Genomic DNA, 133,016 nt, shown 5'->3' with positions numbered 1-133,016 from the left:
ACATAATTTGTAAAAAGTGAAATGATTAAATAAATGTACATTTTCAGGTAGAAAATGTGTGAAGCTTGTTTCATTTGTCAGAATGGGAAAAGTTAAGTTTGAAATGAGAATATCCCAAACATGGCCACTAGGAGGAGTTGTACCATAATACATTTAGTGCCACCGGTGCCAGTTTAGTTGTTTTATGCTTTAAGTTTGTTTTTGTTTTTTATTGTTGTTGTTTTTTTTTAAAAAATCATTGTGATGGGACAAGTTTGCATTCATTTCTTGTGTTTGGTTAGGGCTTCAAATGAGGCCATGATCTGAACTCCTTATATTCATGCATGACTGATTTATACACGAGACATGAAACTGATTACGTCATGTTAACTTCCTACCACTATTTTACCAAAAGTTACATAAAATAGGGCAGGACTTCATGCAGTACATTTCAAAAATGAGTCCACTTTGATCATCCCATTTTGGACTCTTGTGATTTTAATCAGATCGTTGTTTGTCTTGTATCTGGGTTCATCTCTCTCAGTTTCCATCTGTTTCCAGTTCCTAGACTGCAAGTCTCATGGTGTTTTCTCTTTCCACACCTATGCAGTTTTCATTGCCTCCCTCTCACGCTGTGTTTTTTTCCTTTTTCCTTTTTTCTTTTCTTTCCCTCTCTCTCACCTGGTAACCAGACCTCTGGACTGGAGTGTTGAGTTTCCACTTTCCCAGAGAAGAGGACAATCTGAGCCACACAAAGACCTATAATGGACCCCCTCTGCTCTCTCCTCCCTTTGCTCTGGCACTGCACAGCTGCACACACACATGCACACAGAAGCACACACTGCATAAGTAACAATACATGCACCCACCATTTTTTTAAATCTTTTTTTTTTTTTTTTTACTGCCCATTCAGGTCCTACCTGCTTTCTCCTATTGTTTCTCAAAGTAAATCCTTTGCTCATTATCACCCTATTTGATCTGGTGTTCAGGCACATTAAATCATTGTCATAGAATCTACATTTTCACCATCCTTGAATACACCTTTAATATATCTTATAATAGCACATGGGATTGGGGATGTGACATAAAAACCATTTTAGCTCACCCTAAAATGATTTCCTGAATCGTTGTTTTGCAACTTTGGCTAGGAAGTGGCTAAAAAAAAAAAAAAAAAAAAAAAAATCAAATTTAGCTACAGTAATGAGAGTGTTTTAGACAGTATGGACATCACAAGGAGAGTTGGTTTTAAAGTGTGAGGAAAAACCTGTTTAGGTGCAGCATTCATTTTCTGTTTTTTTTTGTTTTGTTTTTTGTTTTCCAACAACACTCTTTAGCCACTAACAGAGTGCTAGCTACTAGCATTTGCTAACGGTGACTGACTATGCGAGCTAAACTATGCAAGAAGGAAAATTATTAAAAAGAATAAAGCTGGGGACACAATTCGCAAATGGAAAATAATCAGGAGAAAGATGATAATTTTTTTTATTGCTAAGAGAAAATAATTTGATTATAGCGAGTCTGGTGTTTTCATCTGTTTTCATCTCTAGCAGCTCCACAATTGCATAAAGGGCCTCTTTATTAGATACAGATTGCTAGTATTTGGTTGGTTGCCCTTTTGCTTTCAGAGCTGTTTTAATTCTTTATGGCATAGATTCAACGAGGTGCTGCAAACATTTCTCAGAGATTTTGGTCCATATTGACATGTAGTCACCCAGCTGCTGCCGATTTGTCTGCTGCACATCCGTGACGTGAATCTCCCGTTCCACCGCATCCCAGAGGTGCTCTGTTGGATTGAGTACAGCAAACTCACTGCAACGTTTAAGAAACCAGTTTGAGATGAGCTAGACTTTATTGTGCATTATCCTGCTGGAAGCTGCCATCGGAAGATGGTACACTGTGGTCATCAAGGGATGGACGAGGTCATCAGCAATGCTCAGGTAGGCTGTGGTGTTTAAACAATGGTTGGTACTAAGATGCCCAAGTGTACCAAGAAAATATCCCCTATTACACCACAAGCCTGAACCACTGATGCAAGACAAGATGGATCCATGCATCCATGTCATTAATACCAAATTCTGACCCTGCCATCTAAATGTTGAGGCAGAAACTGAGACTCATCAAACCAGGCAACATTTTCCTCATATCTGTTATCTAAATTTGATGAGCCCGTGTCAACTGCAGTCTCAGTTTCCTGTTCTTAGCTGACAAAAGTGACACCCGGTGTGGTCTTCTACCACTGTAACCTATCCACTTCAAGGTTCAAATGCTGTCTGCTCAGAAGCTCTTCTGCATACCTTGTTTGTAACTGTTGTATTTGAGTTACTGTTTTATTAGCTTGCATCAGTCTGGACATGCTCCTGTGACCTCTGGCATCAACGAGGCATTTTCAACCCTAGAAACGATTCTGTGTGAAAATTCCCAGCGCATCAGCAGTTTCTGAAATACTCTGACCAGCTCGTCTGGCACTGACATCCATGCCGTTCAAAGTTACTTAAACAGCCTTTCTTCCACACTGATGAACTTCAGTAGGCGGTGAATAACTCGTTTTGGTAGTTGAGTTAACAAAGTTATAAAAAATATATTTTATATTTCTGTTTTGTTGGACTACTTTACTACATCTGGAGACATTTAAAGGTATACTCTCCTACTTGATCCTATACATAACGATAAACTATGTCACTCATGAAAACATTTAATAAACCTACAGATCCTAGGTCATGAATGAATTTATGAAACTTGCACTTTCTTCTCCCCCTCAAACGAAGTAAAGTATTACTTTAAAATACATACAAACTGATGGTGTGAAGACTCAGTGTGTCAGTTGCTGATTAGACCACAAAGCAGGGTGCAATTTAACTGTGAGCTCATAAATCAATAACCACCATCAGGCTGTAGGCCCTGCACACTGCAGCACAGCAGTAACGCAGCTGTACTGTACTAAACTATGTGTTGATATAAAAAGAATCTCGATATATCCAGTAGGACTCAAAAATTACCATACACGTGTGCGTACAGACACATCCACAGCAATAAATAAGCACACTTTCCAGGGATGATTGGGTGTTCCCAGGCCTTCGTGGAACACATTTCAGCAGCCAGTTGTGGATTGACACACACACACACACACACACACACCGGAAACAAGTGGACAGGTGGGATAAATCAAGCGTATTCACGCACCCTCCCCCGCGTGCACACATATATCTCTGTAACTGGCTTCCCCATGTATCCTGTTCAGTGAATCGCGCCACATTGAGATTAGGAGTGAAAAGCACAGGTTTATCGAGGTTCCCCTGAAACACACTCACTCACACATACGGATCTACACACGCAAGCAGGGGGACGGGGGGGACAGTGGTCTTCTATAAATAGCAGCTAGGAATGGTGTTGATAGGTCCTGTGAAAAGAAATGGAGGGGGGGAGTGGAAAAAGGATTAAAAGAGATACAGGGACACACTATAACTCCACTTGTTCGTAAGTGTGTGTGTGTGTGTGTGTGTGTGTGTGTGACTGTGTGTGTGTGACTGTGACTGTAAGGTACTTTGGAGAGAGCATGGATTTCTTGCCATCAATACAAAACAGTCTTTCTTGGTTCTCTCCCATCACCCCCAACAACAACATCCAGCTACATCCATCCATCTCTCTCTCTTCCAAATCTACACACACACACACACACACACACACACACACACACACACACACACACACACACACACACACACACACACTACCTCTAACCCATCTTATTTGTATTTCTCATGTTCACTCTCCCTTTCTTGTTTTGATTTTTTTCCATCTTTCCATCCGTTGTTGCTCTCCAAGGCCCTGGTGCGAAATCCATCATGTGTTAAACACCATGTTATAAAGAAAAGAGACGAGTCACCACACGGTCCTCTTAGTTTAGGTCAGCACAACGATGTTCTCAGAGATGGTCGTGACTCCATCTGTGTCATTATGTCATTTCCAGCAATTACTCTGTGACATCATCTCAACCCCTGAAAAAGGTCAGGGTGAAAACATGTAGGATGGAGCGTGTACTGTAAATATAAATAAACACCTTCATCATCACAGCTACCTTCATAAACACTCGCTGTTGTTTCCCTGTAGGTGAGAACCTACTTTAATGCATTTTTTAAAAAGGTATTATGCATTGCATTTAAATAAAGATCTAATTTTTGACCTAGCGGATGTGGTGATTTAATGCGATGCTGAGCAAGGCTTTGTAGATGTGACAAGAGATAGCAGATAATTAGTTATCCGCAAGTTAATAAAGCACTCAGGGCAGCAGTGATGGATAGACAGTCCTTTAACAAACTGTGATTCCCCGACCAATTTCCATGGTGGCGAGTGCAGTATTGACAATCTGTCTTTAAGTGTTAGGTCTCTGCTGATGTGTAGGCAGAAGCCTTTGTGCAGCTTGTGTGTGTGAGTGTACTGTTCCTGCATTCGTCTGCCCAACTGTCTGTGTGGTATTACAGTGCAGATTTCCGCCGCTGCTTACACTCATGTGGCTGTCAGACAGAAATAGTCATCAAGGTAAATAGTTTGTGGTGTGTTGGTGCTTACAGGAAGCCCGCAGCCACCTTTGGAAGTCTCCCCAGAACCCCCAGTCCAGTTTGTTTTGTGTGCGTTTGATTAATAAAAGGTTAACTCAACCCTCAGTCAACTGTTAAGAGAGGCATGTAAATCTCCCCCGCAATCTCTTCCTTCCTCTGCCTTTCACTCCTCCCTTTGTCTCTTCCTTTGCCACACCTTCCCCTGGGGGATGCAGGGATTGTGATTGGAGAAGAGGTGGGGCTCCTGGCACAAGCACAGGTGTGCTCGTTTCCTCCCTTCTCCTCTCTCTCATGTAATGATTTCTTCAGCTCGCCACCTGCCAGGTGGAAAAAACACCCACAGCAAATGGAGCGCTTTAAAATGGCCTCCTGGCTTCCGCCTTAAAGGATTTTCTTTTTTTCTTTCTTTTTTTTTTTCTTATTGCTTGTACAAACACTCCATTTTCATCCCTTTTCATTATCCATTGACTACGTTTAACTCAATGATGTCTTCCTGGAACTACTTGTTTACATTTTGCGTCACATTCAAATGACGGCTCCTGGCTCTGAAAAACTGTCCACCGAGGCTCCCCCACTAGCTTTTCAGATGATCAGAACCTGGCTCTCTAGCACCATTCTCTCGACGCCACTTCTCGCCTCGCCCTTTGGAGCTGCCTGGAGGGTGGCGTAGAGCAGGTCCCAGGCCCCGAGAGGTCAAAGTTCACTCACCAACAATGGAATCTTACTCTGGGTCAGATGCAGTCAAGGAAACAAAGGCCAAGGATTGGACAAACTTCTGTGACAAGGAGACAGAGGGATGAAGATGCATAGAGCAAAAGCCAAAATGAGACGTGGAATGAATGCACTGAAAACCTTTCTCATACACTTACCCAGGCACATACACTCACACACATAACTGTGCAAATTTTGCTTTCACACACACTAAAATCTGCCAAAGCTGTTGCTTAAGCCCATAAAACAACTTAGTCAAAGTTTCTCAGGCTACAAAAATCTGTTTCCCAACAGTTCTCTCATTGTATTTCTTGTCTTTAAATAATAATTGCTTAGAGAAACAGCACGCTTCAATATCACAACAGTTCAGGTAAAACCAGAACTTTTTTCCCTTTAACCTCTCTATATCTTTTCATGTTGCTCCAACTTGTTCCTTCCCCTCCCCCACGCTGCTGTCTTTCTCCTCTCTCTCTCTTTTTTTTATTCACTGCCATTGATCATGCATGCAGAAATTCAGTACACCCAACCACGGCTCCAGCCAGGATAGGTTAGCTAGTGCAAGGCCCTGTCCTACATACTGTTCCCTCACTATGGTCCGCCAGGCCAGTCACACCCTCCCCCCCCACCCACAACCACTGCCACACACACACAAACCCCCCGCGGCCCATCTCAGAACCAGCACATGCACAGATCATCATGCGGTGGTGGGAAAAGTTAACTCTTCATGACTGAACACTTTTTAGTCAGGTGCAGGGTTGTGTTTGATCATTGCTCAGTCTGTCCTCTAACTTGCAGCACACACACAGAGACAAGGGATTGCTTGCTGATGTGATCGGAGTTGACAGAAAAAATAGTATTTATGGATTATTATTGTTTGTAGTATTTTTAATCTCGGCCAATAAAGCTCAACAAAACAACCTGGGTCCGTAGCTTTGACAGCAGCATGCTGTTAACTTTTAGTTTCCAGTGTCTGAGTTTTAATGTGGTGAGTGAAAACAAGTGCACTTCACGCTCCTTTGTGAGCGCTACACTTGTTTCACTTTGGCCGGAGCAGCTGAGGTATGTGACGAAACTGCCTCAGCTGACCAGGCTGACCGCGGCCAAGAGAAAGGCTGACTTAGAAGTAAAGCTGCTAATCTTCCACTTAGCTGGTTAGGGTGGCCTGTCATGTAGTAAGACAGAGAGAAGGTGGTTAGGTAGGGTTAACTTTAGATGAGGGTAGTACTGTGATTGGGTAACTGGATGAAGAATTGATGAAGGGTGAAGAATGCAAACAGGCAATGCTTGATTTGATGGGAGGGATGGCTGTGGGTGCTAGGTTGAAGGGAACAAGTGGACTAAGGGTGAATGAGGATGGAGGGTAATTCGAAAAGAGGGACTTCATGATGGTTTAAAAGACTAATGATTGTGAGGACAAGGTTAATGACAACAATACAAATGAACTAGGACAAGACATTCAACATTACATTGCATAAAAGAGATGCACACACGGATGACGCACAACATTAAAACCACTCGCCCAATATTGTCTCATTTTTTCTCGTGCTGATAAAAAAAGCAGTGTTCGGTCATCGATCTGAGGAATATCCCCTGGTGTCTGGAGCTGGGATGTTTGGAGGGCATCCTTGTTTGCTGTGGTGGCATTTTGGGATTGAATTCAGAGGTTTCAGGAGTCGGGTCAGTTCATACCTTAAGTCAGGGATTCCAGACTAGAAATGCTGCTCTAGTCAATGAAAGAAATGTGTCACTGTTTGGGCTTAAACTGTAAGAAATAAATGTGTAAAATTCCAGAAAAATAAATGTTGTTAGCTCGTTGACCAAACTGCCCTGTAATTATAAAACTGAAACAGACAATATCATTTTATTTTGGACATATTGTAAAAAAAATATAGAAATTTCTGTAGTTTTATAACGGCACTTCTGGCTTCCGCTTCAAAGGATTGTTTTATCCAATTGAAAAATAAGGAAGTGATATGATAAGGTGTGATATGAATGGGAGGACTTCATCAGAAAAAGCTGGAAAACTTATTAAAAATACATTTAAAAACCCAAAAATTTAAGCCCTCCTTCACAATTTGTAAAGTCATCCAGTGGACCAGACTGGACTCTTTGTCGGGCTGATTCTGGTCCCCAGGCCTTATTTTTGACACCTCTGCCTTAAGTGTTCCCTGAGCCATTCCTGTCCAATTAGTATGGTTGGAGTGTGCTGTTGGTTCAGCAGCCTGAAATGACATGATGAAGGTTATCCACTTCACCTATCAATCAGTATACATTACATCACATTAATAAAATTGCATTACATTGTATAATATCACATGATACATCACTATGGCACTGATTACATTATATATAAGATCAAATAACATCCTGACATCGTAGGCCCAAGTTTAAATCAGATCATATATGATCACATTTAATTATGACTCAGTGAGATCACGTGTGAGAACCAATATATAACACAGATAGAAAGCAGGACCTCGCTGACATATGCAATATGAAAATAAAAGAGCAGCTTCCAGTCAGCGATGGCTGTTTCACAAACTGTATCCTGGTTACAGATGCTTCATGTCACCTGAGGCCTAACCTGGCACCACAGGAAGCCATTTTTTTCCATTATGTCTTCCTGTAGAGCAGCCCAAACCTTGCTCATATATTAAGCTGATATGAAGAGATTACTAATGAGTGACAGAGACCTAACAAGCAAATTAAAAAAAAACAACAACAATAAAAAAACAGTTTTAGCACACAAAACCTGTGATGAATTCTGTGCGTCCTAAATCAGATCCTTGTCTTTGAAATGTTTATTTATTGAATCGTTCTCTCGTCCGAACATTTCAAGACATCCAGGAGGGTATTAATGGGCCACGCTGTTGTGATTCAACCAATGACGAGAACGGCGGGGAAACACTACACAGAGAGCGCCACTGGCAGCATGAATAAAAGGCAGGCAATGCGCGCAGGAGGGGAGGTCCGAGGCCCCGGGTAGGCTACGGGAAAAGGAGGTAGAGGCGGAGTCTGTCTGTGAGCGTATATGCATCTGTGCGCTTCCTCGCTCACCCCTCCTCTTTTTTTCTTTTTTAAACCACCCCACCCCCACCTCTGCTGCCCCCTCCCCCCTTCCCCTCTCCCCGACCCCTCCTCCTCCTCCCCTCCTCCCATCGTGCTTGCCCGCCCCTGAGTCTGGAGCAGCAGCAGCAGCAGCAGCAGTGGAGCTTCACTGCCTCTCCTCGCCTCACAGTGCGGGAATATACCAGCGGAGAGCAGAATGGATACGGAAGGGAGCCAGAGCAGCCTGTCCTCCGGCACGGACAACTCCCCCCACGACCCCTGGTAACAGCCCGAGTCCGTGCGCCCGTGTTTCGCTCGCCTCTCGGCCCGGTTTGAGTTCACCTTGGACTTAAGTTGAGTTCAGTGCGGGGAGCGAAGCCGCGCCGAGACAAAAGACAAGCACGCTGTGTGTGTTATGTGTGTGTGTCTCTCTCTCTATGTGTGGGATGGATAGACTCAGCGGAGGAGACGCAGACGCACCGCTTGCTTTCCGCCTGTTATTTCTCTCTCCCTCCCCTCCTCTTGTTTGTTTATTTTTCTCGCTTTTCCACCAGAAGGCCACATTGTAACTTCTCTTCCATCATCTGGAAAATCCTCTCCTTTTTTTCCTCCTCCTCCTCCTCTAGGGGATTATAACGGCCCGACTGGCCGATTGGTGACTTCGCAACATGGCCGATGCTTTCTTCTTACTTTATTGATGCTATATTACGCACAGATCCTCCAGATCCCCCCCTTCACTCCACGAATGTGCATGTGTTGTGCTTAAAAGACGCTTTGAGAAAAAAATCTGTGACTTACAGCTTCTGTTTCTCTCATTCAGCAAAATGTTCATCGGGGGTCTGAGTTGGCAGACAACACAAGGTGAGCTGTCCCGCACGCTACTTTAATAAGTCTGGATGAAAGCCTCCTGTTTACTCCTTTTTAAATATAACGTTTGCTCTAATAATAGCTGTGGCGATAACCTGCGAGGCTTCTTGAAGTTTTAAGGAGAAACGCGGTGAACAGTTCAAATCAAAGCCTCCTATTCATTAAGGATCAAGCTCTAGGTTTAGAGTCGGGAGACGCAGGAGATTAATCGTGCGCACACGACGACTTGTCTGCCTTCCTTTCCTGTGCACTCGTTACACTCTTAATAACCCGAGGAGGGCATTCAGAGTAGAAAAAAAGGAAAAAAACACTAAAGTGATCGATTAATCAGCGTTAAAGCTGGAAGTTGGGCTCGTCATCATGGGCCACGCTAGTGTTGTTGTTTTCCTTATTGGTAGCACTCCGCTCAATTCATTCATTTATTCGAAGAGCCGTGAGCGCAGGCTGACGCACGGGCACAGTTTAGTCTTGTTGCGACGGCCCGTGTTATTATCTCCACTGCTGCTGCTTCTGCTGTGTCAAAACAGCGAGCGTCACCAAGTGTGTAGCTTTGTTTGTGGTCCGCAGGGCCTAATGGGGCTGGTTGTGCTGAATGGCCAAAGAGAGCCCGGTGTATAAACCTCGGCAGGACACACGCACACAAACACAACGTGGTCCGCCCGACCCCCATTGTCTCGCTTCAGCCACTGCACAGCACACCAGGGCCCTGTTTAGAGAGAAGTCCTTCTCTCATTCCCTTCCCCTTTAACAGTGTCTCCCCGGTGTCTTTGCAGAGGGCTTGAAGGAGTACTTCTGCAAATTCGGCGAGGTGAAGGAGTGCATGGTGATGCGGGATCCCGTTACCAAGCGGTCGAGGTAAGAAGGAGGCGTGTGCGCTCCGCCGTCCTATCACCGGATGCCTCATGCTCTTCCATGCTTTTCCATGAGAGCTGTCGTGAGTTTGCATTCTGATTTTGTCACTTGCGTGTGCTTTCTCCCCCCCGCGTTTTACAGAGGGTTCGGCTTTGTAACATACACAGAACAAGCCGGTGTGGAAAAGGTTTTGGCACAAAACAGACACGAGCTGGATTCTAAAACGGTGAGTTCTTAAACTTTTGAAGTGGATGGTACAACTTGGGCAACTTTTCTTACTCTGGGAGTGTGTAGCCTGTTTCTTCCCCCCCACCCCTTCTCTCTCTCTCGGTGCATTTTACCTCCAACCCTATGGCTTGTAAAGTTGAGGAGTGCATTTTGGAGCCCACACCCCTCCTCCTCCTCTCCTCTTTTGCTCATTTCCCCCTCCAAATCCTGGTTCAGGGCGCCAACATGAAAGCGTTCTTTCTTGGTCTTCATTGCCATGGTTACCTGGGGACCTGAATGGGGTGGGAGCCCCTTTGCAAAAACCCTCACAGGTTTTTATGCACAGTAGAGAGTTCACAAGTTTTTCCCCTTCTTCTTTTTTTCATAGGAAATAGCAAGTGATAAGTTTTTTTTAGTGGCAGCTCTCAGAGTTTTTGGGGGGTGGCAAGAATTGTGGGAGTGGATTCCAAAACTGATGGCAGGGAGAAGGAAGACTGTGGGGTCAGAGCAGCTGAATTTAAATAGTGATGTAACTCCGAGATTTGTGAGTGTGTGTCTCTGTGATTTCCCCCTCCTACACTGCTTAAACATGAAAAAACAAATGTGGGCAAATTTCACAAACCACTCACCAAACCAGTGGACAGGCAGCACCCTTGTGTTCAGGTAATCCATATTTTTGCGAGAGACACGAGTGCGAATCTCTTTGGTTTGTTTTGGTGAGAATCCGAGGCCCACATTTGAATATCTATTAAAGTGTGAATGCCTCTGTCTGGGTAATGCAGATTGGTTGTAGGATTGGGGACTGGGTGTGTCTTTGTCAGCTTGTTGTCTTTCCTAACCACACACACAATAGGATCATTTGAGAGTGAAAATCGGTGGCACAGAAAGTCAGCAGGGCCCAGGGGCAGAGGAAAGGTAGAGTTGGTTAGTTTGTTGGAGCAGGCCTGTTGCTGGGGGTGACGCCAGCCTCAGGAGACGGTGCTGTAACTGCACAGCCCAGTGGGATTTATGTCTCCATAACAACTTCTCAGCTATTTTGCATTGACTTAAGGTTTGGTTGATTGGGTGGCACAAAGATGGTGTCAAGTTTTGTCGGGCATTTATAAGTACGCAAGATTATGATATCATGTTTGTTTTTTTAAGTGAGACTCTTCATAATTTAGAAAGTTTAAAGATGCAGTTTCGTGAAATAATCAGACCTTCAAGCACCACCGCTGGAGGTCCTGATATTTATTACAAAATGAGCGCTGCTGCTGGTAATCTCTCCATATATATTTTTTTATTATTCCTTTTTCACCTTGCTTGGAAGTAGGTTCTAAGAAGCTGCAAAATATTACTCAGTGAGTCATGTTACCTCTTAAAACTAGGTGCTGCCAGAGCCTTTGAGAGCCAGACCCTCTGTATTTGTGTGTGTGTGGGATGTGAACGCTGGTTTTGGACGCCTCTGGTAGCTCAGCTTGGCAGGCCACTGGTGGGGTTAGGCGTTGCCCTATTATAAACCAAAATACGGCATAAGGCTAAACAATAATAATGTTAATGACTCAAATGCAAGGCTGGGTTGCTCAGGTTGTTGTGGCAGCAGTCTGCGGGGGGAAGCGTGCCATGGTACCATTTATCCAACAAGGCGTTTTAAATGGGGGGTATGGTTGCCATTTTGTTGTTCCATTTTTGGAAATTTGAGCCCAGAATTTATTTGTTGCAAATCTCATATTTTCTTTTTTCTTGCCTTGCTTGTAGCTTAATTCTCGAAACGCTACACAAAACATATTTGAGAGAACGTTTTTGCATCACACCTGGAGTCTCCCTCTCCACAGTATTGTTTGATCAGCCTGAGACGTGAAAGAGGCATTCCTCACAGGCACGAGGAAGAATATTTGATGCTGTGATGTGTATGCCTTGTTATGCTGAGCTTTGGTTTGCGAGAAAATATGTGAAAGGCATGAAGCGGGGACGGGCGATGTGAAAAGGAGAAAATGCACAGGGTGAGAAGTCAGGTGCAAACTAACCGGTGCAAGGTCCACGCTGCTTGGTTAGAAGCGGTATTAAACATTTACAGTCCTGTTACATCGTGCTAGCTGCCCTCGGAAAATGAAAGTCACAGGTTAAAATATGAAGTGAACTGTTGTAATTGTTCAGTTATAATGCAATAAGGCTGTCTGTTGTGTTCAGTGAGAGGGTCTGTCGAGGTTGTTGTTTTGGTTCGAGGTTAGATTTCCTGTCGGGGGCAGAGTGTGGCCTCGGGGCATTGGTGTGCTGCTGTATTTCCCTGGCCGGAGAAGAAGGGCACAACTGGTATTTGTTCTCTTGGAGAAAATGCTTCACTGGAACCGGTTACGGGAAGAAGTAAAAGACGAGGCCAGATATTCTCTGAAAAGAGACCACTTCTCGCTCCCTCTGTGCGGTGATTTCAGATTTTTAAAAAATTGTGGTGAATTATGGTTTTTGGTGATTAGTGTGATTATTTGGCATTTGCTATTTCTTCACAGGGAACTCTGTCTCTCAAAACGACCCCCTAAAAAGCCCAGTGTAGTGCTGAATACAGGTTACTGAAAACATTTTTAATAGAAGGCACAGACAGATAAGAAACACACTGATTATTTTTATTTTATGTGATTTGTTTTTAGCGCAAGTAAGCTGGAATGTCCTTTTCAAGGTGTTTTATATAGTAGGTGGAAATTGCTGCTTTTAGCGCGACTTGTCTGCGAGGCTAAAGAAGTCGTCAGCATTGTGCTAATATAGCCGCTTTCATCTGTAGCCCATGACATATGTTAGCAGCAGCCACTGTGGGCCACAGGCCCCATAGTCTGCAGTTGCTAGTGGTCTAACACCTGGTTAGTGGAGAGTTTAAATGCCAGGATGGGCTGCTCGCTCCTGATTGGAAGATTAGCTGTTAATGCTGACGTGCACGAAACAAGGAGAAGGGGGATGGAGAAGGTGAAGAATAGGAGAGAAGGGAAGGCACTGTGCTGTAATTAGTATGGATCTGTAAAGCAACTAATCGGATTGAATGAAACAAACTGGATTGGGCTCCTGAGGTCCGTGCACGACATCAGATCCGGGATAAAGCTTGGAGCAGCTCTGAAGGTGGAGCGAGACAGCTCTCTTGTCATGTTAAATGTACACAAACCCCCACCCCCCACCCCACCCCAACAGTAAACACAACCGAGCACAGCAGCCACACGGGTTAGGCGCTCACATAGAGGGTTACAAGCGGTAGGGACGGGGTTAGGTTGGAGGACCTCATTAGTGAGCTTCGTTAACTAATTACTGTGCCATTCTTCAGCTGTGCAGATTGACCCGGCTGGCCTGAGCCCAAACCAAGTCTCCCTCTTACACTGTGTGCATGTATTGACATGTCAGCCCCTTTCCTGTCCTTGGGTGTTTATAGCTTTTGTTAAGCTCATATTGATTATTTTGTCATAATGACGGTAGCCCGTGGTGTCTTTTTATCAACGTGGTTGCCCTTTTCTTGCGAGAATGTCTTGGAAACTCGGCCAGTGTATCAGAGCTTGAATGTCTGTGTGTATATGCTTGTGTTTTCACCTATGAACTTTGCACGTATGTCACTTTGTATCCTTGTGTTAGCGTTTCCACTCTCGCTGCATTGTTTGGGTGCTTGTGAATGTGTGTGTGTAAGTGTATATGTATGTGTGCCTGTGGGGGTAGCACGGGAGCCCCAGTTCCTCTACGGGCCCATCTGTTTTGTACTCTTTGTCCTGTTAATTAATGAAATCAGAGGGGCTGCCTGCTGGGACTGCCCCACTGCACCACCACACTGGACAGGCCCGCTTTCTCATGGGCTGACTCTGTTTTCCAAATGAATGCCTTCTCTTTCTCTCTGTGCTCTCTCACCTTTACACGTACGCATCTACTGGTTTGGCATTTTTTAAATTTTTTTTCAAAATTTATTTATGCTTTGATTTTTGTTTTCCAGTTTGTAACACTGGTGGACACGCCGCGCCCTGCGAGGTGACTATTGGTCGTAGATTAGAGTAGTCTTAAAAGCTAAAACCACTAAAATCATACTGCAGGCTCTGCTGTCACTATGCTGCTTAGAATGAGCGGAGGTTGGATGTCATGAAGCAGGATGTTAGACCAGTTCATGAACACTCAGTTATAACTCTTGTCTGTCAAGTCTGGGAAAAGCACCTTTTTTTTTCTTTCTAGAAAGGTTTTCACATTTTTCTTGAGTAGTTACGCTTTCACCAGTATGATTGGGAACGCTACGTGGCCGAGCTTCTTTTCAAATGTCAAGCCACCGAAGAGCTATTTCTGAGTGTTGCAAACAGTGACCTGGCTAAGTCATTTCACTTTTTGCTTTGTGGCCTATCTGTCTTCCTTGAGGCTAATCCGCCACTCTGATAGATGCTTTAGTTTTCATTTTTATTATTGCCTCCCTCTGAGTACTGCCAGATGTAGAAATTACATGTTAGATATATTCTGTTACTTCACTGAAGTGGAACGATTTTTTTTAACAGCATGGCATGACAGTAGCTGTAGTAGCACTGCTACAGATATTACATTAGGCCTAACGTAGCCTAGCTGGTAACCTTCAGTATTTTGAAGAGCTTCTGATAATTTACTAGCTGTAACAATATTGTTAATTTGTAAAAATGTGAAGTATGATGGGTAATCTGATCCTAAAATTTATTAGCAAGACTGCTACATCAGCGTGATCACATATCTTGATTTCTTAGGTATTTAATTAGCCCATAAAAAATCATAATTTGTGTCCCGTCTTCAACCCCTCACCCCCAATTGGTCGCGTCAGATAATTGCCCCTTCTAGAGCCTGGTTCTGCTGGAGGCTTCTTCCTGTTAAAGGGGAGTTTTTCCTTCCCACTGTCAACAAGTGCTTGCTCATAGGTGCGAGGGTCCTCTTGGCGATTTCTCTCTATTATTTTACATCATAAAGTAATTTGAGATGACTGTAATGGTGATTTGGTGCTATGTAAATACAGTTGAATTGAATTGAGTCATGCAAACATACTGATTTCACACTTCTTAAAAGAAAGGCGGTTTCCGAGAAAACTTAACTAATCAACATGCTGCTGGATGAATTAAAAAAAAGACTTGGACATTAGTGCTTGTTTACAACTAGCTTATAGAAACTGATGTTTTTTTTCTTCGTGTGTTTACAATGGTGATAACAATGGACAATGTGGCTCGTGTTAGATGTCTGACCGCTGTCATTCTCAGCTCATGCTCTGCCACATGATCGCCTCAAGGCAGCTCCTGCCCTCTTGTCGTGTTAAAACAGTACAAGGCAGGTGGGCTGAACAAGGCAGTGACCTCTCAGCACTTCAGTGCCAAGAGGAACAACGGACATTTTGCCCACGTACGCCAACCGGTGATGTCATTAGGATGTTACAGACGCTTGGAGTTGTTTAATTGTGATAATTATATTGCGCTGTAATATAAATGAGTTTCTTTCCAGTAGTACAGTTGTACTATAACTCTATTGTTTTTAGTAAACAGTGAAACTAGTGTGTAGAAATTGATGCATCTGAGTTTGCAGTATTTGGGCTGGAATGATGTGAAGAAAAGCTTTGATATTAACTCTAAGTTTATACATATCTTCTCTCATTAAATACATTTCAAACATAGACTCCACAAAAAAGATGTTTAATTATTTTAAAAACATTTTTATTGAACAAGGTCAAATGCTGCCATGCTGGGTGTGAATGCGCGGTGTGAGTAAAATGAATTCTCTTACTCATGTTCATCGTGCTTGATCACGGCAGTGACCCGATGTTCAGTTTATAAGTCAGTATTATTTGTGACACATTTAAATAAAAATGGCTAAAAAAGCTGAATCATGTAGCGGGCAAACGCACACATCTGTAACACTGTAATGTCACATTTGGTCCACACTGACACAGAAATGCTGTGTTGTCATTGTTTGTGAGCGCGCTCGGTTGTAGCGGATAGTCGCTGGTGGCTTCGTGCGTCCTTGTCACCTTAGTCTTTGTGCGCTGACCAGCTGGAGGTGACATGGCTCTTCTCATCTTTGTGTCCCACTTTAAGGTGTAAAGTCCCTCTGCAATCCCTTCCAAGGACGCTGCAGCTGCATCTTAGTTACACAGCGCTGTGCTCTCGAAGCGGCGGCAAATGTGAAGCACTTAAAGGTCCTCGAAGGATATATGTGTCAGTAGATTTGTCATCAGAAGCAGGGAATTATCACAGGGGCGAGATGAAAGGATTGTTTGAATATTGAACGAACACCCTCCTTTGTGTCGTGCGTATTGTTCACATTAGAACTAATTATTTTAAGCTATTTCACAGGGCACTTTTTACTGCCAATATCAATTCAATACCTCTGATAGCGGCTGTGGGAGACATGAGGGGTTTCGCTTCACACATCCAATTATTAGAACAAAGATGAAACTCTAAGACCATAATACACTACAAGGTCCTGTGACCTAAAAATCATCTCACTCGTCGGTTTGAGTGAGAATAACACGAGATTCCGCACAAATTTAAAATGCCAGGCCGAGCTTTGCATATTTAGCATTATTAAAGGCCAGCTCATTCAAAGCTCATTTACTTCTAATTTTATCTGTAACCTTGACCAATGCTGAGACATTCCAGTGGGGAGGAATATGGATACAGTCAAATCGAGCTAATCCAAAATGGAGCTTGTCAGGATTTGTGAGATTTAGAAAAAAAAAAATCTATGTGTGATATATTCAGAATCTTAGATGCTCATTTTGGATTCAAGACTGCCCCGCTCTGTGTAGTTTGTGGCGAAGATGCATTTAGTCGTGTCTCAACACACAATTCAGAGAAAGTACATATTCTTGTCTCACTGTGTATTTTGTTCCCTATGCGTGTTTGTTTAGCTGCCGTGTTTGGATTTTCGGGGGCTTGCATAAACAAGGGTCTACTATACATATTCGCGGATTAGCATACGATCTATTTCTGGACCTGTAGTCCAGACTTAGAGGCTCTGTGTTGTAACAAATTCTAGTTAGTTAACAGGGTGATAATTCATTGACGTGCGCAGCGGTTTTTTGAACAGGAACTTTTGAGCAACAAAACCAGAGCAGGTAGAGATTCGGTATCATTGCTGGGAAAAAAAAAAATCAAATGTCAGATATATTTTAATATCGCTTTCCTATATATATATTATGTGCATTTCCAGTCCCCCAACCATTCAATGACACGTTTGAGGCTGGATAACTTGTGTTTATGGTTGCCAGCGATCCAAACTTGCTTATGCCGTGTCTGTTATTAGTATGATGGTACTTCCTTTGTAGCCTTACTGCTCCCAAATCCTTAATAAGTCTGTTATTGGAACAGAGTGTGAATTAGACATCTCTGTGGTCTAATTGACCCCAAACATAATAGTACGGAGCAGAACATGTAGTAACGTGTAGAAGGTGTGCAGCTTGTAAATGTCTTTTTGGCAAATGTAGTTGATTATATGTTTCCTGATGACCAGTCGTAGATTATTTATGCATTTGCTGCCTGTTTCTGTTACAACAGAAAGAGTACAGCATTGATATCTATATATATATTTTTTATAAACAAATCAAATGTATTGATTTATCACTTAAAAAACGACAACAAAAACTCATCATGACTCATCTTTTCCCTACAGATCGACCCAAAGGTGGCGTTTCCCCGCCGGGCTCAGCCCAAGGTGAGTGCACCCTGAAGGAGTTAACAGCAAGGAGGAGTGGAGATGATGTCATGTGTCACCCCTAATAAGGGAGCCCTGGTTGGCTGGGATTAGACTCAGGCACATGATCTAATTGGAGCTACAATCCACTTGTCCAGCCTGACACCATGACCCTGTGTACACAGGCTCCTGCACTGCCGCCTGTATACGTGCACACACGCACACACATGCATTTTCTGGCTCACACCTAAATGGATGCTTGCGCCGATTATTCACCTGCACACATGCTGCTCGCATGCACACGCCTCAGAGGCCTTAAATTGACATCAATTAGTCTGAATTCCAAGAAGAGCTTTAAGCAACCTTTGAGATTAGACAAACGGCAACCAACACAAAGTGTCTTTATCGCAGGCAGCTAGCACAGACCTAATGTTATTAGTGATAAAAGATACCTTCTTCTTCTTTTCCTTCTGCGCTGTTAGCTGGTGACCAGGACAAAGAAGATCTTTGTCGGAGGACTGTCAGTCAATACCACCATCGAAGATGTGAAGCAATATTTTGACCAGTTTGGAAAGGTAAAAAAAATGCACAAACCTACTAAATACTTGCAACCATCATGCTTAAGCCTTCACTCTGAAAAGCTGTCTTTCAGCTGGACTGCTGCTGCTCAACCTTGGTCTGACCTTGACTTACCCTTCACAGATAATACCCATCATATTAGATATATGAGCATTTTAGTGGTTTTTAAGTGGCAGTTGATAGATAGATATGTTGCAAAGCTATATTGTATCAATAAAGGGACAACAAATATCAATTTTTTAATAAATCATTATCATCTCACCTGATAATAGGGGGCGACCTTTTTGCAAGCAGTTGCACTCTGACTGGGACTGACTGGAATCACTCTCAGAGAGGTTTTTAGACATTTGCAGATAATTGCTATTTAATTTATAAATACAGACAGATTGCGTCGACTCAACTGGCTGCCAGCTGTTTGTATTCTGCAGAACAGGATGGCTGCTGAGCACAAATGTAATGGTTAAGTGTGTGCAGGCAGCAGACGATATGTGATTTTTTTTTAAATTTATCACAGTTTATTGCTGTTTTATCAGAAACAGATTGTATATAACTGCAACATTATGACTTATGGCAACATTTGTGGCAGGTTTAAGTGACGGTGTTGGTGTGCTTGACATTAATAACTGAAGTGAGATAACTTTATCTTATTGGATAAAACAGATATTGGCTGTCTTGAGGACATAATTTGTAGTTGAAAAAAGGGTGATAAATCACAATATATGTTACTACAAAAGCTTAATATCTTATCATGAGTGAGATATTGTGATAGTATTGTATCGTGTGGGTGTGTGGTGTTTACATCCTCTACTTTTAACCCAGATTTCTTAAGGTGGATGCTAATATTTTGTCAGCATTTGGCTGCTTGCAGCTCCTCTCTTAGTTTTAAGGAAGAATTAGCTTTTCGATTAGCCTAACAATTCCATTCCATTAGCCAACACTTTAAACTTTTTACAATTTATGAGCGTTAAGGTGTTTCATCTACTTTTAGTTCACAATTTAATAAAGTACAGAAACATTTCAATCAGTTATTTTTGAAGTGAATCATTTTTCAGTGGTTTTCAAGCTTACTGTTAGCTTCTAACAAGTTTTCACACTATAAGTGGGGAATTGTTGTGTTCAGGTGTTACAGTACTTTGATCAAATTACGTGATAAAAATTGTATCAAATTACTTCAGCTTGCCCGCAATCTGTCCGTGTACCTTCTGGTAGCTGCATAAGCACACCCTGGGGTACCTCTGGTTGGGCTTGGCTGCTCTAATGGACTGCATGCCTTTGATAGATTATATTCATCTACTGACTCTGTCCAGCTAAAAGTTTTTTTTAACTTTCCTTTTAAACGTTTTTTTTCCACAGAGAAAAAAAAAACTTTTATGGCTTTTGTTTTAAGCATGTCCGTTTTTCGGTTCAAGTCGAGACACCTTAAAAAGAGAAAGCAGACCTATTTTAGGAGAAAAAGTGAAACGAAGGCACGCAGTGAAAGTGAAAGAAACAAATGCTGCGCTGTTATACATCCTTTTAACCTTAGCTAGCTTCTTCAGAAGTCCTCAGAGTGGGTTTCTCTAAAGAGTGCAAATATCAAAGAGGGGAAACAAAGAAAATGCTGTGTGGTCATCGGTGGTTCTGCTCCGTCAGCTTTAGCATGACTTAGTTTGTTAGTTTATCTCTGTTGTTGGCTGTTTTTGCTCTTTTCTGATCACATATTAGCATTTCTGGCTTCTGCATTTGGCCTGCTTAGCTCTTTTGAAAGAAATTTGGTGAAAGGCAAACACATGCTGTGGAGACAGATGAGTGGCTGGGGGTAGAGGGAGGTTAAAAAAAAAAAAGCAGGAGGGGAAGAGGGAGAGGGAGATGGCAGGGGACTGAAAGGGAAGAAGAAACCCCCCGTGGAGAGAGAGTGGGAGGGGAACTCAGAAAAAGGTTGAAGGGCAGAGGGAAGGAGGAATGCTGAGATAGTAGTGAGGGGCAAAAGTGATTATTAAAGGGGGGAAAAAAGGACCAATCTGATGAGAAATAAGTGTGTTAAATTATCCATAAAGCGTGGCATGTTGGGTTAGTTTTTAGCAAACTACTGTGTGCGCGAATGGAGATCAGCCTTTTCAGTATTAACTAATCAAATGCAACAGCTGCTCCTGTAACAGCCCCCCCACCTTACCCAAAATCAGTACTTCAGACACCCTCCCATCTCACACACACAAACACACACCCTGCTCTAGTCGCTCTCAGCTTGTTGCCGTGGTGACCTGCCTTCGCCCATTGTCCCGCTATAATCCAGTGCTTTTTTTGTGCGTTTCCTTTAAAAAAAATGTGCGAGAAGTGTGTATTTGCATGAATGGAAAGACGGGCGTGCTCGTGAAAGTGTGACAGTGGCATCGTCGTGGATGCGAGCTTGCATGCATTTGTGCCCATGCAGACGGAGAGCGAGGCTCACAGCCGGCGATCCAGTCGTCACAAACATTAAGTGTGCGCCTCTGCCGCCGTTGGTGAGCAGGACAGTCTGAAAATGAGCATTGCTTCAGGATGTGGGCCTAATGGGTTGGAAGAAATTAACAGCACGAAGCTCCTTCTGCCTCGTGTCTGCCTGTGTTTTCTCTCAGTTGGCCTCTGACTCATGCTTGAGGTATTACTGTATTTCAGGTACTGGTTCAAATTTAAAGAACGCCGTTTAATTCCGGCCCGCGTGCTCACGGAAGACCTGGATTTGCGAGCGTGTGACCCGTGGCACAGATTCAGGTGGCTGTTGTGACATGTGACACGTTTCTCCTCGGTGCACTCGCTTAAAATGGCTGTTTGCAGTCTGTGTGCCGAATCATTTCTCCCCGGTGATTACAGACACTCATATCTAAGACAACACTCCCTCCGCAGGATGAGGGAATATTTGGACTGTTTGGACACGTGAGACCAAAGCTGTATCGTGGATAGCGGCGATCCCACAGTGCATTCCTGCTGAGCGGGAGGTATTTCTTGTTTATTATCTGAGCCTGGTTACAAGGTGCAGGTTTGGTTGGAGCAGGACTCAGTGTCCTGTTTATTTTCATACTGTGGTACCGCCTTGCAAGGAAAACACAGAATGCACTCTGCATCTTATGCAAGTCTTTGATATGTGCCGAAGTTGTTGTTTTTTAGCAAGCCTCTAAGAACACCTAGATAAACTTCACTACTTGGACTAGGGTGGCTGCTCGGTTGTTGACGCGTCAGGTGTTCTGGGCCAACCTGAGGAGTCAGAGGCTTTTGTTTACATGTGATTTCCTAGTTGAAAAAATCTGAGGGCCTCTTGCTAAATGTTCCCAGGCCAATGAGACTGCAGCAGCCATGTTTCGATTAGAAGTCTGAAATGAGGGTCTTGTAATTTCCCTCAAGCTCATGTGGCTCTTTTTTTTTTTTTTTTTTTTGGCCAAAGCTGAATATAAGATCTGTCCACACACAGAAGTGTGTTTAACATTTCAGGCATTAGCATTTCAGGCATTTTGGGCGTACAATCAATTAGGTTTAATCCAAAGGAAATCTCTGTTTTCATGCCTGTTTACCCTGCCTCTCTGTATCCTACACGAAAAGCCCGATGATTTCAAATCTTCATTTTTAAGTAAACCCAGAGAGTAGGTTAGCAAGCAAACGAAGGAGCGGATAGGATGAAAAAAGCAGCATGGACAGGGCAGACGGGAAAAGTTGGGACTCCACTCACCCATGTGAGCTGGCGATTAGAAGGCTTGACTGAACACTTTGTCTGCTGGCCTGTTTAGAGAGAGATGGCCGGAGAGAGCGAGCGAGAATGAAACGAGGGAGGGAGATGTGAGGAGACGGCGGGGAAAAAAATGTGAATGCCACCTTTCATAATCTGGCAGAAAAGTGTAATGGACTTGTCAGCAAACACTTGTTCTTCAGTACAATAGCGGTACGCTTCACTAAAAAGCGGTTATTTTTAATGCCGCTCTCGGGAAGCAGCTCGAGATCTCGGCTGACCCTCGTTCTCTGTACATCTGAGAATGTCAGAACTATGAGAATATGACCTTAAGTTTACTTCGGCTCTGCATGCATGCTGAGTAGTTAGCGATAGAGCTGCTGCTAAGTCAATCTCAGAACTCACAGCTATCCAATCAGATTGTCTTACAGCACCCTGGGCAGTGGACATCGTGAGATCTTCTCCTTATTGGTTTTGGCAAAGGCGAGGGGGGCTGGTGTGTGGCCACAGTCTGCAGATCTTTCTGTTCTCATGGAGGACAATTAGCAGAACCATGTTTGCACTACTATACTGCTTATTATCTGTCATTTTTTTTCTGTTTCCAATACTTAAAATCTCCTCTGGCTGGCAGGGTTTGCTAATCTCTTCCAGAATAGATGTCGCTAATGCTAACAGGAGGACTAGCTGTGAGTGTAACTCTACTCTTATGATAACATGTTGGCCTGCAGCTGTCTACTTGCTGTCCTCTTCCCTGGCTCTCTGCTGTGTCATTGAGTCTGGATGACCGGAAGGCTGGAAGACATGAGGGGGAGAGGAAAGGAGAGGGGAAGGGAGGAGGAGGAGGGGGTTGCAGGATAAAAACTGAATGAAGGACAGCAAGACGAGCACAGGGGGGAGCTCTGTGTGTGTTTGCGTGTGTGTGTCCCATGCTATATGTTAACAAGGATGAGAGTGAGGAGGGCTGTAGACGCAACCTTGATCCTCTTTGCATATATCATTTTTCACTTTCGTTGGTGCAAACACTTGCACAGGCTTGATCTCAATCAGACGAGAAGGCGTGCATGTGTGTTTTTCATCTGAGATACGTTTTAGAAATCAAATGACCTGCCTACCCAGAGGCCTCAGGCACTCAGGTTACACTGGTTTGGGTTTCAGCACGCGCTGCCTAATGAAAATAGCCATGTGGTAGGGCTTTGGCATATTATATCATCGTCCCGATAATATGGTTATTTTTACTGATATAAAAACATCATATCGCGATATCATACATGCTACAGCAACGCCATATTGTCCCCAGTGCAAGCAGCAAGGAGACAGGCCCAGGCATGTCTGACAGCAAGAGCGGTAGCTAGAAAAGCAGCTGCTGCAGCACCCTCCAAGCAAAGCACGGTACTTTGAAAAAATGTGAGAAAATTTGACCCACTAAAGGTGGAAATAACAAACATGGCAAAAACACACCCTTGAGTACAAAGCAGGCTATGAAGCAGGAGATACTAGCAGCCCGTGATGTGGGACCCAACAGTAAACAAATGACTCAACCGAGCATGCTAGAGCACTCTCCATATGACAGGAAGAGCGAACGGCGGATGGAAATTACTGATGTGGTTACACGGTGTTAGAGCAGGGCTTTAAGCAGCTGATTAGAAAGCTCGACCCTGAGAAACAAAAGGTAGAAAACACTTTCATCTTTATTGTGTGACAATACTGTGCAGGCTGCTGACAAGTTGCAAGGTTAAGTTACTGTAGTTACTGTTAAACTAAAGCACGACGCAGTTATTTTATAGTTTTACTTAAATGTCCCAGGGAAAGCACAACCTGGGCTAGTTTTGTGCTCACGTTTGAATTTCTGCTGTGTCACTGTATATACTGCTGTGTCACTCACTACCATTGCACTGTAACGCTCCTGCAGCTGCTGCTGGCACCTTGTTTCAATAGATTCACACTTGTAATTAGGAAGTGTATCATCAGTGACAGCAGCTCATTGGAAAAGAAGGTTGGTAAATGCTCTTCATTTACTTACACTTACAAATGCTGCCGCCTGCAAGCTGCGAGCGTCGATACGACGTTCAGTCTTCTTTTTAAATATATTGTTGTTTTCTTGAAATAATCATGATATAATGTTGAAGCTGTCCATGCAGTCACGCTCATGTGTCTCTGTTGTTTTGCTGCTAAAGACTGAAAATGTGAAAGTTTTTACTTCCACCTTGATCCCAGGCCTTGGCTTCTCCGTGTGTCTCCTTATGCCGTCAGAAGCTGCTAACTTTCCTGCCAGTGAAGGACGAAGCAGGGAGGGAGGGAATGGGATAAAAAAAAAAGGGGGGGAGGAGGTGGAATATGAATAGGGCAGTGGAGTGAGTGCAAAAAGGAAAGTGGAGGGAGAAGTAGAATAAAAGGAGAGCGTGTTGACAAAAACCTCAGCTCACTTCGTTCTCTACTCTATAATCCAGAATGCTCACTGGCAGGCTTCCTACCTGCCATCAAGACTTTTAACTTTTTTCAATCTTCTTATTGCTGTTATTCATCACAGCATTATTTATCAGCCCTTCTTCTTTTCTCTCCAGCCATTGAAATGAGCTGGAGTGGGTGTATGTGCTTGTGGGGGGGGGGGGGGGGGGGGGGGGGGGGGGGGGGGGGGGTGAATTCTTCTAATTGAAATTCTTTGCATGGTCTCCATGGGAATGGTAAACTTTGCAGAGAGGGAAAGAAAGACAGCGAGGGTGAACAAACGAAAGCAAAAGAAGGGCGAGAGCGGGACAGAGTTTGTAAGAACTTGGGTGAAGGACGGAGGCAGAGCGAAGAATGGGAAACATTCAGCGCCTCTTTTTTACCGCTGATATATTGCATTTCATTTTATTTTTTTTACACGGCGCCCTCTTTCCCCCTGTTTTCCCCGTCGCTCTCTTCCCCTCTCACCCTTCCATTCTTTTTTTCTTCTCTCCTTTGTCACCTGTCACCCCGCCCAAGTCTCTGCCCTCCACCCTCTCCATCTGTTTTCTCCTCTTACTCCGATGCTAAAGAGGGACAATGGCACCCCATGCTGTGTAATGATGTGCACGCGCGCGCGCGTGTTAAGATGTCCGAGCTCATCTATTCTGTGCTTTGTTCTCACAGGTCGATGATGCCATGCTCATGTTTGACAAAACAACCAACAGACATAGAGGTGCGTACCCAGAGTTATACTCAAATGTGCACCCGCCCGCATTATGTTGATACGCTTAAGTGGGACCACGATGGAGTCATTAGCTCTGGTGATCTAGCTAAAAAAAAATTCAAACAAACAAATTTTTCTTAACGTTGTCTTTCCTCGCTCTCGCCTACTTCTGTTTATACAAAGTCAGGATCTAAGTTAAGACAAGTGGGGAAGGGGGGAGAAAGAAAGGAGCAGGGTGGAGTTAGCCACGCCCTATCCCCCCTCTCCTCCATGATGCTAACACCTTAATTGACAAGCAAGACCTGTGAGGTTGGCCTCAGCTCTTTGGGTTGCACGTTACAAAAGGGAGACATTAAAGTGATCACATGTTTTCTGATAACTGTGCTCGTTCTTCCATCTCATTATAACCACTCATATCCAGAGCCCGTGTAAAGGTGGAAAATTCAACATGCTTTCAAATGTTGCTCAAATGTTACAAGGGTTTCTTTAAGAGTTTTTTTCTCTCGCTCTTTTCCAGGTTTTGGTTTTGTTACCTTTGAGAATGAAGATGTGGTTGAGAAAGTGTGTGAGATCCACTTCCATGAGATCAACAACAAAATGGTACGGACGTGAGCTGTAAAAAATATTTAGAGCGTGGTTTACTCGGTGGTGTAGGGATTTGTTCCCAGTGTCCCAACTGCCAGACCGAATCATGTGGCGTAACTGTTGAGTGTCTTTATTTCAGTAGTTTTTTTTTTACTAACTCCCTGTTTTCTTTGCTTCAGGTGGAGTGCAAGAAAGCCCAGCCCAAGGAGGTGATGACGCCGACAGGCTCAGCCAGAGGCCGTTCCAGGGTGATGCCCTACGGGATGGACGCTTTTATGCTGGGCATTGGCATGTTAGGTAAAGTATTAAACAAACAGCAAATGCAGTATCTGAAAAAATCACTGTTAATCAAGTGCTAGCACTGACTGACACCATTTTTCTTTACGAAGACAGAAATAACAGATTATGCAAGTATGTGTGTGTAGCTTAGTTTTAGATTGTACTTATTCTAAAAATACTCAAAAAAAGTAACAGTAGAATAAACTCAGACATCTAGAATGTGGAAAAACACCGAAACGAGACATATTTCTGTATGTGTTGCTGATCAGAAATAACAGAAAAGGAACCAAATCACAATATTGACTCAAATTTCAGTAGTGCCTTGAAAATGTCTTCTGTGCATTAATTTAGCTGGGAATAGCTCAGCAATTTGAACGCATTTCTTAGGTTTCCTCATTCACACTGAAGGAGCTGCTTTAAAAATTAAGAAATGTCATATAGGTGCACCCTCCGTTCAGAAATATTTAGGCTACGTAAGCTAAACGCCTGCTTTCAATGACGTTATTCTCTGTGATGTATCGAATGTTTAGAGGTCACGGACTGAAGGGCTCCACACGCTGGAGTAAAAATACAGTATGAAGAGATCCTCATTGAGAAATCAAAACCGAGAGCTACATCAGCTGTAGTTTGTGGTTGTTTGATGCCCTCTACTGGCAAATTTCAGATCGTAATACATAATCTCAGTAAGGGCCTGTAAATGTCAGTGACTCATACTACTAGGTCTGGCTCATGTGTAATTCATCTCTAATGACCCCATTTCCCGCAGACGTTAAGCTAATGTGTATGCCTGGATCACCAAGTGTCCGGAGCTTCGCCTTAAATTTCGAAATATTCCGAGGTTGATTAAAATGAACCCCGGATGAGGGAAAGCAAAATCAAATAAATGACCTTAAATCACTCAGTAGTTAATAATAGCCATCTTTACTGTAACTCCTTCGTAGCTGCACTCTGTTGTACAAGAGCAGAGGAAATTAGCTTATAGGAGATCGCTTAGCTAACTGCCACTGCAGCAGGTGAATGTATGACTGCACTCTTGAGGTGGTTCCAAAAATAAACCTGGATAGATCAGATGGCTAGATCTGCCTGTGTGTACTCATCGTGATTTCTGCTCACACACCAAGCAGCCTCCCCTAAAACTCATTTTCTGAGTTCGCCATCATGCTCCTTTATACAGTCAATTAATCCTCTCTCTCTTTCTCTCTCCAACAGGCTACCCGGGTTTTCAGACTGCTACCTACACCAGCCGCAGTTACTCTGGTATCGCGCCCGGATACACCTACCAGTTCCCAGGTACGTCTGCATAAGCCACACAGCTCACTGACTCTCTTTAGGCCTGCAGACAGGGACAGAGTAAAGGCTAAAGGCTACAGGCTGCGGCATGCTGACAGTTTTTAACAGTGCGAGGCGAAACATGTATGAACAGCAACGGCCACGTGGCTAGAGGTTTCATGTGCGCGCTCAGATTCGCGTGTCATGCCGCCTTCATTTCAGCTGCAGCAAGTGTGATTTTAAAGTGCTCTTGTCTGTAACTTAAACCCTCTGCACTTTCTGAAACACTGTCTTCTGTTTCGAATGTTAGTTACTGATGTTTTTTGCCTTTCATTTGTGATATTAGACCTTCTTCCTCTTATATTCTTCTTTGTTTATTTGATCTGCTTATGTAAGCCCCATTCAATTGGCCGTATCGCCCCTCCTTTTCCTTTGCTCCCACCTTCCTGCCTGTCCTTACAGTAGGTTTTCTTTTTTTGTTTTGTTCTCTTTTGTTTTTACTTTCTGTGCTCGTGCATCTGTGTTGACATTGTCTCTGTGTGCGTGTGTGCCTTTGTAGTATGGCTGGTGGATGGCGACTATTTACAAAGACATTTTTCTCTCTCTGGATCTTCTCTGTTTCTAGAATTCCATTTAGAGAGGACCCCCCTCCTGACATCATCCCACCCTCCTGAGCTGGCAGGTGAGTGTTGCCGCAACCCCTCTGAGAACCTAAAAAGAAAACCCGAAGCTCTTTAGCAGCAGAAACCCAAGTTAAACCACGAAGACCATCTTTACTAAATGCAGTAACCCTGAATCACTGGAATACTTCTTCAAAAACAAAAGCAGCATAACCCAAAAAACAAACCTGTTTACTTTTACTTTTAAAATCAGATTTAGATTTAATTTTTGATTTAAGAAATAGTCCGCCTATGTACACGTGAGGCAATCCAGCAGCAGGTAGAAATAGGGTTCAAAGGTAATGCAAACGACCTTGTAAGACTTTTCAAGAATCAAACTTTAAGTAGTTTCTGTGAACATATCGGTTGTTTTTGCGAAGCTACTGTGGAGGTCGCCTTAAAATGTCTTTTTCCCTTAAGCACCATAAAATATGAACCCCCAGGTATTGGTTAGCACTGTTATAGTAAGAAGGTTTCTGGCTCAGACCTCCTGGCCGGCTGGATTCTGTGCGGAGTTTGCATGCTGTCTCCTCCCACAGTCCAAAGACATGCATGTTAGGTTAATCTGTGATTGGCCATAGGTGTGAATGTAAAAGTGTGTGATTGTCTGTCTCTCTTTTCGAACCCACTGACCAGTGACCTACCCCGGGTCTACCATGCGTCTTGCCTAAACTCATCTTGGGTGGGCTACAGCCTCCCATCAACCTTCAACTGGATAAGCAGTTAAGGAAATTGATGGAGCGATTTATGGATGTACACTAAACGATCTAACGAGTTCCATTTTTCTTTGAAGACTACTTCTGACAGAGGTGACAAGATATGATGATATATTGGGCTAAAAGCTTTTAGGTTGCTCCTAACTCTGCCGGTAAATACTTTTAGCCTTTGGATGTGTTGTGCATGCAGCCGATCTACAAGCAGCTGCGCCTTTACACTGACATCTAGTGGCTCTGAGCTGTACTTACATTTTTACTTGGAAACGCCATCCTCTTTGATTTTAGCCATCATTTTGTATCTTATTTAATGCATCAAGCCAGATGCTATAGGATGTTGGATCATTAAACCTTACACCAGTGGTATTTAAATGACATGTCAGATCTCTGGGTCAGCTCTCTGTTCAGCCACACTGAGCTGTAGATCATGACATACGTGTTGTGTGACAGTTTTGTTTGTTGTGTAATCCTCAGCCATTCCCCTGACTGCATACGGACCAATGGCAGCAGCTGCAGCAGCCGCCGCGGTAGTTAGAGGTATGTCCCTGTTTGTCTGCGAAAGAGTGTGAACAGCAGGAGTGTGTGCATGTTTACAAATTTGCATGCTCGCCTTACTCACAATGAGCGCATGCGTGATGGCCTGGTTGGAGAAATAAAGGAATATTTTTAGACATGTGCATGTTTCTATGTGTGTGTGTGTGTGTGAGAGAGAAAACCCTCCAGTGTTTAAGACTGACTTGTCTCTCCTGGCTCTCAGGCTCCACCCCTTCACGCACAGCTGGCTTCCTGGGCACCAGCAGCCCTGGACCAATGGCTGACCTGTACGCTGCAGCCAATCAGGACTCAGGAGTCAGCAGCTACATCAGTGCAGCTAGCCCCGCCCCCAGCACAGGGTTCAGCCATGGTATAGGGGTAGGTCACATGCTCCCTTCCTCACCCACCAACTCAGACTTACATGCATGCATGAATGCACACGTGTGTTGACAAAGCTGCTAGAAGTGTATTCATCTTTGCCTCTATGTGTGTGTATGTGTGTGTCCTCAGGGTCCTCTGATTGCTACTGCCTTCACTAATGGCTACCACTGAGAAGTCTCAGGTCACCGAGGGATGGGAGGGCGTCTCCTCTGCTGATGAGCCAATCACAATGCTGACTGCCCACTGATGGCACAACCTGATTGGCCGGCCACCGGCTCTTTACCGGGCTCTCCTGGCTCCATATGGCTCCGCCCACCGACTGAATATCTTTTTAAATCCAGAACTCTTGTTTCTGCTGTACTAATCTCACTTCAACATAACTTCCCTGTTTTCTCCTCTTTTGTCCTCATCATGTAGTCTAATAACTAGAGCCCACCCCCTCTCCCCCCTCAGTTATCCATTTTTTTCCTTTTGAAGCTGAGAAAAAGAAACTGCAAAAAAAAAAAAAAAAAAAAAAATCTCCGAGGAAACATTTGTCATCGTTGACAAAGACACAGACAACTATTTTGAGTTTTTATTATCGTCATTTTAAACTTCACTTCCATCGTGAATCCTTCCCAGCTGTCGTGCTGATGTTAACAGAAGCAGAAAGAAGGCAAAAAAAAGAAAGCTGTGCGAGATGAGATGGGTCTCAAAGCCGTTTTTAACAAAGGAAGAACAAATCCAACACAGTCCTTTTTTTAACTCGAGTCTCACAGAAACATGGAGGGAAAAAAAAACCAACCAACAACAACAAAAGTTAAATGTATATTTTGGTAGTCTCTAAAAACAAACAAAAAAAACCCTTTGTAATATTGTTATTAATATTGACATAATAATCTGTAAGGTATTTTATTCTGTAATTGGTTTTAAAGCAATGTTTTTATGTCTTCCTGTAAAATATTGTAAATAGACATTGGGTGAGGTAGGGTGGGTGTGGGATGGGTGTGGGAGGGAGGGGTCACTGAACCGGCTGGCATGTCATTGGTTGGTTTGGAAAAGGGTTAACAGCAATTTGACTGGATGTCATTTACTACTCTCTGCGGTCATCTCACTACTTTTATGGGTATGCATACGCCATTATGTGTACACTGTGGGGCAGTCCACTCTAGCGTCACTTCAGCGCAACGCTATCCAGGATAGCTGTTGGCGAATAAACTTCCACGAGCTTGTCTGACATATTTTTTTTCAGTTGACACATTTTTGTTTGTTTGTTACCAGGTCATATTTTTGTTTGTTTGATTTAAGTCTTTCAAAAAAAAAAGAGAGAGAAAAAAATAAGCGAATTTGTCTCTTGCGTCTTCGTGGAAAACAGTTTATGAAACCACGATGGGACTTTGGATGATTAACAACTTTAAAACAGGAGAAATAAGGGGTTTCTGGCGATTCGGGACTTGACTTCACTTCCTGATTTTTGAAAATATTATATATATATTTTTTTGCGCGTTTCTCTTCTTAATGTTTTTGTTTATTTTAATTCTTTTAAGAAAATTCTTTTATGCGGTGTTCTCCACCGTGACAAACAAATGAAGGACATTCTCAGAGAAGCAGTTGTAGAAAAATCACGATCATGTTCTTTCCTCTTATCACTATTGAAGGTGCATGTGATTGCGTCTGCGTGTGTGCGTGCGTGCGTGCGAGTGAGTGTTTGTGCGCATACATCAAGGTGTAATATGGAACTACTTTCGTCAGCGAAGGAGCGTTTTGATTGCCTTTTTTTCCTTTGGTACTGAAAAAAAAAAACAGAACGTTTGCCCTGCTCCATTTGGGTTCATCTGCTCTTCTCCCCCCTGACTCTCTCCCATTCCACACTTCGTTTTAATAAATTTGTGCACCTCTGGAACCAACAGATAACTGTTTATATATAGTTGCTGCTCAGTGTGGTGGTGAACAGACAGGGTTTTGGGCAGGGAACCAGAAATGGAACAGGGTCTCGCTCCCAGTCGGCTCTGATACGGGGGCCTCAGTACAAGACGGCGCTGGCTGGCAGGAAAAGTCAAAAAGCTGGAACAAATTCAACCTTTGCAAAAACAAGTAGCCTGTTTGTTCAGCCTTCTTGCTGCAGCCTGTTTGATGTTCAGCACAGCAGAAAACTTCCTGATCCAGCCAGTAGTTCCTCTGTCAGACGGGCTGGGACATGATAAAAGAAAAAAAAAAAAAACTACTGCTGGACACCAACACTGTAACTTTTTAACTTACAATAAAGCAATAAGTTATTTTTTACCTTACAAATGAAAATAGTACTATTATTGGTAATAGCAGACGACAAGTGGATAATTCTGCGGCATTAAGACTTATTTTCAGAAAAAAAAGAAACTATATTTTTCTGTTTTGAGATCTTGTTCCCCTTGTATATTGATTTTAATGATGTCTTTTGTTGTGCTGTTGTAAGGAAAAGGGCCAATGCTTTGAATGGAGTTTGTAGCTCTACATGAGCTCGGTTAAAGTTTAAGATTTGGGCTGTCCCCCGCCAAGCTTTACAGCAATGCTTTTCTTTTTTTTTCTTCTTTTTTTTTCTTTGTTTTTTTTCCTGACAGTTTCAATTTGAAAATCCTAATAAATTATTCTAAAGTGTTTGTGACTCCTTTTTTTTTTTTAACCCAACATTTGTTCACATGCGCACTGAAGTCATGTGAACTGACCTGCGTGTTTGAAATCTTAAGAGCAAATGCCACCTCTTAAATTGGTATACTGGCACAAATAGTCGGCGTATGTAACTGCCAAACTTCAACTGCTGAGGCTGAAAAATGAAGCCAAAACACGAGTGCCAAAAGTTGCAGTTCACAGAATGGCCATTTGAGGCTGGATTCGCTCCCTTAATCAAATGCACAACCTTACAGTAGGGATAAACATGTTTGCAGCCTGGTGCGAAAAACATTTTGGTCTGTGTTAATTTAAACTACTAAACGCTGGACTGTGAGTCATTCCAACATATAAACTCCACCTAACTCCAGTGATGAGTGACAGAGAATCCTATCTTTAGGCACATAATTACTAGCAGCCTGTCACAAAAACACATAATTCGTTCCCATTTTTTAGTTGACTCTATAAAAAATACCAAAGGTAACATAGATTGACAGACATAGACATATTTTAGCACCAACACCGTGATTCCCAAGCCGCTATTATCTGAAAACTTGGCATATCTCAGCAAGGTGTGCTGCATGTCTGTAAAAAATTTGTTGAAAGCGGTGGAGGACAAAAAAGGAAGTGGCCTAAAGAACTATCTACAGCAGATGAATAATACCTGAAAGTCATGTCTTTAAAAACCAATTCAGCCAAGACCTGACATAGGACCTAAGAGATACAGATCTTGATCTACTGTTAGCTGAAGCCTCATCAGAAATAGTCTCAGTAGGAGGAAAGCTGTCAAGAAGCCATTTTTAAGGAAGGAAAACAGAGAAAAAACAACTGGCATGAAAATCTGTCAAGCATGGTGGAGGCTCTGTCATGGTTTGGGGCTACATTTCAGCCAGTGGTGTTGGGTATCTTGTCACACTTGATAGAACTACAAGTGCAGAATAATAAAGTTACATTTTGACCCACCACAAAGACTCCTGTACTGAACGAAACAACAAGAAGTCTTGCAAGAAGTCTGCATCCACTTTTACCTGTAGTCTATCAAAGTCAAAGTCAAAGTCAAAGTCAACTTTATTTGTCGATTCTTCCACATGTACAGGACATACGGAGAATAGAAATTGCGTTACTCTTCAATCCCTAGATAAATAGCAAATGAACATTTAAATATATTTAAATATAAAAGTGATTTAAAAAAAATGCAAGTAAAATAATTAAAAAGTAAAAATTTAAATAAATACAATTTTACATATAACAAGGAAGCTATACAATATACAATATAATGGGTAAGTGACATTGAGTGTAAACCAGGCAGAGTAGTGCAAATAGGCAAATAGTGCAAATGGAGATTTAGTAGTGTACGGTAAGAGAAAGTGTAACAACAAAGTCTTATGAGGTAATGGCAGTCCAATGCTCCACAAAGTGACTGGTAACTGGTGCAGGCCAGTGAGTGAGTCAGAGAGTGTGTGTGTTTGTGTGTGTGTGACAGAGTTCAGTGAGACCGTGGAGGAGAGAGGGGAGAGGGGGCAGAATCGGGAGGGAGTTAAGCTTCCTGACAGCCTGATGGATGAAGCTGTCCTTCAGCCTGCTGGTCCTGGCCTGGAGACTCCGCAGTCTCCTCCCCGACGGCAGCAGCTTGAAGAAGCTTTGCATTGGGTGTGTGGGATCAGCCGCTATGCAAAGGGCTTTTTTAGTGAGACGGGTGCTGTAAATGTCCTGGAGGGAGGGGAGAGAGACACCAATGATCCTCTCTGCAGCTCTCACTATGCGTTGGAGGGTCCTATGACAGGACGCATTGCAGGCTCCAAACCACACAGTGATGCAGCTCGACAGGATGCTCTCGATGGTGCCTCTGTAGAAAGTGTACATGATGGGGGCTGGTGCTCCTGCTCTTCTTAGTTTGCGGAGAAAGAAGAGACGCTGCTGTGATTTCTTGGCCAGTGCTGTGGTGTTGTACGTCCAGGAGAGATCCTCTGTGATGTGCACACCCAAGAACTTGGTGCTGCTCACTCTCTCCACTCTCTATGAAAGTCCTCCCAATTTTGGTGGGTTGAAGTATTCATAGACTTCCCTTCGGTAGCAAATTTAACAACAGAACTTTCACCAAAACTGCATGGATAGAGTTGACAGAGTAAACAAATACAGTGAATATGCCTGAAGGACTTGTTCCCATATTCATAATTTTCACAGTCTTTAACCCGACAAACTAAAAAACAGGGTGCATTGTTTCATCAGAAGTTCCATGCATGTGTCGTGCTGTGCTAAGAACATGAATCCATCTTGCAGTGCAGTGACTATGTTTGTGTGGGCTGCCAGCAGTGGTAAACAGTCTGATCCCTCACACTTCTATCAGGGTCAGAGTTCTGGATGGAGGCCAGCAGGGTTAGTGATCCTCTCCCAGCTCTGCTTCGCCTTCTCTCCCTACAAACTTCATTTTTTCCCAGCTTTGAGGAAGGATTAGACCCGGTATACAAGACCAGACTTTTCAAGCTGAGTTTTAAGCTGTTGGTTTCATTATTTTTTTCCAAAGTTAAAAGTTAGACTTAAACGCCCTCCTGCTGTATTTAGAACACTCTTTTAGCTTCTGTTTTCTCTGTAACATTTTTAAATTTCGGTTTTTCACCTCTTGCTGTCAGATTCGATGGCACTTGGAGTGCTAAATCCACAGTTAAAGAGCTCCTTAAGTGGGAGCGAATTTTTCGACAGTGGTTATGTAGAGGAACTACCACCTCCTCTTCAAAGCTACCTTTGTTTGACCATTTTTACATGCTTTTGTCCTGCATACCCCGTCAACATTGTGGCTTTGGTCTTCTCTATCATGGTAAGTCTAAACAATAAAACTTGATGGGGTTTTAATATCATGTCAGACCATGGGCGGGCAATTAATTTTCCCAAGAGCCCACAGCTAACGACTGATAGTAGCATCTACTCTTACCAGTAGCAGTTTATAAAGAGATAAATACTGAGCAGAGTTCAGCTTATTGCTCTGGTCTTCCACAACAGTTCCAGTGTGTCACGTGGCCCCTTGGGAGAATGAATTGCCCACGCCTCTGTGTTAGACTATGCATGCTCTGTGCTCTAATATTAAGGAAATAATGAGTCAGAGAGAAATGAAACATGTTCTTGTCCAGGCTGCTTTAAATGTAACGCTTACACAGTGTTCTGATGTGCTGGACCCTAAGATGTAACCCAGTCACACAGACACCTGCTCTGCCCATCAAACAAACTTACTTCATCTTCCGCTTTGGAAAATTACATTTTCATGCTGCCTGTTGATGGAAATAAACTTTCACTTGGCAAATAAAAAAAAACAAAACCACTGATTAAACTTTTTTCATAGACTTTTCAGAGAGCTCTGCGTACCACATTTTGTGTTTTTAGCAGATTTGCCGGTGAGTTTTTACTCTTTACAGTGATTTCTCTCTTCCAGTCTAGAAACAGTTACTACAGCGGAGACTACGAAGGCTCCAGGCGGCTGGGCAGGAACGCGCTCTATGTGGCTATTGCCTCAGTCATCATCGGGCTTCTCATCATCGCCATCTCCTGCACTGTTCATTTTACCACAGTAAGACAGCCTCAGCACTGTTGCCACTCATAAAAACTTCTCAAGTGAATTTCTAAAAACTTTATATTGGAATATTGCAACTATAACTTGAGACATGACCCTACACATAGCTAATTTCATGAGTTATGTTAGTACTATTATTATTGTCATGCGTATTAGTGAAAGTCAAGTCAATGATTTTTGACTTGACTTGAATGAGGGTGACAAATACAAGCCTAATCTTTTATTGGAACCTTAATATTACAGAGTAAAAGGTCACATTAAATATATATAATATACACTGCTCAAAAAAATTTAAAGGAACACTTAGATCTAATGTGTTAGGAATAAAAGGACGCCACATCGTTTGATGGTACTGAGTAGCTCGTGTAGCCCCCCATGTGCTTGTATGCGTGCCTGATAACATCAGGGCATGCTTCTAATGAGATTGGAAGATCTGGATTAGGACATCACTGAAACTGTGGACAGTCTGAGATGCAATCTGGTGGCACTGGATTGTCTGAAACATAATGTCCCAGAGGTGATCTGTTGGATTTAGATCAGGCAAGTGTGGTGGCCAGTTAGTGGTATCAATTCCTTCCAGGGAACTGCCTGCCAGAGGTGGGACCAAGTCATTGTCTTGCAAGTCTCAAGTAAGTCTCAAGTCTTTATCCTCAAGTCTCAAGTCAAGTCTCAAGTAATGTCAGGCAAGTCAGAGTCGAGTCTCAAGTCACTGGTGTAAAAGTCCGAGTCAAGTCACAAGTCTGAAACTTTGAATTTCAAGTCCTTTCGAGTCTTTAAAAAAAAAAACGAAAAAATAATGTTGCAGTTATGCTAAATGTAAATATTAGACCATGTAATTTTAAAATCTGTGTTTTTCTCAACACATGACAAAATAGTGAACTTAGAAAATATACACAAATTGTGAAATTGCACCTCTTTAAAATGCAGCTCAATTAAACCTAGCTCCAAGAATAATTTTCACCGACAGCTCTGAGATAAGCTGCATGTTATTCTTGGATGCGGTTGTAGGACCAGCTTTAAAATCGCATGACAAAAATATCATACACATTAAAAAAAAACTGCATCACCAACGTAGCCTGGACAACATTTGCTAGTTAGATGAAGTCAGCTATCTCATCTTAGCATATTTATTTCAATTCAATCTTTTTTTTTTTTTTATAAATTTTATTTTCAGTCACAGCAGCATGTTAACAACAAAACATTGAACATACAGTAGTTTGCTGTTCAGTATTTACAATACCCCAAAAGATAACAGAAATAGAGAAGGAAAAAACAAACAAACAAACCAAAGAAACCCCTACAAAACAACAAAAAACAAACAAACAACAACAAACAAATAGAAAAATAAAATGTATAAGGGACATTCAGCGTACAGTTAGCTATGATAGCGATATAGAGATATGGTATCTGGTCATGATAAGGTGGTCATTTTAAATGTTTCCATGTACATCAAGAATGGCTGCCATGCCCTAAGAAATTTGGTGGTTGAACCTGCCAGTGTATATCTCATCTTTTCTAAATGTAAAAACCTCATGAGCTCCGCAAGCCACTGTTCATGTGTGGGAGGAGCTTCCTGCTTCCATCTTAAAAGTATAAGGCGCCTTGCGATAAGTGAAGCAAAGGCAATAGAATTCGAATAGCATTTTGGCAAAGTGATGTCTTGAGGTATCACCCCAAAGATAGCCGTTAGAGCAGAAGGCTCATATTTAACGTTATACATCTCTGACAGAGTGTTAAATATAGACACCCAATAGGTATGAAGATTGGGGCATGTCCAAAAGGTATGAAGGAGCGAACCTGTTTCTGCTTTACATCTGTTACACAGAGGGTCAGCTCCTGGATAGAACTTGGCTAACTTTTCCTTGGAGATATGTAATCGGTGTAGGACCTTAAATTGAAGGAGCCCATGCCTGGCACATATCGAAGAAGAGTGTACCCTCTGGAGAAAAGATTGCCAGAGCTCATCTGTTATAGTCATCCCAAGGTCTTTCTCCCACTGTGCTTTAAGGATGAAGAGAGAAGGAGATTGAAGATCTAATAGTATAGCATAGATTTCTTTAATCGCCCCTCTCTTATGAACGTTTATATTAATAATTTTATCCAAAGAAGTTTCCTCAGGTAGTTCCGGAAATGAAGGAAATCGACTCGTTACAAAGTGACGAATTTGTAAATAGCGGAAAAAATGTTGCCGAGGAACATTAAACTGCTTCAGGAGCTGCGTGAATGAGGCAAAAATCCCATCTACAAAAAGGTCTTTGATATTTCTAAGGCCATTACTTTCCCATATTTTAAAGGCAGAGTCCATCATGGAGGGTGGGAACATATGGTTTGAGCAGATAGGTGCTTTAATTGACATTAAGTGTAACCCCAACCTTTTCCTACATTGCACCCAGATTCTGAGCGAGTCATACAACAAAGGGTTACGTTTATAGGTGTATAGTTCTAATGGGAGAGCTGAACTCAACAAAGCTGATAGGCAAATTTTGCCACAATTGGATGACTCAATTTGGAGCCAAGCTGGAGTCTCTGTAGTAACATTACTCATCCAGTACAGCATATTACGAATATTTGCTGCCCAATAATAAGACTGAAAGTTTGGCAAGGCTAATCCACCCATTGGCCTAGTCCTCTGCATGAAATCTTTACGAATTCGTGGACTTTTGCCATTCCAAATAAATGCAGAGATATGCTTATTCAGTGTTATAAAATACTTATTGGGTAAGTAGCATGGGATACATTGAAATAAGTAAAGGAACTTGGGAAGTATGTTCATTTTGATAGAATTGACGCGGCCAATTAATGACAGTGGTAAATTGTTCCACCTCTGAAGATCTGTCTCAGTATTTTTAAGCAGCGGGACAAAGTTTCTTTCATAAAGATCTTTGTGGGTAACCTTAACCCCCAGATAGGTCACATACCCTGATTTAACGCTAAATTGAAAACCTGAAAATGAAATCTTTCTGGCTATAGAGTTGACACAGAGAAGTTCACTTTTATGCAGATTTAACTTGTAACCTGAAACATTACCAAAACATTCAAAAATGGCAAGAGCACGGGGAAGAGAGCATAAAGGCTCTGACATATACAGCAGGAGGTCGTCAGCATATAAGGATATTTTGTGCTCCTGGTCACCTCTGAAGATGCCCTTAATGCAACTGTCAGCTCGCAGTTTAATCGCCAGTGGTTCAATTGATAATGCAAAAAGAAGAGGGGATAAGGGACAACCTTGTCTCGTACCACGGAGAAGTGGGAAATAAGAAGAGAATAACGAATTTGTTCTAACACGTGCCATAGGTGAGGAGTAAAGTAACTGAATCCATGAAATGAAATTAGGGCCAAATCCAAATTTATGCAGAGTATAAAACAGATAATCCCACTCCACCCGGTCAAATGCCTTCTCAGCATCGAGTAATAAGGCAATTTCAGGGGTTGTAGTTGACTTGGTGTGTAATATGTTCAAAAACCTGCGCAGGTTGAAAAAACCATGCCTACCCTTCACGAAACCTGTCTGATCTGGAGAAATTAACAATGGTAGATGTTGCTCTAGCCTGAGAGCAAGTGTTTTTGACAGTATTTTTAAATCTACATTTAAGAGTGATATAGGACGATATGATGAACACTCTAATGGATCTTTATAATTCAATTCAATCTTAATTGGCAGACTTCATGTCCATAAAAACAAGACAAAAAAAAAAAAAAAAAAAAAAAAAAAAACACACACACACACACACAACACTCCCCCTCCCCCCCCCCCCAACACAAGGTATACACAATTAAATATATATATGTATATAAATAAGTATCTAAAACATTTGTAAAAACATAAAACCATAATATACATAAAACACAATTACTTAAAATAAATCAATAAATACACAAACACTTTAACCAGTGCTTTCTGAGACTGGATGAGTAACGGGAACCACTCACTGTCGGATCTGTGAGTGCTAAAATTATACTGTTACTCGAACCATCCAGTCGTTCTCTAAAATTGAACATTAGCTTCCTTAAAAGTGCTTTAAAAGTCCAAACACCCACAGCTACAAACATCTGGCTGGCACTACCACTTCTAGGTATCCTGCAAAGGATTCTCATCGCATCATTATATGCAACATGCAGCTTCTGCATGCTACATTGTTTGTAGGATGACCACAAGGGGGCAGTATATAGCGGTGTGCAATACGCTTTAAACAAAGCCACTTTAACTGGAAGTGAACAAAAGCTGAATTTGCGTGCAATAGTATTTGCCTGCACATAGAGCTTACATCGTTGTCTGTATATGTCATCATCATCATTCATTTGCTCAGTAATAAAGTGACCGAGGTATTTCACCTTTTTATGAACTTCAAGAGTTTTTTGTGCCAGTTTAAACAAAGGGAAATTTAGCTGTTTATCCTGCTTGGTTCTACATATCAAAACAGCACTTTTAGCAGCATTGTACTCAATGTCATATTGCACACCATATTCAGTACAGACATTAAGAAGATCCTGTAACCCAGCACTGCTTGGACTAAAAACAACCAGGTCATCTGCATACATAAGATGATTTATCAGTGCTTTACCTAATATACACCCAGTGTTACAGGCTCTCAGTTGTATGGACAAATCATCAACATACAAATTAAATAAAATTGGAGACAAAATCCCACCCCGTCTAACACCATTGCTGACACCAAAGGGGGCAGAAATACTGCTTCCCCATTTAACCAGCATGTTCTGATGAGCGTACCAGTAAGAGAGAATCCTCACGATGTACTGAGGAACTCCCCATCTCTTCATTTTATCAAAAAGTTTTCTGTGGTTCACTCGATCAAAAGCCTTAGAGGCATCAATGAAAGACATGAGGACAGATGAATTTTTAGCCCTGTACAAACTGACTATTTCCTTGAGTGCATATATGCACATGTCAGTGCCGTGCTTTGAAGCCAAACTGATTATCCAGAGAAGAGATGAACACACTAACTCTGTCAAACAAGATTCTTTCTAACACCTTAGATAAAATACTGGCTAGTGCAATTGGCCTGTAATTATCCAAGCAGCTCACTTTTGCAGCTTTGTCCTTCATAACTGGTACCAGTAAAATACACAGCATTGAGTCTGGTAATATGCCATGAATCATAAACCCAGTGAAACAGAGTGCTAAAAGAGGAGCTAGCCTTACACTAGCATGTTTTAAATGTTCTGCAGTGATGTGATCCAAACCAGAGGATTTATTATCAGACAACCTATGAATGGCTTCATATACTTCATGTGTCCTTACACTTATTGTGTCATTACTCATGTCAAGATTGTCCTCATATGGTTCACTTTTTATACAGTTAAACAACGCACTGTAATGCTGTCTCCATAATGCTGCAATGTTATCTGCCCCAGAAACACCTTCAACAGTTGATGGTAGAGATGGTTTACAGTTATTAAGAGCTTTCACCTCTTTCCAAAAATCTGCCGTATTATTACACAGCATTTTCCTGGCCAAAGAATCTGCTCTTAGCATTTGCTCATTTTTAGTTATAAAGCGAACAGCGTACTTATATCTGGCATTCGCACATTTTTTCTGTTCAAATTCTGGGCCTTGTTTAGGTCTTCCAGCCATGGCCCAACATTTATAAGCTATGCGAGCTTCATCATGGTACATTGATACATGTTCTTTCCAGCCAGGTCTGATGTTAGGTTTCTTATGCTTATATTGTTTATCAAGCAGTGTGCCACTTTTATACAGAGCAGTCACTATATCATCATACATGGAGCAGAGTAAATGTTTATGCACAGCATTCTTACAGTTGACATCTTTGCACAAAATAGCTTCTTTATTTATATGCATATTAATAATCATACGGTTCTTGGAGTGAGTGCATACACTCATGAAGTTTAGTAACTTCCGGTCACTGCAACAAGTCCAGGTACAGTTTACCGACGGATGGGTGCAGGACCTTGAAATGCACCGTGTAGAACGAAAGACCATCGTACGTATCATAAGTTTACCAATCTCACAAATCGTCGTCATAAATACACATTCCTTAACCGTTTATTAATATAACCTTTGAGCTCAACGGTAATTAATTAGTAGTGGAAATAATTTCTGGTTCATCACAGAAATGGCATTCAGGTGTGGTGGGACTTCCGGTTAGATCATGAGAGGGTGAAGACGCGTGTGCCACAGCTCCTGCACCTGCTTTTACGAAATTTCGACAAATATCAAAGTAATACATCTCCTTCCCACAAAGCAACATAGGGATTGTGAAGAGTGCATTCTTCTCCAAATGCCTCCAAAAAAACTAAATCCGAAGCTAGTGGCGACAGAAACGACCGAATTTGATGTGGCCTCAACTGAAAATGACGGCGCCAAAGCTGGCACGCCAGTTAACTCCGCACTCGAGGAATATACACAAGGTAACAAACAAGTACTCTCTGCGATTACTTCCTTGGATAATAAGATAACTCAAATGAAAATAGACGTTTGCGACACCCTACGTGGGGAAATCGCAACGCTAAGGGCTGAAAATAATGAAGCCATCACAGCTCTAAAAACGGTAATGGAAAATTACAATGCACAGCTGAAAGATCTATCAGAATCAGCGACAACCACTTCTAACTCCGTGGTGAAACTAGAAGAAAAAGTCAAACAACTTTCTAATAAAGTGGAACAACTGTCCGAAAAATGCACTGATCTGGAAGGGCGTTCAAAGAGGAAAAATATAAGGATAGCCGGAGTACCTGAAGGTAGAGAAAAAGGTCAACGTCCTAGAGACTTTGCGGCAAGGCTACTACGAGACCTACTAGACCTGGACGAAACCCCACTGGTGGACCGTGCACACAGAGCCCTACGAGTGATCCCAGAAGAAGAGGCCCCGCCACGACACTTGATTGTGAGGATACATTATTGCCATACTATGGAAGAAATACTTCGAAGAATCTCCACCAGGAAAAATCTGAAGCTCGGAGATATCCGCGTTCAGATTTTCCGCGACCTACCCCAGGCGGTGGTAAAACGACGTGCAGCGTTTACTCCAGCAAGAAACCTGCTTCGAGACCAACCCGGAGTTAAATATGGACTTCTATACCCGGCTAAACTTAGGGTGACACACAATGGTACGGAACTGGTCTTTATAGATCCCAACGAAGCACTTCGCTACGCACAAGAAAAATTTGGATCTCAATAAGGACGGCATAAGGTAGATAAACCAGAGCTCTGCATCTGGCCCAATGACACGTACTTACTTTGATATAAAAAAATCATCATTTGCCCAGGAGCTATGGACAAAGGAAGTTTTGAGATAGAACATTTTGGTAAGCTTAGTTTTTGTTATAGCATCCCCTCGATTTTTTTTTTTTTTTTTTTTTTTTTGGGATACACGGAAGGGGATGCATTGCTTACGTTTTTTTTCTGTCACGGTTACACACGGGTAGGGGGGTGGGGGGTGAGGGTTGGGACCCATATCTCGACTGTACGAATATGGAAAATACGAGAACTAAGCCGCCCTAAAGTATACAAATGCAAGATAATGGAAAGGTAAAAAATGTGGATTTAACTTTTTGTACTTGGAATGTAAAGGGTGTAAATGAACCTGTTAAAAGAGGCAAAGTTTTATCGTACTTGAAATCTCTTAACGTGGATATTATTTTTTTACAAGAAACTCACTTGAAAAATGCGGCTCACAATAAACTTAAATGTAGATGGATAAATCAGGTGTACTACTCAACACTTTCCGCCAAAACTAGAGGGGTAGCTATCTTAATCAAGAAAGATACCCCATTCAAACATAACTCCACTATAGTTGATAAGAATGGGAGATATGTATTAGTGACTGGGGAGCTGCATACTACTCCAATTATTCTACTGAATGTCTATGGGCCCAACCATGACGATCCAGAATTCTATAGAAAGGTCTTCAGCTTAATTCCGGATATACCCAACAGTAATTTAATAATTGGAGGTGACTTTAACCTAGTATTAGACCCATATTTGGATAAATCCTTGTCCAAAAAAATCACACCGTGTAAAAGCAGTAATTTTATTAAAACATATATGAAGAATATGAATATCTGTGATGCGTGGAGAATTTTAAATCCATCAGGCAGAGAGTATTCTTTCCACTCCCACGTACACAATAGTTATTCAAGGATTGATTATTTTTTGGTGGATGGAAAAATGCTCCCCCTAATTCGAAATGCAACCTATCATAATATTATTATCTCTGATCACTGCCCCGTTACTTGCTCCTTTGCACTCAGTAACCCCATTAAAACATACAGAAATTGGAGATTTGACCCACAATTACTGAACGATTTAGAATTTAAACAATATATAAACTCTCAGATGTCTTTATTCTTTGATATAAACGATAATGCTGAGACCTCTCCAGATATACTATGGGAAACGTTTAAAGCTTATATCAGGGGGTTTATAATATCATATCAAGCGTCACGGAACAAAAGGAATAAATTAGAACAGCTAAATTTAGAAAAAAGAATCCACGAACTGGACGTCAATAATGCAATGGCTCCTTCTTTAGATAAGTATAATACTATTTGTGCACTAAAATATAAACTAAACCAAATATTATCTATTAATATTAATAGAACTTTCACTTTTGTGAGACAGAACTATTTTGAATTTGGGGATAAACCCCATAAGTTGCTAGCCAGACAACTAAAGAAACTAGAAAATGACAGAGCGATTCATAAAATCAGAACAAGTAACGGAAATCTGGTCACATCACACAAAGATATTAACGATAACTTTAGACAGTTTTATGAATCCCTCTATACTTCTCATCCCACTGCAGGGCCTAATGAAATGCAGGAATTTTTAGATAAATGTGATCTTCCTGTGTTAGACCAGACAAATGCCAATATTTTGAACGCTAAGATCACAATTGAAGAAATTACAAAAACTATCGGATTACTAAAAAACAACAAGAGTCCAGGCCCTGATGGGTTAGGGAATGAGTTTTATAAATACTTTAAGATCAAATTAAGTCCATATCTATTTAAATTATATAACCATGCATACAAAATGAGCACCCTACCTCCAACATTGAATGAAGCAACTATTATAGTACTTCCAAAAAAAGGCAAAGCACCGGAGGAAGTGGGATCATATAGACCTATTTCTCTATTAAATTCTGATCAAAAAATTCTGGCTAAAATACTAGCGAGTAGACTTAACACAGTAATAGATAAATTGGTGCATTCAGACCAAACAGGTTTCATTCCAAACAGGAGTTCTTTTAATAATCTTCGACGTCTATTTAATATAATCTATTCCCCCAAGGTACAACAGGACCTACTTATACTTAGCTTGGATGCCGAAAAGGCATTCGATCATGTGGAGTGGTCCTACCTCTTTGCAGTCCTAGAAAAATTTCAACTGGGACAAGATTTCATCTCTTGGATAAAACTACTTTATAATAATCCCACAGCCAGAATTCTTACAAATCAGACATTATCAACTCAGTTTAAACTCAGCAGAGGTACAAGACAAGGATGCGCTCTTAGTCCATTATTATTTGCCCTGGCTTTGGAACCCTTAGCACAGACAATTCGAACCCATATGGATATACACGGTTATGATACAACATACACTTCTAATTCTATATCGCTCTATGCTGACGACATATTATTATACATAACAAAACCATTAATATCCCTCCCAGCAATTCTCTCCGTGATTGATAAATTCAGTACTTTCGCAGGCTACAAGATTAACTGGGGAAAAAGCGAAATACTGCCCATTAAATTAGAGAATAAACAATGGCTTACATCTCTCCCATTTAAAATATCCTATGAAAAAATCACTTACTTGGGCATTACAATACCAAAAAAAATACAGCTCCCTAATGAAAGAGAATTTTCTTCCCTTACTGGAGAAACTTAAAAATAACATTCAGTACTGGAGGACAATTCCTATTTCTTTAATAGGGAGAGTGAATTCAATAAGAATGGTATTCCTCCCGCAGTATTTGTATCTGGTTCAAAACATCCCAATTTTCTTGCCCAAATCTTTTTTTAAAAAGATGGACGCCATCATTATGCCATTTATATGGAATTACAAAACACATAGAATAAAAAAGGACCACCTATGCAAACATAGATCCCTTGGTGGACTTACATTACCTAACTTTATGTACTACTACTGGGCATCAAATTTAAGAATAATTTCCCTTCTATTGGATGACACAGCAATACTCCCTAACGGCTTACAGATGGAGCGGGAGGATTGCCTTCCTTACTGTGTTGGTGGAATACTACTCTCTCCTACTCTTTTGACAAACTCATATTACAATTCGAATCCAGTGATTTATAATACCGTACAAATTTGGAGACAAATAATTAAGCATTTCAAATTGAAAAAACTATCAATGTGTACATCTATTACAGCTAACCCCTCTTTCCTTCCATCATGTGTAGACGGAGCTTTCAATATATGGCAGGAATTGGGAATTTGTAAATTAAAAGATTTATACCTAAATGATACTTTTATGTCATTCCAACATTTAAAAGATAGATTTGGATTGCCTCACAGTCATTTTTTTAGATATCTTCAACTAAGAGACTATATCCGTACATACCTGCCACAATTTGAAAACATATCGTCCGATCCTTTGGACAGATGTCTTAGTGATGGAAGGGGGTTTGAACAGAGAATTTCATTATTTTATAATTCAATACAGGAGATGAGTATACCTTCAACTACTTCAATCAAAGAGGAGTGGGAAAAAGATTTTGGGACTCTCCTATCAGAAGATTTCTGGCAGGAGGCCTTACACAACATAAATACGCCTTTTATTAATTCCCGTCACTGTTTAATTCAGTACAAAATTATACACAGACTACACTATTCAAGGGAAAAACTTCACAAAATGTATCCAGAGTGTTCCCCCCTCTGTGAAAAATGCAAGATACACTATGGAAATCTGTTACACTGTTTTGCACTATGTCCAAGGCTTCAGGGTTTTTGGTATGATATTTTTACTTATATGTCTAATATTTTTAAAAGTAAGATTGAACCAAATCCGACAGTAATCATTTTTGGGATTTCCAACGAAACACAAAATTTACAACACTTTCAAAAAAGGTTTATGGCATATGCTTTGATTATTGCAAAGAAATTGATCCTGCAGCTTTGGAAAGGCAATGAGACTCCTGTATTAAAAATGTGGCTTACTGAACTTATAAACACTCTTCACCTTGAAAAAATAAGATATAGTATGAATGACAATGTAAAAGAGTTTGAATTAATCTGGCACCCTTTACTTATATACCTTGGGAAAATATAAAACTTTGTTTACTTGTTTCTCTTCTCTTTTGCCGACAGCCGGGGTATTGGGACCCCTTATGGGTGACTGCGGGTTTTTTTTTTTTTTTTTTTTTTTTTTTGTTGTTGTTGTTGGTGTTGTTTAATTATTTGTCTTGTTAGTTTAGAGAAAAAAAGGAGCATAAGTTATGTTATGTCAATTTGTAAAAACTACAATCATGATACTTGCTCTCAATAAAAATATTTGAAACAGAAATGTAGCAGTGACAATAATACTGTATGCTGTAATCGTACTGGGCAATTAGTGATACAAAAAAACCTGTTTTATCCTGTGAATAAACGTATATGTTTTTGTCAATGTACCATAATAACATAAGCGAAACGCAATATTGTGTCAGGACAATTCACTATTTATGCACAATAAATAAAGGAGCATAGCGCCACAATTTCTGTTCAGCGCCAGACTTGCTTGTAACCTATATCACCAATTATGTTATGAAAATGACGTATTAACTACTAAAAAACACTGACCTTCGTGTAAATGCTTGGAGCAGACTAACCTGTGAGCTGGAGGGTTCTGGGACGTTATATTTGATCTTTGAATGGCTGCAATCCAGGCCATCCGTCGCGTCTTTGTTACTTCGGAAACATGGTTTGAACAATTTCTCTTCAACGACATAATCCGATAACAACCGATCTCTTTACCCGTCGGCTTCCCGTGGCTGTCATGCGACCGGCTATTGCAGTTAATAATACAACAGCTTCTTGACATTTTTGTGTTTCTTTTTATCGCTGTATAACTGATTTTAATTGAAAGCCTGCGTGCGCTAGTACCGCTTGCCACGAGTTCCCAGAATCCTTTGCGGTTCTACCCGTGAATGACGTCACATTTTCAATCTCTATATAATATGCATGTTAAATTTTATATTTGGGGTAAAATATCAAGTCTTTTCAAGTAAACCGGTTCAAGTCCAATTCAAGTCCCAAGTCATTGGTGTAAAAGTCCAAGTCAAGTCACAAGTCTTAGAACATTTTTTCAAGTCAAGTCTAAAGTCATAAAATTAATGACTCGAGTCTGACTCGAGTCCAAGTCATGTGACTCGAGTCCACACCTCTGCTGCCTGCATACTCTCACCATATGAGCCTGGGCATTATCGTACACCAGGAGGAACCCAGAACACTGCACCAATATAAGGTCTGAAATGTGTCCAAGCATTTCATCCTGATACCTAATGGCAGTCAGGATGCCGTTGCATAGTCTGTAGAAGTCTGCGTGTCCCTTGATGGATATGCCTCCATCACTGACCCACCACCAAACTACTTATGCTGAAAATTGTTACAGGCAGCATAACATTTTTCAAGGCTTCTCCAGACCCTTTCATGTCTGTCACATGTGCTCAGGGTAAACCTGCTCTAATCTGTGAAAAGCACACGGCGCCAGTGGTGAACCTGGCAATTCCAGTATTTTAGGCTAAATGCCAGGTGTGCTTCATGATATTGGGCAGTGAGCACAGGGCCCACTAGAGGACGTCAGGCCCTCAAGCCACCCTCATGACAACTGTTTCTGATTGTTTGGTCAGAGATATTCACACCAGTGGGCTGCTGGAGGTCATTCTGTAGTCCTCATTCTGTTTCTTCTTGCACAATCGAGCAGTTACTCCTGCTGACGGGCTAAGGACCTTCTACAGCCCGGTCCAGCTCTCCTGGATTCTCCTCCAAGCTTTTGAGGCTATGCTGAAGGCGCCTAAAGGTGCATTATATTGTAAGGTGGACCCTACAATAGTACATACAGAGAAAAACCCAACAATTATACGATCGCCTATGAGCAAGCGCTTTGGCCACAGTGGGAAGGAAAAACTCCCTTTTAACAGGAAGAAACCTCTAGCAGAACCAGGCTCAGGGAGGGGCGGGGCCATCTGCTCCGACTGGTTGAGGTGAGGGGAGAAAGAGGGCACAAAAGACATGCTGTGGAAGAAAGACAGAAATTAATAACAAGTATGATTCAATGCAGAGAGGTGTATAAACACATAGTGGGTGAGAAAGGTGACTGAAGAAGAAATACTCAGTGCATCATGGGAATCCCCCAGCAGCCTACACCTATGGCAGCATAACTAAGGGAGGATTCAGGGTCACCTGGTCCAGCCCTAACTATATGCTTTATCAAAAAGGAAAGTTTTAAGCCTAATCTTAAAAGTAGAGATAGTGTCTGTCTCCCGAATCCAAACTGGAAGCTGGTTCCACAGAAGAGGGGCCTGAAAACTGAAGGCTCTCCCTCCCATTCTACTTTTAAATACTCTAGGAACAACAAGTAGGCCTGCAGAGCGAGAGCGAAGTGCTCTAATAGGGTGATATGGTACTACAAGGTCATTAAGACAAGATGGGGCCTAAATATTTACGACCTTGTATGTGAGGAGCAGGATTTTGAATTCTGGATTTAACAGGAAGCCAATGAAGGGAAGCCAAAACAGGAGAAATCTGCTCTCTCTTTCTAGTCCCTGTCAGTACTTTTACTGCAGCATTTTGGATTAGCTGAAGGCTTTCAGGGAGTTTTTAGGACATCTTGATAATAAAAAATTACAGTAGTCCAGCCTGGAAGTAATAAATGCATGAAGTTTTTCAGCGTCACTCTGAGACGGGATATTTCTAATTTTAGAGATGTTGTGCAAATGGAAGAAAGCAGTCTTACATATTTGTTTAGTAATAAAAAAAATCCTGTTTTGACTGTTGTCCCTGTTGTGTACCTGCTGTTAATTTAATTAACATCAAAGCAGCTGAAACTAATTAACAAAAGCTTCTGTTACTTAACTGACCAGATCAATACTCTGATTACAGAGTGTACCTTTAATTTTTGGAGCAGTGTACAACATGTAATGCATATCAAATAAATATAATATATAGATTTAATTGTACATGGGAGACTTGCCACTACTGACTATTCACCACTACATATAATATAGAAAAATTAGTCATTCATTTAATGTACTTTGTGTTGCAGATGGATTTTTAGTGCAGTGGATGCAGAGAGAGCAGAGAGTTGAAGACTCATTACGAGCTCAGGTGCCAACGAAAGGATTCAGACTCACCTCATGTTTACTTTAGCCTGTACAGTGCTTACTTTACTGTCTATGTTGTTCCTTACAAAAAATCAGTGAATGTAAAATCTGGTGGGCATGTAGACTTCAGTGACTAATGTCTTTCCAGATTTGATTGCAAAAGGCAGCTTTCCACAAAGGTGTAAACAATCCACTGTTTACTGTTGCTCATAGCTCGAGTGATAAAGATCCTGAACGTAATGCCTTCTTTAATGATAATAAAACCAGTTATGTTAAACCACAATGGTGGATAAAGAATCTGAAAAGACAACAACTGATAACAATGAAATATGAAAATAATTTAGGCGTGTAGAGTATAACTTACAAATGTATCTCTCCGAGGTAGAAGCCCAATTGACCTTTTTAAGAACACAGAGTGTCTTAATTAGCTTCACTGTATTTATAGATAATCCCCTGCTGTGCATCAAACCTGGAATTATTATGAAAATGATTGTGTAAACAAACAAATGTTATTTTCATTCCTGTAGCAGTTACAAAGAGCATGTGAAATATGTGTATCGCAGTGCAGCGTATCGGCGGCCACCATGGTTCACACAGAGACTTTTGGAAGAATAAATAATTCATAAGAAGAATAAATTAATTTTTCCTCTGATGACAGAAATGTTAAAACACACAATTGTGAAATCAAATCCAGTCACAAGTTCTGCTTCTGTAGCTTTATTTGCCTAGTGTGATGATTGATTATAAACACAGCAGTTAATATAAATGTAAACCAATGCTGGAAAAATTATATTACAAGTTATATCCCTGACTTTGTGCCTCGTGTTTATGATTATCTACAATTGCTGTTTTTTTATTGTATTTTTTTTTTTGCATGAGACTTAAAGATGTGTTACAAACTTAGGCTGTGAGGTTTAAAAGTTGCTTGCATTTACCAGACAGCAAGGGTCTGATGAGAGAACTCCTTTTTTTTTTTTTTTTTTTTTTTGGCCTGTCCTGTTTGGCTCTTTTGCCATCAGAATTGTTGTCTAAAGGCAAAGAAAGATGCCCAACGGATTTACTTTACCAAACTGACCATCCCAGCCTTGCCGTAATGGTCCATTTGATTCACCTTTTATTGTTTATTTTATTTTCACTTACTGAATACGGGACAGACTTGACTGGGGGAAAGAAGGGGAGAAAGAAAGAGGGAAAGAGAAACAGCTGAGAAGAGGGACGGGGGAGAAGGGCAAAAGACAAAAACCAACAGAACGGGCAGAGAAAAAAAAAATGCATATATCAATCACCTGGATCACCTGCTGAGAAAGAAAAAAGAAAGCAAGCAGAAGAGAACAAGAGTAATAGAATAAACAACATCACAATGATATATGGGAATATGACAGTAAATACTAAATGTTAAACATTATTGTGCAGCACATAAGATCAACAGAACACAGTGTGCTTTGAGGTAGGAGCCAAAAAGGGTGTAGTTTGTGGGTGTGATCACCCGTGTGTACACCTGTGAGCATGGACGCGCTTGTTTTTTGTTTTTTAAAAGGTTCCTTCATGTAATAATCTGCTAGAGGGTGTGGGGGGGCCACAGCCCCGTCCTCCAGGGCGTGAAGCAGGTGTGGAGGAGATCAAAACTCCAGACATCCAGAGGCCCCCAGAACACAAGAGACCAAGGAAGACCAACAGAGGGGCAGCTGCGCCACTGTCCCGGAAAGAGCTGAGGAGAGTCCCAGATGAGGGCTCACTCAGCAGCCGCGGAGCAGAAGCCAGGGGGAGTTGCAGTGACGCGCCCGTGAGCTCCGCCGGCAGCCAGCTGCGCCTGAGTGACCGAGCCCCAGGCCGAGAGGCCGGGGGCACCCCACCTCCGAAGTGGCCCGAGCGAGCCCCAGGCTCCAGGCCCCGATAAGCGGCCACCAAGGAGTGAGCCGGTGTGTACCTGGACGCCCATCCCCGGACACAAAGAACCACCAACGCACCGATGTCTGAGGGGGTCCGCCACTGGCAGGGGAAGTGGTGGTAGGGGGAGATAGGCCTCCAAACCTTGGAGGGCCTGAGATGTCCCCAGAGAGGTGGCGCCTGACACCCAACCTGACATATAGACACAGACATACAGGCACATACAGACACAAACATCCATTCCCACCCTCATGCTCTCATATGCACTTACTCCACACTCAACCAACGTGGAGACAGACATAAAGAGACGTTGTACACACGATCACACTCCCCAAGCGTACTCTACAAACCGGGTCTAGGTGCCCCCGCCCCTGGAGGGGGGAACTGCACCCAGACCCAGGTGGTGTTTCCCTTTTCCCTGCGGTGGGGGGAGGCAGACCGCCCCGACTCCGCAGCAGCAGGAAGGCTCCACACTCCAGACCGCAGTCGGACGGCCAACTCCTCCTCCTAGTCCTAGCCCCCCTGCTCCAGCAGGTCGCAAAGAATGGGGGTGAGAGAAGACTCCAAACCTCCCTCCACCCGCTCATTGTAATGTTGATGCATGTGTGTTCTAAGGTGCATTTAAAACCCAGGAGGGCTTGGAGCTACCTGCCAGAGAGCAGCAGGTAAGCGCATGGTCCCTCCTGCTAGAGGATGAGAGAACTCCTGAAGATACTACACAATGGGAAATAAAGTATCTTGTAATATTTTGGGGGGACTTGCCCCATATTTGGACTGGATGTTAGAATATTTGGCATTTGGTGTTTACTCTTTTTCTTCAGCTGTGTTCGCACGAGCCTGCTGCCTAAATGCATTTTTAAAAATATATGTGTATTAAAATCAGTTCCAGACATTTCTTGCCACTTTAATTATTCTGTCTTGTTGACTGAAGAGCTATTGCTGCAGTTGCGTTCCTTCCTGTGTGGTCTGTCACGACTGAGTAAAATTTGGCATTACAATCACATAAAAGTAAACTCAAACCAAGCATCATGTTACATGCATTTGAGATCTCTATGTCTGCACCCTGTTAGACCCTACGACCTATCGCTTTTCAATAATTTACCCTGAATACACACAATTCAAAGTATTTATACAGACCTGCACAGCCTCAAGTTCACAACTTGAGCCTTGAACTACGACCTTCCATGCCGGGACTTTTCCCTGTAGTTTGATATGTCGCAGCATATGCCCAGCTAAATATAGCAGATCTGCCCTCTGTGTGGCAGATTGCTCAGCCTCTCACATGGTCAAACAAAACTCATCCTTTCATGAAGCAACATAAAGTGGCCTAAAGGTGGGAGGGAATAAAGGGATGATTCAGACGGGTTTAAGCGGGAGAGTCATGATCCTGTACGTCCATTTCAGTCTCAACTCATGACTCATAACTGTTTTCTTGTTGCTACTGAAAAACAAGCCTTTCAGACTGTTTTCATATATTGCACAGCTATCTGCAGGGTAATGATGCTTTCCCTGGTCCCCAGGGAGAGACGTATTACACATACATGCTCCACATATAGAGAAACTAAAATCTGCAGTTTGCAATTTGGTTTGCAGTTATGCAGTGTTTTTTCTTCTTCTTCTTTCAAACCTATCTCCTACTTGCAGGTGCAATTCATAGCAGTCCCTCTGATGTAACAGGCCCGCTGCCAAGTTTCAGCAGTTATTCTAATGCACTTAACAAATCACTTTTGGCAGTAATCTTGTTCTATTATCTCCCTTTACTTGAAAGAGAAATGCAGCGTGATTGTAGTGCAACCTCTTTGATGTCACACCAAAGCAAAACGCGAAAGGACGGGATGGAAAAAAAAAAGATAAAATGAGCGCGGGGATAAGGCGACTTGAAAAGCACTTTGTAAGATTATCAAGGGATCAAGACAGACTTTGTGACAGGAAAATGACGACCATAATATGTGCCGAAGAAAATTTCACACATGCACAATTAATTAAAATAGTTTCCATTTATATGTTTCATGTTGCCTCAAAAAGAGATTATGACTTCCATCTTTGTGAGCGCGCTGCTTTTATTCTTCTGCACAAGAATAGTGAATCATATTATTTTTCAGCTTGCATTCACATCAATAATTCATCATGAAGCTGTACTGTTGTGTTGTTGGCCGCATTACAGCCGGTAAATTTGGAGAGCACTCCATGACTCATGCGAGGTGCGCATAAATAGGCCACTCAAACAAGTCGCTTCCATTAGCACTGCATAGACCCTTCATGTGTACATATCGCATGACACATTCCTCCTATCCGGCAGCAGTTTGATCTAGTTGGAATAAATGAAATAGGATCACTGTGGGAACGATGCTGTGCAAGCAGAGAAAGAGCGATATGCATTTAGATACCTGATATTCAAAAACGAAAAGGTCCTTTCTTCTTTTTTCATACTAAGACTAGAATTTCTACCATGCATCTGCCAGCCAGTCAGGTTGAATTCATGTCCGCTTAGTCACATATAGTTTAATGATGACTGGAATTTAATATCGTCTGACTATTTCAGAAAGTGCTGATCTGCTGGGATCAGCACAAAAGTAAAGAATCAGAAGAGCGTCTCTGAATGTACAACATGTTGAACCTCGAAGCAGATCAGCTACAGCAGCAGAAGAGCACACTGTGTGCCACTCCTGTCAGCTAAGAACAGGAAACTGAAGCTACAGTTCACACAGGCTCACCAGAACTGAATAACAGAAGACTGGAAAAATGTTTCCTAGCTTGATGAGTCTCAATTTCTGCCACAATATGTGGATGGCAGGCTCACAATTAGGGTAAAACAACATGAGACAATGGATCCATCATGGCTTGTATCAACAGTTCAGGCTGGTACTGTCATGTAATTGTGTGGGGGTTACTTTCTGGGGCACCTGAATGCCAATTACCATTGTTTAAACACCACAGCTGACCTAAATATTACTGCTTACCACATGCATCTATAGGATAGGTAAAATGGGAGATTTCCATCTGTTTTCTGGGTTACAGAGTTTTTACAAACATTATGATGGAACTGATGGCCTTTTCAATATGAAATGTCACCATGTTTATCCTATCGGACATTTGTGATATTAATTAATTCTTGTGTTATTACCAAGAAAGTGTTTTGTTGACCCTTGACAACCAAAACCATATCAGTTCTTCCTTTTAGTGACGGTGAATGACTGTCAAATCTGATTAATTATGATTATAATTAATTATTTCTATTGTGTTCCAAAGAATGGGACTGATGGATGGGTGAAAAAATGGGTACTGTTGTTAATTTTCAAAATGTATATTGTTTCTCAGAATTAAAGACTTTTGCCTCAATTTAAAAAAAAATTCCATTAGGTCACATGCTTTGGGGTAAATGGCATAAGCTAGATAGATAACAAATAGACACAGTAGCCTATTTCAGATACATTTGGATCATGAACTTTAATATCCATTTCTCTCGCAGCTCTATTTTTGCTGTGATGCTTTCACTGTGAAACCCTCCACTGGTTTGACCAGACAGCTTAGACTGCCTGTTAGCTGTGCTCTATTTAAGGTCCAGTGGGTTTTTATAGCTATAGTTTTACCTTCTGGAAATGTTGTCGGGGACAGTGTGTGAGCATCAAACACAAGAGTAAAGTTGGGGGCCTGACCTCATCTTTACCCTGAATACAATCCATAATATCTGAAGAGTGCTACCTTGAACGCCATCGTCGTTACATTTAATGCTAACTGACTAACAATGAAATTGAATTTGTTGACGCTGAAGGTCAGCACATTTGATAAAATACATTTGCAGTCGTTTGAGAAAATGTCAGCCTGTATTTGTAGAAGTCTGCAAACGTCAACAATGATGCTGCTTATGCCGACAATGACTTTGGCCTCGTGAAGCACTCCCAAGTCCTGATCATTACAGATGCTAATGGTAGTTTAGGTGGATGGTTGTTGAGAGAGATGATTACCCTGTTATGTAAGAATTTAATAATGTAATGCGCTCAGGCTTATGAAATGGTGCTGAAAAAAATGTTTGGGTCAACATTTTTTTATACTATTGTCATTTTTTTGTTCATTTTTTATGGGCCTGCAATTTTTTTTTCCAACTGAGACTAATTAAAAAAAAAATTATACTTTAAGCACAAACCAAAAACTTTTTTTCTGACGTGCTGCAATTTGTCCTGTGCATGAAAACTGTGATCACACAGAACACAAACAATGGCTGTTGACATTTACCATGTGTGACGTACGTGCAGTTAGATGCTAAATTCCACCACACGGAAAACTTTTTATGGCAACCGTACAACCTAATGGTCAAGTAATAGATTTAAACTGTGTTTATTACCTGGGCAAGCAGTTAAGATGAAACAACTTTGTGGTCTTTAGCACATTAACTCCCCTGTACAAAAGTTCAGATTTCCTTGAACTGTATCCTTTGACTGAACCAGTGTTTACATTTGATCCGCTCACCACAGGCTTGTTCAAGTAAATCAACATGCAGCCATTGTTCACCTGTTATAAGGATATTGTGCACATAGCCCATTTTTAGACACAAACTCCCTCCAATTAGTCTGTCATCCTCATGTCTGTATGATCACCCACAGCAATCTAACGAGAACAAATTCATTCATTTATATATATTACTTTCACAGCTGGACGTATGAATTGCATGCAGCTATACAGGCAAGGTCACGATTAATCTTGAGAACTAAACACCATTATAAAGTAGAAAAGCACAACATTGCACCTCATTGGCAACATTTCTAGTTTAAGTTTTTATTTTCAAAATCACCATCACTACTGTAAATGTGATATTGATGAAGCAGCCAGTGTTATATGTCTCCATCGTAAAACAGAATCACAACCAAGTGTGAGTGTGAGAAGTCAAATTGCTACTCAAAGCAAAGATTTATAATGTACTATTGTACAGTACTACTGGGTAAGCATAATTTTTTTAACATTCAGGGTTAAAGTTGTGAAGGGGCATATTTGAACCTAACTAGGTGGAATTTAGTAAAACGGGCTCTAAGGGAAACCCTGCAATGTTAAAAAGGCCAAAGCACACACAACACTACAATCACCACAGTTAAATATAAGTGGAATCGCTGCATGTGATGACATAAATGTATGTATTAATCACAGCGCTACCTGGGAACAAACTGTGCCAGCACAGTTGACTGGGTGTGCTTGGCTGTCCTGTATCTCTGCTACGTCATCACACTCTACACAAAGGCAAATGCAGGCTTAGACTAGCACGACTTCACTGAATTAAAAAGTGCAGCCAGTTTGAAAACAGATTGTTTGTGTGAACTGCACGTCCTGCAGCCTTACAGTTCCATTCTGATAAGTTATGTTAATCAACTCTACGTGTGGGCGTGTTTCGGCTCGGTGCGCTGCTACAGCGGCCCCCAAGTATCTGTGCTCCAGGAAATTACAAAAATTATCATGCAAAGGCAACCATAAAGACTGTAACTTCTATTCAGAGACAAACACGACGATGTATTGCATACATTACACATAAAAAGTGGCACACCAAAGTGATAGAAGTACATTTTAAAATACTTAAATCTTACACTGCTTGACTGCTGAAAAAAATGAGACACACCACAGACAAAGTCAAACTTTCAGTACATTCAGGAAGCGGCATACGACTGAAACATTGACTTCATGAACACCTTATTTAAGGATAACTGTGCTTTTTTGGGTATTTCGTTAAATTAAATGAAAACTTAAAATAGAACGGTAACCCCACTGAACCATGAAATACAAATGCGCATTAAACAGAGGTGGAAAAGCCACACTGCAGGTCAGCGTGAAAGACACAGAGAACGTTATACAACCTTATCTCTCCTAAACAGTTCTCAAGATTGTGCAGCACAGCGCACTGCTATCTGGACAACAGTCAGCAGAAATTGAAAGCCTTACGAACTACATGTCGTGATGTTTAAAAGCGCAACAGCAAGACTAAAATTAGATCTGTAAATTACAAGGCACAAATATTTAATCTGACAATATGCGGCATGTTGTTTGAAAGAGAAGCCAATAATAGGACAAGTGCGTATTGTCCACACACTGAAAACAACACCTTGTAGACTGAAAAGCCATAACATTTTCAACATACTGGGTCCTAATCAGGTGAATCACCAACAGTATACAGAAAAGCAAACAGAAAATAGATACGAAATCAGTTACTGCACAATGCAGATGCTTTTGTAAGCATGGTAAAATCTGACAATGACTCCACAATTCCTTTTGCAACACAGGTCCAAAGCAGCACCCTAAAGCCAGCAGTAATCACATTTGTTTGCCCTGTCATTATTCTTTTGTCCTGCAGAGGGGCCTCAAGCTAAATGCTCTAGTGTCTCTAGCTTCTGACAGTGAGCCATGAAAACAGAGGACGGATTCTTTTATATTAGTCTGACTGAAATGTGTTAACGTTAACGTGCGCTTAGTCATCCACAGCAAACTGTAACATTACGATTCTATCGACCAGAATTGGCTGTAATCAGACAAGTTTAATCAAGTAAACCCATCATACATTGCTATAAATACTTCTTAATACACCACACTGACCTCAAACGTGTCAAACTTGGAGTAACCTGAACAATAAAAGATCACGGGACAGAACAATTTGACCGAATCTGCAGCAGAAACCTGTTTTTGCAACAGAACACGATCTCCTCGTTTGGTGTCTTGTTACATGAGGGTATGCTGTGTGCGCCACAAATGCTGCATTACTGATTGTCTCACTCTGCTTATTCAGATATTTAGTAGTCTTGACTACATCTCTGTGTTAATGCAGCTCATATGATACTGTTACTTACAGGAACTTTCAACCGCAGTGATATGTTGACACTTTGATTGTAGTATTGAGATAAGCTGCAAAAGAAGAGAACATATGTTCTGACTTAAAAGTTTATTTTTTTTCCACTTGGAGTAAATCATATTAAAAAAACATAAATGGATCACTATTACACTCCACGGGGTCAGGGACACTTGTAGGATCAAAGTGGACAAGGTGCTGCTGGACACTTTGGTAAATGGCCTGCATTTGTATAGCGCTTTTCTAGTCCATAGGACCCCAAAGCGCTTTACACTACATTCAGTCATTCACCCATTCACACACACATTCACACACTGGCGATAGCAAGCTACATTGTAGCCACAGCTGCCCTGGGGCACACTGACAGAGGCGAGGCTGCCAGACACAGGCGCCACCGGGCCCTCAATTAGAAGATTAGTTATGAGCATTGTGCTCGGAGTTCCACAAACCATGTCTATGATTGAGTCTTAATTTAGCTTCTCCTTGTTTGATTCCCAGTTTCCTGCTTTTGACAGCTGAAATAATTTGTTTGGCCATACTGTGAACTGCGATGCAAGGCAGAAGTCATTGTTTTGTCTGACAGGCAGCTTTGCTTGTTCCCCGTAACAACCTTCACACCCCCTCCTCCTGTCTGCAGCAGGAGGCCTGTGTAATTACATCCAAACCATTCCCCTCTCCCTACGCTTGATATCACCGCTGACATCCACTTGCACGGCCCCTCCTCTCGCGCTCTCGCTCTCTCTCTCCCTCTCGCCCCTCTGAATCTCTGCTGTTGGAGAGCTCTCTGGCAGACAGTGCGCAGTCCTGCCTCGTCTTCAGTTGTCTGTAGTGCAGCGGAGCAGGTGGAGAAGGAAAAGAAACGGGGGAGACAGAGGGGAGAGCAGAGTATGGCAGACAGCTGGAGAAGGAACTGTTATCCATGTGAATAATGGAAGATGGCTGACTTATACGCTGGGATATTTATTCAAAGAACAGTAGAAAAACTGATGCCTCAGTGTGTCGGGTAAGTGTGCAACTACTGTGAATGTAAGACTTTGCTCCATAGCAACACATAGCGTGATAAAAACAAATTGGAAAGTCTTAACATTCTTAGTGTTTTGAAGTTAAGATTGTTATTAGAATTATGTTTTCCATAGGACTGGGGCCAGCTGGTGCTATTTAAGTACGCAGCGAGTTATGAGATCAGGGGGAGATCACCAGTTGTGACTGAGGTATCCTCCTTAATCACTAAAGAGTGAAAAAAATGGAGCTTCCTTTCCACCTGAGGATTGAAGGCTGCACCAAATCCAGATCAAATGTTCTGTGACTTTATCAGATCCACCTGTCACACTCTGCAGGCAGCCAGGTCTCCAACTGCACATGTGGGGGTATGAAATCAACTGACGCAGGGGACTCTGATTAACATGAGACTGATAAGAGGTGATAGCGAGTCTAGGTGTGACAGCGCTGTCACTTCCATGCAGATATTGGAATTAGAAGGGCTTCTCAATAGTTAGGTGAGACAAGCAGATTTAAGACTGACTGATAGAAATCATGCTAGATTCAACTGAGTCACGTGAATAACACATAGAGGGTTATATCCATGTGATTCACTGGGTTTGAAGAGGCGTTTTTTTCCTCACGGGAAGTGGCTGTACTCATGCTATTCAGCACTAACTTGAGAATGCAGAGCAAAGATCAGGACAGGCCTCAAATCCCAAGATCAGTGATGAGCGACGATTGTAGTGCCTTAAACTCTAGATGCCTCTGTGCTTTTACATGGCAATGATGATAGCAATGAGTAAAATGAAGTGACGTGTTTCATTTACAATAAAATATTCACAAATAAAATGAATTTTCATGTTTTTAGAAAGTAACAAGATTCAAAAAGCGATCTTCGGGACAACACTATTCACGCGCAACATAAGTTCACTGTTCACTGGTAAGTGCTTTTGCAGTGTAAACATATTGACATGCTAATCCTCCAAATGGGAAAATAATGGGAGTGAATTTCTGTCTGGTTAATGTGCATCTACATTAGCAACTGGTCCACCTTTATTAAAGATATTCAGTTGTCAAGAAAGATGAGCACAGCAACCATGTATGCATGTATGTGTGAGAAAGAGAGAGAGAGAGGGGGAGAGAGTAGGTTACCACAACTTTATTTTGGTGAATCAAAGTGCACAGTGTGCAGCGAGCTTGTAGCATGTGAGTTATGCAGGGAAACAGGATGCGATTAGTAGGAATGCACAGTCCATTGGTTGATTTGGATTAGTAACAATCACAAACTGATATTATTGCTTCAAAAGCAGCGCTAACTCTATTAGCTGTGGTTGTGGAGCCAGATGAAATCGAATTCTCGTGTGCAAGCAGAGCTGGTGCATGTGAAGCTACAGTGGCCTGCGATCAATTTGCATCAACCTAGCGGCGGCTGTATAAAATTTAAGCTTAACACAGTAGATATGGTGTGCATAATTGTGTACAAATGGGGCATATGCTCCCTTTCGCTGCCTGCGTAGCCACTCAGCTGGAAGGGAAGGCTTTCATATAGCTCCAAACAGATGTTCCATTCATACCAGGGGTGGCTAACCATCATGACCGATTTAATGCTATTTCGGTAATTTTGAGTTTAGACCTTGTAGATGTGTTGTTTTTAGTGTTTGCATGATTGAAAACAGTGGTGAGGTTTACCTAGCTACCTTGCCCAAGAATCCTCTGGCCAGTAATGATTTAGTGTTTACCAGTAGCATTTATGAGCTAGTGTTGAGGTTCAGCATTTGTTTTGAAAGTAAGTTCAATATACCACTACAGTACCATTGTTCTGCATGGTTAACTGAGAAAATCCTTGGTAATAGTACTTTATATATAATATATTAATACTCACAATAAAGAAGATATCTGGAATCCACCTTCTAAGTTTAGTTGCCTGTTCTCGGGGAAACAAGGTGACTTATTATATGATACAGTAAAATTTACTCTGGTGATTTTTTAATCTTTTTTTTTAAGTCAACAGTCTTACTGAACACTCTTTCTCACTTCTTCCTCAAAGTAGGGGATTTCTGTCTGTTCAGGCAATACAGTGTGCTTTTCTGTTTACTAAAAATGATAATTAATTTGGTTAATAAGTGTGTAAAGAGTAGAAACAAACCATATTGTGTAGTAGTAAAAAATTAGCATGCTGGATTACAGTTTGAATGGCTTTTTTTTTTTTTTTTTTTTAAATCAAAGTCAAATCAAAATTGCCATCAGTTCAGTCATGAAGCATTTTTTGGAGTCAGTATTCTTGCAAAGGCTTTCCTCAAGTTTTCTTTCTCAAATGGCTCAAAAGGATCATTGATCATCAAGTAAAAAGTCATGAACCTGATCTTCGAATCCACATTACCTATCCTGACACAGATCACAAGATCCAGCCTTTGAGATATATGAGTTTTATTTTAAAATACACTCTCTAGGACTATATTTTACTGAAAATAATAATTCAAGTTTAGTGAAGAAATAAAAAACTGAGGTACAGATATGAGCTAATTATCTTTTTACAAAGTTTTTGTGTCATTTTAAATGAGACATCTAAGGAAATGAGCTGATGCATTATCACAATAACGGTCCACAAAATGGAAGGACACTGAGTCTGACCTGAATTCATTACACTGTGAGGAGGAGGAGTGATGTCATCGTTTTGTCTTCAGACTTTGTTTTTTTCCCTCTTTATTTAATTGTTGGTGCCTCCCATGTTAGCTTAACCTGTATTCAATTAGTTCCCTGTTTGTTTCTAATCCTGTCCCTATCACTGTTGTTTATCAGGTTGCCTGCACAGCCTGTGTTTACGCCTGCTTCCTCCTATCTGCTTCCTCTGTTCTCGTGTTCCTGTGTTCAGTTCCTCGTGTGTTTTTGAGCGTGTTCGTGGTTATTTGGGTTTACAGCAAGTCAAACTGAAATTAATCTTTTGTTTATACATCCTGCCTATGTGTCCAGTGTTTTGATCCTCATCCCTGTGTTCTTCTGTGCCTGTGTGTGCTCTCAAATGCTGACTTCTATTATAAAAGACATTAATTAGACGGAGATGGCATTAAAAAATAGTACAAATGTTACACATATATTAGTATATAGTATAAAACTGATATAAAACAATGAACAGCAAGGAGAAGGAGACTGATTGAAAAGATTGATGAGTTAACTGAGACATACTGTGCTCCACTTTCCATTTCATGCTCCACAGGTGTTCAATTATTCCTAATTGTTCTATTTGTTTCTCTCTTACAGACAGTTGCAGGCGTTTACTGGAATCATAAGCAGTGTTTTGACAATACAGACTATTGTGAAATCATCACTGGGAGAAAGTGCTGCGAGCCTCCTCTGTATGTCGGAGCACTGGTGTGTCACCCTAAAGAAGCTATCAGGAAAAACAGAACCTTGAGGAGCAAACATTCATATCTTAAGTGACACATGCAAGCCAACTTTCCTGTGCTTGTCTTCTCTAAAAATTCTGCACAATACAGTGTGCGCTTTGTGGAAGGGAACACTCCACTTTGATGTTCATATTACATATTAATTTTATCCCACAATAATTACCATAATTAACTATATGATGGAGATATATGTTAAGTTCTTCTGTGGACATCACCTCCTATAGATTCATGCTTTCTAAATAAATATGCTGCTGCTTGGTCTTACTAATGAACTAAGGACATCAAGGAGCCAACTTAAAAGCTCAAATTTAGGTTAAACGTCACTGGGAACTGCTGTCCAGTCTTAAATATGGAATCAGAAGGAAGCACAGGACTGTCCACAGCTGCACTGGTGGCCATCGCCTGCAACACCTTTGTTGCCATCCTCCTTCTCCTCCTCTGTCTAATCCTCTACCGAGCCTGCAGGGTTCCTTCTAGCCCAGAAAGGCAGCCTGTGCTGGCTCCAAGTGAAGCAGAAACCCAGCAGATGAACGAGCACAAGTACCTGTTAACCTCCTGACTGATGAAGAATGAGTCAAATGTAGCAACAAGCTATGACCTCAGCGTACTCCTCCACAGGAGAGGGAAGTGAAGGAGCACTGAGCCTGACTGCAAGCAATAACGAAGCTTGTCCTCTCCTAGTGTCAAAAAAAAAAAAAATAAAAAAAAAAATAAAGAAATCAGCTGTCGCTCTAAAATCAGAAATGCCTCACAAAAACAGAAAGGATGAGTTGTTGTGGAGTGAGAGAACTATTTTTAAACAGCGATCACTTGTCAAATCTGGTAACTGGTTTGACAAAACACACGGGGGAGTGCCGGTGCGAATCTGTGTTTAACGCACACACAAAAAGCCTCGAGAGGAACACATGGTCACAAGGATGTCTGCAGGTTACGTACAGACTGAGAGAAAGGGGGGTTCAGTACATGAAGAATGACTAGTACTTGTTGGAGGTTTCTAAATATATATCCTCTTATTTCATATGTTGGCCTGAAAAAAAAGAGAAACAGTATGTTACTCAGAACAGGGACTTGAGCCCGTGTGGAGTCTGTGTGTGTCACTGTCACTCATAAATATCAGTGGACTGTGAGGCACAGTGCTTTTGCTATGGGTGTTGTATAAGAACTAGTGATGCTTAGTTGAAATAGCAGCCCTCATAGTGACATCTGCCTGCAGCCATGTGTGACAGGCAGCTCGCTTTGGACAGAATCACACGCTGATCACGTAAAGATCTTCAGTTTTACCAACATCCCATTGCAAATTATTAAGACTCAACCACTTCTCCACTATTACAGCTGAGATCACACGTACATCAAAAAGGAGTAAGAAAGAAAAGGTTCTCAAAATATATTCCTACTCCATGCGTGAAAATATACCTACTGCTAATATACTCCTTTTCATCATTTTCTTTTTCATATGAAACACAATATGAGTAAATGGATTAAGTTTAGAGAAAGTCAGAAAACAAAGAAGTTCATATCTTTAAACATATATTAGATATTATATAAATACATAAATATATTGAGGTTGAATGAATCACTGATTAACTGATCAACAATTAATTACCACATATTCCAGAAACTTGCTGAATATCACGTAATAATGATGCTTAAAAGTCAGTGCCCTAAGGGTGAAATCATTTTCTGGACATGCTAGCGAAGATTCAGTGAATTTATGACCTTTGTAGTAGAAGTGCTCTCCCTAAAGACTTGACCACACTTCCATATAATCCTCATGTGTTATACACGCAGCTGCAAGAACCCAGAAAGCTGAAAATAAGCAAACCTGGCAGTGCTTTAGCCAAGCTTCCACCCTTTATGCTTCCTATAACAACATAACTGTATAACTGCAGCCACATTCTCATTACTACAACACGGGCACTCTCATTTATTACACATCTGCAAACATGAGATGATCAGGCAGCGTTCTCCAACCACACTTGGAGAAATTGTAATGTAATGAATTACTCATAAGGGAGAAATTGCTGGATGTGATCACATCTAGACCCAAAGGATAAAGGAACTCTCTATGGCAGAAAGACAGAAAGAAAAAGAGCTTGGGAGACAAAGAGCAAAATGTTATTCCAGGTGAGCATTAGAGCACTGGGCGGCGCTTTACTGCAGATCATTAAGAATGAGAGGAATGAAAACAAAAAATAAAGGCAGAAACCATTCAGTAGATGGAACATTAAAAGGCTACCATCCCTGGAACGGTGCCCAGGACTATGTGTGCCAGTTGTTTGGATGTGGTCCACAAGTGCCCAGTCTAGTAGGGTAATTTATCTCCCTGTCCAATGCTGTGACTTTCCCCCTTGCTATTTAGCTTAATTAACTTGTACCATACATATGAAATGAGCTTTATACATGCCTGCAGAGGAGGTCAGACAAATCATAATGCCTGGTTAATGTGCACCAAGAACAGCAATTTCAACAACAAATATGATGTGATTATGAATAAATGATGGACATCTTAACTTAAGCTGGAAGAACACATTTTAATAAACATATACATATCGGTTTGTTGTCATGTGATGTTTACTGAATAGAGTGAACAAAATAAGTGTTTTTCATGAACGGCAATGAAACACTCTATTTGTGTTTGGCTCAGAAACCAAGGTGACCACCTTAATCTGAGTTTTGGTCTGGTTCTCTTAGCAGGCTGAGGAGCTTCTCCATTTTCGCTACCTCCACTTCTGGTCCCTTAGGCAGCTCATGACCTTTCTTGGCCTATAGACATTATACACACACACACACACACACACACACACACACACACACACACACACACACACACACACACACACACACACACACACACACACACACACACACACACACACACACGCGTACAGATGAGAAATTACTTGACCTTATACTTACCAAGCACTGTGGGAAACCACAAACCCAGCAGGGAGTTAAAAAGGAGGGCAAGATAATAAAAGCAGACAAAAATTGAAATGGATGCAGGGTCAAAAGTAGCAGAGATTTTATGTTAGTCTATTGAATATAGTGAAATCTGCTATGGAGACACAGAGCTACTGCCTAAAGGGCAAATTCAAAGCCATCTTCCAAAGTTATGGTGAGATGACATTAAATCCTCCTGGGTGTAGTAAAGCACAGCCTCTTAAGAGCGATATAATATGGCACAGCTTTAGTTCTATTTTGCTGCAGGAGTTAATTTCACTTCTGTGAGAGGATATTTATTAGAACTTATCAAAGCTCCTCTACAATTGTTACAGGCTTTACTCATACTTAATACGGCTTTGATTTAAGAGGCCCAACAGAATAAACCTCAAAAAGCCACAGGTAAAAATAGAATGGCATGTGGGCACATTAATGAGCAGATGCAACAGTATGTATTAACCAATGATATACGTGTATCCATCTGTTACACTGTAACTACCAATCCACATTAGATATTACTTCATCCAAATCATTATATTCAATAAAAAAGGACATTTGTTGATTAGGCCATCCCCTGCAGGTATTGACTACACCCTGTTGCAAACCTCTGTGTTGCGATGAAGTTCAAGCCTTCTAAAGTGCTGTGGTATTTTAAATAAAAAAAGAGTATGAAATGATGAAAATGGAGGACTTTGTATTAAATTTATATAAAAATTATATTTAAAAAGTGTCATTTTTCAAAAACCTATGGAAATAACTATGTAATCAATTCTGAAGCGAAGCATCTCGTGTGAACTTTTCATCTTACTAAAAGAAAACAGTAAGACGTTTGACAATTTGTTTACCAACTCAAACACTGTTAATATTAAAAGCAAAAAAATGTATGTGCTGTACTATTTAACGTATCTGTATGTAGGTGGGATGCAGTGAATATTTCTAGAACTAGTCATAACTGAACATAGTGAAAAATGACAGCTGAGCAGCTAACGCCTCAATTTAACCCTGGAAAAAATATATTTGCTGTATATTTCGGTGTGGCTATTTTGACATTTGAAATAGTCAAAGGTGTTCCTCTGAAGAAAGACCATCATATCTCAAGATAATATATCTGGGCAGTGATGAGTTTTCACAGAGCAGAGTGAAAGGCTAAACTCAAAGTGAATAAAGCTTCAAAACTGATCTCAGTCATAAAGGTTTTGTCTCAAATTGAATATATCCGGATTTATTTTTCCAAATACTTATTTATCTGGTTATTTTCCAAAAACATAAAACGGCAGACTTGTCTGTGTATAATATGAATGTGTACTAATTTTCTCCATTTACTGTAAGGCCTTCAATTTGATGTCTTCTCATTTTTTGGCAATGCTACACAAATTATGTAGAAAACTAAATTTTAATATGGAAGTTTTATTTAAGAGGCAATAACGATAAGTCATAAAATACTTCATAATGCGACTTTTATGATCGACCCATCACTGATTTGTGGGCATGAAAGTAGGAGGCTGAGATGAGATGAACACATTCATGTTGAAAACAGCTAAACAGTGTGTTGTACTGAACATACACAGGGTCATTTGATGTTAATGGACTCACTGAGTAACACGGCAGAATCTACTGGACAGTACAACAATTGTATGTAATGCTGTCTAGTTAGTGACTGTTTATTGCTGAGATGTGCATTGCATATTTTCTATTTTGGACACTAAAAGCTGCAGTTCATTCTGGAATGTCCAAACAATGACTTAGAAACTGGGGAGAAGAGAAGAGCACTAAAAGATAACAGAAGAGTTGGACTCTTTTATAGTACTAGCGCCAAGACTATGATCTACTTTATAGAAACCCTTACAATTGGTAAGTACAACACATTGGCTAGTTTGGCTAGACCACTTTTGGGTATATTTATAGTTTTGGTAGGCTAAGATATGAATTTTACAAGATATATTATTGATAATATTAACTGTGGGTGTTACTGTCTTATACTTATTTGCTTCAGTAGCTTCCAAATTGCTCTGAGCCCTGTCACTGGTGCTGAACTGAGCAATTATTCCCCAATTGTATGCTTTAGGGCTACGGTCCTAGGTCGCTAATGAGGCAGTGTTGTGAGTGTGTGTATTTGTGTACATGCCTTATTATGCTGTACTTTTATAAACCGTGTTTATGCGGGCAGGTGAAAGGGACCTGTTTGTGTTTTGGCAATACCATGTATAATGCAGCATGCATATTACACTGGTCATTAGAATTTATTCTATTTTACATGCACCATTGTGAACAATGCACAGGAAGAATAGAGAGGCTGTAGGGCTGACTTTAAATGTGTCCTGATTAAAGTGTTGTGACTCAGCGTGCCACCCGGTTTCTTTTATGTTCAGACAGAGTGATGTGATTACTCCACAGCCCATTAACCATTAGCATAAGTGGCAACAGCGTCTTCAGGGACTTATAAATTGTGAGTTGACCAAAGTAAATTTTTGATTTATTTCATAGCTACAAGTTTAAAAATACGAAAATGAAGAGCAAAAAATACTTTTTTACTCTTCATTTTCTCCGTAATGTTTTAGCACTCTATGCCCTCACCATTTTAAAATCCCAAACTCAGAGCACAGAAAAAAAATGCTGTAAGCTTTCTTTTATATTGTAGCTTTTCATACACTCATTCATTTACTAAGAACACTACACAATGAGGCTAATTGTTAACTGGGATAAATATAAAGGGAAAAAAGCAACAAAGGCAATTAGTAATGCTAATGGAGGGTGGGGGTGGGAGAGACTTGCTATTTAGTAAAATTAGCTCGGGGTCAGGACACTGGACTGAATGAATCATTTGATTTGCTTTAATTGATGTGGAACAAGTGGAAGTCGCGAATGGTGCGGTAAGCTTGTTAAGACTCTAACCTTCGGCTTCTTGCGGAGGTTGGGAGAGAGTTTGAAGCTGGTGACATAGCCTCGGTCATCACCCACTATGATGACAGGATGGATGGGATTAAACTCGACGTGGGTCAGCTTGGTCTTCTTTTTGTCCACCACCAGCTGCTGGCAGATCGCCTCGTATTTGTTGACGCTCAGGTCAAAAACATGAACCTGAAAAAGAGGAGCGATCATACCAGTGGTACAGATTTATCAATCTTTTAATAGTTGTGACCCTCTGATTAATTGACTTACATTTCAGTGGTAGACCAAAACAACAATGTTTGTATGTGCAACAAACCCACATCTCATAAACTGAGAACAACAATAGGAAGTATTCAGATATTTCAAGTAAGTAAGGCCTGCATGTGTTTCTTCTTTGTGGTGGTGCACAGTTCTCTGCAGGGAGGCAAGACTGACCATCTGGTGAAAGGAAGGGTGTTCCTAGTAATTCAGTGAGTGTGCATTGCTGTCCACATGAGCATGTGTGTTTTGTGCACTGTGTTGGCAGGTCCAACATACCAATGAGTTTACAGCCATTGTTATCCAGAAGAAACCAGATCACAGATTTCTTTCTGTTTGAGTGCATTTTAGACGATTCCACTGCAAAGCGCAGCCCACTCCTTTTATCAGAAAGATGACTGTGCGTGGATCACTTGGATTCACACTGTCTGTGTGCATCAGTTACACACAAAGTGTCATAGTCATAATTTGTAACCAATCATCATACTCCACCAGGGCATGGTGACTTTCTGCAACCTCTTGTCACTGCAGCCATTAACTACGGTGTTTTTGCTGTTCACATTTAAGCACTAATGTAACATTAGTCATGCCTGATTGCAGGGCACAGACTACATCTGTAATTCATGCAAGAACTTGAAGCAGAGAGACATTTTACTGTGATGAATTTATACTTCTAAAGTGCCAAACCTATACTGGAGAGAACAAAGCTTTATGTAATAAGGATTTTTAATAGTTTAATAGTTTAACCACTGTAATCATTTCATTGCAGACTCGGTGGTAATGAAATCAAATGTGCAAAGGACTAAAATGCCTCAGAGCAAACTTCACTTAAGTTGCATTGACAATTACATCAATTTTTTTTTTCACTTGACCTTAACATTTGGCAATCCAATCCAACATTTTTGATGGCAATCCAAAAGTTCCACAAAAGTTATGCTAAATAAAAAGATGCAGCAGTCTGTGTGCAAAAGGTTAACAGCAAATGCACGGGAAGCAAATATGGACTTGAAGGCTAATAATGTGCAGATGAGTCTGGACTTTTTATTATTTCATGCTGACACTTTATTTCCCTGACAGTCGGCTCAGATGGAGAGGCAGGGACAGATAGAGCGAAGAGATATTTGTTTGCACCACACAAGTCTGTGTCATTCTTACACCTCAGCCCGCCAGGCAAGTCAGTATCCTTATGAACCCATGCACACAAGCAAGTACGCATACATGCTCTCTCTCTCTCTCTCTCTCACACACACACACACACACACACACACACACACACACACACACACACACACACACACACACACACACACACACACACACACACACACACACACACACACACACAGTGCCTGACATTTTATAGTGTGGAGACAACAGCAGCAGGTCAGGTTGTCATCAACAGTATATACACGTCAGGGAGGACACAACTCATGCTGAGTCACTCAAGGCTAATCAGACACTTGTCACAGAAAATTGCAAATGTACTGCAAGGAGACTGGTATCCTAGGGAAGATTATGCCGATTAACATCACGCGCTGAGAACCCAACAGTGAATGTGATTCTGCTGTCATTTTGTCATTCTTTAAAGTTTGAACTATTAGTGCCTGCATACTCAGTAATCATCAAATATGTAGAGCTGTTTATGCCAAAGCATCCCTAAAACCAGTCTAACCAGATCCATTCAATTTTGAGCTCAGCACACTGGGAAAAAATGGTAAATTACAATCTCGGCACTTCTGGTTTCTAAAGAACAAATATTATGTGAAATATATGCCAACTCATGAACTTAAAATGAGTTTTTTAAATGGTTAAAAATAGCCTTTGATCCAGTTTTAAAGGCTAAAATAACCAAGAATCACAAACGTTCTAGATATCTTCGTTCATAGAAGATATTTATAATTAAACAATTAAAGTGTTGATATATGCATTGCTCCCACAAGTAGCAATATGTATAACTAAGATTACAAATTGTGAATTTGGTGTGAAAATGGATGGTTTCTCACGTAAATGTCTGATCAAGACTTGGGCTTGGATGTAAAATCATTTGCATAATTATGATAGTGGGCATACTACAGGGCATATTGTGACCGAATCCTGGCACTGGAGAGGACGAGACACACATGCACACACTGCCACATAAGGTGTCTCTCAAATTGCTCATCTCTCATTTCCTCCCTGTCACTCTCACTCGACTTCACACTGGCACGCTGGACAGGAAATGTGTCAGACACAACACTCTGGACTTTTATAATGTGGCGCAGGCTGTGAAGACAAACAGATGGGGACAGCTTGCAGCCATACTAAGAAAATATGTGGAGATAAGCAGCACAGCATCCAGTGAAATTACTTTTGGCTGAAATCAATAACTACTGGGAGAGCAGGAAGCGCTTTTGCTACATGAAGCTGTGTTTGAACAAACTTGATTGCCTGAGGCTAGGCCGAGGGCTTAGCCAACTGAGTCTATAACTATATTATGAGGATAATAATAAAGTGGGTGGCAGGTGGTAGCTGGTGCTGCTGTTTGTTATCTCACATGTTCAGTTTGGAAAGTGTCAAGCTTAAGACATGGGATAACTAACGTTATTGGCTTTGTCAATCTGTTTCGAACATACGTAACCTTCACATCTACCTGATGACAGCTGACAGGTTCAAATGCCATTGAATTAAAGGAAAGAAGTGCAAGTCTAAAAAGGGACTTCAGGTAAGCAGCACGTGTGGTGGCTGCAATCACAGTTTTCAGACAAGCTTTTGGTTACTGGTTGTGTTCTCATTCTCTGCAACTCTAAACTATGAATATATTATATTTCATATGTAACCACACTGTTAATCAATTAGCTTGACACAGTTGTGATATCTACATTTTTCTAGTCCTATCAATTAAGCATTCTTGATAAAGCTGAGGATAATCCACACACTGTAGTTTAGACGAGTATTTCTTGGGCCAAAACATGCAAAATCTATTAGGCTCATGCTGCGGGTTGCAAAATTTAGGAAATAATGTAGAGAGACTCTTACTGTTCCATCTGTTGTTACAGCAGCAAATACAGTGGACGAGTATGGAGACCAGGCAACATCCCCAACCGCTGCTTGTAGGTCAAAGACGAACATTGGAGTGCTGGAAAAACATCGAAACATTATATCAGAGAGGGAAATATGATTTTCAGTATACCGCATGAGACACAACATGTCTATAAAATTTAAACAAGAACACTTACTTGTTAGAGTCTACAGAGAGAAAGACTCTCAGTGTAAAGGTATGACCTGTTGCTATAAAGAACAAATTGGTTTCGTAACATAAAGCAGAACTTTATTTCTATGATCCACCTGTTTCCAGACACCGATGCCTAATCAGGGCCAGTCAGAGAAAATGTATGGACATCAAACAGAAGGTTGCTTCACACCATTTCTCCTCATTATTAACTTGTGGAACACTACCGGAAAAAAGATCATGAAATGAGATATTTCTAAGAGTTGGAACTGGGTACCTGCAGGTCTTGTTTAAATATTGAGAAGAAAGAGAGCGTGTGCATGTGTCTGTGAAAGTGAGCAAAAAGTAAGTAACACTTTTATAGGTTGTAACTTTGCTAACACGTTAAAACAATTTGCACATGCAGCATGTGGGTAACTGTTGTTTGATTTACTACGGCAGGAAGTAATATGCGTGGCTGGTGGAACTAAAAAGGATGCTCTCTCGCCATTGTTTGTAGAAGCCGTTGTAACTGATTACTTTACCTAGGTGACAGACACAATGAGTCTAAATCTGTTGTGAGTCTTCGATGCACAACATGCACATGGCTAGGTGTAGAATATGTATAAAATAAGGTGCAAATTGTTAATAAATCTGACACAGAGTCATTTATGAGATGTTTGTTTACAGCTGAATAGTACTGCACACTCCTGTAAATGAAGAGGCAGAGCTACCAGGATTCAAGGTTTTCATCCAAGTTGTTAATTACAAAAGTGCATATTTTGCAGACTTTTTATGTGATTAATAGACTTGATGCATCACATTTATATAGCGACAAGGACCTCAGTTCATTTGGGAATAGCTAATGACATCTCTGACAGTTTCACAGGATAGATGAGCCTCAGCAAAAGCAGGGCTCCCACACCTCCCACCTATGTGGTGGAGTTTACGAAAAGTTGTTTTAGCCATATATTTTTTCTCCAGAAAACAATATCCCTTGTATCTTTAGGGTACTTTATTGCAAATCATACTTGAAAGCCCTATCTCTAATAATGGGCTGATGATTACTATCATTATTCATTCAAGCAGCCTGTGTTGGCAAGTCGTGGGAGGCACTTTGGATTAGTCAAATAAAGTCAGGAAATGATGCTGGGCCATGATGGCTATAAGGAGGTAATAAAGACTAATATGCAATACAAAAAGCTTGTAGGACTGATAATTACCTTTTCCTTCTTCACTGAATAGACACAGATAGATATTTTTAAGCGAATTAGTAGAGTTGCTAAGGATGATGACATAAAGATTTTACTTGTACTGCTACTCTATAACTAACTGCAACATATGTTTCCTGTTAAACAAAAGAATGTCTCATATATTTTCCTTCAGCTAGAAGAAGAATGAGGATGAATGAGATTATTATCATGTCGTCTTCAGTTTCCTGCTGTTAGGCGACAGAAGTGTCACGAGGTGTGTTCTTCTGCTGCTGTAGCCCATCTGCATCAACTGCAAATAACTTGGTTGTGACGGGTGAGTGATTGTTTGAGTTACTGTTCGTTCTTCTGGCATCAACAAGGCATCACTTGATATTTTTCAAATTATTGTCCGTAAAGCCCAGTAGATCAGACACAGTGTGTAAAGTGTCTACAGTGCAAATGATGTCATATTTACAGCTGGTGCAAGTATCTTTCACAGTATTACTTTGTTTGAGTCTTACTTGATGGTATGGTCCCAGATTTTGACAGTCCAGTCTGAACTACAAGAGACGAAAACCTTTGGATGGAAGTAGTTCCACTTTACGGTATCCACCGCCATGCTGTGGGCATCGTAGGTCTCCAGAAACTGGCTTGAGTAAGTCTTAGAGCACTGAGAAAAGAAGGCAAAGTCTTAATTTGGGCCACATATACGGTATAAATAAAATGTAGTATTTTCATTGTCTGACATCACCAACTTCAGATACCAAAGTTTGAATAACAAGACTGTGCTGAAGGATTGTTGAATAGTCAGAAGACAACTACAAAACAACTTACTGCATTACTATAAAGGTATCTAATTAAAGCCAATAATTTCAATATTTTGATTTTGTTAAAATGTAAACATTTCCTTACTCAAAAGTGGTAGTTTTAAGGATTCATATACCTGATTGGTGTCTCCAATGTACTTAACATGTGAAGAGTCTGTACCTCCATGTTTGTCAAGTTTGTCGAGATATTTCAACATGTCCATGACTTGAGCTACATTTCTAAAATGAAATTATGAAAAACCTAAAATTGAATATTTCTTTGAGAATATTTTACATATCTGGGTAGAGTTTTTCACTGACAGCTAATATAAAAAGTCTTTCAAGTACAATAGCTTGTTTTAATCTAGAGTAATAATTACAATTCACTTTAGCTCAACTTTGAATTACCTTTTAGATTTTCAATGTTTGGCATTGACAGAACAGAATTTAAAAAGAGCCGAATAGCAGCAGATTTATAGACAGGACAGGTTAGACAATCTGGGATAAAACCAGCTTTATAGGGTGTTGGTAAAACTGTTGAATTTCTGAGCGCTGGTAGATTGTTTGTTGACCTGCAGCTAAGTGAAAGATTTGTAATCTGTCCTCTTCTGGGGCTCTGCACCTTTGAAGCTTGAGGAGACAGAACATATTTTATCATACAGGCCATGTTTTTTTTTTGGCAAGTCTGCAAAGAGAGGAAGGTGAGAAACATGGTGTACAGACCAAAATGTAGAGGATATAATTATGTATGTACTTATTGTTCGTGTTATAATTTGTAAAAAAAATTCAATCAAGTCAAAGTACAACACAGCCAGCTAGTACATTAAATCAATGGCTGGTTTTACTTATGGATCAGGATCAAACTCAGGATCAAATGTTAATAATTTATTATCATAAATAATTTGATTTTACAATGCTGTCTTCTGAACAACATGGGAACAAGCCTGTGTGAGTAATTACAGAGAAATGACAAATTATCCTCATACATGATCACACTGCATTCTCTTTATGGCAATGTGAGATACTTCCCACTATGTTAATTTTCATCAACTTTTGCTCTTTGCATTAATATCTAAAGTGTTTAAACAGTTCTGTGCTAATAAATGAATATCAGGGTCCAGGAAAACTGAAAAAACAGTTTCAAACTGAGAAAACATTTTACTGATGTCCTAAAACTGTGGTTCCAAGCCAAAAAATGTTCATCTCCCACCTTCAGGGTTATGGGTTTTGAAATTATCGCATTCACAAGATTTTCAAAAAAGGTGACCTCTGACCTCTCAAACTCATAATTTTTAGTAGATGCACCTATGATATCAGTTTGAAGCTCCGACATTATGTCACCTTGTTCTCAAGTTATCACATTCACAAACTTAGGTGTCCACGCCACCTGCCCGCCTGGTGGGGTGATGACAATACTCCATCAGCCTTTTACGGGCAATGGGTAGAAACCTTTGAAACCAAAGTTAAACTGAATAAAATTATAATGAGAAAGATTGCATCAGAAAACTTGTATTTATTTTCCCTACAAAAATCAACAAGAATCATTCATTTAATTTATTTAACACTATATTTTTCACCTGGATGACTGACCACCTGCAGTGGTTTATACCCCTGCCAGTGGAGCTCACCTCACATTCGGGGGGCAAATGTCCTATAGCAACCAAACCATGCAGGGGAACAGCATAGAGGACAGAGGAAAGAGGCAGTTAGCCCAAAACTACTTAAACTGTCTGAAGAGGACAGAGAGCCTCTTCTTAAGGAGAGACATTAACTGCTTAAAATTAAGTCTATGAAGTTCCCAAATCGTCACAAAACAAATTGCATGTTCAAATGTCTAGTTGTTTACTCCTGAGCACCAAGTGTACCAAGAACAAAATGAGAAACCATCCTTCAGAACAGATAGGGGCAGATGGTGTAAAGCCATGATTATCCTTAAGAGTTGTACAGACAGACAACAGCAAGATAAACTAAATTACCGCAACCTTTGATCAGAATGATAGCAGGGTGTAGCACGTATTACAATACCTTAGAATGCCTTCATCTATGCATATAAACTTTGTTTAGCAATAAGGTTTATAATCTGATTTTCATATGAATTATAATGTATGCATTATAGACGCACACAGCTATAATGTGTACGTTTACTGATTCATACCTAATGAAAACCACTGCTATGGCTCTTTAAAATAGGTAAATGAGCTGAATAATTCTAAAGCTATTTTGTCAGTTTTAGGTTAATATCTGTGTCTGAATCTGCTTTGTGGTAAGAACTGAACAATTTTATAGTAATAGGTGTTACTTTTATGGTCAATGTAACAATACGCAATTTCCAAAGCATGGTGTTTCTAAACAATAACCATGCAAAAAGGTGATGCTTTGTAGTTAATATGTAACCCTTTTAACATAAAAACCAAGGGACTGCCATAAAAGATTAATGTTAATAAGAATATATTTATTTTTATTCGTTACAAAACATAATACACTGATTATTATTAATATGGCGGTTAGATGGAAATTTGATTTTTACCTCTTATTATCTTGAAGTAGTTTTACTGAAACATGTTATGTGGGTTGTAAAATGGAGAATTGCCCTTTTCTAGTTTTCATCGCAACCTTTTTCCAGACCGTTGTTTACTAGCTTGTGCGCCCATCAACACCTCTCCAGTAACTGTGACCAAAGTCCTTCTCTGGTGTGATTCTGGTGAGAATCTGGAAGGAAGTGTCATTTTCATTCAACAATCATTATCTTGGAGCACTGACAAGGTTGGCACGCACACAGCTCTCTAAACAATGTTTTAAGCAGGTCACATTTACCAGTGAACAAAATCTGGCCTTTTTCTTGGATTTAGCCATGTGGCTACAAAGCCTGCATGAAATCCTTGATACATACCTTGTGTATTTTTCCCTCCTCTGTTCCAACTAGGAACATGTAGTCAATCTGTTTGTGGAAGTCGAATGATGTACCAGACGCTGTGAAAAAAGAACGTTAAGGACCTTATTTAGACACGTTATTACAGACACCACCCTGATATACCAGACTGAAAGAATGTTGCATTCTTTTACCATCAATACAGTAACAACTATATTTGAGTGAAGCTTTACCAATGCTGGGAGCCTGTGCACCTTCTGTGCCCTCAGAAACTGCACCATTCAGTGTCAGTCTGATGATGTCTGTGAAAACCAGCTCATTCTGCAATCATGTAAACACACAGTGATTCTTCCTTAGATTTAAACAAATACAAAAGCCAAAGCAAACTGCTTTTGTGCAGTGCACATGAGAAATTTGAACCTAATTTGAGTGCAAGCTACAGATATAATACGGCAACAAAATGTATATCTCCTCGGCTAACCTTGACGAGTGTCCAGGACACAACTCGGCCATCAGACGACACAGAATAGAAATTGTGGTTGTTGTCCATATCATCACTCTGCCAGCGGACCTAGAAAAAAAAGTACACTGTATTGGGTTGCAGTAGCATGAATGACATGAGTGAAAGTAGGCTGTTCTTAGTGCTATTTTCAGCTCTCAAAATGGCAAAATGCATAAGTGGACACAAAGTAAGCAAAGATGTGACAGAAATTAGACTGAACAGTGCACACATCCTGAATTTCTGTCACCCTATCCACCACTGTCATGCCATCCACTCGCACCTGCCAGACAGGATCTGTGTGCTTGCCAGTCTTGGCTGTACTCTTGTAAACAGGCTCCTGTCCCTCCTCCTTCAAGCTGTAGACAGCCACACAGCCATCGTAGAAGCCCACTGCCACCAGGTGGGAATGCTGTGCATGAATGTCGAGGCACATGACACCAGAACTGGTGGGGTAGATGTACTCTGGGAAGGCAGGGTTTTTCAGCGAGTAGAAGAGAAGCATGCCACATCCCTGTCTACTGAAGTTGTCTGGCCAAGAGAGGGACACAAGTGAGTGGTTTGCAAAAAAAGATAGATTATTAATTTACAGCATTTGTTTAAAAAAGAAAGAAAACACAATTTAGATAAATTTAAGTTGTCTAAGACGGTGACAGATGAGGTGCTTACTAACAGCTCTCTGCCTTTGAACTTACATGATCCCAATCCCACAGCAAAAAGGTCCTGATATTTATTATTCCTGTTAAGGACAGGTGACTCAGTATCATGCCAGCAGAGGAAACAAACAATCATTGAAATCCAGTCATCTCTCTGAGGTAACGTTCTAGAGCCAGTGAGTCAACCTACCAGCAGAGGGCAGTGACAGACAGTGTCTTGGCTTTGTCATATTGAAACTTCCACAAGGGGAGAAGGGTTCCCTCCTGCTCCCTAAACTCATCAGAGGCATCCTCAAAGTATTTAAAATCTGAAACGGTATAGAAGGAGAGAAATTAGAGGAGAAGAAAAGAGATGAGAATGTCCTTGCTTGATTATGAAATCAGGCTGTAGTTCATTGTTCTTTATCTGTTATGTACAATAACAAAACAAACCTTGTGCTATGTCATCAAATGTATTCTGACTGATCGTTCGTTCAAGGATCTTTGATGCCATGGTCCATTTGGTGACATCTTCACTCTATAACAGAAATGTGACATTACACTGGATGAAAACATTGCAAAAGCATGCAATAAACAATAAACATGACTATTATGAGAACATAAAAATTATGGTGTCATTTAGTGATTTTGTTTTATGAGTAGCTCAGTGAAAACCCTTAGTAATGCATTAATATGGTGTTATATACATGGTTTGTATGGCAGCAAGATAAAGCAACTTTTGTCTGCTCCTTTATTCCCAAAGGGTTACCGTGGCAGCGGATGCCCTTCCTGAAAAAATCCCTAAGGACCTTGTGTCACCTCCCAGATTTTTTGATTGTTAAATGAATGTGTAAACCATATTAAATGTAAATGTGCTAAAATACAAATATTAGATGCATGTTGAGTTTAGGCTGTAATGTTTTTCAGTCGTCAACTTACCTGAGTCTCCATCAGCATCACCTTTTTGCTTTTGCCATTATCTTTTTGTGAGTGCATGCCTTTCTGCTTCTCTTTGTTTTTCTCTTGTTTCTGCAGCTCCTGCACGTATGCATCATAGATCTCCCACTGCCAATAACAGAGTTATTAGCATCAAATGATAGGGGAACAAATATTCGCTGATGCTCAACAGAGAGAAAACAAATGTGGCCTAAACATATCCTTTGATCACATCAGGGAATCCAGTACCTGATTAGCAGTAGCAGAGAAGCTGCTTCGTGGAGGAGGTTCAGTCTGGCAGATTCTATCCTGCAAGGAAATTAAGAATGACTTCACTGAAACTTTTGAGTTTATGTTAATCTCTCTATCTACTCATTGAAACTGTTTTTAATGCACTTTATTATTAAAAGCAAATACTTCAACCATTGCACAAAATACTGGCTTTGCCTCTCCTACCTACCCTCATTGGATTATTGAGAGTCTGAGAGGCTCGATTACTGAAGTTAAACTGGTTAGTCACTTTTGGCTCTTTCTTGTTGATTCTGGAGACAGCACTGTCTGGTCTGTCCTCATCGCCAGCTTCCTCCACATCCCCTCCATCCACTATAGGATTAACCTGTGGAAAACCAACAAACAGATATTTGTAGTGCAAGTCAAACTTTGACTAATTTACGCTTTAAAGAGTTAAGTTTAGGAAAAGATTTATTTTATAAAAAATTTTCACCGAGGCTTCTGCTTTCTCCTCTTCAGACTCTGCTGTGGCATCAACTGTTGCAATCTCTAGACACATAAAAAAAAATCTATTATATCTCTGATATCTCACTATTGGGATCTCACTTTTTGCGAAACAGGGTATTTCTCACATTTTATGTTGCAAGGCAAAAGCGACACCTTGAGGCATCAAGTGTCAACTACAACAGAGGGGAAAATATAACACTACAGGCAACAAAAACAAATTCTGAGAATAAATCATTAGTTTTTGGGTTTGTTTCTTTTTTTGACTACAGAGTGAAAGCAACCGTCATTTCTTTATATTTTGTTTTTCAATGAGCCAGACTTTCTCATAAGTTTTTAAAGTGGTTTTAAGCAATATTTTCCAAAATAGGTATGAGCTAAAAACTTGCCATATCTCAGCATAGTGTGCAGTGTGTCCTTAAAAAAATCAGAGAAAACTGAACAAGTGGAAAGTGTCAAGAAGCCATTTTAACAACACAAGGGAACTGGGGAGCAACTTATACAAGAACTGCATTAAAAATCAGTGGAAACAGGTTTTATAGAGTAATGAATCCCAGTTTTAAAGTTTTTGGTGACATCGTCAACACTATGTATGGAGGAAGTCCATTACTATACTGTACTAAATACAGTATTGTTTTTACTACAGCTACTACTACTACTGCTATATTTACTATATGTATATAATGTATTTCCATTTCCTTTTCAATAAATGTTCAATTAATGTCTTTTCCCCCTTGCAAAATATAAAGAAATACAGGGTGGTTAAAGACTTTTTGACTTATCTTATACATCATATATATAAAGTAGAGCAAAATCTATACATATTATCCTCTGTTGTAGGATGTTTCAGTAAATACCTTGAGCTAAGCCTTCCTTGACTCTAAGTTTACGAGCCTCTTCAGAGTCTTGATGCACAAGGCTGCCCTCTAAAACACAGTGAACCGCCATCTGATCCACAACATTGATAGGCTTGTAGGAACGCTCCTGAGAGAAACGAAATGTGCTTGTTTAGTCTGGTTATAAATTAAAAGAGAGAGGAGAAGCGAATGCATGGGGACTACCTGCATAGATTGTATCAAATTATTTGAGATGAAACAAATAACACTTGCGGCAAACAAGTTATTCTTATGCTAAACGTAAGAGGCTCACAGTGAAGCAATCATCAGTCTACAGTCCACATCTTAATCTGTATTTTGTATACTTTCATTGCATCTATAAACAGTGATTTTGATTTTTCCATCTGGATCTAGCTTCTTTACCTTGACGCTGTAGCGGACAATATTTTGAGGGGCGTGTGGGTTGTTTGCAGTCAGAATCCTTGTGATGTCCTCCTTCAGCTCCTATTCATTATCAACATAGAGAGATCCTTAACACAAGGACAATTAATTTAATTATAGCTAACAATTTTAATATAGGCACTGAATGATAAAGAACAGCATCAAAGTCTGCGCAAATTTCTTCAGTTCAGCCCACATGGTTGTCTTAAACCTGAGAAATTAGTATTTCCATCCTTCTCTTACAGCCTCAGTAAGCTCCATCTGATCTGGAGGCCTCACAAGGGCTTTCCCCTGAGACCACTCCTCCCATCCAGTCCCCGTCTCCACAGCCTCTTCCTCATCCTGTAACGTTGCATAGAGAAGACATTTATGAATAAAAATCACATTATGTTATGATATAGTATATTCATCACTCTTCTCTTTCCGTCACCCAAACGCCAAAACCTATCCAATAAACACACCCACCTTTTTCTTAGTGGCAGCTTTCGTTGACTTTGCTCCAGGTACCTTCTGAACGTTTGACCCCTGTGCGAAAATAACCAACAATCAGCTATACGGTGGGTTATATTACAGTAGGTCCTTAACAATTGCTTTACTTATCCGTGAAGCTACACCATGAATATTCTAGTTAGCTAATTCAGGCCAGCTAAACTGAGCTGACGTTTACCTTCCTTGCAAACGCTGCGTTGTTGTTAGGCACCGGCATTTTCAATTTGATTTTTAAAGCTAGTTTAGAAAGTTCGAAAGAAAAAAGGGAAAAACAAAACAAAATTAAACTAGTTAAAAGCTAAAAAAAAAAAAGAATAGAAAAGAAAGAAAGAACAAGGGGCTGTCTGCTCGTAGCCTGCTGCTGTATATAAGTTGTCAAGACAACCAGTTTTGGTTGGCGCAGAGCCGGAGACTGCTGGATGTGTTCAGTCCCTCAGACAACACTTGAACATTTTTATTAGTGAACTATTTTAGCAGTATTATTCTAATTTTATCAGCTAAAGGAAAAAAAAAGTGGTCTGAATGCTTTTGACATAATTATACTAAATAAGGAGAGTTTATTATGGAAAGGAAACAAGTGTATTTTTATATTAAATTAAAAAAAAAAATCAAACAAACACCCTTCCCCCTCCAAAATCCCCCCAAAACAAAACAAAAAACACAAAAACGCACGTATGCTTGCCTTTGCAATTCTAACTGAAAAAACGAATTTGGTTCACGGCGCAGTTCCAGTGGGGATCTCATCTCTGATTGGACGGTTTTTGCCTGAATAATTTATAGACCCGGAAGTGGGGCGGTACTGCTGTTTTGCTGTCGAGTCACCTCTGTCAGGATGGAAGAAAACGAGCAGCTATCATGCTGATTAACGAAGGATGCCGACTGCCGACCACCATAAACCTGGCATAGTTCGAGTACATTCGACGTACAGCTTAATCGTTTTCTGCGACGCTTTGGCAAAATGATGGAAGAAATCGACAGGTTCCAAGTGCCTCCAGTTAACGGAGAGACACAGCCTCTGGTAAGAGACGAAAGACAAATCCCCCCACCCAAAAAACAAAAAACAAATCTCATGCAAATCAGTTTATAATGTAGGCAAAAGGGCAAGTTTTAGTGTCGCCTGTGTGGTTTTATAGTGATAGCCGTGTCATGTAATCTGCCTCTGAGCTAGCCGATAAAAATTTGGAGCTCTGGGACAAGCTGGCTCTGTGGGATGGGTGTAAATCGACCATCTATAGATGGAAAGGAAAGGAACGCGTCTGTTGGTTTCTCTGTACGATAAATATATTAGCATTACATGTAATAACTGATAGATGAACAAGCCGTTACTTTTTTTTCTCAAAGCAATTAAACTGCGCACTTTGCAGAAATCGTGATTCTTTCAAATTCACGTCAGTATGCGCTTGTTTACATCAATAGCTGACACAGCTCACTGTTTTCACATTTCGTCATTTGGTGACGTCTTATTTGGGTCGGGATGGGTGAGTCCAAATGGCGTGAATACCCATACTGCGGACTGAAGTGTGGTAATAGTTGGCTCGAGCAGGCCCAAAGTAAGAGGATAGTCCCTGCATATTTTACCCACTGACAAGTTTCGAGACCTGTCAGAAAAAATTGAAATGGATTTACTTCAGCACCAGCAACTTACGTCATTACCGTTTCCTTCTGCTTATAATGTTTCTCTCTCTCTAGATTTGAAATAAGTCGTGGTCACTATTGACAAATTGAACAACTGGCCTCATTCCCTGCGTTCAGTTTTGCGTTCATTTTTAAGTGCTTTTATATCAACAGTACATCACTGCCAGATATTACTAACACAGAAGCCTTCTTCTTCACATGTGAAACAAAGCAGCCTCAAACAGCTGCCCTTTTTTCTTTTTTTTTTTCTTTTTAAGCGTTTGCCTCAGGGGGTTAGGCAAAAGCAGTGCTCCAAGTCATACTGTTCACATTATACCCGTGCTTTTCCAGCCTTACTACCCCTGAGGAAATCACACAAGAACAGGCTTCCCTCACAAAGTCTCGTTTGCTTTGTGCAGCAGCGATCACCTTGCTGTGTTAAGATCAGATCCGTCTGCACTCGTGTTTGATCCAGAGAGGTTTCCTTGTGAAGCTGAATCAGAGATGGCCCTGCTTAGGCTGTGCATACAGTGGCGTTGGTCAGCACGTGCCCTAAAAGTCTTGAAATCACATTGTGTATTCCTTTTCATCTTTCAACTGTAAAAGGCGATGTGGGTTTAAAAATATTATTTTATAGTTCAGCTCACGATCTCAGCCACTGAGCCACATATGGCCGTGCATTTTAATGCTAATAACTTCATTGTGAATGGGATGCTTGAATGCTCATGGCACCTGCCTCTTTGTCAGGACTCTGTTTCACACAAATAAATCAGATTAATACTCAAGTTTGAGCCGTTTAATTCCTTTTCTATATGATATTTTTTCTTTCAGTGGGAAAAAAAAGCAACTTCCCTGAGAACTTCCCTTTTATGCTCTTCAGCACAAGAACATCTGACAGTGATTACTGTAGGCTACATCTATTTATGGAAGATTTCCCTGCAACGCACTGAGACAGCAATATAGTCATCACTGCCTTGCATAAGGAAAGCATTCAGTTGTTTTAAAGGCCACCTGATGTATCAGTCTTAGCTGCTATTGGCTAGTGGATGGCCGCGATGCATAATCCTAGCAATCGCTTGGTGCTTATGCCGTGTCAGCAACCTTGTGGCACTTCATCATCACAGGTAGAAAAGAGGTTGCAAGCAGGACGACAGAGTGAATGAATGTGTATGCGAATGCACGATGAAGGTCAGGCCGATGGCCCATGTTTTATTGTCATACATATAAATAAATATAATGCCCCAAGTGTCATAGATCATCCTTTAATCTTTCATCAGTAGTTGTCAGCAGTCAATACAGGGTCTTTGGGGAATATCTATGCTCTTAATGCATGTTTTATAAGGTCTAGTTCAATTTAATCTCATCTCATTGCATCTCATTGCCACCTAATATCCTCCACAATGGCTTGATTATCATTTGGGTTTGGAAATGTTAAATTCAATTCTTTGGGCCAACTTTCTACCTAATACAAGGTGTTCTGGGTTGTCATATTCCAGGGCCTGTTTTAACTTGCTTATCGTGGGTACCTGCTACTTGCCGTCTGTAATTGTGCTGTCCTATTTTTTAAGAAGTGGCAGGAATTTCTGTCACAAACAGCTTAATACCGAATCCTATTCATTATTCACTGGCAGGCTCTGCTGAAAATTTTCAAAAGGATTTATTTGACAGGCGGTGTGACCGTACAACATCACAGCATCTTTCTGTAGTGGAAGGAAAGCACGAAGAAGCAAAGTAAAAATCCGGTGGGTAAGCCTGAGGTTCTAAGGGACGGGCCTGTCACAGAACAGAAGATATTTGTGCTTGTTATGGTGGGAATACCTCATCTGTGTGCTGTGATTTCACAACCTCCTTTAATGTGTGTATCGTATCCACTATTGCAGTTTTCATGATTTTTTGTTTTTTGTTTTAATGGTTGCGCTGCTGAAAATGCACACACAAACTACTCTGTTTTACAGTTGTTTGGAATTTGGATCTAACATACATTGCGGGTGGCTCCATAGCACATTGGGCTGCACTTGTTTCACATTTGTCTAATATGTGAAAGATCCCTGGTTTGATCCTGGGAGGAGACACAAATCCCCTTTGGAGTTGTGTCAGGAAGGGCATCCAGTGTAAAAACTCCTCAATCAAACATGCAGAGCTACCTGCTATGGGTCACTTGTTGAAAATAGCTTTTTATCTTTCAGCTTATCTTTTTCTTGAGGTCATAATTGTAACTTGTCAGAGGACAGAGCTGCTGTTTGTCTTTCTGTAGATGCTCTATTGAAAGTGCACTGGCATGCTACATCCCAGTGAGGTTTGCCAGCTGCACTGCTCAGGAAAAGACAGCAATCCAGAGAGTCGTCAACACAGCACAGAAGATCATCGACTTTGCTCTACTGTCCTTGGAGCTCTACATGTCCAACTGGCACAGAGTGCATAATATATAAATAAAATGCAGACGTGTTTACTGTAAATGCAAAACTGTTGGCTGTATATAATTTGTAGATGAATACTGTGCTCCTTAAATGAGGCACAATAGGTTTATCTTATCTAATGTTACATAATTGCCAGCACTGTCTGCTTACTCAGCTTTTTTCACCCATAAACAGACTGATATGTAACTGCAAAGCATCTCTTTTATTATTCAGCAATTCTAAAAATATTAACCCATTACATTTTGGTGCGGTTCTGGTTTGCATTCTTTACAATTGCAAAACGCAGCATCATGTCCTCTCCGAGAGGAACAGTAATCTATTTACTGTCTCTGCTAAATGATTACAGATCAGCTCTATTTGTCTTTTAGAATTGACCTGAACTGGTATAGTACTGTAAGTGTTTTAGCCATCCACCACTACTTATTCATTTTAAATTGTCATAGCATATTCAGACAGGGAGCATACGCTATTTCAGATACACCACTGGTATGAATTTTTTAACTTAAAGTGTCAAATTTCAGCTCCAGATATTTATTTGCTTAAAGCCTTTTTTAAATATAGCACCCGTTTCTCTGGAGAGTATTCAAAGTTATCGAAAGCCAAATGCCCGGTAGCCTTCGTTCATGTGGCCCACTGAGTCCCACACAGCGCAACAAGGGGAGGCCTGTGGGATCAACATAATGTGCAGCTCTGTGAGGAGAGGAGGCCAAGTGCGGCCTACCTCCCCTCTCTCAATCTGGCGAAAGCGTGGCTTCAACAGCAACCCCCTCTGTTCTCCCACAGCCAACTCCCCATGCAATCACCACTTGCTCACACATGAAAGAGAGAGCTGCTAACATAGGCCGAACACTCAAGCCTATTGATGCTGCAATCCAAGCAGCGATAGAAGGCTGCAGGAAACTTTCCAGGGTGCTTTACCCGAGTAGGTTCTAAAGCAGGCTGATTTGCCAGCTTTGTTGGTTAGTAATAAATCAGACAATCACTCTCGTCTGAGTGAGTTGACTGGACTTTGTTCAGTCTCACATACCTCTACAGTAAAGAGTTAAATGCCAGTCATAAATAAAGAAACACAACCTAACACATCTTTCTTTTTCTCTAGGACCCCGCAGCATCTTCCACCTCAGAGGCAGAGCCTGACACTAAGGGAGAAAGTGTGGCCATGAACTACAAGCCCTCGCCGCTGCAGGTCCAAATAGGTATTGTAGTCAACACACCGCAAATCAATGCATGACATGTCTTCATGTTTATCATTTAGAAATCAATTACCTTTGCTGTGGGATACCACAGTATGCAGGTTTGCTTTGCTGTGTCATCCAAAGTCAACATGAGGCCGTAAACATCAAGCACCATGTGATATTTCTTATCTATACTGGATGTCAATGAAATTATTTTCCTTATTATTTTCAGTCTTTCTTACTGTCTAATAACTTCAGAGACCAGCTGTCTAACGGATGCTGTGTGTGTTGCCACTTCTTCTTGTTGACCTTGATGTTTTTTTCTTTTTTTGTGGCTAAACAACCAATCAAAACTTGGCTGATATGGGACAGTCCTAATAGATGCCATATTAAAATGACCTTGCACCGCACAGTAGCCTTGGTTCGCTACACTGTGGCATACTGTATTATATAGGCTGCATTTGGATAAAGCAATTTTGACATGAAAACAGGAAACTCGATTTAAAAAAAAAAAAAAAACAGTCAAGGAACAATGCCAGTGTTTTTAGCTTAATTGGTGCATTTACTGATGACCTCGCATCCTGTGGTTGCCCAGAGAAACAGAGGGACCTTGCCAGGAAGGGATCGGTGAAGAATGGCACCGTGGGAAGTCCTGTCAATCAACAACCCAAGAAGAATGCCAGGACAAGGTAGCGGCTTCCACTGCCTGTTTGTTTCTCTGTTATTCTGACCCGCTCAGCCACAAATGTTACACTTTGCGCTCATTAGCATTTTTTTCTATCTTCAGTTCCCCATTCAGGTCTGAAGCTCAAAGCTCCTGAAATGCAAAACATGAGGACTGTGCGTCCTCTGAAAAGGCTTTATTTGCTGCAGGGCTGCTTTGGATGCCATCAGACTCCTTAATGCTATAGCAGAATGCAATTGGGCTTTTTAGCAAAGGCAAATTTGGTGGTTTGTGAGTGGGAAGGCTGATACAAGTGTTAAAACATTGTGAGTGAAACAAGTGCAACCCGCAGTATTACTGTTGCATCTGTTTAATCCCACTCCCTGGTGGATTAGTGGAACTATAAGAAAGGCTACCCACTGATCTTAACCCACATTCTCTCAGGCAGAAAGATAATCTGGCACTGCCTGCAGTTGGAAAGCTACAGATTAGCCTCTTTTTAGGGGGAAATGAATGGAATGGATGGTGGATGGATGGCATACATATCACAAATATCAAATGCTGTTATTTGATTCTATGACTTTTACATTTGCAGGTATTGCAGGTAATGTTGTGTTAGATTTCTTCACAAATGTGAAGGACATGTGCTGATTGCTTTTTTAAGTTTACTTCTAATATAGAAGTGTGCTCTTCTCCATTCTCTTTTGAAGGCTGGTGGTGCCAAACAAAGGCTACTCCTCCTTAGACCAGAGCCCAGATGAGAAGCCTCTGGTAGCGCTGGACACAGACAGGTAGGTACCGTACATGTTGTCACGTCGACTTAATTAAAATCATTTTTTTTTACAGACAGATTTTTAGGAAGAGTGCAGATGAGCTAAAAATACAACTGCCTTGTAGAACTTGTATTTTTTGTAGGCCTTTCTCTGTCACGTCGGCATATTAATCCAAAGAGTAACTTGAGAGAGTCCCTAACAGCCGGTATCCTAAAAAGGGGCAAAGCCTCTCCCAGGGCTCCGGATTAGAGGATAGCGGGGTGAGGATTTGGACAGGCAAAAGCAGCTCAAAGAGAGCGCTCACATCCACCCTGTGCCAGCAGGACAGTATTTGACACAGATGAGTCCCACCCTTCGCACCCCCTTGTGTTGCTACATGTGGCAAACCCGCTCTTGTAAAACGAGCTCTCTGATAGCCAACAAAGCTTACATCATGTATTGCATCATATACTCTGTCTGACAAGCTTTCTCTGACTCATAGCCTCGCGGGATGCCCATTTGTTCATTGTTCACATTTTAGATTCATGTACACGTCCTTCACTCAATGTCTCCCCGTTTTACTCTCTCTATATCTCTATATCATCTTTCTCTACGAAGGCAACAGGACAAAAATAGACAAAACCTTTGTCTGAATACATTTTGAGCTTAAATATGATACAGAAATGAAAGAAAATTTCATTTACTATTTTTAATTACATATTTTTTCATTGCCACATACATGATACAGTCATTTTTCCTAAAAGTCTCTCAGCCAAATGCCTCACAGTCGTTCTGCTGTTGTTTGTCCAGCATCACTCAACACTTTAACACAACCTAATGCAGGCTATAATATTCTGTTATTTCTTATCTCCGTCATTTGATAAATTTCATGTTAGTCACGGACCACTTACCAAAGATGTTGTATCACATTCTAATTAACACTTTTAGTTCCTTTTTCTCACTACAGCCCTGATCAAACACACATTTTTAATAGTTTCTGGTCCTCTAAAGCCTCCACTGACTCTGCTAAATATAGAGTAGTTATGGAGGCGTTGGTTATGCTAATGATCAGATCTCATGAGCGCATATCTCATCGTGCATGAGTGACATTCATCAGGCTGTAATAAGCGATTTACGACAGCTTTGTCTTAACTAAGAGTGTTTAACATGAAACTGCGGTAGGAAAAAATGTTTCTGTGAGGTCCAGTAGTTTGGAAATTTCACCACTTTGTGTTTCCCTTCAAAGGTTACATTCAGATTTTCTTTGAAAGATGAATATAACACCTTTAATTAATATAATCCCTTTTCAAAGAGAAGTGCTGCTCAGGTAGTGTAAACTGCATGCATTATGCTGGATAATAGCTTCTGAGTTTCTAGTGGAACTGTGGAGGTTTGCAAGTCTTAAAATTTAAATATCTTTATCTGGAGAATAAATAACCCCAATAGAGGCTGTAAATGTGATACGGGCAGTCATGAATCAGTAGACTGAGTTTTGTTTTGTTACTGCAACTGCTGCGACCGGCTTCAATTCCCACTATTTCATTATCACTACAACTTACTGTTTCATCGACGCCCCCCCACCCCATTTTTAATGTCTAACCACTGATGTCGTGTCTTGCAGTGACGATGACTTTGACATGTCCAGATACTCCTCATCAGGATATTCCTCAGCCGAGGTGAGATGTCTGAGGGACCAGGTATTTATACACATATTATATTGTTTCACAGCATCGTGTGGTGAAATCACGAAAACCGCCATGTGATCACACACTTCCTTTGTCACACCAGATGTCTGTGCGTATGTGCGTCCATTCAAGTGTACACTGGCGTCTTCGATCTTTCACTCACACTCACCTGTAATGACTTCTCCATAATTGTCATCCGGATAGATTTGTTCCTTTTCATTTCTTCCACTTAGAGTAGAATAAATATATAAATTATTTATATTTTTGGGGTTCTTGACTCAAGCCATTACATTAGTAAGTTCTCTGTACTCTGCTATATTTCTGCTTTGTGTGTCTTTTTATTAATTTAGACTACAAAGATTTATTTTCTCTCTATTGATCTATGCTATATATTTCTAGAATCAGCATAGAAAGTTGATGCCTGATACTTGTTTCTTCGGGTTTCACAGCAGATCAACCAGGACCTGAACATCCAGCTCCTGAAGGACGGTTACCGACTTGATGAGATTCCTGATGATGAGGATCTGGATCTGATCCCTCCTAAAGCAGTCAACCCCACTTGTATGTGCTGCCAGGCTGCTCCCTCCACAGCCTGTCAAATCCAGTAGCACTAACCCCACCTACACAGTCTCCTCCATGCCACCTGTACTGAGGCCAACAACTGACCAGAGTGGCAACAGAGGAAGAAAAATTAAAGGCTGGCAAAGGCACAAAGGGAAAAAAACAACAACCAAGGGTTTATAAATGCGAAAATTGAATATGTACAGTATCTGTGCATGTTCCTCCTATGGTAGGATCTGTGCATCTTACTTCTGCATTGTTGGTTCAAAAGGGACTCGACTGATGGCAGAAACATTACCTCTAAGAGAAACACACGACTTTGTTTGAACTTCCATCTCATGCTTGTGGATTTTCTGGCTTAAACAGACCGCGATGGTGCAACGCTGGTGAAGAAAAAAAACTGTAAAATGACAGGAGCTCAACCAAATACGTGTGATGGTGACAGGTTGTTATTACCGCGTCATCTACCCATCCAAGCAGATGACTTCTTCTACTGATGTACACAAAGGACAAGAAGAGATCGGAAGCTTTGTAGTGGCCATTGTTTTTCTTTTTCTTTTCTTTCAGCCAGTCTGCTTTGTCTTCCTGTGTATATATGTGTCAAACATGATGTGTGCGATTAAGCCCAGGAACACCGTGCTAAATCATCCAGCTGCCGATAAAACACTAATGCTATAATAAAGTAGTAATCCAGATTCCTTTCTTTTTATTTATTTTTTCTTTTACATGTTTATCTTTAACACAAAGATTGTACTGGGCCGTTGTTTTATATTTAGTTTAAAAAAAAAAAAGAAGCAGAAAAATGCATGTTGCCTGTTAACACTGTGCCCAGATGACCAGCCTGTGCAGATAATTTATCTGTTTTTATTGAGCCCTTAGCACATCCTTGTGCTGAGGAGACATTAATGTGCTTTCAGAAACATAGTTAATCTCATTTAGGTTCACATACTGTAATATCAGTAAATCTAGTGAAACCATATAGTGTCAGCTCAGCGAGTAAATGTGTACTTAAAGTGTGTTTGTCTGCATTAGCCTCCCTAGGTGACGGTTCACATAAACTTAGGAAAGTAGTAGAAAGAAAAGGGGTGGGAAATGGGAAATACATTGGTAGGGATGTAGTGTTGGTCACACATACAGGGTTCTGAAGCATGTTGAAGTGATCTCATAATGCTTGGATGCTGATTTTCTTTTTTTAATCTTATATTTTCCCGTCATTCTTCTTCTTTTTTTAGATAGGAACATTAACATGCCATCCCTTTTCATTTTTACGTTTTTTTTGTAAGGTATGAAACGAGTGCATATTACTTGAGTAACAATAGAACTCATTGATGTGGGGACAGGATCTGTAAGTGTAGCATATGTTGACAGTGCTTTATGCCATTCACTATTTTCAGGTTCTATAGAAACTGTTTATTTGTGGGGCGATCGTGGCTCAAAGAGTTGGCAGTTCGTCATGTAACCGGAAGGTTGCCGGTTCGAGCCCCGGCTCGGACAGTCTCGGTCGTTGTGTCCTTGGGGAAGACACTTCACCTACCGCCTGCTGGTGATGGCCAGAGGGACCGATGGCGCGATATGGCAGCCTCGCCTCTGTCAGTCTGCCCCAGGGCAGCTGTGGCTACAACTGTAGCTTGCCTCCACCAGTGTATGAATGTGAGAGTGAATGAATAGTAGAATTGTACAGCGCTTTGAGGGCCCTGAAAAGTGCTATATAAATGCAATCCATTATTATTATTTGTTGTTTAAATGTACTGAAAGAGCATTCTTTGTTTTCCTTCTTTCTTTTTAATGATTTTATTACTCTGAGATTGGCAGAACTCTGCAGACAACATTTATTTTTTGGTTGATGGTAAAAGTCACTTGAACGTGAATCGACTCCAAAAGAAATGATCATGTAAGGTCGCGCCAGCTGCTTCAGAAAAATTCAAGTAATGAGCTTTTAGAAGTGTACCACTGTTCATGATCATGAAGCATTCAGAGACACCATCTCTTTAAAATAATTTCAAAATCGATGAGCTCTACAGCTTGAATGAAACGTAGCTGATAACGTACATGTGAGTCTGTGTGCACTTTACATTCAATTGCAGTGTATAGTAACAAGAAGTACTGACGAATATTCAAGGAGTTACAAATACTGCGCATCTACGGTGCAGAGCCTCATTTTGAGTCTCTTGTTAGATGTGCGGCTGTGTTTCTGGGGGTTCTGTCAAAGCTGATAATGTGTTGATTTCTTTTATGTTTTTCTGTTATGATAATGAAAGACTACAAAAAGCACCAGTAACAATCAAGATCTAAAAGATTGATGCGATTGGAGATACAGTGTGTAATGTTTACCTCCTAAAGGACTCTTGCTTTGTGATCTTGCTTTTGCTTTTTGTTGTTTACGTTTAAGTTTGTAGTGGTGGTCATCAAGAGATGAACCTTTGCACTGTACTATATATAAGGAAGTAGTACCGTATTTATAGCATAAAACAACTAAAAGTTGATTGGATAGAGATAACTAAAAAACTATTTATCTGAATTAACAATTCAGAAAATATTGCTTATTTCCCTTTTATCCCTGATAGAACCTCAGTGTTCCTGCAGCATTTGATTTAGAAAAGTGCACACTAAAAATAGTTTACATTTTGCAAAAAGGTGCCATGTGTTTAGACAATAAAATCATGTGCAAAAAGTAGAAAAGTCCATCAACAGCACAGTAGGTAATTTAAAATGTCACCAGTGTAGCTAGTAGGTGGATGCACAGTTAGCATATATGATGAGGAAGTGATTGCGTGTGACTGTGGAGCTGTATTTTTTTTTCCACCATTAACATCATCCTAATGGATTTTCACACAAGTCATCACAATTATCTTCTACCGATTGCAATACTTGTGGCTGATGTATAAATTAAGGTGTAGCTGACTTCTTCACTGACTTGAGTTTAGGGTAATTTCTTGTAATTGATGCTATTTATTTGCAGTTGTGTGTTTTTTGTTTACTTTCACATGTGGGAAATAATTCATACACAGACTGAAGCTTTTTATTTGTTGTTATGATGATTGTGAACAGGTTCCATTTAGATTTTAATAGTGTTAAAGTTCTGTGTATAGTACAACATATCAAAAATAAAAATAAAAATAAATATTAGATATCTCAACTTTGATGGTGCCGTGTGACTCTGTAATATCCAGTTATATTCTTTAACTTCTTTAGACTCTGGTAGTTTTCCCTGCAGGAGATGAAACAAACAGCTACTGGCTGGAAGAGTTTCCTTGCCTTCCCTGCAGAGACTCTGCTGGTAATGGGTGATTGCCTACTGAAGTATATGACATTACGTCCAAGGTGGGCAAGGTGGGGAGGGAGGGAGGGAACAATAGATTGATGGAGTAGTGAGTGCAGGGGGTTGGGCATTTGTGATTAGCTTTGAGTTGATCCCTCTGGAGCAGATGGTGAATGGTGGCTTACCTAGATGCCTTGAATCCCAGGAGTTAACGGTAGCATGTGTCCATGTGGAAGGAGTAACACCGAAGTTGAGGAAGGAAGAAAGAAAGCCTCATGAGAAAAGACTTCAGGAAGACAGGTAAGGAACATTTTCTGTTAGTGACTGACTTTGTGTTCGGAAATGTCACTGTGAACAGAGAAGGGCTCCTTATCGAAGGAATTCCTGGTTAAGATTCATATACTGGTTAGTAGGTGATGATGAATACCTCATTTTCATCCATCTAGAAACTTGTATGGTATTTGTAAAACCTGTGGTGAATAGGGTGATTACTGTCCCCTTATCTGTTCTGCCTTACACTGCTGGCCCTATCAAAGACTTTATTTAAACACAAAATATTATAATAGATATAATGTGCAAATGTCTTGAGTCACCCCTCATTTCTTTATATCTAACATGTGGAAACATAAATGGAAATACGGTTTAAAAGGCAAAAACAGTTTATACAATTCTAACCAGCTTGAAAGTTAATATTTGGTATGACCACCTTTATTCTTCAATACAGCCTGAATTCTCTTCTTCAGGCTTCTTCTTTGAGTTATCTTCAGGAATAGTTCTCCAGGCCTAGAAGTGCAATCAAAGCTCTTTTTGGATGTTGTTAATATTGAGGTCAAAGCTCTGGGGAAACCAATCCATGATTAATAGTGAGCCATTTTGTGTTTTTCTTTCCAGGTATGCTTTTACTGCATTGGGAGTATGTTTGGGATCATTCTCATAATGCTTTTCAAATGGTATTGCATGGTGGATCAAAATCTGATGACACTTTTCGGCACTGATAATTCCATCAGTTTTGACAAGAGCCCGAAAGCATGACAGAGCCTCCACCATTTAAGCTGTAGGCTTGTTGTACCTCTTACAGGTAGAAATCTGTACATATTAATGATGATTTGAACCAAAAATTTACAATTGCCACTGATTTTGCTCACAGTTCTTGTATAATTTGGCACACCTCAGCCTTTTCTCCCCATCCCTGGATTCTAAATTGCTTCTTGACACCCATCCTTCCACTGTTGAGGATTCAGTGAACAGTAGGCCAACTGAAGGCCAACTGATGCGTCTCTTGAGTTCTGTGTCAGGTGGATTTAGTGGATCTTGTGTGTGTGAATGTGAGAGTGAATGAATAATGGAATTGTAAAGCGCTTTGGGTGCCTTGAAAAGCGCTATATAAATCCAATCCATTATTATTATTATTATTATCTTATCTCTTAAGAACATGACTTCCAAATAGCGTTCATCTGCTCTAGATAGTTTTTAGGCCTTCCACTTTTCCTCCACTTGTTCAATTTGTATGTTAGTGTTAAGTGGCTTAGCTCTTAAAATAATCAGGTACAAGGACTGGTTTCAGTATAAGTAAAAACAAGCCCCTGTCTAACGATCTTCAGAAAGCATGAAGAATTATTGCTAAAGACCACTTTAAATAAAAATTCCAAGAACGCCTGGCTTCGTGGAAGCAATAAATGAAGGGTGGCTCCAGACTTTTGTACAGCACTGAAGGAAGTCTGGTCTCTTATGAAGTCTAACATTAACCATCCTCCCTAGCCTGAGATCACAACTGGATGCCACATCATGTTGCAGAGCACAGCTGCCATTGCACTGCTGCTTTGCGTGCAGTCTCTGCATGGCTCCGCTCTCCCTGCCGTGTCGTCCTATGAGTTCACTGCCTATAGGATGCAACAGTACAACCTGGGACAGCATAAGTATGGTAAGTTCAGACACACCTATATATTATAAAAAAAGAAAAATGACAAATCTGTAGCATAAAATTGCTTCTAAATTTAAAGTCTTGCTTGTTTTTTGTTTGACCTTAAATGTGCCACATGATGCATATTCAAGCTTTGGTGCTGAAAGGATATTTTGAAATCAGTATGTTCCAGGAAGAGAGTTTGTCTGTGCTAAACTCAAATTATAGTTTAACCTGGGTGCTCATGAAACCACTACAAATCTGGTAACCAATTTTAGAGCATTTTATAGGAATATAGGAAAAACTGGATAATTATATAGAACCTATTCTGAGCATAAATTATGTTTCAAATTCTAAGGAAACCATTTTCAGTGTATTTTTTTTAAAATGTGCAGATTAGCTGGAAAGCCGAGGCAAGGTCTTCCAACAGGATTTTTTTTAACCTAAAAATTACAGCTGACTGAGGGAACTAATATTTCTTGACCACTGAGAGCTTGTGGTCACTGCCACTGGAAACAGATTGGTTTGCTAAAGGCTTTTTTTCTGTGTAAAAAAACAGGAAGAGGAAGCTGCGTTTAAAGTAGAGTTTCTATGTTGCCCAAGTTGGTATTTATGTATCATTTGCCTTCTCTTGTCTCGTCCGCCGAGGCTGTCGTGGAGCCATTGTTGTTGCGGAGGCACGCTCAGCAGAAGAGCCGTCGTTAACCCGCCGCTGTGTGATAATGAAGGTGGAAGACTTCACTACAGAAAAATACTCCGAGGCCCAACGACAAAATGCAGCTGCCATCCTGATCCTGCTGCCCCAAAATATCTCCAGTATCCCTCACAATGCAGTAGAGGTATTATAATACTTAAAAGCATTCATTCTGTTATTGACACATCACTCAATTACTAAGGAAATCAGAAGAAAACAGGATTATAAGGAAGATATTAAGAATCTCTTAATCAAGATTACAATTGTTTCTCTGCCCTTTGGTTGAAGTAAAGCATTTTGTCTCTCAGTCATTTATGGTGAGTGAAAGCGAGACCTTGCTTAAGGAGACCCTCATGCCAGTGTATGTGGCACCTGAGGATGAACAGCTGCTCTGCATGTATGAGGAGGTGAAACAGGCTGCAGCCACCCGGACATCATCCATTTTTGTCAGAGGTAAGTGATACAACAACGAGATACATGCAAATGCTTAATGGTGGTTGTTTGGACTAATGCCCGGGGAAAACTAAAAAGAAAGTTATGGTATGGTATTACTAACGGTTCTGGTGCATTTCTTCTTTTGTTGACAGTCCTCCGCAGTATGGTCACGGCTACAGCTTTTCAGATTTTAGTGATCAACAATGCCCCAATTAAGGCCACCACTGACAATGCTATAATCACACTGGAGGTGCGTTTGGGACCCAATAATTCCCCATAGAGGAATAAAATTGATTAGATCATCCAATATCAGTTAAATAATTTTCAATCTGCTTGCAAATGCACTTTGGTTCTGTGATATATGCCTGGGGATGTTTATTTCAGGGAGTTCTTCTAGGAGCAGTAGAGGATGCACCCACTATAGTCATCGCAGCCCACTATGACTCTTATGGGCTTGCCCCTGTGAGTCAAATCGTAAAACACCTCTAAAATTAGGTGTAAATTTTAGCAGATAGAGTATCAGACTGTGCTCGAACCATAAATGGATATGTGCTTGTGTGCATTTTACAGTGGTTGTCTTATGGAGCAGACTCAAATGCCAGTGGTGTCACAATCCTAATTGAGTTGGCCCGTCTCTTCCAAAAACTCTACAGTAGTCCCAGAACCAGACCACAGTAAGTTCCAATTCATTGTAAGATTACAAAGCAAAGGCAAAGTTAATAAATGTCTCTACAAAGCAGATGAACACGCAGCAATTCCAATGAATTTTCCCGCTGTGCCTGTCTTTGAACAAGATAATATGCTGCTGGATAAAGATACTGTATTCTGTATGGAGGAAGTATACACTGAAAAGTAAAACAGGAAAGGAAAATTAGGGCCTCGTTACTCACTACTCAGGGACCACACCTATCTTCAAACTTAGCTTTCATTGTAACCTCAGCTGGACTGTGAAAGCTTTTGTAATTGCATGGCTCTAATGATGTTGCGTTGAGTGACTGATAGTGATCGGAAATACCCTTGAGGAAAACTAACAGCCAGTGCAGGTCAGTTATAGTTAATAAGTTAAGCTGTTGAATAATTTTGTTTTTTTTGTGTGTGTATGTGTGTGTTTTAGATTTAATTTAATGTTCTCCTTGACCGGAGGAGGAAAATACAATTTCCTTGGAACAAAGAGGTGGATTGAAGAGAATTTGGACCACGCTGGTGAGTTTTCAGCTTTGCCACTCACTGAACATGAGTGGGCTGTGTGCTGTATGTGCTAATGTGAATTAAAACACAAAATGTCAGGTTTTTAAAGCTAAATATTTTCCATCCAGAGTCCAGCCTTCTCCATGACAATGTGGCATTTGTCCTGTGCTTGGATACACTGGCCAACGGCGATGAGCTGTACATGCACGTCTCCCGCCCTCCTAAACCCGACACGCCAATGCAGTCTTTCATCCAACAACTGGAGGAGGTAACCAGCGGAGCTGTTTCTACACGTGCAAGAAAAGCAACCAGATCTCATCAGTCTTAGTCATTTGTGCAAATATCTTATTTAATTGCCCTCCAGGTGGTTTCCTCCAGATTTCCCTGGGTGAAGGTGGGGTTGGTTCATAAAAAGATCAATCTTGTGGAGTCTACTGTAGCCTGGGAGCATGAGCGCTACAGCCTACGCAGGATCCTGGGCTTCACTCTGTCTCATCTGGAAGATCCTAAATCTGAACTTCGTGGCTCTATGCTAGACACCATGCAAGTTTTGTTTATGGATATTATTATTAGTAGTATTTGAGAGCATTGAGGCCCAGGTTGTTTGTCCCTGTACACCACAATAGTGTATTTTAAGTAAAAGAATTAATGTGTGAATAAAGTCAGCTTTTCAGCTTTTACAAAAGGTTTACACCGACAGACATTTATTTATATATCCAGTCCTTCAGTTTCAGAGGCTCAAAATTAATTAGACAATACACTGACAAGCAGTCTCATAGCCAGCTGAGGACTGTTCCCTTGCATTTCATGACTAATGAAGCAGATATAATATCTCAGTTTGACTCAAAGCGTTCAATTTGTTTTATAGTGTTTCACTGTAATTTTTAATATAAGACTCAGAGCGATATCAGTGGAGGTGAGGGGAGCCATCATTAGGCTGAAAAATTCAGAACTAACTATCATAGAGAGAACGCAAGTATATTCTTAAAAAGGCGTGGGTCTGTGGTTTGGTTAGACCAAAAAAGGCAGCTAAAGTACATGATCACAGAATTATTTCCATGGTTAAGACAACTTCACAATATCTAACCAAGTCAAGAACCCTTTTGAGGAGATAGATCATGGATCAATCTACAATCTAAAGAAGCCTTTGGGATGGAAGTACAGAGGGTGAAAATCATTGGTTATAATAAAGAAAAGGGAGGCCAGATTACTCTTTGTCAGAAAACATCTGAAACATCTGAGCCTACCCAGTTGTGTGGGAAAAAAGTCTTTTGACAGATGAATGAAAGTCGAACTTGTCCCAGAATTATGGGAAGAGAGAAGTGCAGAGATGGATAGAAACAGCTCGTAATCTGAAGCATCTGTTAAACATTGTGGAGTCAATGTTATAGCATAGGCACGTGTGGGAGACGTTGGGACTGGGTCACTATTGTTTATTGATGATGTGACTGCTTATGTAAGCAGCAGGATGAATTTGGAAGTGTACAGGGCTATACTCTCTACTTAGATTCAGCCAAATGCTGCAAAACTCATTGTTCACAGTTCAGCTAGGCAGATTTTTATCATGTAAAACCCTCTGAATCAACGTTGAAAGCCTGCACTTCAAACACGTCTTGATTGTTTGATTTAAAATCCACCGCGGTGGTGTACGTAAGCAAAAATACAAAACTGTGTTTTTGTCCAACAGATTGTTGAGTCAAGTGTATTTTCACAGGGCATTAAAAGATATTTACTCATGTGACTATCACCTCTAGGTCAAAAGTGGATTTCCGGAAACTTAAGCGAAATGGCATCATCATAGCAGAAGCGCTGGCCCGCTACATGTACAATCTCTCTGACAAGGTGACTGAATGCATGAAAACACAGCATACTGAAAATATAATAAAAAATTTTCATTACGTCAGCATTGCTTTAAAATAGCCATGTTAATGTGTCATAACTGTGTGTTTATTTTTCACAAGGGTTCACCAAAGGATGTGCAAGTTTTCAAGGGCCAGCTGGTAAGTTCCCAGTTATTTTGATTGGTATGTACAGAGAAGTGCTGACCTCTGGTGTTAGTTTAGAGACATGACACAGTGTTTGAGTCTTTCAGCAGCTTATTCCTCATGATCATCTGAAGGTTAGGGATGGATCACTGAGGTTATTTATTCAAACATGTTTTAATGTCATTTCTTAAAGATTTATATCTACATGTAACTGAAAAAGTCTAAACAGAGTCTATTTTTTAAATCATAAGAACTGATGCATGCAGAGTAGAAGCTGAGTTTTGTGTGATTTCTTTTTTCCCCTCTGCAAAACCCACATCCAAATCTGTAATTCAGGACATTCAGGACAGTCGTATCTCCAGTTTGATGTCCTTCCTGACATCAGTCCCTCGGGCTACTCAGCTGCTGGATAAGGAACCCAGTCATATCTTGCTGGTCAACTCACTGGAGCACGAATTCAAGCGCTATCTGCAGCAAGTCCACAGACACACCTTCCGACAGGACAAGAGGTAAAAAAATACAGCTATCTGAGTAGAAAGAACATCTTTTCAATCCAATCGGTCATACCACGACAACAATAATAATGATCAACAACATTTCTTCCTGCAGGGATCCTGATATTACCTTCTTTGATCAAATGAGCCAACCAATAGTCATGTACAGGTAGATATTGGTATTATTATATCTGTTTTTAAATTTTAGTGTATATGTTAAATTTAATAAGCCATTAAAACTCTAATGTGCATTTTTTAATTCAGAGTGAAGCCTGCAGCCTTTGATCTGTTCCTGGGAGGCTGCATTGCTGCTTACCTGGGTATTGTTTACTACGCAATCCAGGTGTGTTAATGCACTCTTTGACGTCCATATTATATTATCTAATCATACTGTATTCCATATTTCCATGTAACTACACTGTTTACAAGGAACTGTAGACAGTGCAGCTACAGCACTGTTTATTCGTCATTCTGCGTAGTCTAAAAGCACTACCAGTTTAAAATAACCTATTCTTTCTCTTTTAACAGAATTTCGGTTTTCTCTACACAAAACTAAAAGCAGCAGTTAAAACTAAGCACCACTGAATCCACTACGACTACGACCACCGACTCCATGACAAGCGCTTTGAAGTCAGCTCTGCACATGTTGGACATTTGCCGGGTGTGCAGCAGGAAGCCTCTTTGCATGATCACATGCATCTCATATAAAGTGGGAATTTACTTTGAAATGTAAATTTTTTGTTTGTTTGTTTGTTTTTTTTAAAAAAGATGTTTGTACCTTTCATTACACTTGAAGTCACTTAACTGTGAAAATTACTTACATTAACAGGCTCCGAGTGTGCCGTTTGAAACAAAATGAAACGAAATAAAGAAGTTGTTTCAAGCTGTATGAAAACTGTATCAAAGCTGGGAACGCACAGCCCTGGATCTGATTTGAGCTCCTGTGAAGGACACTCCTGCCAGATCATTACTATGATTCCCCATATCCTCTGCTCTGCATCTGTTCGCGTGGATTTGACTGGGCTTAACATGGCTGTCAAGTGAGGCCCCAACCGCTTCACTAGATGAACAGCCAGTTCCTGTCACAGATAAGTCAGTGAGAGCGCTGGAGACACAAAGGCACCCTACAGCGCTTGGTAAATTATTAATGCTTATGTGGCAAGCTGACAGTGAACAGAGGTGACACTGGGTGGTGGTGGTTGTGGTGGTGGTGAAGATTTTTAGAAGCCCCATTTCTCTGCTGTTTCACTCCTTTTCTGCTGATCTGATAGCGCTGAGTTTATTTTAACTACGAGGCAGCCGAATGGCCAGAAGTGTTGGAGATTGGTGTTGGCTTATTTGTAAAGGCCCCTGGGAGGGAAATAGGTCATGGGCTGTGACCCCAGGTATGTGTGTCTCTGCAGGGGGCTTGCAGCTAAGGAGGATTAGTGGCCGAGTGCTCAGGTAGCACAAAGAGTTTTTCTGCTTCAGCAAGGATGCCCTTAATCTGCTTTCCTTCCAACAGAGTACATTAATCAGAATAGCTCCAGGTTAAACAAAAAGTTTTATCAGTTTGGAGGTTGACAGGGTTTCATGCAGAATTTATAACTACTGATGCAAGAGAAATGTCATGTTGTTATATAAATATAGAATAAATAATATATAAATATGACAGTGAAATAGGTGGTATTCACACTCCAGGAATAATAAACCCCCATAAATATTAGACAATATTTCCAAACAAACAAACAAACAAACACACAGACAAAGGTAATACAAAGAGGAGGTACACTGTTTTCGGGGAAGGGGTGGAGTTAGCAGGTGTCAGGGGGAGGTGAGTGATGCTGCATGCTCCATTCAGGCAGGCTGATCTGGATGTAAGCCGTGGAAAAGTAAGTAAGGCAGTCAGTGAAGATGGTTCCCCAACTATACATCACAGTGTACAATGAACAGTTCAGATCTCCAGGCACAGTGAAAAGAGCTCAACTTCGACCGACCTCTGCCCACCGTAGGAACAACCCTCAGCCCCGGGCGGTAAGACACACAGCTTTCAATACTGCCTACGTGATCTGTGTGAATGAAAGGCCGGAGTGACTGTTGGAAATTTTGGAATTTCTTTATTCTTTTTTTCAAATTTGTCTCCAAAATTAGAAGTTATACTATATCACCCTGGGTGATTCAGAAAATATGAAAAATATAGCTCATTTCAGGCAGACAGGATTATCTGAGGCAATTATACCTACTGCTCTATGCATTGTATTTTGTTTGGCTATATTAAAAAAAAGTGTCCTACTAATTGACTGGTTGGGCACATTTTTCTGTGAATCATAACAGCTGTATCCTACTATTATGCAGGAATTTCTCCGTGCTTATTTATTCATGCAAGGATGAATAGAGTTAAGAAAATTTACATGTATGTGTCCCATTTGTTCTTTGCCTCCCAAGGACTTTCTGTTTCCCAGGAGCCTTCAGTCAAACAATAGGTCAACCCATGCACTTCTTCATCCCTTGCCCCCTGTGGACTTCAGCCGCCCTCTTTTCCCCCCTGTCAGACATTTTTCATTTCACGGTCCTGCTGCAACTTGTTCTGACAGCTATCTAAATACAACCGACAAAACACAACACATGCCCCCTGTCAACCCATCAACAGTACAAGCCATGCCCTCTGCTGATAAACTGCAGAAACTACAACTGACCGAGCCTTCCCCGAGCACTGACATCCACCTCAGCACTGCTTTGAAGAGCCCACAAAGGTAAATATATTCTGTATATTCCATCAACAGACCAGAGATAAATACTCAGTGATTTAGAGTGATTCTCTTTGCAGCAGACTTGGTTATCAAAAGCATGTTCATCCACATTCAACACAGCAGCTCAGGTAGGCAAATAACCTTTGGCCTGTTCTTATGGTCTCAGGGCTGATGAACATTATTGATTTATAACCTAGTAATTCTATTAAAAAACTTTTTTTTTCATCTTTCGAACAGGCAAAATACAGCTGCTCCGCTTCAAACAAGAGCCCAAACTCCTGCAGCTCCTTGCAGCTTTGTACAGACAAAATACCAGAGGTGCTGTTCTAACAGCAGCCGGGATAACAGGTGATTATTTAGTCGAATGTGATATATTGAAATATATCCCCATTTTTGTTTTGGTGCATTTAATAATAGCTGCTGATAGTCCTTTTCCTCTCTTTTGGTTCCTCAGCAGTGGTTGCTACAGCTGCTTCCATGTAGTGAAGCCCTACCAAGCTGGACACTACATCATACACCCAGAGTTTGTGTCTGAAAGCCTTTATTAGGATTATTAGAGCTCTGGTTTCCAAGATGGTGACCCGAAGAGGTCCACGGAGAGCCTGAGGCTACTCTCCAGCAATCGTTAACTTTTCCTTAATTCTCTGTTAATTAACCCAGTGAGACAAGGTGTAAGAGTGAATCATGTAGAGTGTACAAGCACAGCTGTTATCTCATTGTGTAATGCAAGGAAACTTTTGCAGTTAAGTGCTCAATCGGTACCAAAGATCTTCTCATGGGATGATTTTGAAGATCAAATGAGGCTCTGAGGCCCTAAGGTGCTGTACGTGAGTTTTTGTAATTTTAATCTTCTGAGGAAAACGTGTGTCAATTAAAAGGGAATCAGTACAATGATACAGTATGATGCCGTCTTCAACTACCAGAGCAAATGCAGTGAAAGAGTGTCACTATCGATGCAAATAAAGGAAGCATTACCCTCACTTTGCTAAGGATCAACTCCTCACTTCTGTATACACTGCACTTTTTTGGTGACTTTTAGGTTCATCGGGTTCTTTGTGAAGTATTGCGTAATTTGCATGCAACACTGTCACATGCGCAGCAGAATGAGAAAACACAGAGCGCTGCTTTTCTGCTGAACTACATTTCCCAGGCGTTTATGGACGTGTGCAGGGCGGAGACCCAGCAGCACGCTTTGATTCCTTTCACGGGCTGTTTGTGTGAACAGAAGCAAACAAGTTGTACTTTGAGTCGACGGGGGGACTGCTGCTGATCGGTAGGCAAAAAAACCCACAAAAATAAACTATAAATGTAATTTAAAATCTAACAAACCGAAGAGAAAAGGGCAACAAGTGTGAGCGAAAATTATAGTGCACATGGATTACGTGTTATTTTTCTTCTTTCTCGTACCACCTACTAAGGCGCAAAACCAACGACTGGTCTCTATACATCGACAGACACAGACATGCTTAGAAATGCGCTGTTGTTGTCTGTAGTGCACGATTTATGCAGTTAATAAGAGACAGATATATAAGCAAAAACTCCACAGCACACAACAGTCAATTTTGCACACACGCACGAGCTTAGATTTAGACTTCTTTCTCACACGGCTGCTCTGATTTTATCAGCACTTCACTGTTTGTTTTTCCTCCATGTGATGGTAGATAGTGAATCAGCTGAAATGGTGCATATGAGCCCTCTTGATAATACCTTAAACAAAAAAAATGCAGTGTAAAGCTTTTAGAAGAAGAACATGCTGTACTTGAAAACTTTGAGTTTGTTTGTGAGAAGCCGTTGAAACTGGAGCAGAAAGGATTGGCCACATTTTTATTTTTATTTTTCAAATTTTAGCTCCATAAAACTAAGCAAAAATCATTTGGTCTACACACACGTGCATATTTGTAAGAAATGGAAAGATGTCACTGTGGCCTCTTGCACAGTTTTCCAGGATTGTGTGGATGAAACAATTAGGTACTTCTTGGTGGAAAAAACCTATTAATGTTGACCAAAGTGTTGGTTTCAGCCTGATATGATCAATATCAAATCACAAACTGTCATAGGTTAACTTCTTAAACCCACCCTTGTAGTTTTCCATTACAATAAAGAAGAAATAACTCCTAGAAATGGTAAATGATCTTCTGACTTTCTTGGTAAATTTCCTAACTGGGTCCAGCAGCTTGATTGAATCTCAGAGCTACCAGCAGTTAGTTCTCTGTTAATTAATGATAGGCTTATGTTATCACTACTGCTGTTGGGGGAAATCTATACCAGGGCTGGTTGAACACAGAATCAGTCAATTAGATTGCTAATTAATAGCCAGCATTTGTTTATTATCGACCCCTGCTGCCAGGGCAGAGCATGAGCATCAAGTGTAGTTAGGACTAGTGAGCATGTAGCTGAGTTGGAGAGGACTGAACTCCGCTAGATCGGCTGTGCATTCTTATCAGATCTCCTCTGATTAGTTAAAGCCACAATAACTAACATCAGCCATTAATTAGTTTACCCATAAGAGTTTCTGCCTTCCCTTCGCTGGGAGGTGCACTACAAATGGATCTCTGTCTGTTTTCTTTTTGTTAGACTTGTTTACTCTGCTGTCAAACTTGCACCGAATGATGTGTGGGTTACTTGGAGTTTTGGTTTGTTGGGCTTGATAGAACACAATGTTTAGTATTCTTTACTTTCCTTCCTGACATTGGCAGAGGTTTAAGGCCCAAATCCCCTTTTCTGCTTCTGCGCCTCCTTACATACAAATGAGTATTCTTTCAATTTTGATCTCATAGGTTAGAATTACTGCTGGGAACATCTACTTATTTTTTTTATGGGTAATTGGCAGTAGATTTGTTTGGTTAAATCTCAAACACATCTTTAAAGTTTACATTCTGACAGCCTAATACCTTTAAGTGCTGTGAAATCACTTTGTTCAGCAATGCAGAGCATGTAAGACAACCCAGGAAATGTAGTGGAGGCTTTGAACTGACAGGGAAACAAGAAGGACTGAGAGCACCGATGGGGCTGGGGTTGTTTTCCTGGAGGTCCTTTGATAGTTTCATTGGTATATTCTGACTGTTTGCTACTGAAAGAAACATGAATGCACTAAAACACCTGCACATTTTTCTTATAAAGAATCAAAATAGTAATTGAAGTTTGATTTCCTCAAAATACTGTGTTAATATGAAATCTACAAATATTGCATCGTCACCAATTTTTTATTTTTTTTAAAAGACTGGTATATCGTTGTCATGGCAGGAAGAAAAACAGATGTGACAAGCTTCCAAGTGTCAAACAGAAGAGGTTTCCTGTAAAACATATTGATGATCTGTGGAAAAGCTACTTTGGGATTTGCACATTGAACAGCACAAACATGTACCAAGTGGTGCCAGGTGGAGCGGGGGGCACAATTACAGATGTTATCCCCAAGCAGAAACTCAGCAAGGACACTCGACCCTTAGTTGGAGCTGGAGTAATCGGGCTAGTGCTGGTGATTGCAGCTGTGACTGCGTGGTGTTACTACATAGCCTCTTTACGCAAAGCGGAACTGCTTAAGACTGAGCTGCTGGATCTGAATAAAGATGGCTACATCATCCGAAACCAGGGAGGGTCTATCGTTTTCAGAATGGATTTCAGGTTGGTATTTCAATTTATTTTATTTATTTTTTTGCTATTTAAGTTTCCATATACAGAAAAAATGAGACCTTTAGATATACAAATCCATTATTTTAAATATGTGCTGAACTTTTTGTCATTTAACAGAAATGTGAGATTTGTGTAAAGAGATAATGCTTATAGTTATTTTTGAATCTTGACAGGTCAGGGACCCTTGATTTAGACTCCTGCTCTAAAGAAGGTGAGATTCTGAGCTGCGTCCGCACCACAGACAGAAAACTGATTTTTTTCATTGAGACAGTACGGCCCAAGGATACTGTCCAATGCTACCGTGTGCGCTGGGAGGAAGTGGTTCCTGATATTCCCGTAGAGCATGCAATGACATACAAGTTTGCACACTGGTATGGAGGCGCAGTGTCAGCAGTTCAACACTGGCCTATTTCTATTTCTGGCCAACAGGCTCCAAAACCATTTGTTACTAGTGACATCTACTCGAATCGTGATGAGTTTGGTGGAATTTTAGAGAGTTACTGGATTTCATCTAATGCCACTGCCATCAAGATCAATAACTCTGTGCCCTTCCATTTGGGTTGGAATGACACAGAGAAGACCATGTACTTCCAAGCACGGTATAATGATAGTTCCTTTAAGCCAAACCCAGGGGAGATGCCATGTGCGGAACTTAGCTACAGAGTTTGTGTGGGATCGGATGTAACATCCATACACAAGTACATGGTCCGCAGATACTTCAACAAGCCAAACAAAGTGCCTGCTGAAGTTATGTTTCGCCATCCCAGTTGGTCAACATGGGCATTACATAAAACTGACATTGACCAAGAAAAGCTTTTGACATATGCTGCGAACATTCGCAAGTATAACTTCAATTGTAGCCAAATGGAACTGGATGATGGCTATTCCCGCCACTATGGGGACTTTGAGTTTGACCCAGTTAAGTTCCCCAATGCCTCTGCTATGTTTCATAAGCTGAAGTCAGATGATTTTATGGTGTCTCTCTGGATTCACCCTTTTGTTAATCATGATTCAGAAAACTTCCATGCCTGTGTGGAGAGGGGATTGTTTGTCCGAGAACCTACAGGCCAACTGTCAGCCTTAGTGCGTTGGTGGAATGGCATTGGTGGCATCTTGGATTTCACAAACCCTGAAACCCGTGATTGGTTTGCCTCCCAGTTACGTTCACTGCGATCCAGGTATGGGGTGTCCTCTTTTAAATTTGAGGCAGGAGAGGCTAACTACTTACCATGGAAATTTAAGACTTTGGAATCCATTCGGGACCCGAGTATTTTCACAAGACGTTACACAGAAATGGCAAGCCTGTACAATGACCGAGCTGAGGCGCGCAGTGGTTACCAGTCCCAGAACATATCCTGCTTTTTCAGACCAATTGACAGAGACTCAGTTTGGGGGTATGAGTTGGGTCTCAAATCTGTTATTCCTGCAGTGCTTACCATCAGCATTCTGGGCTACCAGTTCATTTTACCAGATATGATTGGAGGGAATGCGCATGTGAACCGCACATATGGAAATCGTGGATTACCTGACCGAGAACTTTATATCCGCTGGTTGGAGCTATCAGCCTTCATGCCCTCTATGCAGTTTTCTATTCCACCGTGGGAGTACGGCGATGATGTAGTTGAAATTGCTCGGAAATACACCGCCCTCCATGAAAGTCTTGTGGCACCAAGGGTCCTGGAGCTGGCCAGCGAGGTGCTGAGCACTGGGGACCCAATCATACGACCAGTGTGGTGGATTGCCACAGGTGATGAGACAGCCTATAAAATTGACTCCCAGTTCCTGATTGGGGATGACCTCATGGTAGCCCCAGTTTTAGAGCCTGGAAAGCAAGAGAGAGACATCTACCTCCCAGCTGGCCATTGGAGAAGCTACAAGGGGGAGAGATTTGATATCAAGGAACCATTGCACCTCACAGACTATCCTGTAGACCTGGATGAAATTGCCTATTTTCTTTGGGTGTAGCAGGAGGTAAATAACAGTCTTGATTATTTTACGCTCCGATTTGCTTGTGGGACAAGCTTCACAAGTCCTTTTATTGATGGATGGGTGGATGGATGTTATATGGACAGATTTGTGGGGGAAAAATGTTTTTTATTTCATTTTATAGAAATTAAAATTTTAACAGCACATTACTTTACAAATGTGAACATTGTCACTCAAAAACATTTAAAATCTCATCATCGCTGATTTTTTTTTCTCCCCAATTTGATTTAAACTAATAATTACAACATTGTCTTTAGTATTTTATGGTATAATGAATCATAGCTTAGTGTCATTTAAACTGAAATCGTATAACTTCTGGTGTCTGGCAGAATTAATCTTGTAAATGGTAAAATGTGATAGACACCGATCTTTTATGTTTGTATGCTTGCAATATTAGCCAACAATGGCCACCATAAGCTACTTGTCTTACCAGATCTAGCAAGACTAATGTGCCAAACCACTTATTATTTTACAGTAACGAAGGTATGTTTTAAAACTCATTAGTTAAGCATATTTTTGTGTGTCTGTAAGATTTTTAAAACTATCTGTGCTGCTTTAAGCCACATACTTGAGACATTTGTTAAAAAGGGGATTTACTAACTGTGAAAGAAGTTAAGCTTAATTGCCAGTGAATGCTATAAAGTTGTTATTTGAGCCTCGCAGCACTTTGAATTTCAGCTTAAGCCAAACAGACTGTGGTGGGAGGACGACTGAAGGGGTGTCGTTATTGGATACTTCTCAGGAAGTTATCTTTAATGCTTCATTCATTAGAATCAGTGCTTGAGGTTTAATCATTGCAAAGTGCACAGCTCTCACTAATGCAACACCGAGTCATGTAAGTACTCTTAGACAAGAACGAGACTCCTTTTTATTAAGCTTTGAATGTTGTCCTTTCTGACTCAGGTAATGGTTTTCTCAGGCCGTCTGAAGTATCTCGCAGTTCTTTTAATGATCTTGGCTAAGCTTGTATGCAGCTAAAAAGGCAGTAATACTTTCATGTCTTATGCAGTGTTTGCCACGTCCAAAATAATAAGCAGTTCTGTAGCATTTTTTTGGTATAATTTAAAAAAATGAAAATGATAGGTGTTGTAAATTTAGTGTAATTTAATAATCACTTGTAATGCTACAATGATTTTATTTGTAATCTTGGTTTGTTTGATTAATTAAACGGCAGTGATGTGCCTGTTATTAATAACTATTTGCAAAGTGATTATTCGATTTTTTTAAAAAAATGCATTTATCACAGCCCTATTTTAAAAGAAATGTCAATACAGAGTAAGGAGAATAAAAGAAGAGAATATTACTATTTGCTAATTACTTCAGGCCCATATTTAATTGGAGGTGGTAGAATGACACTTCTTTAAACTAACTGGACCAAAAACATTGTTATTGTATCAGTTAATGCACATTATCTCTGCTATTCAAGGAAGAAAAAAAATATTAAGCAAGATCCACACACATCACTACTTTTTTTCATTTAAAATGAATGAAGACAAGTGAAACCTGTCCTGTGTTCTTGCCAGTTAAAATTGTACTCATTTGCCTATTAGCAGGGCACAGTTTAAATGACATTTTACTCAATGCTGAACACTGCACACAGTTTTCTGGGCAATGTATGGCTTTTATTTTTATTTTATTAATATTATTTTAAGGGAAGGCCTTGGCTATTTCAGTAAGATCATGGAGAGTCCTGGTGCTAAACTGCCCTGCCTATACTGGAGACCAAGGTTTTGAGCAGCTGAAATTATGTGTCAGGGGAAAACAAAGACAAAACATTTTGCTTTTAATTTGCATCACCATTTGGTCTTCTGAGTTCAAGAAACGGGGTTGATAAAAGAAGTTGCTTAAAACTATTGCTCAACTGTTAATTTAAAAAAAGATGTATACAACTCACAAGGCGCAATTTTATATAAATGTATCTTGAAGTTATATAAATATTATACAACATCTGAACTTTTCTGGAAATGGGAATGTATTGATTGTGAGGTAATATTTGTGATGTGTAAATGGGTTGAAGTGTAATGTTAATGTTGCAGAACACGATGTCTTTGCTCCTCAGGCTTTTCTATCATTTTTTTCACTATGTAGCTACAAATGTCCATTTATTTATTTTTTCCCCCCAACACCGTTATAGATCAAAGTACAGTATGTAATATCATGTATGCTATTATCAAGAGGTGCAACAGATATTGATCTTCTCGTCAAACTAGAATACGTTAAGTAACATATTCCTCTGACTGGCATATCAAAGGCTATCCAAGAACCCAACCGTGTTATTGGTTTTGTCTGTTTCATTGTCATTTGTTTTAAATTTTGACATAAATTCAAAATCCTTTTAAAATTGAATAAATGGATAAATCAACTTTAATGATGTCCCTTTTTGACTTCCTGTGGATTAATTTAAATATTCTCATGGTTTCTGTTTTTGACCTATTATGGGTTCATGCTGAACTTTTGCCATTTGAAATGTAGCTTCTATGTTGACATCCACTGAATTTTGTTTTTGCCTTTTGACATCACAGCTGTTCTACCTATTTATAGCTGTTCTCACTTAGCATCTGGGCCAAGCCAATCTCTAAGGCTATTTCTGTCTAAGACCATCTTGCCACATAACAAGACTGAAAGCTGAATCTTTGACTGAAGGTTTCTTCTTCCCCAATGTGAAAGGGCAGCATATCCAATGCCAGTTTGTATGAATGTACAGCACTGTGTAAAAGTCTTGAGCCATCCCTTATTTATTTATATTTTGCTTCCAAGGAGTCAGACTTGGTTTCAGTCCAGTCCTTGTGACTGTTTTTCACTGGAATATATTTTTGTTTGTTAAGCCACTTGATTCTTATAATTCTGACTTATAATCATTCAAGCACAAAAAAGCACATAACTCAAGGGATGCACCAGTGTTCACTACACAGACAACTTGGCACGAACCGAAAAACAAAACCTTTTTCTAAATTGTATCTTTAGGCACTTTGTTGCTACAGCTTGTTGCAGAAAAACAGAATTTGTTGAATGTATGAAAAATGCCAAAGATAACACAGGCTGACAGGCATAAAATACATTTTTTGCAACAAGAAAAAAAGAAGCAACTGGCCTAAAAAATTACAGCAGAGTGTCTAAAAATCATGTTCTTAAGAAATAGGAAAAGAATCCAGACCTTACACACGACATGAGATGCATCTGGCCTTTCAATTGATCCATCTACTTTTTTCTGAAGGCTCATCAGAAATGGTCTCAGTTTAAAGGGGGTTGTCAAGAACCCATCCTTAAGCAAGTGGAACACAGAGAAAAGGCCGAGGCATGGTAAATTTACACAAAAACTGGGATGAAAACCAGGGGCAGCGAGTCTGATGCACTGATGGATCACAATATGAAATTTTCAGTTCAAATTGTCAGTATGTATGGAGTAGGTCAGAAGATGTACAGCAGTTAGTGTCTGCAGAGCAACAACAGAACAACTGCTCTGTCATGGTTTTGGACTGCAGTTCATCCAGTGGTCTCAGGATCTTGGCAAAACTGATGCAGAAAAGCACTGCCAGATTTTGATCCACCATGCAACACCATCTGGAAGGTATCTAATTGGCAGCAGCTAAAAACTTGACAATGATCCCAAACACACTGACAGTACAGTAAAAGCATACCTGGATAGATAAATTGTCCTCCCTAGAGCCCAAACATCAACATTTTGACGCAGTGTGGAATAATTTTGACATAAAACAGAACAAAAGGCAGCCGACATCCAAAGAAGAGCTTTGAATGTCCTTCGAGAAGTATGGAGAACTATTTCTGAAGACTGCTTACCAGAAAGTTTAGCTGAAAGAGTTCAGGCTGTGTTGAAGAAAGGTGGTGCAAACTTGCACATTAATGCTTTAAAGAATCCAGGCTTGTCATATTTTGTGCTTGAAGACCTTTTGCATGAAAAAAAAAATCAATATTAAATTGTTAGATATACCTGACAGTTGTTTTTAATCCCCCAACAATGCCCGTCTGACTTCTTACACACAAAATAAATAAAATCTTAAGGATACAAGCATGGAAGAAAAATAATGTGAAATTTAGGTCAGTAAGCTGACCATGCAATCAGCAAGCCAGTAACAACCTATAACCTCTTTTAAGTCTGCAATACATGAAAACTAATGTGCTGATCAGTTCAATATTGAAAGAGACACCCTTGAGGGACTTTTCCAACTTTTTGAAACCTGCTCATCATGGGGCAGTAATGACAAGGTGATGAAACCATTCTGCGGGTTATTTGGAGGCTGTGTTCAGATCAATAAATCATCAGGTGGTTCATGATGTGAGGCCAGAGAGCAAGTGATATAAAAGTGTATGACTAGACACCAAGAATAAGAAAGATAAACTTACTACACTGTGAGATAGAAGCCACAATATTTATTACAATTACGGCATAAAACACGACTGCTCTTTCTGAGTTCAAACAGTCTGGCATCTCCATTCCTCATAGCTAGAGTCGATCTTTCATATGTTTTGGGAATTTATTCCATTTCACAACAGCGGGATATGCTTCAGAACTACTTCGCTTTATTTGCCAATGTCTCATCTGTCTTCAAAATTGATCTGGACTTGCAGCCTGTGCAGGGAGGACATACATTCATTGATTAGCTGTCTGTGCGCTCCCCGGATCAATATTATTTGTCAGTGTTCTTTCTACAATCATATTGTTTGGCTGTGCCTATCTTTTCATAGACTGAACAATAATTTATGTAAGATCTTTAGGAGCTTTAGGACAATCTGAGAGATTTCTGGGAGAAAGGTTGGAAAAGGATTAGAAGTGGAGATGCTTGTATGCAGAAGAAATACCAGTTTAATGAATTATCTTAAGACTTAGTTCAGTGTATGGAAACATACCTTTTAAGGTTTCCAAAAGCTGTGTGTTTATATATTTTTAAAGATACTTAAATGTTGTTGTTCACTGTATTTTAATGTGTTAAAAACAAAAGGAAAAAGATTTAAATAAAACAAGCTCTCTTAAGAGCTTTTAATCAAGTTTCTTCCGACAGTAAAAACGAACCTAGACGTGAAGACTGTTTAGGCCATGTGCTGCTGCGGTTGTCCAGAAGGGTGCAGTGTAGCTTCACTGATGATACCTTTTGCTGACATGTCAGTGGACCATGGTCCAGATGTTGCACCTATACACACACACACACACACACACACACACACACACACACAAGCGTTTGCACACATGAGCAGACGTGCGCGCACACATACAACGAGAAGGACACAAAACTGGCAGAGCCCTCCCCCTCTTCCTTCTCCACCTGTGAGCCCACCTGTGTGTCCATCTGCAGAGGAGAGACGCCAGTTGTTCTGGTTAGGAGCCAGTGTGTCTCAAGTACCTTCCCATATCCTCTATAAGACTTCAGTGTGTCTGCTCTCTGTCCTACGCAGCAAAGCGCATACTATTCATTATAGATTGCGCTCTGTGTATTAAATCAAAAACCTCTCTCTCACAGAAAAACCTAATACTTATAAAATGTTAGACATTCCTTGGCTTATTACATCCAGTTGTTGAGAAAATCTGGCAAAAAGGACATTACATGAAATACAATTAAGTTGGAAAATTGTCTTTTCCCCCAGAAATGTTTGCATATATTGTTGAAATGTTATTATTCGACTTACTGTTAATTAACCACTACAAAAAAAAGTAATTAATGAATCGTATGTTTTATACATTTCTAAATAAGGTCACTCATTCACAAAAATAATTTTAAGTGAACGTACTTTGTCTGAATTATTGTCAGATCACCCATAGTAACCGAACTGTGGAGGTGACAGTGACAAATAAGCCTCACTTTTATTAAAAAAGCGTTCTGGCTCCTTGGAGCTAAATGTGGAATGAGCATTTATCGTAGATGACCACAGGGGAAATAAAACCTCATGGCCATCTCTTGTGTGAAGTGAGAATCTTTGTCCTTAACCCAAGATTTTCTCTCCGTAACTAGAATGACCTCGCATCTGGTGTTGCCACGGCTTGTCTGACAGGAATATGTCTGTCCTCGCTAGGTAACAAATGAACCCAACACCCCAGAGACTGGTCTCGCATCTGTTTATCTTTTTCACCTGTCTGTTCGATGCACTGCATCAGGCTGACACTCCTCTGCAGCCTTTGTCGATTTCAGAGCATGCCTCTGGCATTACAGGGACATAGTCAGTGCTGATAGCAAGATTTGTCAGCTTGAGGGTTGATGTGATAGTAGAGCACAGTGTGCAAGACCAATTATGTATTGAATAACTTTAATAAGTTAATATACTTCATGGCACTTCCTTTTTTTCTGCTTTCTTTGGGATTTGTGTTACGCACTGAATCAATAGCTGATAGACGAATAACCATTGATCATATAAAACAAACAACTGACAACACCTTTAGCTTCACAGTACTGATAAATAGCATTTTAGCAGTGTTCTGAAAAATACATTAAGCTCTTAATGGAATATTCCTATGTTTTAGTATACTGTAATAAATTATTGTGTAATATCTGTAAGAAAATAGTGACAGAATTGTCTAATTAAGGAGTTAGGTGAAGACAGCCGACAGGGCACCTCCTCTGTGCCTCGGTGGGGGTAAGAGGTGGAATGAATTGTCTAGCATGGCAGAACATGCGTTATTGAAGAAACACTGAGTCGCCGCTGCAGCCTTGCACAAGTTTGTTTGATTGATACTGTTTTAGCACACTTATGTCCCCTCACGCTCATGGGCTTCACCTGAGAAGAAACCAGGGGAGTGGGAAAGGTGCTTAGGTGGCTCATCTAGGTTTTGGAGGAAAATTGGTGCCATCCATCAAATAGTGCATTTAACAAATGCTAACGCAGGCCTGACCAGCAAAGGATTCATATATGAGGCAGCGAACTGGGAAACATGTGAGGTGCAGGCACTGCTGAGGGTCTATCAATCAGCCAGTCAGCTCCTTTATTTAACAAGCAAGGGCCATAGACCCCAAGGGCCACACTCCATATTCTGGCTGGTTGGGCATGCAGTCTTCTCCTGTAAAAGGAAGAAAAAAGGGGAACAGAGGGATGAAGGGAGGAAGGAAAGAGGTACATGAAGGGATTGGGGTTGGGGGGGAGAGAGAGAGGGAGAGGGTGATGGAGGTGCAGAAGGGTTTGGCCTGTGTCCCCTGGTGTGCCGGTGCGCTTCATCTTCTCAGTGCAAGGGGCTGGAACTGCTGCTTGATGGGATTTTCAGCCCTGTGGCCTCCGCTGTCCCAGCATCCATCTGGAGGGCTGCCGTGTGCACAGCAGAGAGCCAGCCACTCAGCGACACAGCCATAAAGAACAACCCGTAGGCCAGCCAATGCCACTGATCTGAGGCTCGCAGCTCTGTTCAGCGGACAGGCCAACACTCAGTGGCACACATTCCTGTCAGAGACACAGGCTGATCCCTAAGCTACTGTGTGCTCAGTGGAACCGAAGACATGCTCTGAGAGGCAGCCCACATCCAACCACCGGCTCCTTCAAAGCTTAGAAAATTAGAATTGAAGAAGGACTTCAGTATTCAGCATCCCTAATGGTGTGGAGAGGACTATCTCCCTCTCTCTCATTTTATCTTTCTCTGTCACTGAAATAGGGTATATACAGTGCGCTATGCTATTGCTATGTGCGCCTTTTGATTTTCTTTTTCTGTTTTAGTTTCTGTTCAAACAGTGGAAGTTTTAGCGGCACCTCGCAGGCTGCAAATGCATGCGTACCGGTCACGCGGATTACTGATTTGAATAAGCTTGGCAAGAGGCTGGCTACAGCAAAATTTTGTCTAAAGACAGTGCTTCCTTTGCATATGACACTGAATCCATTTCTACACAATAGTTCAGTTTAACACCACACTGCACAGCACCCAGGACAATAATATCAGCAATATATAATTGAAAATCAACACCAAATATGCAGACAATCATTACTGCCTCTCATTATTGGATCCAATTTATGTATGCCCCAGGGAACAGAGTTGCAAATATTGCTTTGGTACTGTGGAGAGCTGGGTTACTGTATACACCACACTATGTGTTGAACATGCATTCAAGATTGAATGTGATACACCTGATAGTATGGTGTGGAAAACTTTGAATTGAAAATGTTTTGTTTCTTCTCAGGGCTGCGCGGCATCATTCTCTCTCCTCCCTACGACTGTAAATTCACTGAATGCAGCCCTGTGGTGGATAAGGTGGGCAGACGGCAGACTGTATAAATAAACAGAGTCTGTCTGAGGGCAGCACTGTGGCCCCCACCTGCCCACCATCAATCAATATTACAGCGGCCACTGGCAGCCCAATCGCCCTTTTATAGGCCTGTGAAATGATCAAACATCTGCTCATAACCATGCTTCATATATGGATGGATCATGCATACAATATCAAATCCTAAAACAGCATGTAACAATGACAGTACAGTAGATATATCCAAAACTATGTAGAGTAAGGGGGTGTGGGGTGAACGGCCCTGAGATTGATGTCATCAATTACTGCATCACTGGGCTTTTTGAAGTCTTCCCAAATTCAGAGAATGAATAAAGTCTTGCTTTTTCTCTGCAAACACATCTCAATGTTTACCGTTTAAAAGTCAACCGTATTGATGGAAGCTCAGTGCACATGATAAAAGTTAAAGCCAGTAACTAGTTTGGCAGCTGAAGTAGACAAAGGTTGCTGGGGCCTGGTCCACGGAGACGAGGAATGAATCCAAGTGGTCCAAGGTTAATGGTGGCTTGGAACAAAATGGATTCAGTGCCAGGGGCGTGCTGACAGGTGATTTGACATGAATGAAGGTGGGCCATCAATCTCCTGTTGGCCCTGCTGACCCTCCCCCGCCCAGCCATAGCAGCTAGGGGGCGCCAGGTGTCATGGTGCCCTGACCTGTACAGGTCTCCAGATAGCCCACCTGCTGTCTGCCTAAAGCTCCCCCTACGGCTCGAAGAGACTCCCATCACTTCAAGCCTGGCTGGCATAATGAAACTGTGATTGGAAAATAGTGAACTGTGACAGGCATTAGTAGACTCAAAGTCTTCTAGCCAAATTCAAACCCCTCTCTCCAGGTTTCCTTTTACAGCCCTCTCTCCTCTTGAATCGGCGTGACAGTTTAATGGTGCAAAAATGATAATCTGCCAGCCTGTCTTTAATATGCTTTTATACTCTCCTTGGCCATTGTCTCGTGTAGACTCACTCAGCCTGAGGAGAAATATCAGGTAAACTGTGCCGAGACTCGTAGCCTGAGTGTCAGTACATGCATGTGTGTACATGCACTCCCCCCACTAAGACGTCCGCCCCAGGTGGATTCAGCTCCGCGCTTAAACCTGGCATAAATTCTCTGTCACAAATCCCTGGGGCAGCCGGGCTTGCAGGCACAAAAGCAAATATTTCCGTTCCTGATCATGGCCGATCCCTTTTAACATCCACACCCACTGACCACCCTTCTCCCCACCCTCCTTTGAACCTACCCTAGCACCGCCAACCAGCCATTTGTCACAAAGTAATTATAGAATTATCGATTGGCAAGCAATTAACACCTTTCTTCTCTTACTCCACCCTCCTCCATGCCCACCCCACCCCTCCTTCCACCCCATCCTTTAATTTGAACTTGTAAAAAAAAAAAAAAAAAAAAAAAAAAAAAGAAGTGGGGAAAAAGCCGTCGGAGTAATGCATTTAATCCTGCTGGCATTTCCTCGTTCTCCTCAAATTAATAGGGTGACGGGGACAAAAAGGCTTTTCGCCTTCTTCCCCTGTTTCCCATGCTATTTTCTCTCCTCATCTTGCTTGCTGATCTATCTTTAACAGACAGGGAGCTGCTCAGAGTACAGCCAAACACTCCATTCAACTTGGCGTGATGCATATGCCATTAAACCTTATTTCGGAAAGAACACTTTACATGCTTCATTATAACCACGCAGCTCCTGATATTATGGCAATGTGAGTGGTGTTGAACTCTAAAAGGGTAAAAATACCTGCGCTGACTGTTCTCTTTATATTTAGCAACCTTTGCAGCTAACTCATGTTACTGTCCTGTTTTCTGGCTGCCACTGGTAGTACTGGACCAGATGGATGTGCAAGCAGAACAGTGTTACTGCAGTTTGGCTAAAAGGTGTCTGAGTCAGGATGGATGTCATGGAACATCACCGTATGTAACATATGGATAGGGAGTTGATTCCCCTTCTGGCAACTTTGATAAGACATTTCTTTCTAAAGCAAGAAATGTCTTTTTCTCCTCTGTGCATCTCTTAGTTTCCTGGCATTTATAATATACTTGTCATATTCACTAAAGGGATTTAATGTCATTTGTTTTACATTTAATGTCTTCTCACTCCATTACTAGCATTCAGTTGCATCTAAAATGGAGCATAATCTGTATTCTTAAACTTTGGTCAGGCCCAAAGTGGGTCACAGCTCTACTTTTAGTGTGTTCCCACAAAGTAAAAGTACCAATAAATATTAATGAGTCTGTATCGTAGGATGAGAGACTAAATTTCTAATTTGGGGTTCTGCACTAAAAAAGAAACCCCTGAGTTACGTGATTTAATTTTCCTCTGCCTTCCCAAGTCGAGGGGTGGGTGTGGGGTTGGAGGGGTGTGACACTACATCTAAATTGCAATTGGTGTCATCACGCTAGAGTGTTTTTTTTTCTTCTGTGGGGCAGAAGGGGTAGCGCCGCTGTTCTCACCGATCACACAAGCGATAACATTATTATTTATATGGATCAGAAAACCTTAATAATGTAGCTAATTTTTTCACTATGGAAAAAGGTGAACTGAAAAAGGAGGAAAAGTATGATCAGATTTGATTTATATGGATTATGCTTGGTGATTTACAGAGTTATAATAAAAACCATTTGGGTTAACATTGTAATAGTCTGAATTTAAGCACTCAAGTGTACAATAAAATAAATATTTAAAACAATACTTGCAAATGCAACACACTCAATTTCACCCAAGAATCTCACTTCCTCCCACCAAATGCCGATAACATAATGTGAATGGCATTAATTTGACAGCAATTTAGGAACAATTTGAAGGCATTTAGGGAGCTTTCTCTTTCATGCTCTAGTGTTGATCAATATTTCCCCTCAGGATGTTATTCAAACACATACAGCAATATTCCCCACTGAAAAACACTGTGATATTGACCTGTTTTTCCTTCCCTGCAGCCCTTTTTATTTTCTCAAAGAAGGGCTAGCCCAGGAGACAGACATTGTTGTGGTCCTCTGCTCTGTGAAGATGTTTTAGCTTTTATGGCTCCAACATCGTGGCTCTCTGTCGCACTTTCTTCAAAGTGGGCTCTGGAATACATTCACTATGCTTGACATTTGAGATCGTTTTGAGAGAAAACTACTATCTGAGATTTTTCGAGCTACATCTATTTAGAAATGACATTTTCAACATTACATCCTGTTTTCACATTCACGACTACACAATTAATGCATTGGAGGTATTTAAAATTAAACCAATACAGGCTTACCTAAAGCCATTTAATAACTTATGTATCACATTCTAATACTAGAATTAACGTTTCAGTTACCACATTCAACCTTGGCTCAATCTGTACTTTTGTGCATGTTATTTTAGCTTAAATAAAGTTGCACTCATACATGACTCTATCTATCTATGAAATTATATATTTGAAATTATGTATGGGTATGGGTATAGGGCAGTAGCTAACACTATTAAGCTTGGTTAGCAATCTGCATTCAGAAGCTGTATGGTTGCAACACATGGACACATAAGTGCGAAGTAATGGACTAATAAAAAACTAAAATTTGACTCACCAAAACAAAAAACAAACTTCTTGAAAGGTCTGTAGCACACAGCATACCATACTATTAGTTAGATAAGCAATTAAAGTGCTCCAAAAAATACCAAAAACACAAACACCAATGGCCTGCAGCTGCCTATGTTAGGACACCTGTCAATCAACCACATCCCTAACTGAGGTATCAGGTGGATGAGTTATCTTTTGATATGATGTAAAATATCTCTGTGTATGTGTTTGCAAACTCTTCTAACACATCACGAGCTAATCAACCAAAATTGTCATAGAGGTACATATCAGGCTTGATTGTATCAATCAATATATGATCTTATGATGACATTGTGTATCCAAGCAAACACCTGTGATCAGGCTGAAATGAGCCAGTTGTAGTGTTTTTCACCTACAGCACCTTAGAAAAACAATTTTATTTCTTCCGTAATAATGTCTTATCTATATCCACAAAGGTTGATTTATGCATGTCGGCTAGCAACTACCTAACAATAAAGATCAGAAACAGGACAATACTGTTGTTATGAGGGCAGAAACTATCCATAGAGGTCAATATTGTTGCAAAGCTGGCCATTTAATATGGGAATCTATGGGAACTGACTTCGCTTTTGAGCCAGTCTCTAGTGGCACCTAGGGGAGCTGCAGTTTTTGGCACTTTAGCGTTAGCTTAATTTTCCGCTTTGGAGGTTGCTCCTTTGGGTGTTAAAAGTACTTAACTACTTTAAAACTACTGTTTTTGTTTAATCTCACCACTGTCTTTAATCTGATTCCAACCAAAAAAGCTATTGCTGTTTACAGTGGAGTATTTAGGTACAAACTCTCTGTTTTTCTGAAAGGGTTTATTCACTTTAAAGTAATGCTTTTTCTTTGTCCGCTCTATTCTGCCCTTACAGCTCACTACAGTGCCCCACTGAGGCCAAAAAGAAGTATTGCAATAAAGTGGCATGAAACAATCATTACAATGACAGATGAATACTACCAGCGAATAGGTTGTAAAATAACTTCACACACAAGATGAGATTATTTAAAAAGACACATACCCAAACTGAAAGTTCACAAGACTTGCATTGTATTAATAGTGCAATTTATTGAAATAATCAGTACTGGCGATGGTGATGATCTGGCACATGGGAGGAACAAGACGAAGGTTGCAAGTAGAGTGACACACGAACACATGCTGGAAAAGGTGCACAACATCCGGGATTACAAAATACAACAAAATCAAATATATTTGTACACACACACACACACACACACACACACACACACACACACACACACACACAAAACATATTATGGATTGTACATTAACATAAAACTTGTTGGAACCATACTGAATTTCACCAGAGAAACACACATACATGAAGAGAGAGAGGGTATGCAAACAGCTACCAAACAGCCATCATTATCCGCCATACAATGAGAACAGGACAAATCAAGAATTGACAATGACTAATTACAGTTTTTTACAGCCGCTAGGACACATTTCTCAATACTTAGGTCACTTTTGCAAAACTCTTCACACAATTCTCCTAACTGACCCTCACCTTGGCAAAGCAGTTCATTTCACATTCAAAATGCACTACAACTACCAAAACACTTTATTCAGGTCTCAAATAAACTCATTCTTCCAGAACACTAGCAAAGGTTGACAGCCGACAAACACACTTTGTCACCCACAAAACAATGACCTAAAAAACACTAACAACATGTAGCATTACACAGTGTTTTCTTGTGTAAAACAAGGACACATCTCTGTTTATAATTTCAATATATGTTACTGGAATGAATCAGACATCATGCAGAATTCGTTAATATTTGTTTATGTATTTTTATTTTTTTGCACTAAGTAATCCCAAAATACAAGAATTTGTATACACATCATCCACTGATACACATACAATAGTAATGCTATTCTACTCGGTCTTCTCCATTTGGCCACAGGTTCTCATCCACATCACATCTTATGTCATCTAGGGCAATACACCTAGGAAAGAATCTTCTGGCATGCCAGAATTGAAGGAGTTGAAAAATTGAAGGAGTAACACCTGTGTAGATGTTCATCTACAATGAGAATAAGCTGTGGCTGGTTAAACTGCATTTTTAGATTTAAAATATGTTTCAATAAAATATTGCTGTTGAATTTTGCTGTCTTTTTAAGTTTTGCATTGTGTTATTGTTTTGGCCATAAGTTTAACAGTTTTGAAAACAGTATGTAAGTACATGCAAAATGTCCTGTACGTACAAAGATTTATGGCAGTTTTTGTGTCTGAGTGAGAAAATAATTCATGAAATTTGAGAGATGTAGTCATTGAATGCATTTTGTGCCAAAACAATGATAACTGATCCTCAGTTTAGCCCACATAGACTTCTGTTGTGCTCACTGTGTGAGGAGTTCTGCAAAAGTGACGTAAGTATTGAGAAATGTGTCCTAGCGTCTGTAAAAAACTGTAATATTGTGCTGAACACATGCACTTTTCTACTCTGTAATATTCTTGTCAATTTTCTTGATATTTATTTATAATCGCCTCTGTTAATCCTTAATATTTATAACTGAGTGATCTGTATATATTAGTGCTATTTCTTAAATGTGTAAAATCTGTAACATGATGTATTGTTTGGAGTTTAGTCTGTTACTGTTACTATTTTTACCATTTCAGCAACTGTAACCCAAATAATTTTCTTAGGGATTAATAAAGTATTCTGATTCTGATTGTTTCAGGATGACCTGCCATTATCCAATGACACGTCCGCTTACCTGTATATTTTGCTCATTTCTCCTCCTCTTCTTTTCTATTTTTTCTAAACTGAGCACCTGATGGCTTTGAACTTTTCTTGTCCATCTTCCATTGGTTTTAATTTTGCACTCCAGTATGAACACCCGTCCCCCAACCCGAGGATCACCACAAGATAACCTAATAGACCTACACCTTAGTTCACAGATATGCTTTGTCTAGGGTTTATTTCTGGGATTTCGCACAACCCAGGGTTCAAATCATGAATACATAATAATACATAATGGGCTTGGATTTACAACATTATGAATGAAATGTGCTCTATTTGGAAGCAGCCGCCCCCCTGCCCTGTCGACAGGTTGTGTGTGAGACTTTAAATAATCAAACTGTAAATTATAAATTTTAAATTGTTATTGATCCTTTACCCCCAGTCCTAAAGTCTATATTTATTTTCTTACTCTTCTTATATTTATTGTTTGTTTTCTTGCACTGCTGTAACTGGAGCCACGTTGTCTCGTGTCTCTATATACTGGACTGTATGTAGCGGAGATGACAATAAAGTTTACTTTGACTTCAGCAGCAAGCAGTAGTGATGTGCGATACCACTGATTTCCTTTCCGATCCAATACCAAGTAAAATTCAGGGTGGTATCAACGATACTGATCCGATACCGATACTTTGTACAAAAACTTATTTTATTTACTGTATCTCAAATTTAAGTGCCATAATGATTAAAGGACAACAGATTACTTGTTCTTATCACTTAATAATGCAGAGTTCATCATATAGAAATAAAAAAACTGAAGTTGTGCGCTATTTGAACACCTTGCTTGCCTGCAGCACTAAAGGACTCCATGAGAGACGTCTGTCTCGCCCTAGCAGCACCTGTCCCTCTCCTCCTCTTCAGTTCGCCTCAACATAGGCTTTTCGTATTCTGTGATATGATTGACTCTGAGGTGTTTGACAAGGTTAGTGGTGTTGCCACAACACCTCACTTTTTTGCCACATGTATCGCAAACCAGCTCAGCTGTTTGTGGAGGTAAAATACATGACTCCAATTACGCTCAGCCATTGTTGTGAGTGCGCATGCCAAGGGGCTGCAGACATTTATGCAGCCGTATTTCGCACATTACTATGAAAGGCGGAAGAGGAAGTAGTTCCTTCGAATGTAGACAATCTGAATGATATGGTTACTTTCCACTGTGTTCATGTTAATGGTAAACTACAAATTTACCCTAAATTACTAAAATATCGATATTTTAATGTGAGAATCGATTCTAAAACATAAATGACTGGTATCGGAGGAATCGATATTTCAGGATCGATCCGCACATCACTAGCAAGCAGGCGCACTGAGGGCTCTCGCGCTCACTTTTCGGGTATAGAATTTCGAAAAAACATCGGTGCTAATTATTAGTCTGTATCATAATGTCTGGTGTTTTCGTGTTTGTTGGTTTGTTTTAATTTTGTTTTATTTTGTGAGTTGGTTATTAGACGCCCTCTCCTCCCTGTGCAGCAAGCGGCAGGCGCACCTCGCAAACGGAGGGCGCCCTTACTCCCACCAAATGGGCGATAGAAAACCAATCGGTGCCTACGACATTCCCGATATGCGCTGGCATGATGTCGGGGCAGCATGAGTAATTTATTTATTTATTTTTTGCCGATGCCCGTGATGCCGCCCCGGGCAACCGCCCGTGTCGCCCGTATCTAAAACCGATGTTATGACACAATGCCCACATTGAAAAATGTGTAGATTTGAAAACGACGATGGCTTTAAATCATAACCTTTAACTGTAATCTATTAGCTCTGCAGACTTCCTGCTGATATGGAGGCAATCCATGGCCTAGTCATACACCAAGTAAGAGATAGACTATTAAATGAAAGAAAATGTATTGATTTTTGTTGTTAGTATTCAATTTAACAGAAAAGTTCCCTTTTTCAGTATTGAATTGAATTGAATGAATGCTTTAATGGCCATATGCAGGTTGCCCCGCAGAGGAATAGGACCCCCCGACTTGCACACACAACAAAGACATCACATGGGAATACAGTCGGAGATCGGCAACGTTACAGAGAAAACACTGAAAAAGTACACAACAATGGGAAAAGTAACCATATATAAAAAATAGCATATTATCCAGGACAGTGTTTCCCAACCACTGTGCCACGGCACATAGGTGTGCCGTGAGAAATGATCAGGTGTGCCGTTGAAGCTTATCTGGTTCGGCGTAACGGGCAGATTAATTACATGCTCTTCCACTAGAGGGCAGTACAACTGCCTGCTCTAATTAAATGGGCCAGTAAAACTGCCAGTAAAACGGAAGAAGTCCAAGAAGAAATTACATAATGGCCATGCTGTGGGTGAGACAATGCAGCGATAAATATTTGATAGAGAAATAGATAAGTATTAAAAATAAATAAATAAAAAGTTGTCAATCTGACCTGGGTCATGGAGAAAATTCCGACCCAGATGAGCAGTAGTCCGAAGAAAGCAAAAATGGCTCCAAAAGGTTGGGAAATACTGATCTAGAAATTACTGTTAATTCCTGTCCCTTCTTTCTTTATTTCTTACAGTGTAAACCCAGTGAACAGCACTGAAGCGTTTCTTAGATTTTATTTTTATTTTTTTTACTGCAGCATTCCTTTGTAATGTGAAAAAAAGTGAGACATTTTGTTTAAATAGCACTTTCTCTTAAAAAAACACATCTCATCTATTGAATGTGCACTTAAATCTCTTTACACTGAAAGTCAGGGGAACAATCTGGAGGTGGTTTTTAATGGGTTATTAGGCAGTAGTTTTACTAGCACGGCTGGTGCGAGTCTGACACCTCTGATTTCGAGTCCACCATTATGGGTGGGTATGACTAAAAAACAAAACAACCTTTGTTATTTACTAAAAGTTAATAAAAGCTATTTGCAGACTAATTTTCGGCAAACTGATGCTGAATCTGTAACAAAATAATGTTTAGCACATCAGGTATACATGATACGATTACACCACAAAATCAGAAGCACCTTTTGAATTACAAAAGTATTAAAAATCAACAGATTAGCTAATACTGTCTAGTTAATGTTTGCTAATAAGATTAAACTTTGGACTGTTATTTCTTTGAATCTATATATACTGATTTTTCAGAGCTTATCTTCTGGTGCTGCTTTTTTCACAGTATTACATCCTGCTATTCATCATTAACCTTTAATTAATACTATTGTGACTACAGTGCCCTGTAGTCAATAAAAGCTGCAGTATCTTAATAAATGGCATTTCTGGTTGGAATGACTCCCATCCACTCGTATTTACAGTCTCCCTTTAACATCGCTGCTAGTATAAGAAATCTCTATAAGACATTACTTGCACAGCTATTAGCTGAGGTTTGAGGCCAGAGACGCAACAACTTTTCACATTGCTTTTAGGTTTTTTTTGTGTAATGAACATGCAGTGAATTCTGCATTTGTACACTAACCATGTATCACCTATCCTCTTTATGTTGGTGTAATGACCTACTGAGGTATTTTTTGTGAAATTGTTTAATGAGGGTCACACGGGGGGGTCAAGTGAGAAACACTGGATGGATAATACAGTTGTGGTAATGTTGGGTGTAAATGGGGGCTAACTTGGCATACAGAACGGAGGATCGCAGAGCTGGTCGTGTTCCCAGTTGGGCCAGGACCTGTGAGCACAAGGTGGACACCCCTCATCAGCTCCTATCCCCACCCTTACACTTTCCTTCCAGGCTCTCATTTTCCACATGATTAGCTTGCCACCTGTCCTCCGGCTGGCCCTTGGTCTCTGGGCCGTCCGCATCACGACACCATTTAGCACTGGCAAGATTTTCACAGAGACATGCTTCAACACTTCATCCTGCTTCTGATGGTAAGAAGGCCTACATGTTCATGTGCGTGGATAGAAGTACACCAATTATATAGACAGACCTGCTTAAAATTTACAATCAAATTTTCACCACACATTTCCTTTACATGTTATTTATATTTTATCTCGTGTCAGAGATGTACAGCAACACTCGTGATCTGCTGGGTTTATGGACGGACAAAGGCAAGGAGAAGGTTTAGCCAAAAAATAAAGGACCCTGGGTAACTATGATAATCTCAGCACCTGTTATCTGGAGTTCCATCTTTTGTACATGGCTGTCGTAGCAGTGTAGTTCTCATATGAATCAGTGGAAGGCACTGTTTACTACAGAATATCTGCTCTAAACCTCCAAAGCGCAGCTGACTGCTGACTGCTCCTAAGTCTTGATCCTTCTGCATTGATGACAAAGGTGAGCAGACTGACTGGCTTTGGGTAAGATCACAGTATTGTCATATTAAAGCACAATGATACTAACGTTGGAAGACTTTGCAGAATTTGTCATTGTTTCTGTGCTAATTTCTCTCATTGATAAATAAGTGTCATTATTTGATTTAAAATCCATAACCCTAATATCCAATCTGCTGCTCAAAGCTTGTCTCGCAGCATAAGATACAGTTGAATACAGATTGTGTTAAAGGTGTGACTCTGACAGAGGCTGATTTTATTCCTCTCTTCTGAATACATTTTCCACCTGTTTGAACCTGTTGTGTGATGCACAGTGGCATGTCACGACACGCCGTGTTATCCCTTGGTAATTCAGCCCGCTGGTAATACATTTATGCTCCGTCAGAGCAAGGGATTGGCCCTGACCCATGTTGGCCTTGCCTCTGATGTTGGTGGCTTTAGACAGCAGAGACAAAAAGAGGGTTACTAAAGAGGAATGGAGGTCATGGAGTGAAATGTGAAACCTACACCATTTAAAATTATGACCAGCTTAGCACATTGGTAAATTGTAGATCTCCACATTCACCTTCAGTTGTGCGTGATTGCACATAATAAACTGCTGAAATTTTGAAATAATAGTGATCCATGTGAATATTTGAAGAAGCTATTTGTGGTAACTGCCATTCACAATTTCACATTATCCACAGTGTGAAATTTAACACAATGAGGAATCTGTAGGAAAGGCTGCACGATGACAGTAAAGTTGTGTACTTTGTGAGTGCATCATGTTGCAAACTGATAATCACCCTGTGACAGCAATGCAGTCAGCAAGCCCAGATTTTTTTTTTTTTTTCAAACCTCTAAGGTCACGCTACTGAACCTGCAGTTGTCAGATATTTTGCCAATTAGATTCTCCATACTATGGAGACTCGACACAAATTCTCACATCAGACTATTCAATACAGATCCAGGCTTAATTGAACACAGGTGGGAGTTTGGCAGCGGGGAGGACGGGAAGGAAAGAAAGAGAGGGAGGAGGAGGGGGGTGTGGAACAGAGTAAAGTTTTTCAAGTCTTTGTCCCTCCTCAATTTGCATGCCTAATGAAGCTGAGCAGGAGTTAATAGCGGGTGTAATGACTTCTGACTGGCTGGGCTGTGGGCTGCTGGTACAAGAAAGGGCTCCGAATGGCTAACTGTGAAGTAAGGTGGGCAGAGGCAGGTAGAGACACAGCAGAAGAAGCAGGAGTCACCCGACATGCAAACTTGAGAAACTTTAGTCAGCATTTCAAATGTAATGAGTTTTTAATTTTGCCGCATGTGTTTGGTGATATGAAGAAGAAAGTAAAGTTTATGTACCAACTTTTGTTGTGTGTTTTACAACTTCAGAAAAGGACATTAGGATCTTGTAACTGACTTAAACAAGATTATTTGCTGTATGATGCACGTTGACACTTCCCCCCCATCATTGTCTATGAGACTATATTTGTATTGTGTGGTGGTTGGGAAGTTGATAGCCACGTTCTGGCGTAAAATATTTTCACATATGCAATACAGGCCTGAATTTTTCTACAAGTTGTTGATTCCCTACCAGGGGCAGAAGTACCCTAGGGGGTATTTCTGTGCTAGCCATGGGCTATGTGAAAGATCTAATCAGCTGTTACTACAAATAGCCAGGAGGAATGCATAAATGATTAAAGCAGATAAGTAATGAACAAAAGGTGAATAAACAAAACACAGCTATCTAAACGTTACTGGAGTTAAATTGATGCTCTTTTATGATAATGTTAGTCTCTGTCATGCTATGTCATGGCTGATAGGGTGGAGATGGCTGCATCAATCTCTTAACCATGCAGATATATCAAAGTAGGTACAGTTATAATCTGCTGTTTATGATGAACAGCACAGGCAAATACATTTGAAGGGCAAGAAAATTTGAATTGAAGAATATGAAGAATTTTGGTTGCATTTACTTTCCTGTGAAATAAAAAGCAGTGAAAACAGCCGGTCTTTGTTGTTGTTGTTTTTTTTCATGTTGCACAGTAACTACCATATTAGGAAATGTTTATGGAAATGCAGATTGCGCCATCCTTCCTGTCTCACATGAAACTAAAGGAGCTGAATAGCATGAATAGCTGCTAAATCATCACAGCAACTCATTGTAGGACAGGACAAATAAAAAAAATACTAATAATACTATGCTTAAAAATATAAACAGTAATTAGCGTTTTAAGTGTAATTATTCCTGAACATGCTGCAAAGGTCCTTCCTCCATCTTTCAACTGTTCCCATAGGAGGTCGGATCAGCTGCAGCATCTTTAAACGGTCTAATTAAAAGAATTTCCATTCTACTGAGAGAAATGCAAAAAGTGCAGCAACCACCTATGAGCACATGGAGGTAGCCAGGCTGAAACAGCTACCTTGGTTTCTTCAGTAGCAAATGACTGCACATCAAGTAGTCATTGTCATGGTTTTAATCACTCATTCTTATCAGTTATAGGATGAGATGATTGACATTTAGAAGTACACCACGTGGCACATAAATTTCAACTAATTTAACAAATCAGCAACACTTGCTGCATTTTTATTTAATTCTTAATAAAGCTCAAAAGCAACAACTATTTAAATTTGGCATGCTGTTGTCCAAGTGCGAACAAGTGTTGCAGGGAAATGGCTCTCCAAAAACAAAGCTCTCCTGGAAAAAGCAGAGCTTACTGGATGTTTCTTTGGTCCTACTGTATGAGGATGTGCTTGATGATAAGATGCCTGCGGGTGGCCGTGGCCACTTCTGGACAACACTTGATGTTAGTGGGCTTGGCTGTTCCTCTGGTGAGAATGGATCTAAAGAGGACTGTCTCCTGCTGTGTGCTACTTGTGAAAAAGGGCAAATTCAGACAATGTCCCGACCTGATTCTCACTGACGCTGTCTGGAATTCATGTGCATGAGTTATAAAGGCACTTATCTCTGAGATTTCTTTTTTCATAGCTTTAGAATTTATGCAAACTAAATTAAGGCAAACCAAACGTGTGTTTGCAAGCGAAACATTTTATCTATGACTGCTGCATTTCACAAACGCTAGAAGATCAAGTTGATTAATTTATTTTTTGGGGCTTCTTAACCTTTATTGTTTTAGGTGAGTGGAGAGAAGACAGGAAAGCTGGGGGCAAGGCAGTTAATGACCTAGGGAAATGGAAATTGAGCTAGTACCCCAGCCTTAAGAGGAAAATAACTCTTCATTGTAAAAGTCATATCTCTGTTTTACTGTAAGCCACTCAATTTGCAAAGCGTTGCAAATACTTTTTATTTTATCAAACGCTACATGCATACAATGCCTAAAAATAAAAATCAGGTAATCCATATTTCCACACCTACCTTTTTTTAAATTTTTGCATCTTCTAGCTGATGTGTTTTCCCGTTTTTTTTGGCACATCTCACCGATAATTCAGGCTGGCACCATCACCCACACTGGTCGCGGTGTGCCAACACTTCTGCTGGCTGTAAGGCACACACATGTATCTACACACTCATACACGCACTCAATCCCGATGGCCACAGATGTAGTGGTTGACCAGCCCATCTCCACCAGGTGTTGCTTTATAGCTGTGTCACTTTGAGCCTGACTCCATCTGCCACACACAGCGGGAGAAAAAAAATCTAAAAACAAACAGCTTTTCACAGCATGTGCACATGCACAAATACACAGAAACACTGACTCATGGCTGATGATATGCATTCTGAGGTTTAAAATCATTTGCCTATTATATGTATGTATAAGTACAGTCAGTCTAAATTCCTTGTAGTTCATTTTATTTTTATTTTTTAACACAGGTGCAGGCTGATTTTGTGATCTGCTTTTTTCCACATCATCATCTTCATTGTATTCTTTCTTCTTTTTTCTTACGTGGCAAAGAACCATTGACAGAAAGTTTTAAAAAGTCTCACACTGATTGGATTCTTGTACAAACCACTGTGGAAGTGTGTGTCTGCCAAATAAAAATCAAGTCCCATTGAATTCGTTGGATCAATTCAAGGTCAAGGCAGTCTGCGATGTCAAATCACTGTCTATTTCAGGGTTTTTGGTGAAGATTGAACCCCCCCCCCCAAAAAAAACAACCCAAAAAACCAAAAAAGACAGCAACCTGTGTTCCTGAGAACTTTTTTTTTTATTTCATGGAAGTTAAAAAGGGTAAAAACACCATGGGTAGCAGCTTTACCACTTTGTCAGCACCACAACATAATCCCAGTAATCCCAACGTGCAAAATCAAGCTCTAAACTCCTTCAATTCTAAGCCCACAGAATTCATTAAAAAGGTGACATTTTGTAAAATTTAATTATTTATGATTATGGATTTGAGTTTTCCGAGACATTAGTCTACCAGTGCTTCTGTCATAAACATAATTGTTTTATCATAATTAATCAGACTCTCCAGTATCACAACAATGTTTACTTGCAAAACTGAACCTGCGATCTGAGTCAGTGGCACCAAATTTCTAATAGCATTGTTTGGGCTCAGCGATCCGTCATCTCGCCAACAGGTAATGCGATAGCAGAGGAAACAGGCGATGCAATTAGATTTGTGTTGAACAGTGGGGCGTGTTTTTCTCCACTGCTTGCTTGAATTTTTAATCAGACTTGTTTTGGAGCACACCTGAGTTGACACAGTGTTCCACAGTCTGTGAAAGAGCAAGAAAGTTGACCCCTAAAAGCGATCAAGAGATGGAGATGCTCATCCGTGGCTCATGCATATTTATACTTTATCTAATTATATGTAATGAGAGGGTGTATTTGATCTGCTCAGTGCTCTTAATCAAGAGCTCGGGATGATTTCACCAATGGCAGACATCTTCTAAGCACTTATGATAATTTGATATTTGATATCTCGAGGAACTCTGGGGTCTTTGTGGGACTAACTGCTCATCTTCTTTGTTTAAGGCTTACATGACCAATTATGTTACTATTTGAATTTTAATTTAAAAGTTTTAAAGCATTAACAAACTGCAATATTATCTCACATCACATCTTTGCTTTCATTTCTTTTTTAAATTCAAATCTGTGCCAGTACAAGTGTGTGTGTTTACTAGAAATCTCCAAAGGACAATATAAGTACATGCTGCCACCTGTGCATGTTTTTATGTGA

At 40.5% G+C, this 133,016-nt stretch overlaps 7 protein-coding genes and 1 long non-coding RNA gene across 9 annotated transcripts; 7 read left to right on the top strand and 1 right to left on the bottom strand.

The window, feature by feature from the left end:
• The first annotated feature begins 8,459 nt into the window (after positions 1–8,459).
• Positions 8,460–30,497, top strand: LOC146631810 (RNA-binding protein Musashi homolog 1-like). Its single transcript, XM_085353915.1, has 14 exons — positions 8,460–8,576; positions 9,115–9,155; positions 9,935–10,016; positions 10,155–10,239; positions 17,823–17,864; positions 18,326–18,418; positions 25,210–25,258; positions 25,767–25,849; positions 26,014–26,131; positions 27,323–27,403; positions 28,008–28,064; positions 29,229–29,291; positions 29,512–29,666; positions 29,799–30,497. The coding sequence occupies exons 1-14, from the start codon at positions 8,512–8,514 to the stop codon at positions 29,838–29,840; spliced, it is 1,056 nt and encodes a 351-aa protein (XP_085210041.1). The 5' UTR covers positions 8,460–8,511; the 3' UTR covers positions 29,841–30,497.
• A 4,160-nt stretch (positions 30,498–34,657) lies between these two features.
• Positions 34,658–51,120, top strand: LOC146631809 (transmembrane protein 233). Its single transcript, XM_085353132.1, has 3 exons — positions 34,658–35,106; positions 35,716–35,850; positions 50,106–51,120. Exons 1-3 carry the CDS (start codon positions 34,927–34,929, stop codon positions 50,115–50,117), a joined length of 327 nt encoding a protein of 108 aa, XP_085209258.1. The 5' UTR covers positions 34,658–34,926; the 3' UTR covers positions 50,118–51,120.
• Positions 51,121–59,652: 8,532 nt separating this feature from the next.
• Positions 59,653–63,609, top strand: LOC146631808 (uncharacterized). The gene is made up of 3 exons (XR_014906195.1): positions 59,653–59,873; positions 60,720–60,791; positions 63,110–63,609. It is a non-coding gene; the product is annotated as an uncharacterized LOC146631808 (long non-coding RNA).
• Positions 63,610–65,779: 2,170 nt separating this feature from the next.
• On the bottom strand, positions 65,780–82,185 carry dnai1.2 (dynein, axonemal, intermediate chain 1, paralog 2). The gene is made up of 20 exons (XM_085353131.1): positions 82,147–82,185; positions 81,945–82,004; positions 81,723–81,821; positions 81,462–81,542; positions 81,060–81,186; positions 80,192–80,247; positions 79,928–80,083; positions 79,717–79,776; positions 79,471–79,596; positions 78,985–79,069; positions 78,743–78,860; positions 78,592–78,635; positions 78,180–78,427; positions 77,879–77,968; positions 77,631–77,718; positions 77,419–77,498; positions 74,244–74,392; positions 72,358–72,457; positions 69,088–69,273; positions 65,780–66,018 (listed from the first exon to the last, which is right to left on the bottom strand). Exons 1-20 carry the CDS (start codon positions 82,183–82,185, stop codon positions 65,917–65,919), a joined length of 2,094 nt encoding a protein of 697 aa, XP_085209257.1. The 3' UTR covers positions 65,780–65,916.
• A 608-nt stretch (positions 82,186–82,793) lies between these two features.
• On the top strand, positions 82,794–93,275 carry fam219aa (family with sequence similarity 219 member Aa). Its single transcript, XM_085353911.1, has 6 exons — positions 82,794–82,986; positions 87,099–87,195; positions 87,770–87,863; positions 88,549–88,629; positions 90,212–90,266; positions 90,725–93,275. Exons 1-6 carry the CDS (start codon positions 82,927–82,929, stop codon positions 90,881–90,883), a joined length of 546 nt encoding a protein of 181 aa, XP_085210037.1. The 5' UTR covers positions 82,794–82,926; the 3' UTR covers positions 90,884–93,275.
• Positions 93,276–95,880: 2,605 nt separating this feature from the next.
• On the top strand, positions 95,881–101,376 carry LOC146631805 (BOS complex subunit ncln). Its single transcript, XM_085353910.1, has 15 exons — positions 95,881–96,016; positions 96,644–96,834; positions 96,998–97,142; positions 97,277–97,374; positions 97,509–97,586; positions 97,695–97,798; positions 98,239–98,327; positions 98,441–98,580; positions 98,677–98,855; positions 100,067–100,154; positions 100,274–100,312; positions 100,634–100,806; positions 100,907–100,960; positions 101,056–101,134; positions 101,320–101,376. Exons 1-15 carry the CDS (start codon positions 95,881–95,883, stop codon positions 101,374–101,376), a joined length of 1,650 nt encoding a protein of 549 aa, XP_085210036.1.
• Positions 101,377–102,684: 1,308 nt separating this feature from the next.
• LOC146631804 (uncharacterized) lies at positions 102,685–104,068 on the top strand. The gene is made up of 5 exons (XM_085353909.1): positions 102,685–102,804; positions 103,216–103,523; positions 103,601–103,648; positions 103,758–103,868; positions 103,975–104,068. The coding sequence occupies exons 1-5, from the start codon at positions 102,685–102,687 to the stop codon at positions 104,066–104,068; spliced, it is 681 nt and encodes a 226-aa protein (XP_085210035.1).
• Positions 104,069–104,731: 663 nt separating this feature from the next.
• On the top strand, positions 104,732–111,482 carry myorg (myogenesis regulating glycosidase). 2 transcript variants are annotated; one of them, XM_085353907.1, is made up of 3 exons: positions 104,732–104,793; positions 106,764–107,141; positions 107,324–111,482. In XM_085353907.1, the coding sequence occupies exons 2-3, from the start codon at positions 106,879–106,881 to the stop codon at positions 109,113–109,115; spliced, it is 2,055 nt and encodes a 684-aa protein (XP_085210033.1). In that variant the 5' UTR covers positions 104,732–104,793; positions 106,764–106,878; the 3' UTR covers positions 109,116–111,482. The 2 variants fall into 2 exon arrangements, with proteins under 2 accessions (XP_085210033.1, XP_085210034.1); XM_085353908.1 differs by having other exon boundaries at positions 104,758–104,793; positions 106,740–107,141.
• Positions 111,483–133,016: the final 21,534 nt, after the last annotated feature.

This window comes from Diplotaxodon limnothrissa, linkage group LG5, assembly GCF_057381915.1.
Source record: "Diplotaxodon limnothrissa isolate DT_005_m linkage group LG5, D_limnothrissa_male_GT1.1, whole genome shotgun sequence".
Taxonomy (NCBI): Eukaryota; Metazoa; Chordata; class Actinopteri; order Cichliformes; family Cichlidae; genus Diplotaxodon; species Diplotaxodon limnothrissa.
This window is presented reverse-complemented; position numbering and strand designations above follow the sequence as displayed.

Bases quoted from the DNA above. Each gene is read 5' to 3' on its own strand.
- LOC146631810 (XM_085353915.1), top strand. From the start codon at position 8,512: ATGGATACGGAAGGGAGCCAGAGCAGCCTGTCCTCCGGCACGGACAAC. The intron at 26,132-27,322 runs GTAAAGTATTAA...TCTCTCCAACAG, and splicing joins GCTGGGCATTGGCATGTTAG to GCTACCCGGGTTTTCAGACT. The intron at 29,292-29,511 runs GTATGTCCCTGT...CCTGGCTCTCAG, and splicing joins AGCCGCCGCGGTAGTTAGAG to GCTCCACCCCTTCACGCACA.
- LOC146631809 (XM_085353132.1), top strand. From the start codon at position 34,927: ATGGCACTTGGAGTGCTAAATCCACAGTTAAAGAGCTCCTTAAGTGGG. The intron at 35,107-35,715 runs GTAAGTCTAAAC...TCTCTCTTCCAG, and splicing joins CTTTGGTCTTCTCTATCATG to TCTAGAAACAGTTACTACAG.
- dnai1.2 (XM_085353131.1), bottom strand. From the start codon at position 82,185: ATGCCGGTGCCTAACAACAACGCAGCGTTTGCAAGGAAG. The intron at 80,248-81,059 runs GTATTTACTGAA...TTATGTGTCTAG, and splicing joins CAAGGAAGGCTTAGCTCAAG to AGATTGCAACAGTTGATGCC. The intron at 78,861-78,984 runs GTTTGTTTTGTT...ATACCGTTTCAG, and splicing joins ATTTGATGACATAGCACAAG to ATTTTAAATACTTTGAGGAT.
- fam219aa (XM_085353911.1), top strand. From the start codon at position 82,927: ATGATGGAAGAAATCGACAGGTTCCAAGTGCCTCCAGTTAACGGAGAG. The intron at 82,987-87,098 runs GTAAGAGACGAA...CTTTTTCTCTAG, and splicing joins ACGGAGAGACACAGCCTCTG to GACCCCGCAGCATCTTCCAC. The intron at 87,196-87,769 runs GTATTGTAGTCA...GTGGTTGCCCAG, and splicing joins GCCGCTGCAGGTCCAAATAG to AGAAACAGAGGGACCTTGCC.
- LOC146631805 (XM_085353910.1), top strand. From the start codon at position 95,881: ATGTTGCAGAGCACAGCTGCCATTGCACTGCTGCTTTGCGTGCAGTCT. The intron at 96,017-96,643 runs GTAAGTTCAGAC...TCGTCCGCCGAG, and splicing joins CCTGGGACAGCATAAGTATG to GCTGTCGTGGAGCCATTGTT. The intron at 100,961-101,055 runs GTAGATATTGGT...TTTTTAATTCAG, and splicing joins CAACCAATAGTCATGTACAG to AGTGAAGCCTGCAGCCTTTG.
- LOC146631804 (XM_085353909.1), top strand. From the start codon at position 102,685: ATGGTTCCCCAACTATACATCACAGTGTACAATGAACAGTTCAGATCT. The intron at 102,805-103,215 runs GTAAGACACACA...TTGCCTCCCAAG, and splicing joins ACAACCCTCAGCCCCGGGCG to GACTTTCTGTTTCCCAGGAG. The intron at 103,869-103,974 runs GTGATTATTTAG...TTGGTTCCTCAG, and splicing joins AACAGCAGCCGGGATAACAG to CAGTGGTTGCTACAGCTGCT.
- myorg (XM_085353907.1), top strand. From the start codon at position 106,879: ATGTACCAAGTGGTGCCAGGTGGAGCGGGGGGCACAATTACAGATGTT. The intron at 107,142-107,323 runs GTTGGTATTTCA...GAATCTTGACAG, and splicing joins GTTTTCAGAATGGATTTCAG to GTCAGGGACCCTTGATTTAG.